Consider the following 144,179-nt stretch of genomic DNA (forward strand, 5'->3'; position numbering starts at 1 on the left):
ACTATAGCTCGACTGACGACACCAGGGGGAGCGAGACGGAGGCGTAAAGGGCTGGCCATTCAAGACGAAATACTAGTTCACGTCTGCCTAAACCAAGACCCGAAAATCGTCGTACCTAACAGCATGAGGGCAGAAGTGCTCCAAATTTTCCACAACGATAGTGAGCACCCTGTGCCGAAGAAACAGACAGAGCAATACAAAGGCGTTACTATTGGCATCGGCGCCGTTGCGATATCGGAAGATATGTCCGCGGCTGCGCTGACTGCGCCACATGTAAAAGAGGAGCACTTCAGCCGCCGGCGCGACAGACCTCTCATACGGAAGCAACAAAGTCTTGGGAGATCGTAGCGCTGGACCTGATGGGACCATACCCCGCCACGACGAAGAGGAATAAATACATCTTAGTAGTGATAGATTTAATTTCGCGATGGGTAGAAGCATTTGCGATTAAAGCGGCGACAGTTGCAGTTATTTTACCTCTCTTGGAGGAACAGGTACTTCAGCGGTTTGGTTATCCGAGAGCAATTCTCACGGATAATGGGACCCAGTTTAACCACCCGCTCTGGTTAGCGACATTAGAGTCCTGGGGGACGTCACATTGGACGACGGCTATTTACCATCCGAGAGCCAACCCTACAGAGCGTCGCAACCAAGAAATTAAGAATGCATTGAGAATTTTGTTGCAAGGACCTGAACAGAACCGCTGGGATGCCTGTATTCCGAAAATTTTGCATAGCCTTTGTTGTCGTCGAAATGCTGCGACGGGTTTCACCCCAGGGGAAATAGTATTAGGTCGCGAAATCTCACGTCCTGATGACTGGCGTCACCCAATTCCTTTAGAACAAGGTAGAGCTGCGAATTTAGATCGAGAGCAGATTAATGAGGCGGTTAGAATAAGTCAGCAGGCGTACTTCGATGGTCGGCGGGGTCTTGCAGGTGCAAACCCGCCTACTTTTGAAGTAGGGGAGAAAATTTACGCGAAAGTCCATCCCAGAAAACGGCCAGGCATTTGTGCGGGACTCCAACTACGTTGGTTGGGTCTCCACGTCATCCTTATGAGAGCCGGTCCATCCATGTACTGGGTGAATCGACGGGGACGTGCATTCAAGTTCCACGTCGACCAGATACGTCAACTTTACTCGTCCGATTTAGATTCGATAGAGACGCCAGAGGGTCTAGACCTACCCGTGACGCCAACAGCATCGCCAGCGGAGATCCGTGACGAACAAACTGACGCCGCCGATCAAATCACGACGTCACAAACCAACCAGGTTCTATGAGGTGGTGGTACTGCAACGGTGTTAACCGACAGGCCCGCCCCATATACGCCTATAGATGGAGAGGATGCACACCTGAGTCATGGGAATAGCTATGACCTGGACGTGTTTAAACAGAAAGCGTCACTAGCAGAAATCCGTGACAGCCAAAGCGACGCCGCCGATCAAATCGCGACGTCGCAAACCAACCAGGTGTTAGTGGGTGGTGGTACTGCAACGGTGTTATCCGACAGGCCCGCCCCCTATACGCACATGGATGGAAAAGATGCACACCTGAGTCATGGAAATAGCTATGACCTGGTCGTGTCCAGAGAGAACGATGCGAGAGGCGGTGTACCGCCTGCAAGTCCTCTGAGTTTGCAGGACCGTACAACCTGTGAATTCAATAGCAGCAGCGCCATCACAGGCAACTTAAAGCCGAATAGATTAGAAAAAGAAATAGCGCTACGGGACCTCACTATCCGTAGTGATCTAGAGACGAAAATCGATACCCTCGTAGGGTGCAGTAGCAAAATGCCCTGCATCCCTACAGAAGCTTGTGTAGGAGAACGGCATGCGGAGCCATGTGCTTCGGCCATCCGGACGCGGATGTCTGAAGGAACGCTAAAAACTCTGCCGTCAATCGAAGCTTCAGCTAGATTACCGCCCGAAAGAGTAGAAGGACCGACAGCGGTAGAGAGACGACCACGTCATTTCGGTCGCGACGGAAGGCGACGTCGTCTCGGCCGCAAACAGCGAAATAGTAAGATAACAGAGAATTTATAGGTAAAGGGGTTGTGTACACCAAAGTTGGCAAAATTCATCTAAAACTATTAACAGCATGACAATTTTAATATAGAAAGAGAGGATTCGTATCTGCGTCTGGTATCTCGGTGACTTTTATTTTTCCAAAATCATTTTTTTCGCTCCACCATATATTGACGTAGATGAACATTTCGATTTCTCTCTCGTTAGCAGAATAATGGAGTAAACTAGATGCCAGAATAGGGATAAGAGATTTCTTGTTTTGTCGGATTTTAAGACGTAATTAATTTACTGTGTCGTCGATATTGTTACTTATAAATAAAATAAATATAAACATGATGTTGTGTTAAATGTAGTTAGGGTTATGTATAAGATGTTAAATGTATTAAGGATTGAGATACATATAAAATGTTACTTTTAATTTAAGACTTGCAGTCGAACTAGCAGAATAAATTAGATCGAGTAAAATCATTTAATTTTTTTTTTCATTAGAACTATTCAGATTGTAGTCATTCTCTATCCACACAGTGGTTAACTTCTAGAATGATAGCCAGAAGGGTAGTTGCATAGTCCAGTTGATGCTGAAAGCCGACCTTGCGGTCTCTTTTGGTGGGGGGCGATTAATACCGACAGAACTGTCTGCCTTCAGCAAACGGCCCCTCTAGGGTACGAAAAGACCGGATCATCGCCCTCCAGTATATTAGTCAGCTGGTCTTGAATAAGTAAGTAACCCTCCTCTTAGCTACCATTCAAATATAATAAAAATATTTACTAAGTAATCATAATAATATTAAATAAGTAGTATACATTATATTAATATTAGAATCAGTCCACCTTAAAGGGTTAGAGTGGCGTGATATAGACAGGTCGATCGGGATTGGTTGAGATACCTCATACGATATGTCGCATAGCCTGTCGACGCTCCAAGGACAGGAAGCAAACAGGACAAATAAAATCAAAAAAAAAAGTAGTAGAAAAAAGACTTTTCGAGTGAGATGACGTTATGTTAAGAACGAAATGTTAAGTTGCGAGTAAAGATAATAATGTTATAAGATAAAGCTATTGTATTAAATTTAAGTTATTGTGAGCAGTTATTTAAGAGACTTAGTGAATAATAAAACAGTTAACTTACGTTGAGTTATTTATTGTGAACCCTTCCCTACTCCCGGCGAGTTAAGAAATAACGGAAAAGATGTATTAAAAAATGTGGTGAAATGTACGAGGTAGCAATATCTACATGATTTTTTTAATTCAATGAATAATTCACACAATTTAAGAATAGAAGATTTTTTATTGAGCATACATAATTTGAAAATACTAGGAAATATCTAAAAATCATTTTGAAAATCAGGTTTCGAACTTGCGCTCCCCGGGATTTGCGTTGTGTCCTATTTAATTGCGACAAAATTAACTAACGGTTTTTATAATACTCTCTAAAGTGCTTTCTAAATTGCATTACTTATTGATTATTGAATTGTTTTCAAATTATTTATCTTCATAAGATACATAATATTAAAAAAAAAAAGATGGTTTGTCATATTAGATTCTTTTAGAAGGTAGTTCTTATTCGTTTCAATCTATGGAGTCCTTAACATGTACTTTTACAACTATATTTATTTTCAAATGCCAATTTAATTTAACTTATACGTCTAATAATGTATTACAATAGTACCGATATCGTATCTTGTCTAACTGTCGAAGAATCCTATTTGTAATAACTGTAACAGACAACAAAAATAACTATTACATGGAGGCTGAAATAAAAATTACTTAGTTGATTAAACATTTTCCATTTTGTCAACAAAGCGTGGGAAAGTATTATCTCACGCAGCTAAGATAGCGGCTACGATACGACATAAGCCTGTCTGCTACGGATTTGCTACGAGACTCTACGAGTGTCTACGATCAACTGCATATGAAGATAGATAGCTCCTATTTGCGAGACGGTAGTTCGCTGCTTTCAAGGGAAATACTCGAAAGCTCTTCTTGTAAGAATATTATTTCGATTTATGACTTCGATTTTCGTTTTTTTTTTGTTTTGATTCAACTGCATATTAATGAAGATAAAGCGATTTGTTATTATTTCAATAATGTTTAAAAGACAGTTATAAAATAGTATAAAATGCAAATTTTTATCGTACTTGTTACACTTTTATTTAAGACGGTACTTCAGTGAAACGGCAAATAATTTTAAACTATAGCTGCGACAAAATTTCGGACTGGCTGGCAATCGGAGAGCGAAAGTTGAGCTGTGAACACGTCAATTTATTTTGTGATGGCGATGGGGAAATTAATTCTTAAATCGTATAAAGATGACTAAAAAACGTTACCCATTTACTTGAAAAAGAAAACATGTCAATGAATATATTTATTGTTATTACAAGAATTTTAGCTGGTTACACCTTTAATTATTTGTAAGCGCACAAACATCGCATTTACATAAATAGATAAATCTTCTGTTGGTATGTAAAAAACTTCTGATTTGATATTTTTTCATCCGTAACTCACCATAATGCAAACATAACATTTTGTGGGATGTTCCCTACCCCGTGAATATGTATTTACTTCGTAAAATCTTCTACTTGTAAGTATATGAATAAACATGCCATTGAGTGTTCGGTGACTAAACCTTCTTATTTTGTATGAATAAATATTTCATTAATAATTTTATATATTTTTGTGATATTACGTTAATATAAAAATAAGAATCACGTTCAAAGGTATATTGTACCCCGTAAAGGTCAGAAGTTTTTTGAACTCACCCTTTAAATATTGAGTTATATCACAATATATTCGTGATAAATTTAATATAACTGTCATATAAAATATAAAAAAGGGAAACACACGTCATGGTAACACATGGCCAAACTAATTCCAACATTGTATTATTATATTAGGTGTAACAAGAAGCTACACGGCCCCATCTCTTATGTCTAGCAAAGTAATATTACCGCATATGCAGTATAATATTTTCCTGTAAACATATTGTGTGGTCGATGCTCAACAAAATGTTGTTCTTCGTACAATGGCATCATGTCTGGAGTTACTATAAGGCTATAGAGGTTATAGCACAATAATTGGCTCATGGTCCGAATCCTGCTGGGTACCGTATTTTATTCAAAAATTTTAGCTAGTGGTTATATTATATTTCTCATTAGTGTTATCAAATTATGTTCGTTCAATAAAATAATGTTGAATTTAATAAATCTTGTGAATTATTATTTCAATAAAAAAAGTAGTTTATTAAATTATTAGAAAGTGCACGAACGTTACAATTTTTTTTTGGAGTGAACCTGACAATGGTTACTAATTAATGTAATTTAATACTTTGATTTAAAATACAAAAGTCGATTGCCAATAAGTAACGCAATTTAAAAAGCGTTTCATAAAATATTGTTAAAAATGGTTATTGATAGGACACGTATTATAGTTCTGACTTATCCTCATTAACTTCAGTGTACGTTATTAATTTAGTATAACCTAGTCATTATATATTTTTTTCTCTTCTATAGTCACTCATTATCTTTAATCTGATTTAGCGTCTTAATTTTCCATTTTTAAAGTTTTTATAGATATTCGATGGATTACGACGAATTATAATTTACAAATAATTTCAGGTGACACTAAATCTTTACATTTAATAGAATTGATTAACGTAACAATACAATGCAGTTCCACCATGAATTGACAGTTAACAAAATAAAAGAAAGTAACAATTGTCACAAATTATAAAAGGTACCTTTACAGATTGTCTTAACTTAATTGCGTCTAGACTCTAGATTAGTATAATCTTTATTATAGTTATCGGTCTAGATTATTACTACAAATCATTTTGTGCAATTTTAATCATAATATAATATTAAGAAATCATGTCATACACGCATTATTTATTCTTTTTCCGATCGAGCTACAGTCCAGTTTGAATATTATCATTTTAAGTCGCTTTTCTCAATCGATGCAATCCTCTGCAACATGGCCCCACACCTTAAAGCGGGCCCCCAGCCAAGCGATGGTGCAGATCACAAACCTTCTTAGTAAAAAAATGGGATTTTACAGGGGAAGGTTTAAACTGATTCATTTGATAATGTAAGACTTTTATTTAAAAAAAAATATCCAAAGTCTAATGTTTTTGTATTTTTTAATGATTGTATAACTTTATTTATAACTAATATAAACCGTATTACATTTATCATGACATAGAATGTGTACTCAGATTTGTTGAAATATTTGATAAAGGAGGTTTTTCTTTACATTACATTTTATGAGAAAAGTAAATTAGTTTTATTTAAAAAATAATGAAACAGTTTGTGTGACATAGGACTTAAATATTGAATGGCTGCATGATTAATTAATTAATAAAAATAAATGTAAATTTAACTAATGTACATGTATATAAATAACCAATGGCATCAAACTCAACGTAGTTATGTATGAAGCTTTTTTAAAATTCTAACATATTTAAATTATAAATGTGGTGAAGAGTCATAAAAATGGTGACAGTCCCTTGGAATAACACATTTTAGTTCCTGAAGGTACTTGAACTTGTTGGCCGATATTTTTTCTTGAACCGTGCAATCTTGGATAAACAATTGGAACTGTTATGATCTTCGGTCGTCTCGGTAGCTCTTTAAAATCATGACTAAAATTAATTGTGTATTGGATTTTCCCATTTGGAAGGTAAGCCAAGTGACACAAAACGTTAAGAATTGGATCCCCTTTTTTGTTTCTGGGTCTTACCAACGTGTACCGAAGTCACTAGTACATTATACTCGTAGTTAAGTAAAACATCATGAGTTATCTTTCATCAATTTTCTTTCTATTGCAACATGTACAGAATTTCCTTCTATTTACGTGTGCCCAACCTTCAAATATTTTTGAGTAGGTACCTAATCTTAAATTGATATTTTACTGCCAATTCGAGGAGTGCATTAACTTTGCAAGAATATTGTTCTTATTTTGATACACGCACCCATCGCTCAATGTTTAAATGTACTGGTTTCTAATTCAATATGAGGTTCGTTAGGTGATTAATCAAGAGATGTAAATGTCAGAGCTTCTAAGTCTTCTTATAAGTGAACTTCATCATAAATCTACACTGTGATAATGCCTTATGTATTTGATGTTTCATTACATCTATCTTTGTAAACTCGATATAGGCCCATTTTCCAACGAAACATTGGTTCAAGAAAGAGTCTTAATGGATACCTACGGCAGTAATGGGACTCCATTCTTGGTAGTGAATCGATAAATTCTGCAGCATATCTTTTCTTAGTATCAACATTTCGCTTATTTTCCTGGCATTGCTGGTTTTGGCATCCCGTGAATGGCATTCTTAGCCCAATTTCTAGCACTCTAAGCTCGTATGGCGAAAGTATTAACAGAACATTTATCGGCAAACTTCTTTTCTTTCCTCGTTTATCTTTAAGTGGTAGTAATAGGTATACTCCTTTATACCTCCAGAGTTCTTACATAGCTTCCGATTAGGGTCTATACAATCTATTAGTAAAGAAACGTATGATTTTCTCTGTGGCCATGTCATGCCTACCAAAAGTGGTCGAAATTCCCGGGTTTCTTGATATATCTGTGAGAAAAAATGCTTTTCAGATGAAACACATGCTTGTGAGATGCAACGTGGACCAAGTTTTTGTTTGTTTTTATTTTTACAGTATGTTTTTTTTACTGATATTGTCTTTAACTCGGTCCGGATATTCCTGTTCTTTCACTCTATTATTTGCAGATATATTTCGTTTCCATGCACTTTGATTTTGTTTCTCTTTACATCATTGATATGCCTTCCTAATATCTCAGTCGATAGACTTTTTTCATTATCTTGAACATAATCTGAAAATATAGGTTTATACATACCGAAAATTTTTCATTTTTATTTGCTTCCAATGCTAATCGCATGATATTTCTACTTCAGGAACTCATTATTTGGGTTTATATTATCAAAAACGTAGACCTAAAACCCATGTATCTCTAATAAATCTTTTGCCTACAGTTTTGCTTGTAAAACTTCACTGATAGCTTCATACAATGAACTGATATAGAAGCAATGTGCAGCAACTTCACATCGCTGTGGTAACATGTATTCACAAAACTCCTAACTCACGTCGTGTAGGAGGGTTGTGCAGCATAATACGATGAACTTGACATAGGAGTTTTAATTAAAAGATCAATAAACGGGGCTATATTTCTCTTTGACATAGGAGGTAAAGTTCAACAGATCCGTTAAATTTTTGATGATTTTTTGATACCATAAAGTCAAAATCGAAAAATTTAATATAGAAGGTTTGTGATCTGCAACATCGCAAGGATATTTGGCGGGCCTCCATACATATCGCTAAGATTAAAGGCAGTGTGATATTCTACATAGTGTTACATACATGGTAGTTCCCTATGGAACCCCAGGGTTCAAGATAAAATTGAGGGCGTTCCGAGTATTTTTAGCGATTTTTGTTGTTTTTAAATACATCCGTTTGAATTATTGAGTTGTCGGCATTCTATTATGAAGAACTGATCACGACCCCTTTTTATGGTAGTCAAGTAACATGCGACCCTTCCTTGAATATATTTGACAAATAGATATTTTTATTAGTCTGGGAACACACTAAAATACTTAAAATAAGTTTCTACACGTGAATTATCATTTAATTATATCAATCATCAAATCACATTGAAAACATCACATAAACACATATTTGTAAATGTTAATATTCTTGAAGTAGAACAGTGCCGCAGGCAACTTTTTTACTATTGGAGAAAATATGTGATGTGTGTTTATCTCACTTAACTGGTCGACCTGCCACGCCGGGCCCTCCCTAAGCCCTGGCCTCTAAGCTAGAGCCCTCTCAGCCCCCCCTTGTGGGGGCCATACTCTGCAGTCCCCCTCTAGTAATCAAAAATAAGAAGAGATTTTGACAGTCATCGCGTCCTATTCCGGGCAGTTCCGTGACGTTCTTCTTTTTGTCTTCTTACCGAGGGCCATTTTTGTAACCTATTTGTTTTTTTTACATGCGTTTAAAATATCCTGAGTAGATCTTGGGAGTATTATAAGAAAGTGTGGGAGTTATGAATCCTGGTATATATACTATATCTACATTTAATGATTATACCTGATAATTCCCACGCAAATTTCATTCGAGGATCCATATATCTTAAAGATGTTGATCTGTCTAACCGTTTTCAGAGTTAGTGACATAATACGTTTCAACTAATATAATAATATTCTTCTTCTTCTTTCACCCTGCCACGACCCAGCAGTGGGGCATAGGGCAAGCACTAGTTCGCGCCACTTCCCTCGATCCATCGCCAACTCTTGCGCCTCCTGCCATTCCAGATCTGCAGCGCGTAGATCGCTTTTACAGCACCGCTGCAAGGTGAGAGAGTGCTGGCCACGATGACGGAACCCATGAGGCTGTGTCAAAAGGGTACGAAGTATCGCACTCTTTAGCGGCATCTGGAACACAAGTCCCAGCCACGTATAACGTCTCTTCGTGATTACCTCAATCACCGAGGTTGCTGTATCTGCTCACAAAATCGGGTGTTTATAACGTGGTCGTACCAATGTACCCCTAAGATTTGGCGGAGACATCGATTCTCAAAGCTCAAAAGTCGAGATTTTTGTAGCTTAGTAAGATGCCATGTCGCACAGCCATATATCCTATCCTATAATAATATTACTATATTATTAAGTTATTCACTACCATTATCATTGTTCATAGTATAAGTGTTGTATAACGACAAATCTTTTTTTTAATATGGCTGATAATTCGCAGAAAAATGATTACTTTAAATATCGTCGCCCTCAAGGAAGAACTCATCAACCAACAAAAGTAAAATCCTGAGATAATCGACTGTTAAACTTTTTGAAAATTTTAAATTGCTCTCATTAGAAAACGAAAATACATAGAAGGAAGCGGTTTTTTTTGTTTGATTGATTATTTTTATGTTTATGTATATTACATTTAAAACATGTAACCTTCCTTGGAAAAAATCTAGAAAAACTTTTTTTCGTACTTGGTTAGTTTTTCCATGCACATCCAATGTATGACACTATTCAAATGGTGAGTTTTTATCTTGAATGATCATATCAATAAATCACATCAGAAAAGAATAATATACAAGGTATATTTAACTGAAATAATCTTGTTCATTTACATTATAATTAGCTAAAAATACAAATTTAATTGAAAAAGTCTTGTTTGATATTGTTAGCAAATTGCTACAAAAATGAAAAAGTCTGAGAATGTATTTAAATATACAAATATAAAAGACGACATTTTTATCAGTTAAATTTTTCATTTTATAAAATTTGTTCAAATTGAGTGAAATCTTTTTTTTTGAATTCACGTATTTAAAAGGTACATAATATTATACGTACAAACAATTTTATAAAACGTATTAATCATATGACACAATCTATAAATACAACTTTATGAGAAATAATATTGCATGAATTTAACGGAAATAATTTAACCAACAATCAATCTGCATCAGGCATATCCAATTTCAACCTTTGATCCGGTGTTAAAGCAGGCGTAAACCACGACACCTTCCTACTGCCATTCTTCAACATAAACTAACGTATCATATTTAGATAATGTGGCGTTATAAATTAAACAGCACATACATGACGTATTTCACCCATCGTCAAAATATCCCCTCTCACCCCGTGTGGAAAGAGCTTATTGCGCGACAGTAAAGAGAATTACGCCTTAGCTAAAAGCGCAGAAATTTACTTTATCTCATCATTCTATCGCTCCTGTGGTAGGTTGTGAGTTAATGAGGGAGTGAGACAGGTTAATGCCTTCCAATGGTTTATAATCCAATCTACCAATATCTACGCGTTTATATGCCTACTGTATGCGAAAGGAAAAGGAAATATATATAAAATAAAGAATTATCACGAGTTGAGTTCTGCACAACTTTATATTTATGGGAATTTCTGTTCTTTCTATCTAAAAATTATTAATTCAGTGGCCATCGATTTTATACGTTATTATTCTTATTATTTATGCGGCATATTATGCATAATTATTACTTTGGTATAATCATCAGCCTAAATCTATCCACTGCTGGATGAAAGCCTCTTCAATCTGCTTCCACTTCTCTCGGTCCTGTGCGTTGAATTGCCACGTACTTCCGCAGAACTTTATCATTTCATCGATCCAGCGGCCTTTAGGTCTACCTTGCGGACGTTTTTAACTTCTTGGATACCACTGGATGACTAGATTTGTCCAACGATTGTCTCTTATTTGAGCTATGTGTCCAGCCCATCTTCAATTAAGACTTTTAATAAACTCTATTATATCGAAAACCCTTGTCTGCTTCCTTATCCACTCATTTATCTTTTTGTCCTTTCGAATTATGCCCAGCATGCACCTCTCCATACCACGTTGTGCTACTCTAAGAGTCTGGATCTCTCTTTTACTTAGGTCCATGTTTCATATGCATATATTGTGATCACGGGAAGCACACACTGGTTGAACACTTTGCGCTTTAGGCACAGTGGAAGGTCACATTTGAAGACATTATTCAGGAGGCCAAAAGCACTCCAGCCTAGCTTTACTCTGCGAAAAAATTTATCAAATATACATACATCTATAGACACTTGTTGTCCCAGATAGATGCAGCTTTTCACCTGTTCGATCTGAGTGCCATTGATGAGGATCTATTTTTGGACCGCAAAGCAGTTGAACATAACTTTCGTCTTTGTTACATTTATTTTCATACCTACTTCGTTACGTATTTTAGCGAGTTCCTGCATTGGTATATTATTATTTAACTTTTATCAAAAAGATTTATTGTACTTTTCAGAAATATAATTAAATAATTTTTGGCTTAAGCCAGTATCGCCCATCAAGATAACACTCAACTTACAATCTTCAATTGTATAAATCGTGATAGAAGAAGAGCGTATTAATATGTTATATAATCTCGTTTGAACGACACAACATTATAATATGTTATATAATATAGATATCGGCAAGCCATATTAGTCAAGTGTTCTGCCAAGTGGAGTTGAACATCCGAGGTTTCGATAGGCTAATGAAGCCTTAGCCGATGCTACGTGTATGCTTAGCAGTGGATAATTGTCTGGTGTGGAGTTTGCTATTTTCTTTAATAAATTACTAACTAACAAAGATTATTTTTCGGAGAGATTCAGCAAATTTTTTACCCATGGGGCTAGTTAATAGAGATGAAATAACTATTATATAAACCAGGGTTGGCCAACCTTTTTACGTACGCGTGCCAAAATTTCTCTAATATTATTTTTCGACTGTCTGACGTGCCGAGTAGTTTTTAATGTAGGAAAAAATAGTTTTTCAGAATTATATTAAAAAATGATGATGTTCTAGATACCACCTATAGAACATAATATCACACATATTTATAGCTTTATCTTTTTTTTTCAATTACGTCATATATAACGGTCCACCAAAAACTGAAACTGACTTTTGAAACCTAGGTATTGTTTCTTATTTGGTTTTTAGTGTGTAGAAATGGAATTGTATGTTACTGTATTACTTAGTTTGATTCTCTATACACAAATTGACATCAGAATTGATTTAATCAGATGAGACATTCTTGCGCTCCAGTGGTCTCAAGCATTATAAATCAATCAAAATCAAAGCTACCCCCACCTCCTGATGAGGTGAGTGCGATACTATTATATGTAACGCATGAAGCCTAACGACCGATCTATGCAATTGCAGAATATTTACATGAAACGTCATGCTTATTCTTGAAGAGGAATTTTATGGAAACTTTGCTGGTTGCAATAACTTTTCATTATTATAGTTTAAATTTTTGTAATCAATATTTAACTGTTTGTTTCCTTAATAAAAAAAAGAGTATTTGCCTGCTATTTTTTATACAATACGATCTGTCATTTATTATTATTGTTGGTATTTTTTCTTCTTCAAAATAAAACATTCGCGTGCCATGTAAAATCATCTCGCGTTCTACTAGTGGCATGCATGCCATATGTTCGCCACCACTGATATAAACTAAGAAACACTATTAAAGAAACTAATCAATTTTCTTTCCTGGATGAAGCAATCATTCTTTCTTTGTATTTTATGTTATTATCTCTTACTCTTAATATTGTGAGTTTTAATAAAAATAAAATAAATTTATATCAGCTATTGTTTTCAAATTATGTTGAACTTATTTTACTTATAATTAAATTATAATTACTAGCATACTATATAATTAGGACGAAGGTAAAATATAGTATAATGTGGAACATGTACGCCTCAACATAAGAAATTCTTAATTAGACGTCAAAAACATCTACCTATCACTTAAAAAAAACCTGAACAATATGTAGGTACGTCTTGCTTATACAAGTACAGGTAAATTCGTCTTTCGTTTATATTCTCATGGATATCAAAGTAATGGAACATCACGTTATGTATTAATTAAAATTCAATCGTTATCTAATATAACTAAGGATGAATTTATTTAAAACTAATCATGAATATTTTTTATTTCAAAGCTTTTCAATTTAATTCTATTCATATGTATGAAAATGAAAAATATTTTAATGAAGCCCTTAAGAAAACTAGATGGATAATAATATATTATTTGTATTCTTCTTGTATTATGCACCAAGAGTATTGAGTAGAGCGGTTGTATATGTATAAACATTTATTATGCAAATATTTAGCTAGTAAAAAATGCATGTTGTTATTGAAGTATGTCTTTGAATCCAGCTATAATCGAATAAATTGAGCGTACACTTTGAAAAATAAGAATTCATCGAAAGAAATCTAGTAATGCAAACTTTGCGGTGTGGGTGCCGTCTATTATACTCTGCTTGTGATTACATTTTTATGGTAATTAAATTCCTTTTAATTTTTTTATATACCTAACATATTATAATCATCTGATGACCTCCAAAGCAGAATGCAGGAACATGAAGCGGCTTGTTTCAAATACTCCTGCCACGGTTTTTGAAAATTTTTGAGTTGGATATATATTTAGATGGATATTTTTGTTACCTATATGATGGCCAAAGATTGAAATAAAAAAAACGCCAAAAACCGTCAATACGTAGGTATATATAAAAAATGAGGTTAAATTTCAAAACCCGCTAAATTAGTGGGATGTGCTTTTCAAATACACCTAAAATGGAAAGCCAAAATACTTTTTAGAATGTAACGAATTAAAAAAATAAATACTTAAAGTTCACAGATTTAATAGATATGAGTTTTTCTCATTTTTTCAGAAGTACCTAAAATCGTTTTAGGGGGTTTTGAAATTAGGCGCTTCCTCGCTGAAGAAAGCAACTAAGTAGACTTGAAAATGAATGTAACAAAGTCGAATGTATCATGTTCAACTGCTTTGCGAGCTAAAAAGAGATCTTCATCAATGGCACTCAGCTCAAACAAGTGAAAAACTACATCTATCTGGAACAACAAGTGTCTATAGATGACAAAGTTATGTTGCTTTACCCTGCATCTGCCGTAATCATACATAATCTGACTTTATGGTGGTACTACGAAACCGGAAAGCTATTATTCTCTTTTTCTGTTAAATACACAAACATACACAATGTATAAATTTAAATAATTCTTAGCACACATAATATAATATACTTATATTATAAAACAGTTACCTTTTCGTCTTTCAATATTCTTTTTTTATTTTTCTTATAATGTAATGACGTATTAATTATATTTAGCAAAGTTTCCATATATAAATTATTTATATATGGAAACTTTGCTGGTTGCAATATCTTCTCTCTAATTTATCTTTATCCAAATTTATAATCAATGTAACTGTTTGTTTTATCACCCATCAACAAAACAAATAAAATTTATGAAAAAAGCAGTATCTACACTCTACAGTAAGCAACCTTTGAATATTTTAATGGCAAGATAATATCTAACAAAAACTTTCCGTGAAATATTTTTCCGTTAGAATTAATATATAATAATATGACAGATCTTAGTAATTGTAAAAGAAATTAATTTAATTTTTATTCTTAGATACTTTTCAACACTACATTAATATTATTATAAATTATCAATGACACAATACTATACACAATGACTACGATTGATAGTTGATAAATAATTTTCTCAAAATAATGAGATACCGACATCTGTTTTTGTTCATGAAAAGTAATCTCGGAAAATTCAAGCTTCGAGTTTGTGATAATAGATGTACATAATTTTCCATTGAGAATTTTCACAGATTTTCAAACGATGGCGATGTAAATGGTTTTTCAAAAAGTGTTTAAAGCATCCGTTTCGGTCTATTGCTAAACAATGTGGAATCTAATTTTTGTTATGATAAAGTAATATAATATAACTCTTTTATTAAATAAAACATATTTTTTGCAGTATCATAGTTTTATTATATATTTTCATAATAATTTTTAACATTGAGAAATATTTTTTCAAAATCTTTTATTAATAATTAGCCCGTCATAGCAGCTTTTAATAATAATTATATTATATTTAAGTATACTTATGTATATAATAATAAACTTGCAAAGTCAGTAGTAACCTACAATATTTTACCTTAGACAGCTTTTAAAACCACGTGGAAGTTTCCGGAAATTGTCAAAAAATAATTTCATTTCAAACATTGTAAAATATTTAAATAATTATTCTATTATTCTAATAATTTATTATTGGAATTTTTGTGGTTGCCAATATAAAGATTTATTTGGAGTCATCCTTGTTATGGTCATGGATCATGGGTTATCTTGGATGTATGATGAACTGACTTTGCAAATGTAACTCTAAAATAATTAGGTAGGAATACAAATTATTGGAATTAATAAAAAAAACCATATTATGCACAATGAAAAGGAAAAGAAATCTTAATAGGTAGGTATTAAAAGATTTGTTTATTAATAATATTGATAGAATATAAACATGATATATATACACCATTCTATAAAATACCTAGCTGAACATAAGAAAGGGTATTTTTTCCATAAAGTACGAGGGTGGGTCAATAATTCCTTAGAAAAAAGCATTAAAACAGTTTTTATTTTTGTATTTTTTTTTTATTTCTCAACATAATCTCCTTGGAGCTCAATACACTTGGTTAGACGTTTCTCAATTGTTTTTAAACCGTCAGAAAAATAAGTTTTCGGAAGGTCCTCAAAATAAGCATTTGTCCGATCGATGACTTCTTCATTTGAAAAAAAACGTTGTCCACTTAGCCATTTTTTTAAGTTTGGGAAAAGGAAAAAGTCACTGGGGGCTAAATCTGGCGAATACGGTGGGTGGTCGACCAATTCAAACTTCAATTCTTCAATTTTAGCCATTGATCGTAAACATGTGTGAACACGGGCATTGTCCTGATGAAAGAGGATTTTTTTCCTGTTTAAATGAGGCCGTTTTTCTTCAATTTTGTTTTTTAGCTGGTCCAATAAAGATGCATAATAATCCCCTGTTATTGTTTTTCCTTTTTTCAAATAGTCAACGAAAATAATTCTACGTGCATCCCAAAATACAGTAGCCATAACCTTACCAGCTGATTTTACGGTTTTCGCCTTCTTTGGACATGGTTCGCCTTTCGCAATCCACTGCTTTGACTGTTCTTTCGTCTCGGGAGTATAGTGGTGTATCCATGTTTCATCTACAGTCACAAAGCGACGAAAAAATTCATCCGGATTGCGTTGCATGAGCGACAACAGGGCTTTAGAGGCCACCACCCTATTGCGTTTATTGTCGACTGTGAGCAAACGCGGCACCCATCTTGCAGAAAATTTTTTCATGCCCAATTTGTCATGTAAAATAGAAATGACGCTACCTTTTGAGATCCCTGTAACCTCAATTATCTCACTCAACTTTAATCTTCGGTCACTTAACACCATATCGTGGATTTTATTGATCATTTCTGGTGTAGTCACCTCTACAGGACGTCCTGAGCGTGGTTCATCCTTTGTTGATGTAAGACCACGTTTAAATTCATTTAACCAGTTATAAATAGTTGCAAGTGAAGGAGCAGATATGCCGTGAACTAAATCCAACTCATTTTTTATTTCCTTTGCTGTTAACCCTTTTATATTAAAATGTTTAATAACAGCTCTAAACTCAATTTTCTCTTTTTTTTTGTAAACAAGCAATTTTTTTTTTAAATGTACGAGAAACACACAACAACCCGACCAATCTGATTGAAACTTCGCAGCATACTGAATCGGTAGTGCCGCTGCATGAAAACAAACCGCTTACAGTACTAGTCGCGCCACCTGTCGGCTTTTCTAAGGACTTATTGACCCACCCTCGTATTTTCGATATCTGACTAAAATTTCTAAGAATCATTCGCACCGTGAGTGTAAAACCAAGACACGTGCAAAAGACATATTTTGGAGATATTAGGATTTGAAGTCTTCGTTTTGTTTGGACAAATAGAGTTTCTAAAAAAATCATAATATTTGGTTTACATCTACATTTAATTGCATGTTCTTTCAGTTACTTTACTTTAACACTATCAAGTTCACGACTTTTGCAGTTGTTTTGCATTTATTCTCGAAATTGAAAATTTTTCAGATGCCTTAGTTTTACATTCACGGTGCGAATATAAAGGTCAGGTTTAAGTTAAAAAAATACTTATATATATATTTAACAGTTCTCTATAAAAATAACTCATATGAAGCAATATGATAATTGTCTCAGTTAGGAAATTGATTCTTATTTTAAAGTAAGCAGTATTTTTCTGTCATTTTCATAATCTGTATTTATCAGTTTAGTATAAAAAAATTATATTTAATGATTCTGAAAAGATTAAATTTCAGGAAAGACTTTAATTTTGTAGTCGTTTTATTTTTCACAGTCTTCGTCGATATTATAATATTTTAATAGTTTCATGCCCAATTTTATTATCTGTGATAATATAAGAAGAGTTTAAAATAAGGTAAATTCAGCCTCTATAATTTTAACTGAAACATCGACATTTTCATAGAAAGTGCTCTAAAACATAATGATCCTTCGACTAAAAAGTAGGTAGTGATTTTAAACAATATTATATTAAATTCATCATGTCTTAAAAGGGATTACATTTAATACAAATATTTAATAAAAATTATATTTTATTTTTTATTAGATTACTTTTAATACTTTAATAATAATTTATATTATATAATGTTATGGTAAACTAATGGCATAGGCTTGACTTAGCACATCATTTTCTTAAAAAATAAAAGTTAAAGATTATTTTCTATTCGTACCAAGTATTTTAAAAATAATAAATATTTATATGTGTGCATATATAAAATTAAAGTATCCTGAAATATAAAATAAAAATTCGTAAACATTTATGTAATACATAGTCGCTAGAAAAACTGTGAGTAGGTAATTGAGTTTTATTTATTTAACAGAATTCCATTTTAAATACTTTATAATTGGTATACAGTTTGATGATATCAACTTTTTCTGGTACTGTTTTATTTAATGAAGATACATTATTTTATATAATCAACGACAGATGTATTTATTTTGAGAGCCCATCATTGGTGCAGTCCAAAGATAATAAAATAATTATAAATAAATTAAATAACTAATCGTTGGATCAATAATTATTAAACACAATTAAATAATTTTAAAATTATATTACAACCTGTAGTGTATTATTATACACCGATGGCCCGATGTTAATATCCCGTAAGCGACTTTTTACAAATTGTGCAGGAAGCTAAAAAACTAAATATTTAATATCCCGTATTCATGACTGTTAATAGTTCACACATGTTGTAATTATACAGCATGCCAATAACCCGTAACGTAAAAAGTGGTAAAGCATAAGTATAAATATAAAGATAAACATCCAAATTTGTTTTACTTATTACTTACTGTTTTACATTTTAAATAATTATAAAGTGTAATTTTGAAGTTGAATTCAACACAAGTCATGCAACACGCTTGACAGCTTAGAGGCAAGATACGAGTTGTTACAGGTTTATTCCTGCAATGTTCAGATACTGGAAATTACTAAAATGGCTGCATCATTTTTGTTAAAATAACGACAGATACGGGAATTTCGCAGTCGATGGACAGTATTTTTGTTGTTTTAAGTATATCAAAAAGTCATTTTCGTCATATTATATGTCAGATACGGGGTAATAACATTAGACCATCGACACGAAAAAAGTTAAATTGTATTCATTAGAATACAATAATTGTAGTTGCATATTATTGTTATGCATTACAATTTTATAATATTTATACATTATATAAAGTGAAGGTACATAATGAATATGTGAAAGAATTTTATTTTAAAAAAAATATTAAAATCCCTCATACTCTATGCCACGTCGTATAAAATATTTTTTTAAATTTCTATGTACGATTAAATATCACATTTAATTTTTATATTAATTAGGTACATAGATATAGTTAGCTTCACCTTATTTCAAAGAAAAAATTCCCAGCACTGCCCCATTTTCTCTTATTGCTACTAAACCGATTTGTCGAGTCAATATTTTCATTAGTCGCATGTTTATTCGCCGTTTTACCTTCAAGCAAATTATTAAGCTTAACACCGTTATGTGACTTCAACACAGCCTTACCGGAATTCTCCTGTGCTTGTAGCACGTACTTGACTATATCAGGCATTGTTTTAGACTGCGGGACGACTTTATTCGTTGCCAATTCTGCGTTCCTATCAGAACTATCTCCGAATAGATTATTTGAACAGAGACTGGAGTTTGATATTCTATTAATTTTGATTCGATCGTGACGATTTGGGCATTGGTGGTGGGGTATTAAATCGGACTCACCACACTCCCTCACATCATCACCAGCATTACAGATATTAGACTTATCATCAGTAGTATTATCAGAATTATTACTAATAATCAAACTATCATCAGGGAACGTTGGACTTTCTGATAAAACCCTACTTAAAGACCTCGTTATAAGTACAACTTTATGTTCTCTTTCACAATGCGATTCCTTATTTAAATACCTATGACATTCAGAGCAGATAATTTTGCATGATATATTATTAGAATCAGAATTATACAAGCTAGTATCATGTTTTCTTCTGCCCCATTTTTTAAAACGTTTTATCTTTGGAGGCGCTAGTGTATACATAGGAGCTTCTTCTGTTAACTGCGTCTCTTTTATAACATTGTGATCTATTCTGTTGGAGTATAAATTTCGTCTGGCGTCACCATTCCTGCTGCATGAGCAATGTGCAGCGTGGATGCATGTCATTGGGAGTGAGTTATTGGGTTTTCGGAAGGATACTACGAGCGGTCGCCTGGACATATCAGCGTCGACGTATCTGAGTGAGGCTTGTCTTGACGTTCCTCCAGAATTTGAGAGGCTCTGTGATCTTGTTGGAGATACGCTTCGAGGTAAAGATAGTGTGGAATATCTTCGGGCTGGAGCGCGAGTTCTTCCACCCACTGGCATATAGCGTGAAAGAGTTTCCTGAAAACAAAACAAAAAAATAGGTAAATAAATATTCATGATATTCAGTTTATACAATAAATATAAATACTGTAATATTTTATAACTCGCGCAATTTCGTAACACAAATGATGGTGTGGTATAGTCTCGATTTAAGTTAATCAAGTAAAGTTTAAATTTCATTTTTCTAACAATTACCAAATTAGAGTTATCTAGTTGTACTATTGAGGTGACGATATTAAGGTATAATCGGTCCCATTTTTAGTGGCAATAAATTTGAATAATTGGTGTATCGTATTCGAAACATCTGCCATCTTTAGAAATACATTATTATATTCTTAATCAGTAAGGACCATATACCTAATATTATTCTATGATCGTCATATTTTGAAGCCAGTTGTAAGCTTCATATTTACAAAACAATAATTATTAATATAAGTAACGCCAAGGATGATAAAGTATCGGTATTGTAGGTATCAGAAAAAAGTCTCGATACTAAGCTAGTCAGAACATAAAAAATCCATTTTTCAACAAATAATAGTAATATTATAATAATTTTCTGGCTTAAAACATTAAATAGGATCAAACGTTTTTTTGTTAGCGTTGGTCAAATCTTACTTATTACCTGGTATATATTATTTATTTCGTTATAATATCTTCAAACAATACTTTGTATTGCTAAACACACTGTCGTCATATCTTATTCCCCGAATGAAAAACCAACGCCTTACGCACTGGATTACGATTGTTAGTCTCGATTACAACCGAAAGAAGTATGAAATAAATAACTACGTTTTTGTGGAATTTAATATTTAACTATTATTTTAGACACTTACAATAATAATAATTGTATAGTATATCTAATAATTTTGGTAAGAAATTAATGTAACATACCCTTTCTGCTGTAGTAATAGAATGAACATGTGTATCAACATGCCATACTGATCAAATTAACCCTGTTTAAGGAACTGACCTTACTCTGCACTGACGGAACTAGTAAATGGTAGATAATATGGGGCTACAGACCGCTTATTCAATTATTCCAGTCAATTCACAATGTTAATTTATCAAAGTGGCAAGAAAACATTTTTTATGTAGTTGTGTGTAGGGAATCCAATCCCGAGCCAAAATTCTGATCCCGGGATTTCGGGATTACAATTTGACAATCCCGGGATTGGCATTTTTTCCATTGTTAATATACAATTTTTATATTTACACATAACATTGATAAAATCGGTCAAAAATAAATCTAGTATAATTTATAATATTTAAGACATTTATTGTTAATATTGTATATCTACGTTCAATCTTGGAAATACATAAGTTTAATGGAGTAAATAATATTATATATATAAATAATAATGTGAATTTAATACGAGATTGTTGTTTCTGATAGTAAAGACTTAACGAATGGATTAGCGAGATTTAAAATAGTAAAGCAAATAATCATGGCGTACTTATGACCTTTCCGCTTCATAAATCAGCCAAATATGAAATTGCCGTAAAACGTATGAGATCACGGTGGAATTACTTTGTTAAAATTGCGAAGCATTGTTTTTTTCCAATTTTTCTCATTTTTAATAATTTATGTAAAAAATTAAATAAATCGGCAACTTACACATGGGTATAAATCAAACTTTATTCAAACTCAGTTTATTTCTAATGTAGTTATTTTTTATAAATAGTATTTTTTCTGTTATATTTTCGCTTTTATTTATGTTCCATAAAAATTGATAAAAAAAATCAATCCCGAAATCCCGGGATTATGTTTATCAATCCCGGGATTCATAGGTATCGAAAATAGCCCGGGATTGGAATCCCTAGTTGTGTGATATTCCAGAGAATAGTATTTTTTTATCACTAGAATCAAATTATCAGTTTTCGTGTGACGTATTTAATTAAATCGAAGAATAACTTTCTATCAATTAAATTGCATTTATGGATTGTGGAAAAGCCTACAAGAAAAATAATATCAATAATTGTGAGTCTCCATTCAGAATCTTTAGGATTTATGTTTTGGGTTACTGCCAGACAACATTGTACCTTGCACTATTTCATAGGGAGCCTTAAGGCAGGCTTTCAAATAGAGGTTCAGTGCATTGAAAATGAGAAAAATATAGCACGCGGTGAAAGGATTTAGTATGAAAACAATAACTCACACTCTACCTATGGAATTACATGGTTTAAAATAATATTTTAATATTTGTATTTATACAAAAAAAGTATTTTGGCCTGTTTCTATTAACCCGTCTTAATATAACTGAGTAAAATGACATAGATATAATATTATTGTGATTAATAATTCACTAACATGTTCATCCCGTTTAGAAAATAGATTTAGTTTAGTCGGATTGTTGATATTATAAAAAAGCCTTTGTTGTGTGCAATGCTGTGACAAATATTATTTTATAAATTAAATGGGCTTACAAACACCTTTATGAATTTTGTGAAACTTTTTATGTAGATATTAATATTAACTAGCAAACATATATAAACCTTTTAAAATCAAATGAGATAATATGTTTGAATTTACTACACAGTGATAAACATACGGCTCTCGTGGTGCAATGTGCAAGGCACTTGTCTTTCATCCGGGAGCTCCGCATACGTTCCGGTGAGGATCCAATATATTTATGTGATTTTCTCAAAACCAGGGTGTTTCTGATTATTTCACTTATATTACTAAATACATTACTGTTATGCTACACAACTTCCATTGATCCTTTAGGTCTGCTGTAGTGTTAAAAAAGAATATATATTATGTGTATATAATATATATCGACTGTAGAAAGAAAAAAGGACGTAATCCACACAAATGAAATTTTACAGGAGGCACAAAAACGTTTTTGTTATGGTTTTTGGTCAAAGTTAAAATACAATAAACATAAAACCATGTGCATGATAAATTAATAATTTAGTTTTTACATTCCTAATCTGATATTAATTATTGAGTTTATTAAAGAAAAACCAATAAAAATGATTGTTTAGTCGTTTTTCCAACTTCATTTCCTACTTTTTTTTTTAAATTTCCAGCTAAATTTAGATCATAAATCGACATTTGAAACTTACATCCTTTGAACACAACGTGTATGTAGTTGTGTACAACTATTATACAAAAAAAAAACCTATTTTGAAAATACTGAGGGTTACATTTTTTTCTTTTTACAGTCGATATCTTTAAAAATATAATATATAACATTGGCTAAGACTAAATCTATAACCCTCAAAATGTCATAAGATAAAATCTACGTCGTAAGACAAAACGATCCACATGAATCCGAACAAAATGTGAATATTTTACTATAACGGCTCGGAATATATGCATATATTATAAAATATGATTTGGTTACGTCATAATCGTTCGGTAATATTATCCTTAGCCTGCGTATGAAAAACAAAACAAAACATAGATATCTGTGTGTGTATATATATAGTATATTATACACAATAATTGTAGATGTATGTTTTGATAGAACTTTAAATAAATGTTGTTTTAATTACCAAAATCTACCTAAAACCTGAAATTGATATCATCAAAATAATGTATTAAAACAGACTTCCAAAAATACAATAGGAAGCGAATATTGACATAGGCAGTTATATAGGGCAATGAAAGTAATTAATTTTATAAGAGACTGTTGTTTGTTTGTTTTGTCGTGTCTACCAAATGAAATGAATCTTGGTTGCAGTGCCCAATACAAATAATGAAGAGATATTATTATTGTAGGTTAAATTCAACCTTTCACTAGCTTTAATTGTATCTGAACCTACTAAGTAAATCTAAAATACTTATGTTAATAGTACATACAATAATATTTAATGAGAGAATTGATATACTAAAGGTACTTCTGCAGATGCAGAGAATCGCGCTTGCTGGAGATTGATTTAAAATGTAAAAAAAAAGAATAAAGTTGGGATTATATTGAAATGCATGTCACGTACTGCCACGCTGTCACGGCAACAAATTAAGTCTATGGTTTCGTCAATTTGCAGAATATGTTGAACGAACATGATCTCTGTAAATTCAATGATGGAGTAACCTAGGAACGACTCTCTGTACCTACCCGCAGATCATAGTGATATTAGACAACATTCTTATAGAAAATACATGTTGACAACCGCTAACAATGCATGCAGTGCAGGAGGTGACCTCATTGTTGTTTTGGTGATTTCGGCAGATTTTACGAACTGACAATATTCAGATAATGGTTCAAAATGTGCTACGGGATGAGAGCATCAGTCTGATAACATTTTAAACACCAATAAAAACGACATTATACACTTTTTTCCCATTGCGGCAGCTTACTGTGAAGTCACATGATAGTATGCGACATGCACCATAATAAATATTTCGCGGGTAACACGTCATAGTAAATACTTCATCGTTTCTGTGCCAATTATTTCATTGTCGTCTAAATTTTATGATATAAAATTGTGGCATTAATATATAATGAATTTATAGAAAAAATGATATACTTTCTTAAATATATAATAATAATAGCAATATATACTTTAATCTATAAAAAAATATAATAAACTGTTATATAAGATAATATGTTTGATAAGAACTTTATCCGGTAATATCATTTTACTCACTGATGAGTGTTTCGTAGATGGAGCTATAAAAGATCTACGCTAAAAGTATTTTTGTCATTTTAACTAAGACTACGCTAGTCTTCGTATAGACCAGTGATTATCAACCAGAGTTTTCAAAATCCTGCAAAAAATAGGACATAATATAAGTCTACATGTTTTAATTGAGTAATATATATTTTTTTTAAATTATGAATGTTTTCAGGCTACTTCCTAATAATATAGTACGCGGTTGTTACAATAACTTTATTTTGAATATTTTACATGTAAAATACTTAACAAACTACTAAACTTGTAGTAAACATTATGTTAAAGTACACAGTAAAAGTAAAATTAAAATATTCCATTGTTATTTAAAATAATATTTATAGCCTAGATTTATGTTAATCAAGTAAAGTTTAAATTTCATTTTCCCAACAACGATCAGATCAGAGTTATCTAGATGTAGTATTGAGGTGACGAATTATATTAATAAATATATTTTTATTAGTATCAATTGTTAAAAAGTCCATCGTGAAAGTTAACACTAGAAAGAATATCATATTTCCAATTTGAGAATTGAAAACATCCAAAAACTCGTCGAGAGTAATAAGTTCAAAATCCAAAAGCTGTGTGAGAATTATACTTAGTAGAAACGAAACAATATAGTGTTATGTTTATATCACTAAATGACTGTTAAAATCATTTTAAAAGTTCACTTTAAAGTTAATTATTTATATTTATATAGTTTTCTAATATCACGTTGATATTTTTACATAAATTAATATACTAATTAATATATGAATAACACAAATATCGTGTATCACTCAGGTAGAGTTTCGGAGATTTTATAAAATATTTTAACGGTTTCATGATCTAAAGTAGATTGAGAATCACTGATAGATAGTCACATACTAAAGTGAAAACAAAATTCTATTTCAAGACAAAAGACACTAGAAACTGAGGAATTTGAGCATCTACAAAGCTTACGAGGTGTGACGATTTCTCGGAGTCTGAGCTCGGTGAAAGAAAATGAAATTTGTTTCCACGTTTAGACGCCATCCACTCTCAGTAAAAAGTTTATTTTCTCACCATTATTTAACTTATGTAACCGTTATGTTAACGAAAAGTTTGACAGTGTTGAAACAAATTTACGTGTTAAGAACTTGAAATTAAATGATTTGATATTATATTTTTTTCACTGTCGTTTCTTACTGGAAATATATGGTATTAAAAAAATGTATTTTTTGGACTTGGTGCCTATTCTTATTTTCCTATTCGCAGAATCTTTAAATTCTGTACACAGAAGGCAATATGATGACAATACATTATATTAAAATTATTAAGGAGTAATCCGGTACTCCAACCATGTGTTTTCATATAATATTCTTTAAAAACTTTAAAAGCGTGTTTTGATAATGACACTATTGATTCTTCACTAACAGTTTTCACATTAACTATGTTCACTACACTATTAATTTTACATGTTATATATTTACAGATGCCTAGTTTATATATGCCTAGTGAAAATTAATCTAACACATCAGTGAGTAGTATTTAAACAACGCATAACAAATTACACGCGAGATAACTTTGATTTCGCGGATTACCGTGTACTTACTGGTTTAAAATCATATATTTTTAGAGCAGTATTTTAGTCGTGATGCATGCAGAGTTGTTTCAGACAGATAGATAACGGAGAGTCAAAATTTACTCCAAGGTATATAGAAAGACATCAGATAAAAATACCACTACCCGCTGAAATGACTTTATATGCGCCAAGACTAAAAAAATACTCTGATACTTTCACTGAGAGTGAGAGTGCCAACTGCTTAAAATATTTTTATAAATTAATATAGACATTTTTAAGTGTTTGTAATGCCGAATATTCAATAGCGAGCCGTAACTGTGACCATTGTAGTGAGCCTAATAATAATAAATAATTACTTCGCATCTAAAGTTGGTCACAGTATCTGGAACGGTTATAGTTACGGCTCGTTAATGAGTACCCGGCTTTAGATTGACCTTGTAATTATTTTATATCTAATCAAGTTTTTGTAACAAATCATTAGTATTGTAACTATTTTACTTGCGTTAATTTTAGTTCATTCGGCTTGGTTACTAATACTAATTTAAAATAAAAACTCGCCGCTTTGCTTTGGCATGGGCCCCTCAGATGATGGTTACTTAAACCCTGACGGCTAAAATTATTATACATCGAACATGCTTTGCCTACTGATTTTCTGAATGATGGTTGTCCATATTCGAAAGAAAATTTATTTGTCAAAGTAACCGAATCCAAAGGATTTAAACAATTTTACTTTTCTGGAAATTATGCAATTACAATAATAAGACTAAAGAAGTAATAATAACAGACAAACAATACGTCGCACATGATGTAGGCTACTGAACACTGAACGTAAAATGAAAATAATCGGCGCGTGTCTATAGTTATTCTACGTCTATTTTTCGTAACGCTTTTCCGTCGGAGATCATGAGTAAAACATGTTCCATGTTAAAATATATTCAGCATTATACCAAAACACCGAGATGAAAAAGCTCTCTTTAACATAAAACGTATTTCTTAAGAAGAGCAAAAAGTTACAATACGAATTATTTAGGCAAAGTATTACGTGATATTCAATCAAAACGTAAGGTTTAGTCAAAAATACGTCTACTTTGATGTTGAACGAAAAACCAATAAAACTTTTTATGCTTCAGCATTGAAAAAGCGGGTTGTCATCTGAATACGTTTGCTAATTTCGAATTGTTTCGACTTGAAACGAGTATCGAAAAAGTTTGATATGAATAAGTGGAAAAATTGCCATGCAGGTCACCTGTTCTAGGTTTATATACATATAGTATATATATATCGAACGACATAATATAAGTTGGGAAAAGTTTAGATTAAAAAATTTAACGCCCCGGCGCGGGCGGGGAAATACCACCACGTTCACGATTACGTATTGTATTCGCGGGATATAGTCCACCGTATTACGTTAGCGACAGAATGGCTCCACAATTTACACGTTTAATAATCTAACTCTGAAAAAATCGAAACGATTGAACGGTCCCTATTCGATAGTTGGAAAAACCAATCTTAAATCCTCCAGACATAATTTAGTATAGGCAGCTAGAGTGTACGTTTTATAACTTTGCACTTTTTACTACAACTGATACGCCTCTTAGCCTTATTACCTCGCATAAAATTAGATCAAATTAATGATAAAAATTTGTTGTCATATACTATATTTATATAGAGAAATAAATAGATAATAATTATTGGACATTCATAATTTTGAAAAAACTTCTGAGAAAATATATTATAACCAATAGTACGGGTCTAGGACGATTTGGCATCGGACAACTGGACGCCACAAAATTCGAAAATAAATAGACGTTAGGTACTTATAGGTACTTTAAAAAAATATATTCAATATTATTATTTATATTTTAATGATTATATTATGATTTAATAGTTGGTAAGAATGTAAATATGCAGACGTAAACAATGATTTAATCGTGCATATGTGTAAGTTCCAACGAAAAAAGAGTTTTTTATTTTATATAAAGCCTTAGGCATGGTAATTCTCAATCCGCGATAAAGAATACACTATGTCAAGAGTAAAATGAATTCAAACTACTAAGTAGTGGATAGAAACTGATTAAAATACCTCGTCTACACGTGTCTACGACAGTGCGGCGTCCAATTGTCCGGAGGCCAGTCGTCCCATTCCCAATAGTACAAATCTTTTTGAATAAAGTAAGGTACCCAGCAGGAATCGAACCTGCATCTCTTGGATATCGCGCCCACGCACATTGACCTCAATGCTAAAGGAGTTATATATAATTACGACAAATTTTAACTAATTACTTTTTAATACTCACTGAAACGCTTTTTAAATTGAGCTACTATTGGCGATCGGGTTTTGTATTTTAAATCAAAGTAGGTTTTACTTTAATTAGTAACCGACGTCACATCAAATTATGTGTGTTCAATAATTAGAATGTTACATTCTTAAATATTGTGGATTATTCGTTGAATTAAAAAAATAGTTAATTAAAAGATAATAATTAAATGTAAAAATAATATTTTTAAGATAAAGCTGGAGCTGGAGCTGTGTCTAATATAACTGATGAATGATGAATAATGTGGAGAGGGTGTCAGTAGTGTCGGTTATTCTGACGATGAAGTGGCGTCACTAGGAGTGACTCCGGTGTGTTGTGTGTCTGGCAGGTCACAGCGGTGTTAACCAACTGGGCGGGGTATTTGTAGGGGGACGGCCGCTTCCTGACTCCACCAGGCAGAAGATCGTGGAGCTGGCGCACTCTGGAGCCAGGCCTTGCGACATCTCGAGAATCCTCCAGGTCTCCAATGGATGCGTCTCCAAGATCTTGGGGAGGTGAGTAAAAGTTTTTTCATTCCCTTCCAGCTCTAAATATGTTTTATTCTCTACGCCATCTGAGACTATAAACCAGAGGCAAAAAAAAAATCTTATTGACACATAAAATTTACGAAAACGGTTTTACTATTAAACTTAATTTGCACTATTCCGATGACATCAGTGGAAAGTGGAAGATGTTTTTCCACACTCAGACGGACCAAGTATTTTAGCAGAAACACCATCACGCAACCAAGATTTAACGCATTATATATGCTCAGTATCATTAAAAAAGTGTGTCAGAAAACAGAAGAATGGATTTCTCATACAAATGAACAATAACATAGGTACTTTTAAAAAAAAGTGAACTCCCAGTAAAATAACCTACCGGTCGCCACTGCTATAAACATTAATTTCGTGTATTCATCACGACTTTATTAAAATGTATTGCAGAAATAATCTAACAGCATAGATTAGATTTACCGTATATTTGGTGATGGCAATAAAATAATTGCTGCAATAAAAATACATATTTACTTTGATGAAATAATTTATTTAATTATGTCCAATAAAAGTTATCGGTTTCATGGTCGGTAACTTCCATATTATATTTTCGCCATTTTTAGATAATCCGCGAAAATTCTTGAAGCACATTTAGAACTGAAAATTTAATAATTTTCTTTTAAATTTTAGTAGGCAATTAGGAAAAGCAAAGCGATGTTCTAAGACTGCTTTCACTTGTAGGCGAGATACATGCAAACGTTATTTTAATCATTATTTTAGATTTACGTAGGTATATTAAAAAAAACAGTATTTTTGTTCAGTGATAGATTGACGTTAGAGTTCTGAGTTACAACATACTCTCGTGAGTTTTTTATACGTCAGCGATGACATGCTGTCAACGAGAAAAAGCGCAACCTGTGATGTGGTCGTTGGTTTTGCGAAGGCATGCGGCACTCGGAAACGTATAGATTACATACAACATTGAATTTACCTTCACAAATAATTTATCAACAAAAAAAAATTACATTGAAAAAATATGTCAACTTGCATAATAAATATATCAACATTTCTTAAATTTAAGAAGAGTTTCTAGTTCTATATTTTATTAGGGGTCGTCCGAATATGCCATTATAGCTCCTTGAGCTGGAGTGCAAAGTTATGAAACGAATACTCTACTTAACAACATTGCAAAAACATTATTTACCATATTTTTTTTATATTAAAAACGTAATAATTAATAATAGTTATCCGCACTACATATTTAAATCATCAAAGACATATTTATTCGGCATGAATATATAATTAAAAATATCACGGTCTGATATTTCATATTTGTTTAAAATTTATTTCGAATTTTTTTGACCAATTGAGGACTTTTTTTATTTAAAAAAACACAGCAATGGTTTTTATGTCATACCTATTACGTCAATATATGCGATATATGATGCTCCTAGTTTCAAAAACCCCTAAAACGCTTTTTGAAAATTTTTGAGTTAGATATGTATTTAGATGGATATTTTTGTAACTTATATTATGGCCAAAGATTGAACTTTATAAAACGCCAAAAACCGTTAATACGTATGATCAAAAATTAGGGTAAATTTCAAAACCCGCTAAAATAGGTAGGTGTGCTTTTCAAATACCCCTAAAATGCAAAGCCAAAATACTCTTTAGAATGTAACAAATTAAAAAATAAATACATAAAGTTCACAGATTTAATAGAAATGATTTTTTCTCATTTTTCTTAAAACCACCTAAAATCGTTTTTATCATTTTTCTCAGAACTACCTTAAACCGTTTTAGGGGCTTTTAGAACTAGGCGCTTCATATTATCGACTCGTGTATTTTGATGGAAAATGACAAATACTCCAATTTGAAAAGAAATGTCATGCAATTTATAATAAACATGGTTAAAAAATCTCCAGAGCAAGTTTTGCAAAATGTCCACAGCGGATTTTACGACTCAATGACTTAAGTATTCTCTTGATCCAATACCTTTCGATGTGCAATATTTTCAAGTACCTACTTATCGATATTTTTCTTATACTCTGATACCAGTATAGATATTTTATTTTAATACGTTATCGATACCAAGTGACGATACCGTTTCTATCGATGTGACACCTCTAGACATATTTTAAAAGTAAAACGTCAATATTATACTTATGAGCTTATGATGACATTGTTATTAATACCTTTCGAAGGTTATTTTAGGAAAATTGTGTCAACATAATTAACGTTTTCGTTGCAAGAAACAGTTACAGTTATTGTAATCATGTTGATTGCCTTGTTTGGTGTTTTTACTGCCTATCTTGACTCAAGTGGATGCCGGAATATGAAATGTATACTCCGAAATTAGGTCACTAGGCTAAACTGGCAATGTTAGTACCAATAAAATTATAAAATGATTTACTTACATTAATGTTTAAACCACTGATTTACAACGAAACCCTCTGCATTAGCGATTTAATGCTTTACGATAGTTAAGCTATCAATTTCCATACAAAATAAATACTAACTATGTCAAAAAGTCATTGATATATAATAGCGCCTGTACGCGTGCGTGGATTTACTAGCAGCAACAGTGTGCAATTTAAACTATCGTCACAATCACTGTTTACACGTAAAAGTGATGACCGTCTCTCCAATCTCATTCTTCAAGAGTAAGCGAGACGCGATATATTTTTTTATTTTTTCGTACTATTTGACAGGTAGGGAAATCAGTTAACCTCAAAATGAGCACCGGCTTTACACTATAGATACATCTAGACTTGCTAAAGGAAGCTGCGTGCCGTGCGTTTGGTTTGTGGGCGAGTGGACGCATTCGTATACAAATGTTCAAGACCATAGACCATTTCGCTAGTGTTCGCCCAAAGTGCTCGCACTAGACGCTCAGAATTAAAATATAATTTTCTATTTTTTAACGTTATATAGTATTTTTAAGCGGTCAAAATGCAACCATTAGGTAAAGATATCCATAATTTAAGTTATTTTAAAGAAACACTAGGTCACTGATATTAAAATAATATATCATCATCATCATCAGCCGGGGTCAATCCACTGCTGGATGAAGGCCTCTCCAAGCTTTCTCCAACTCTCTTGGTCCTGTGTCGTTCGCTGCCACGTATTTCCGCCGAACTTTACCAGTTCGTCAATCCAGCGGCTTTTACAGCGACCCTGTGGCCGTTTCGTACCCCTTGGGTACCATTGGATGACGGCATTTGTCCAGCGGCCGTCCTTTCGGTGAGCAATGTGCCCCGCCCATCTCCATTTCAGCTGTTTGGCAACGTCTATTACATCGCGTACTAAATAATATATAATAATATAAAAATAAATTATCACGAACATGTATCAACTTACTATGAAACGTAATACCATCTTCTTGCTTATCAGTACGGCTACCACATTTTAATACAACACACAGAACCATCTTTTCTACTTAATTAACTAAAAATATTTACCACTAACTTTATAATTAACACAAAAAATATAAATTTTAGCAACACGCACTCGCAGGTTATCGACGCTTAGTTAAGCAACAAACTAAGATTTGGTGGCGAAACCACAGCAAATCATATCACACATCTGTAAACCTTGTATCTTACTCTAGCGCGTGTCGCAGAGATTATAAGGGTGCCGAAAACTTTCTCACTTGCACTTATACATCGTTGTTGTTCAGGTTTTGGTACCGGCAGATTTGCCACTGTCGTTCTACTCCAGAGGCGCAGATCGTAAAAATCCCCACTGTCGCATGAAAAATCAGAAACTTCCAAACTTTTTTGATTAATGCATGGAAGCTTGCAAATGCAGGATGTTTACCCATACATTTTCTTGTTATGGCCGCCATAATACTTACTGTAAACCGGGTATAAGTTTATGTCAGTATTGTCAACTATTAACCCTGTCTTGCCTAGTGCGTTTACTATGAAACTACATTTTATCATTTCTGTGCTAATTTTGTAATCTGATTTTAATAGTCAAAATTACCATGGTAAAATAATAAAATATAGAACCACCAAACTATCAAACATAAAGTTTATTAAAAAACACGGATAGAACAGATATATACATATAATATGATTAAATCTTAGTCAAATATTTACATTTCCATCGAAACGTTTTCTTTTAAATATTGATTTTCAAAATTACTAGTGTTGTTTATACTATGATATATTTGAGATTATTAGTTTTAAAGTCGGAAACTTCTATTTTACTCGTTTTGACATTTTTCTTGAATTAGATTATGTAAGTAGGTACTTTTTCATCAGCTTGTTGGTTAAATGGGATTAAACTGAATATGATTAACTATTAACATGTTTTTTTTAATAATTCTAATTATAATATTAATATTTTATTTAGCTGTTTGTTTTTTTCTATTTTTTTGCAAAAAGAAAATAATATTTTATTCACAGTTCTAAATGTAGTTGATAGTTTTCTGGATTATCTCAAACTTGAAGAAATTGAGATTACCAACTTGAAAACTTAAAATTGCTTAATAAGTAAAATTAAAAGTATTGAAATTGGCGTCATACGGTGAATGAGTATATTATTATCTCTGCTCAGTTAACTTGTCTGAAGGGTCTAGTGGTCGAAAAACGATTTCTTATATAGATTTGTTGGTGACGATCGCAAAAGATAAAATTTATCTTCATAATTTAAATCATAATTTTTCGGGATTTTCATAGGCAAAAATAATTTTACTGTCATCCTTCGGACAACAATAATTGCTTCATTCATTATCATAATGCATGTTACTCATATAGAAAATGATGGCTATATAAATCGCTCTATATTTATAGATCAAAAAAACTGTACATATATTAATAAATAAATTTCACACTAAGAAAATGAACAAAAAACATTTTGAAATAATTACAAGATAAAAAGAACTTTTTATATAAAACGTTTTTAAATTTTCTGTTAAATAATATAAACTTGACTTGACTAGCTTAAACGATCAAAACAGTTTATACTTGATAGAAATACTGAATAATGAAACGTTACTTCATATTGATTTCCATAGTAACGCACGTATATATTATTTAATAATTTTGTTGCTAGGACCCCCTAGCAACCATTATTGGTATCAAAATAAGTTTTCATACAAAACAGAATTAACTAAAAATAAATTCAATTTTACTTAAAGATGGCTAAAAGTATTAAAAGAATGCATTACTATCGTGTTCTGATATATTCTAAAAGTTTCAAAATGTCTAGCTAGTCGGGAAGTTAGTTAAAAATCGATTGCAAGATTTGTACCGGAAAAACAACCACCGGACAAATAAGAATACGACCTAAGAAAAACGTTGTAATAATAAAATAAGTCGGACCCGAGATTGTGTCTAATTATCAGCTAAAAAGTGCCTTAAGAGACAATTTTATCCTGTATTTTACATTCATCATAAAAATATAATAAATCAAAATTAAAAGCCGACAATCGTTAAATTAACTTATATCCCTAAACAATTTATTTACCACTGCTTTATTAGTAGTCTCTATAACTTGCTTTTCCTCCACGTTTCATGCGGAGGTACTGGAGGTGGTGTTAGACACCCTTTAATGTTGTGCTTAAAATATACTAACAGCAACCCCTGGTTGGTTTTCAGTAGTGTATTCTGTTCTACTATTATATGGCAATGCTTTCTTGAGGAGAGAGCTTTTTGCATGCAGTAGGATGCCGCAAACTATTTTTTTTTAATTCATTAATTAATTAGTAAACTTTAGCAGTGGACATATTGCTATTGTATCACATATATATAACACTAGAAAAAAAACGCATTTGAAAAAAGTATGATGCTCGTCGAGATTTGAACCCGTATATCCACTGGTATCGCGCCAATATGCTTTAACCGATTAAACTACGAGCCTCCTACCTAATTGCGATAATTGTAACTAGTAAGTCTCATATTAAATGCTTATAAAATTACGTCAAAGTTGAAGTAGCCGTTATAACTAAATATTTGGCGAGAGCCGGACGTGGGTTAGTAATTAAGGTAATAAATATACCTTGATTTAAAACACAAAAACCGATAGTAAATTTAAGTCAATGAACGCAATTTGATAAGCATTTAATATTGTAGGACCTACTAGTTTCAATTATAGCAATTAGGTAGGAGGCTCGTGGTTCATTTGTTAAAGCATATTGACGCGATACCAGTGGATATACAGGTTCAAACCCGACGAGCATCGTACTTTTTTCAAATGTGTTTTTTTCTAGTGTTATATATATCTGAGGTGTTTTCAAATTGTATTTATGTTTTATATATCACACAATGGTTTGGTAGGTAACTTATAATAATAATATGTCCAATTGGTTAAAGCATATTAGCGCGATACTAGTGAATATACGAGTTCAAATCCCGTCAAGCATCGTATTTTTTCTAGTGGCTATATATCTGATGTGTTTTCAAGTTATGTATGTGCAATGGAATATAATATAATGTTACATTGTTCAATCTTGTGAATTATTCGTTGAAAAGAAATGGTTTATTATGATATATTATAACAATGCGAAAGGTAAGAAATCAAAATAAATGATCTTAAGGGTTAATTAATAAAAATATATAATGTATACATTTGAAAGTTTAACTTACTCTGAATGCATTCCTGAATTTGTTGGACATAATGTGATACAAGAATGGGTTGATGCACGTCGACAAGTAGTAAAGAACTCCTGAGAGATATGTGAGGATGGTGTATAAGACTATGATGTCTGGTGTGATGACGGAGTGACCATGAACAGCCAGGAGACGTTGTGCATGAAAGGGTGCCCAGCATATGAAGAAGGCCACCACGACAGCAACTGGAAATGAAAATAACAATATTGCTTATTTTAATATAAAATAGTTATATAATGTAAACGTATGAATTCAATGTTAAGGATTACGTCTAATACTCAGTTCTTTTTTGACAAGACCGTACGAATACTAGGGATTAGTATGAATACCCATCAGTGGCAAAGGATGGAGGTATGCTGCTATCCGACGTAAATAGTGCCTACTAAATTAAGATCCGAAATAAAAAAGATCATCTGCAATACCTATCCTCCGCTGAACCAAAGAATACCACAGACTGTATAAAAGTATACTACATGACATGTGTGTAATTCAGATTCCATATTTTAAAATATTTTTTTAATTTATTTCAGTTAATTTAATGTCTGTTGGCTATTCATATTGATAATTTTAATGCGATTACAGTGATATTAATAATTAATACACTATTTTTGGCTTTAGATTAAATTTCCAAGAAGTATATTTCTAACCCTAGGTATTCAAAACCATTGTATACCATGCCCAGAAGGTATAAAGTTTCACATTGTTCCCGGGGCTATCTGTCAAATATCATCTCTTTCATATTGTTTAATCTCAAGAGCAGGGATCGTTAATGCAGGTCCCGTGAGAGATATTTGTGACGTCTTCACTGAACTAAAAATTGTTAACATCAAAAGACTGAATTACAGAAAAATCAAATCTTTTTTTTGCCCATTTTTTTTCTTAAAACTCTTGTCCCTATATTAAATGCGTAGATATTGCTTAAACTTTTTTTTAAAGTGTAATAGTAATAGACAATTAAAATAAATATAAATAGGAAAAAACCCTATGTCAAAACTGCGGTAAATTTAGGAGAGCACGTCTGGTAAGAGCTTAAGACGGTAATGAAACGGCAAATAATTTTCAACTATAGGTGTGACGAAATTTCGGACTGGCTGGAAATCGGAGAGCGAAAGTAGAGCTGTGAACACGTCAATTTGTTTTGTGATGGCGACGGGGGAATTAATTCTTAAATCATGTAAAGATGACTAAAAAACGTTACCCATTTACTTAAAAAAGAAAACATGTCAATAAATATATTATTATTATTATTAGTAATAGAACAATAAACATAACATTAAATAGACGCATGTTGACTTTTTATGACAAATTATATTTTGTTCTGCAAGCGTGCCTCAGCTGAAGTATATATAGCCTTAAAGCTTTTCTGGCAATATTAGCAATATATATATAGAAAATATATTAATACTACATAATATTATGTCTATGATTTTTGGAGTTATCTTCTGTACTGCAGTTGTCACAAGAGTCATAGGAGAAGATTTGAAACAAAACAAAAAACTGATAAAATTACTAAATACGTAGCTAAAAAAGTAGGCATTGAATTTACTTTGAAATCTTAGGCAAGGGTATCGCTAATTAATATATTGAGAAGTCTACAAAAATCTAATTTAAACTTCTGTTTTTTGAATTTTATGCTTTACCATTTTCAAAATTTGTATTATGCTCTTCGTCAAAATGCGATTGTACACTTCTGCTCTAGAGAATTCATACTTCAATCTAATCATAAACCGTACACAGAAGTTACTTTGAATGTCTAAGGACGCCCCAAGTACTTGAAGTAGGTACAATCGATTATAAGTTCTTGTTTTAGATATTGGATTAATACAGTGGTTTTCATTTTTTATTCACGGCGCCCTATTTCGTCGGTGTTTTGTAAAAAGTCAATCAACCATTTTGGCGAAATCTAAATTTTAATGAAATAAAAATGTACCCCATTAGATTTGTTGTGTAAAAACAGTCAATTTGTATCTCCACAGGAAACTACTGAAAAACGATAATCGTAAGGGCGAATATCCACTTAGTATTACATGAATAAAAAGCGAATGTGACATATTAGGGCTTTTCAAATATTACATTATAATGCCTATTATAAACACTTTTAATACATGAGTCAGTCAGGTCACAGCTTTCTCCATGAACATATTCGAGGAGAAATTTTATTGCTTGTGAATCGAATGACTTAAATCAATCAAGATGAGTTATGTAATAATTGAATTAAATATAAAGTGTCCCAAAAGATTTGAATTTTGCTCCATTTGTTAACGAAGAAAAAAAGACAGCGTGACAGCTGACAGTTCAAGGTTATGAAAAATGGAGCGCTGCACGAAAGAAAAACATTTATGCCAAACGGTCATAGAAAATTTCCACGAAAAAGTGCGTATGTGCCAACAAAGCCGTGGAGGTCATACCCGATATGTTACTCCATACGTAAGTAATCCTATACTCAATACTGTATACTTTACAATTTTTAATTAAAAACCTGTGTTTGTATTACTTTTTGCGTGAATTTTGAGACACTCTTTACTCGTGACTCGTTTTACATGATATCAAACGAGGCGATGGCGGAAAACAGTTATTTAAAAATACTATAGTTTTCTAAGTTGGCGGGGAAAAAAGCTGGTGTACATTTGAGATTAGCCGTTCATCAAACAGGAGTGAAAGTAGAGCCATTTCCAATGTTGACTCCAAGCGCAATATCTGCACTGACAAAAAGTAGTACACTGCATTAAAATATGATATTGTCTGAATAAAAAAGTTACCGAACTATTAGCGATAGTGCCCATAGAACGCGTCGAGCGGGCGAAGTTGGCGTATGAAGCGTTTATTCATAACCATAATCACACGTCTCTTGCCGCGCATTACCCTTCACCTATGTAATAAGCGGCCCAAGCAGCACAAAATAATTATTATAACAGCGTCTCTCATAACAAAGCAATAAAAATATTATAATTTTTCGGGGCTTGTAATTAATATTTACGACGACATTATTCAACCAGCAAAATATAGGACACGGAATAAATTTAAACAATGACTTCTCTGTTATTAAGTAATAACTTCTCGCCCGTCGAACGACGACGCTTCGAGCAGCGTGATTTTGGTAGCCGTGTTCAATGAATGGACTTCTTTGTATTTTCATTAAATCGTATCGCCGAGAAGCGAAAAACGGTGACTCATGCGGCAGGCGGGGCACAAGGCATCGTCAAGGCCAGTGTGCGTTGGCGTATTTGATTACGTTATATTTTCGATGATTTACGCGCCACTTGTAGAAATTTTGCGCGAGCGCCGCACTTGCTGCGTCAATGGGCTTTATGCCTTATAGACACGTCAGCTGTCAGTATGAATTAAGAGTGACTGGAATCATTATAATTCTAAAATATTCCAGGCACACACTTTCAAAACTTCTGAATTAATACAAGTGCCAGTCTAAAGTTCTTTGGTGTGGTTATTATTGGGATGGACCTGCTTCAAAATAAATCTTATAAGTGCTACAAAATTAAAACTAAACTCGTAGATTTGTTAGTGGGTCTAGTGGTTTATTATGATTAATAATAGTTTAATAAACTATTTATTTTATTCAACGAATAAAATAAATAATAAATAATTACAAGATACAAAGAACTTTTTATATACCACGTTTTTAAATTTTCTGTTGAATCATATAAACTTGACAATTCTATGTATTAATAATTTTGGACAAATAAGGCATTTGTCAAAAATCATTTTTTTGCTATTTTGCAACAAACAAACAAATATAGAATACTGAAATGCCATTTTGATTTCCATAGTAACGCGCGTATGTATTAATAATTTAGTTGCTAGGACCACCCCCTTAGCATCCAATAATAGTGAATTGGATTACGGATTTCTTCCGAAATAACTTTTCACAAAACAGAATCAACTGTTTAATTCTACAGATGGCTAAAAGTATTAAAAGAATGCATTGGCATCGTGTTATGATAATATTCTAAAAGTTTCAAATGTCTAGCTAGTTGGGAAGTTAGTTAAAAATCGATTGCAAGATTTTTACTGGATAAACAACCACCGGACAAACAAGAATACGAGCTAAGAAAAACGTGGTAAAATAAAACTAATAATAGTGGTTGGTAGCAGTATGAATGAAGTGATATATAATTTTATGTTATAAGTAAGTATACTAAATTATTATAAAAACAGATTATTATTATAATACGGTTACTTTCCTTGGAAGACTTAATTGTTAGACGCAAGCCATTTCTACAGTGAATTTTATTATAATATTAGATATGTTATTCGTTAAATTATTGTAGAAAATAAATTCTCTCGTTTGGGAATATTTAATGGAAATTGAATTTGTATTAAGATTTATCAGAAGAATGCATCATTGAATGCGTGATAGAATATAAATATTATAAGGACATGGGTCAATGAGAAATGATAGCTGTCCAGCAAGGAGTACAATATAGATCCCTCCTTAAAAATTAAGACCTCAACCTGGATCAGAAACTGTACACGGTATGTTGTTAAGTACTCGGAATAATTTTCTATGACATAGAATTACAGACGCTAAATCAATAAATATCAATGATATAGACTTTTGAAATGAAAATTGCATTAACAAACTAACCAAGAACTCAGTAAATAGATTTTTGTTTGCTTCAATATATCTGGCGCATTTAAAAGTAGAAACATGGCAAACTTATTTTTTTGTAATTTTGATTTCCAAAGCTCGAATTTTTATAAATGTCTTTAGGTACTTTGTTTTTTTTAATCATTGAATACATTTGTGGTCCTTGCATTGATTTGTTCACTCATTTTTTTTTTAATTTCAACCAAATAGACAAGTTTAACAACAAAATAATTATAGTTCCTAAACAAATTTGCCTCAAATTTCAACATTATGATTTGACCCTTTTATTTCATTTTTTCACGAGATAGCCACCGCGTTTCACAATAGTATAGTAGTACGACTCCATATTTTAGAGGACTGTTTTTCATGTAGTTTATAACTAGCAGCCGTTTTATAAACTATGCATTTGGTTTTAAATTAATTCTCCATTAATTGTGTTAAACTTTTCGCGCCTCCCAGTTTGGATATCGCTGCATTACGGGATTCAATAATTATAGTATTCCGTAACTCATTATCTAAAGAAATATCCATAATAATGGTAGCAGAAGTTGACTCCACGTTTCGTGACTTAACAACCTCAGTGATTAGTGCAGCTCCACTAAACTGCTTCTGGTAGCAAATGACAAAGCAGAGATCAAGCCTTGATGTTGACTGACTTCCTATATGGGATGACAGTTAAGTATAAGAAAGATATGCGTTTTTTTATGTATTCATCGGGTCGGAAGACTGATCGCAAATCAAAACAATAATAAGAATAAGAATAGAATAATGATTTTACCTTTTTAATGTGACAACGCCAATATTATTAAAGTTAAATTTTGAAAATAATAATATGTACCATGTATAGCTATTTATTTATGTATACAAAAATAATAGTATCTTTAATAATAATAAACAAATTTAATACATTTATGTATTAATAATTAGACTCGTCCAATACTCATCCAAACATCTGAAATTCATAGAAAAAAAGACATAGTAACACAGTAACTATTCAAAAATCAAATATGGTAATAAATATTTGTAAAAGCCTTAAGTTATATATAATTAAATTTATTAATTCAATTACTACTATTTACTTATTTAATTGTTAGATAGTGTTTCAAAAAGTTTTTAATTTTATAAAATTATTTATTGTTTTCGAGTAGGTAGTTAATGAAATATACATAATTTTAAAAGACCTCAGATACCTCTACCTACTAGAAAATTTTGAAAAAATACGACACTTAATTGGACTTAGCCCGTAACTAATTAAGCTACAGGCCTCCTACATAATTACGACGAATTTTACTAGTAGTTTTTCCATGACATGCTTATCAAAATGCGTTAATGTTGCTTATCGGTTACAGTGTTTTAAATCAAGATATCAAGTGCTCTAATTACTAACCGATTCCCGAATCACTCAAAAATTAGTTATATTTATTGAACTATTACTTTTATTTATCAAATAATTTACAAGATTTGAGAACGCAACATTCTATAAAATTGAATATACTTACATAATTTGATAACAACTCAGATATATACCTGCAGATAAATACGGCGCCCGACGGGACTTGAACCTGTAGCCAATTTGATTTAAATACTTACATTATTAAGTTTTTATTTTGAATAATAACACGAATGATTTAATCTAAATCAAATTATTTGTAGGTATGTAATTTGTATTTAATACTAGTTTTGGTTTAATTCAGCGGAAATTATAAAATATTTTACATATAATTTGAAGATATTTAAAGAATTTCCATTATTTCCATTATAACTACGTCCAAATATTAATTCATTACTTTCTCTTCATGAGTTTCTAAAATAAATAACGCTTTTCCTTTAGTTATAATCTAAATAATATAAGCTTAATCTCATCATTTATAAGTAGGTCACCGTAAGCTTTTTTTACATCTGTACAAACAGCTTTTCTCTTCAGCCCAAAGCTTTAAATCGTAAAAAAAGATTTCTACAACAGCAAACAAACGAAAAACAACAAGATGAAAACATAAAAATATTTGTTACCCTCTTAAGCGAGTTTAAACACAGAACAGTAAAAGAAAGAAATAACACTCTCACCTAGCATATTAACAACGTGCTTCGTAGCCTTTGTGTGCTGCATGTTCCTGGGGTAGTTTTTCCTCCCATCCTCCCCCCCGGAATTAGCCACAGCCGCTGAAGTCGCCCCTCCCGTGACCCTCCCCTGGATCTCTTCACCTGCGTCACTGATTCTGCCACCGTTTGACACGGCTGACGTCACCACCGTCTGGACTGTCGCCTGTCCTGGGTGGCACTTCGAAACACGATGCTGTGAAATTAATATAATTTTTTCTTATTTTGTCTGACAAATCTAAGGGCATGGCGTGAATCAAATTTATTGCTTTTTGTGTCAACAGTATTTCATGCAATATTTTAGATTTCATACCTATTTATAATTATTTACATAGACATTTCATATAAATGGTATTAAAAACTATGACAATATTAAATATACCTATGCTAATTGAAAATTATTATTTGTTAGTTACCTAATGATTTTATGAGATTTTTAATATTTATGTGTAGGACTATATTTATTATTTTTCATCTTATTTAACCTTATATTTAAATCCAAAAATCTCCTCAAACTGTGTGAGTAGGTATACTAAAATTGTATTTATTTGGATCTGTAATATTAAGTTTGATTTAAAGATTCATCAAAAATGTTCTACAAGATTAGTATTTAATTCTAAACGATATAAAAATATTTTTTGATCATTAAATATATTATTAAAGTAAGCATTTTTTGAATAAAAACTTCTAAACGATTTTATGTAAATTAAAATAGGTACTACTTTTCATTGTGTAATAAATAGTGCTCACTGTGGAGTATTGGATAGAAAAGTTTTCGGTTAAATTACATTCACATGGTATTTTTATAAAATATATTTGGCTTCCGGGTAAGCGTGGAATACATTTGGCTGTAAAAAAATAATAAAGAGACAATATTATGAAAAAATCTTTATCGTAGATACATAAATATGAAAAGAAAGACTTACTACAATGCACTACAATAAATGAAGCCTACTTTTAAAAATAATACGTCCATATTATTTGCATGACCGTGCATACTAAAATATCACAAGATCTTTTTAATAATTTAAGTCACACTATAATATAAAATAATTTATTAATTATTTATCACTTATATAAATTTAATGAAATTTTCTTAGAGAAGGAATCGATAAACATTTTTTGTAGAGTGAATTTGGCTTCAGAAGTAGTTTGAGCACTCGCGAAGCACTTTTCAGCTTGAATGTTCTAGTGCAAAGATGCCTAGATGTTAATGTTGATGTTTATATGTGTTTCATTGATTACGAGAAAGCATTCGATACTGTTAGGCATCCTAAACTTCTCGAACTCCTACAGGAGAAAGGCATCGATGCAAAAGACATTCAACTGATAGCTAACTTATATTGAAATCAAACAGCGAATATTAAGATTGAAAACGAAATCAGTGGAGAGGTAAAAATTCGTCGCGGTATAAGACAGGGGTGTATATTGTCACCCTTGCTATTTAACATGTACTCGGAAACTATTTTCAAGGAAGCCTTACAAGGTGAATCGGTGGGTATTATAGTTAATGGCAAACATATTAACAATATACGATATGCCGATGATACTGTGCTAATTGCTGATAGTTTAAAGAGTTTACATCAACTGGTAGAAAAGGTTAATGAGGTCAGTAATTCTTATGGTTTAAAAATGAACCTCGAGAAAACAAAACTATTACTAGTATCAAAAACAGCGACACCAGACACCAACACAAATTTTGTCATTAACAGCGAACCAATCGAACGTGTTAATATTTAGGTAGATGGGTCAACGAGAAATGGAACCAGTCTCAGGAAATAAAAACTAGAATTGAGATCGCAAGGAAGGTCTCAAAATGAGACGCCTCCTTAGCAATCGAGATCTTAACCTAGGTCTGAGACTGCGTATAGTACGTTCTTATGTGCTCTCAATTCTTTTCTATGGTATGGAAGTATGGACGCTAAACCAAGAGATGTCACGGAGACTTGAAGCTTTCGAGATGTGGCTGTATAGACGCATCCTCAAAATTCCTTGGACTGACCGGGTGACAAATGTTGAAGTTCTCAATCGAATGGGGAAAGACCGAAAAATTCTACGTAGTATCAAAACCAGGAAACTACAATACCTCGGCCACATTATGAGAGGACAAAAATACAGCATTCCTAAACTTGTCATTCAAGGAAAGATGAATGGGAAGCGTAGCAGAGGACGGCGCCGCATTTAGTGGCTTAAGAACCTCCGTGATTGGTACCGAACTGTTCCGGGTAGCAGACGACAAAGATAATATCGCCTTGATGGTGGCCGACCTCCGCTAGGGGATGGCACAATAAGAAGAAGAGTGAAAAACATGTAGGCTCTGAGTAAGTCGTAAGTCTGTAGTAAGAAACAAGCTCGAGACGTAGTAAGCCTACTGCAAAACCAAAAGTATTTTTCACGATTTTATTGACACAGGTGTAACTTAAAGATAATAAGTAGGTAGACTACAATATTTTTTTGATATACCTATAACTCTATAAAAATGATAATAATATAATTTCTATTAGAATAAGGATAACATTTCACCAAATTGGGGTTCAAATTAGTACACCATATCATTAAAATTGATTACAGGTATTTATCTGTTAGTGCTTCTTTGAACATATTATTCTCTTTTCAAACAGGTATCTGCTTCTAAATACATATATAAATACCCAAGTATGTGCTCTTCTTTTGACTACTACAGTCTTCGTTTAAAATAAAAAATATATATAATCTATTCTTAGCTTCCGGGTCATACAATACATGTGGGGGTAGGATTCGGCTCGCGTCAATTGAAGTATTATAAAAGTGTTAAAAAAGTAAAGATAAGTTTTACTCATATATTTTTTTAAATAGCCCCCTTGTAAATTTAATCTTGTGTTCTTCCTTGTATATATTTATATATTATGTATACTTACATAATATTTACTTATTAATTTTTAAACAAACTACTATGCATATTGTGTTTTATATAATTAACATAATACAGTTAACAAACTATTTATTTTATTCAACAAATAATTCACAAGATTTGAGAATGTAACAATCAATATATTGAACAAATATGTTTTGAAAACATCTCATGCATACTCAACCACTAGAAAAAAATCTTTTTTAGATAAAAATAAGAATTGTACATTTTTAAATCTTGTGAATATTCGTTGAATAAAAGAAATAATTTATTAAATTATTAGCAAGTCTAAGTAAAACTAAAAAATAAATAATGGAATGATCCGCAACATTGATTTATTATACAATAACCGATAGCCAACATTGTAACATAATTTTATTAGAAAAGCATTTCATGTATGAATTACAACTTAAAAAATGTCGTAATTAAGTAGAATACCCATAGCTTAATTTATTGGAAAAGTACACTGGCGACAATCCAGTGGTTATAATATGTCCCATATGGTGTATTTTTTTTTCTAAAAAAGATTATTTCTAGTGGGGCATGAGATGTTTTCAAATTTGTATATTATTATTTAACAGTTCATAACAGTGGTGCACCAAGGAAGGGGGGCAAGGGGCCCTGGCAAGCTTTTTTGTCCATTTTCAATTAATATTTTGGAACCTTAATAAAAAAAAAACAAAAATCGACGATAAAAATTCGCCAACAAGAACGACTACACCCATTACAGTCGGTGGTGGTGTAAATCAAAAGAACGTTTTTTTCAGGGGAATTTGGCATAAATAAATATTGTAGTTCTCTAGACCAAGCAGGTAGCACTGCCGTTATTATTTGAGCAATGTTTTAGCATACTAAGCGCACATGTCCAGCGTGGTCGCTGTTAGGCATAAAGCCCACTAAAGCACGCGAGCGGGGTGCTCGCTCATTTTGGCTCAATTTGGGCGGTGAATCACCATCAATACAATAGAAGGTACACAGCGTATGACGAATATAACGCCACGCGCGCCTTATATTTCAACGCACACAGAATCGAGCGCGGCGTCCTTGACGTCATAGCACGACAATAAAACGAAAATACTATGAGAAACCGAACAGCGAAAGGGGCGCGAGGGTCACTAATTTATTCGGCGGCGGGAGCGTCGTCAAACGGGCGCGCGCTTTTTAAGCATACACATATTTTAATTGATTCTACACCTTGCGCTTACATCGCTTATTGTTATTACAAATAATAACTTACTATGCTAGCACAACTCATCATTGTGAAAATGAATTTAGAGCGGACAAATAAATTACTAAAGTTTATAGCTTTGCAAAGAAATACGAGGCGAAATATGATCGGCGCCGCTTTTACATATGTGAGAGGTAATGCGCGGCAAGAGGCGTGTGATTATGGTTATGATTATACGCTTCTCACGCCGACTGCGCCCGCTCGTCCGTCTTGGTGAGCTTTGTGCCTTAGTAACTTCCAATCCGCCAGTCGCTGATGATCGACTCGATCAACGGTTACCGCCACTATGACTCCAATTTAATAATAATTAGGAGAAACTGTAAAAATATACCGCCGTGTATTGTGAAAATATGTAAAAATAATTATATGAAGAAGAAAAAGAGCATATGGGACTGATTTATATTCTCCTCCTTGCCCTCCTCCAAAATTAAATCCTGAGTGCGCCACTTATTCATAATATTAATACTATCGACCGAAGGTACTCGATGGAATTTGAAAAAAAATGTAGATTATAAGAATATTGTCTTATAGGTATAACTTTTTAAAGACTGACAGGTATTATTGATAATTAATGATATATGTCATTGGTTATTTTCATTAAATACCTACAATTGACTTATTGAATTTATTAACTATTAGTTAATGATCTATTATTAGGGTTTGATGATGTATACGCTTATTGATTGTATTATTAATGATAGGGATTTTTTAACAATCACTTCAACTATTCATGGTTTGTTGAATTAATAGGTGGGTAATCAAGTTTTTAACTACGTTATTGTATTAATTTGATATATAAGTAAGAATTAATTGAACCCGTTGTCAGTGTATATTTACCTTTTGATTGTGATTTAACTGAAGATATCGTAAAGCGAAACTCGGGTCACAAAAAACGACTCAAATGGAATAATACAAAACTGTAATCCATTAGAATTTTAACAGTTCATATTTTAATATTTTTTTTAACAGCATATTATACCTGTTGTGCACTTACTTTATTGAATAAAATGAATTGAAACTAATGATATTTCGATTTAGGTTATTAAAATTAATATATTTATCTTAAATTCTGTTTACACAATTTTAATATTGGTTATAAATAATAAGATTATTGAGAGAAAGATATCTACATAGAAATAATATAATATAATAGCATTTACTAAAATCAAACGTAATATAATGATGTTATATAAAGGACGTAAGACTAAACCTCGAATATTGTATAATTATATATAATTATTTCCAGACTGTTCTACGAATTTGAAGGAAATTTGATAGTAATTAATCCCAGAGAATATAACAGATTCTATTATTATGAAGATCAAATAGAGGATAACATTAATAACTGAAATGTAAGAAATTAAATACTTAGTAATATAATATAGATTATATAAACCTAATTAAACAGGCGTTTACGTAATAAAACATCACTGAAACAAAGCTTTTGTAAACTTTATAATGTTTTTAAGTTATTTATATTGACAGATTTATGTCAGGCAATAAATACTGTGTTCAGAAAATTGTACGTATTATTCATGGATCACCGTTCACCGTGAATTCATTGGAAACTGTACCTAAGTAAGTAAATTGGAAATACAATAATATTTATTTCATGCCTGTGTACATAACGTGGGGAATGGGACAACTGAGTACCAGGAAAATAGAGCGCCGCACTGTTGTATAAAATAAATAGACGTTCGTTACGATTTAGACGAGGAATTTAAATCAATTTCTATCAGCTACTCCTAGTTTTAATTAATTTTGCGGTACTGTTCGGTTATACGGAATACAGCGGAAAACGCATTTTGAAAATAGCCGATAAACTGGATTATTTGTTAGGTTAACCTAACCTAACCAAACCTAACCTAACCTAACCCAACCTAACCTAACCTAAACTAACCCAAACTAAAAAATAATCCAGTTTAACGGCTATTTTCAAAATGCGTTTTCCGCTGTATTCCGTATAACCGAACAGTACCAATTTTGTTCTTAACATAATGTTTCTATTGCAGATTGAGAATTATCGTATCTGAGGCTTTATATAAAAATATAAGAACTCTCTTCTTGCAGGAACTTAAGCATATGCACACTTCAATCATTATTTGAAGGCGTTCCCGTAAAATGGGTCTATATGCAAAAACAAAATTGTTCAGGAGAGGAAAAAAAAACGTTTTTTTCGATCATGCAGACTTTTAGAGTATATCTGTGAAAATAATAATATTATATTCATGAAAACACTCATTATCATTGACAAAATATTTTATTTTATTTTGGATAATAAAATAATCATAGACCCCTTTTCCACGGTAAGCATTTTAGTGTTGCTAATATCTCAAAAAGTGTGTGAGCGATGTTATGTCAACCCGTTTTAGTCAATAAAATCAATTTTTGACATGATGTATTATATAGACCCCTTTTCCAAAAACGCCTTTATTTACATGTGCATTTTTTAATTCTCATCAAGTATTAAATAAATAATAATTTATATTTTAAAAGAACCTATGATTCACGATCGTCTATTTATTTTCGAATTTTAGTATATTCGCTGCGTTACAATCATGCCCCCCACTAGGGCTTTAGCCTAGGGGCCCGGCGCGGTTAATCGAACAATTAAATGAAATAAACACACATGACACAGTCGCTCGAATATTAAAAAAAAATCGATTGCGGTGCTATTTTACTTTAATGATAATTTACGCGTAGAATTTTATTTTTTAATTATTTTTAGTGTGTTTACTGACTAATAAAAATGGCTATTTATCAAAAATGATGAAGGGTCTCATGTTATTTGGCTACCACAAAAATGATCGCTATCCTTCATAATAAAATTTTGATGCCACGTACCGACTACTGAATCAAGTGGATTTATTTAAAAATACAAAAATCGCTTAAATATACATGGTATTCCATTAATTTTACCTTGCGGAAACCTGGGATTCCGCGGAATACTATTTAGGGAACACTATTGTATCATAGCTATAGGTAGGGGGCACGCTTCAGAATTTGGGGGACATGGTTACAATAATATACTGATTCGAAGAAGTTCAGCAAAACTTGAAAATTTTTATTATAAGATCAGCTACTTACTTATATCTTTCAAGCTCTTTTTACTGTTAAAATTTTGTTTAAATTGTAAGTGAGTTGCAAAGTCGGATACATCCATCAGAAAATATTTATATCATATTATTATCATTTTATAAAACGTCAAGTGTTTTGACGGTAGTATGTATGCCGGAATTGCTCGCATAACCAAAGTAGCATGCGGTGCATTTTGACGCCTGAATAATTTCAAAAGTGACCTTCCATTGTGTATTAAGCGTAAAGTTTTCAACCAACATGTACTAGGAGCGCTCACGTTTGCATGTGAAAAATGAAACTCTTAATGTAACGCAGCATCGCATGGAAAGATGAATATTGGGCATAACGCGAAAAGATCATAAAAGAAACCAATGGATGAGGAAGCAGACAAGACGTGCACGCGAGTAAAATGATATGGTTATGGGCTGGACATGTCGAGTTGTACCCAATAGTCACAGAGCGTCCACAGGGATGGACCTAAAACCCGCTGTATGGACGAACTCATAATGATCGATGGGTGTACGTAGCAGCAAATAACTAAGAAGAACCGGGAAAAGTGGAATAAGCTAGGGTAGGCCTTCATCCAGCAGTGAATTGACCACAACCGATGATTATGAAGATTTATAAAAATACAAAATTAAATTTTATAATAATTTGAATGTATCCCCGTGAGTATAATACAACTTTTCATTCTCTTACGTTAAATCAAGATAAATGCTAGACACGTAGAAAGCTTGAACTAACTTAAGAGCTTTTTTTAAATTCACTTTAAAACAGGCCATAGTTCTTAAATAGAAAGTTCGGAAGCTTATCTAGTAGTAGTAAATTGGTAGACATAAAAAACTAGCGAGGAAATTTAATAGTTTTTCTCGTTCATAAAGGAGTTTTACTGACTTAACATTTTACGATACTCTTTATAATACTAAAGCAAATTTGCTATTACGTTGAATATTAACTACTTTAACTGGACGGTGTAATACAAACCGTATATACCAAGATTCATATTATTTCAAATAAGTAATAATTTCTATTTTGTCACCGTGTTTGTAACTTGCCCTAACTAAAAAAATACTCTTTTTAATTTCCATCAGTAGTTTTGGCCTCACTTTAGTCACCGAGACGGGATCGACTGCTGAATGAAAGCCTCTCCTATCGCCTTCCACTTTTTATTCATAACTGATTCTTCGTTGGCAAGTATTTTCTGAACTAGACGAGTTAACTGATTCAGTATATATTATTAATTTAATTTAATAAAACGCATTTTTTTGTACTATTTCCACTATTAATAAATAAACCTGGACCGATTTTGTCAGCCTCAGAGGGACAATTTCAACTAAATAATCTTTATGCAACAGGCATTCATCAAAACAAATTCAAAAGTTGACACAAATAATCTACCAATACAAATACATTGAATTATCCATACAATATTATATAATAATAACAATAGTATATAATAACAAAAGTACTGCGTTTTTAATTTAAATAATAATTTTAAATAATCAATAAATTAAATTAATAATACAATGCCTTTTCACCATAAATTATTGATAGTTAATACAAATTTCAATTTGTGTGTATTAGGGTATGGACCTAATAGGGTGAGCAAGTGGCTGATATCCATTTCTCGTAAAAAAACAAAATCTGTCAATACAAAACCTCCACTCTGTGGAGGCCGATATATGATCCTATCAGGATCGGACATGATCGGAAAAAAATACAATAAAAGAAATTCAGTATATTTTAGGCTGACCCTATTAGTTCAATCTTGCGTATGACACCATTTTTAAACAAAATATCTGACACATTGATAGTTTTGAAATTTCTATAAGATCGCATTTTCTTGACTGCTTTCTTATTCATTGGTTTATTTTATAGTCTTTCAACATTATGCCCAACGTTGCTACATTATAATCCATCGACATCCTTGTACCGTTTCTATCTATGTATGCCAGGATTTGTTTATTCTTCCGTACATAACAGCATTAATATATAGATTTTAAACTGTTTATGTTCAAATAAATAATACAAAAGATTTAAGACTATGATATTCTTTATCTAATCTACATACCTATATATTTATACATATTATAATATGTAGGTACTCAAAATGAGATTTAAACCTATCGTGATCTACAATGCAGTAATTTTAAAAACTTGTAACGTGACTACTTGCATTTTTTCTACCAGCCGCTACGTCTCCACACCCATAGGCATATACCGTCGCGTAACGAATGTTAAACAATATTCACTATTAATTGTACTGATAGTGTCGTAGAACAACTTTCCAAGACTTTGGTTTGTATGCACAAGTGACTAGAGTGTGGACAATTTCTATTCTATAACGTGCTGGCTAACTTAAAAAAAGCTTACCTAAATAATTAAGATGCTATTATTATGAATCAAATTTTGTACTTAAATTTTTTTATCATTTAACATTATATAGACTAATTTGCGAAATATTGTAGGCTAAGGTCATTCCTAAATTTGATTGTTAAAAGGGGTGAGCTTAGAATATGTTGACATTATCAGATTTTGTATGTAGCAAAAAACAACAGGAAACAAAATTATCCTGAATAGGTGGATATCCCAGCGGAAGAAACCTAGAGGTAGATCGCAAACGAGAACAATCGATTGTGTGGATAAGGAGGTAAACTGAAGGAGTTTGGCGAAGGATTTGTGGAGTACACCAAATCCAACGTATAGCGTATAGAAAAATGATGACGATACTAAAAATATCGTCAATAATAATTGTAGACAGTGCTCACATATTATTTACAAAAAAATGTTGGCACAAATTATTAATTACTTTAATTTAATAAAATGCAATTTTTTTTGTACTTATTCCACTTTTAATAAATAAATCTGGTAAAAGTGTAATAAGTATTAAAATAATGTGTTTTATTAAATTAAATTAATAATACAATGCATTTACACCATGAATTTATTGACAGTTAACACAATAAAAGAAAAAAAGTTGGCACAAATGTTTCCAAAAACAGAAATAACAATTAAAAACGTTTTAACTTAACTTAATAATTTAACAAGTTCATTTATCTAGGCAAAAAAATAGTCAATATAATATATTGGTATTTATAAACATAATTACTTTGTAATAAATGACTGATCATACGTATTAGATTTAATTATGATCCTTACGCATATTAGAAAAATAGAGGGAATGTTGATCGTAGGTAAGAATTATTATCAGCAACTCCATACACAATGCTTACGGGCCCTTTTAATTAATTTTGTAATTAACGTGTTAATTTGCATTTGAAAAGTAATTAGAAAAAACACAATTTTGTGCGGCCCGTAACCTATGGGTTAAGTCTTCAGATCAAGCTCCAAGCCTGGCCCAAGAAACAAAAAAAAATATTGAATCCCAGTCTGTGTGATATTTTTTCATTTAAGATATTATACATTATATTTACATGAAGCTTGCTTATAATGTCGGGGGTCCTAGGTTCAATTTCTGGTTTGGCAAATACACATATTTTTTTCAATTTGTATTTAGAGTCAGAGTATGGATCTATTAGGTTGGGGAAGTGGCTAATATCCATTTCTCGTAAAAAAAATTGTTAATACAAACCTCCACTCTGTAGAGGCGCATATTATGATGATTGGACATGGTCAAACGAAGAAGATAAAGATTTCTCACTATACTACACATTTTTCACAAGAATCTACAAATGAATAATCTGACTTATACGTTTCTTACATGAGACTTTCTAAATTGGCAAACTAAAGGCAATTAGGGTTTATGCTATTTTATGACGTTTTATCGATTTCCGTATTTCATTCATCCGAGCTTTCGTAAACATGCGTAATAGCTAAAAATAAAATCGTTCATACGTGGAAGCTTTCATAATGAGTCACTTGTACCGAGTTTTTTTGTTTTTCCACGTTTTACGCTGTATTGTAGATAGTATTATTAATAAATCAATTAAATTAAGGTTCTAGATCTAGAATATATGACTTGCATAGAGACGTCTAACATTTTGTAATTTGGTCATTTTTCTGTTAAATAGATTATATAAAGAAAATGAAAAATTGTTGGTTATCAAGAGTCACTTTAAACCATGCAAAAATCGTTGACAAAGTTGACTGTTGGTGTCATAACTCAAATTTTTCAATGAATAATGTAGTTCTATCAATAAGGTCTTTCTAGCAATCAGGGAGCTCTATTTCTCAAAGTGTGCGGCATTTATAAAAAAAAAATGTTAATCGACTCACTCACTCATTAATATTCAATACTTTTTACTAATCACAAAAAAACAGTGGTCTGATTCTCTGAGTTTTTTGCGATTATCTAAAAACTCTATTTTTGGAATATGTGAGTTATGACTCTAGGCAACTCATATGCATAGGCAGATGAAGAACTTAGGAATAATCTACTCTTCAAATATTTATAACCCTTGGCATATTGTATTATTCCTGCTTTTTTTGTTCCCTTAAAACCATCTATTTATTTTTTGATCATTGCTTGTTATGGGCAACACGGACATTTTTATACCGCAGAGTAATATCTTCGGTGTTTTGTAAAACAGTGCAAATTAACCAAAATAGGAAGAGGATTTTTAACTTTTGACATTTATTTATTAATTACCTGCGGATAATTATAAATGTTTAAAAGTTTATAAAAATGCTTAGAAAGAATTTTACAACCATATCCGATCCTAATAAAATTTTATGGGCCTCCACAGACTGGACAAACAATATTATGTGTAGGTACTTACTAGAGCTAGGATTAGAAACTGGAACCCACCACTCTGTAGGCTGACGCTTAAGCCGCGCGCCCATCGTGGGTGTAGAAAGAATACTGTCCTAATAATATAATATTTTAAAAGGCCTAATATTGCCTTTTTATTCGTCATAGTGGATATTCGCTCTTACGATTATCGTTTTTAAATACTTTCCTGCGGAGATAAAAATTAGCTTTTTTACACAACAAAACTAGCGATGTACATATTATTGTGTTTTCATTAATATCCCGATTTCGCCAAAATGGTAAATTTGCCCTTTTTACAAAATACGGACGATATCATATAATCTTAAAGTTTGATAATATAATTTATCGCATTTATTCATAAGAGAAAATAAATAATTGAATTAGTTATAAAAATTAACATAGAAAAAATCTAAATAGGTATTCCAAAAAAAATATTAAATATTTAATATAACTCTGTAAGCAGACAAATACAGTATATCGTTTCAATATAACTTGATTAAATGGAGTAGTACTTAGCGTACTTCCATATTAATGTTATAAGAAGGACATAATTACATAATTTTACATAATTTAGGCAAAGGTTAAGTGAATTGCCAAGAAAGTCACAGTATGGGTTATTTTTTGTAGGCCACGTAGAAGATATTTAAAAATATTTTGTAAAAGTGCTTTCACTTGGCACTCAGTATTTATATATGGAGCGCTTATCACGTCGAACAGTTTCAGTAGGACATTATTACCCAGTAGAATTTCCCAAAGAGAGTCATAATGAGGGCTGTCAAAATGCATTCTTGTGGTCGACGAAGCAGCAGGAGAGAGATATATTCATCCCTTGAGATTGCAGCAGAAGGTTGTGACAGAGAGTTAAAATGCTCTCGACAGTAGGATATGCATAAATCATGATAACACAATCTAAGTATACGAAGAAAAACTGTGAAATTTAGAGTACAACTCAATAATCGAACGGTTGTAGGTAATCGTGAACAGGCTCGCTGACAACACAAACCATATAGTTCTTCATCTGAATGCAGCAACGACCAAATCCATGTGCAGTGCTGCATGCATTGAAACCGACACTTCTCTGCGAGTTTCCGATCTGCCTAAAGAATTGGTGACCAGATTCAAATACTTAAATTCCATAGTTACCGACGATGACAGCCTTTTCAGTAAATTTGGAATCCACATGGATATGTAGGGGCCTGCATTCAGCCAACTTAAAGGTGATTGCAGTTAGTGGTCATGAGGAGATGCTCCACGTGACTAGAAAATGTGGTCTGGATGATGCCAGAAAGTACGACACTGCGTATCCTTGTGGCAAAACCTCAAGAGTTCTGTCGCCGTAGCCAACCCTCCCTTACTTTGCAGGGCTACAAAAGTGACCCACGCACTGAAAAACTTATATTCCGGGAAGCGCAATATGTGGTGATGGACCAATCGGAGTGGCGCGACCTTGTAATTGGTGAACTAAGTAAGTTAGTAAGATTGACATACTACCATTATAATAATGAGTGTTTCTTTTAACACTCGGTTTTTAAAATACTTTTTATAAGTATGTGTCTTTCTGAGATGTTCCAAATTATTTAAGTAAAATTGTTTCAAATATGATAGGCATGTATGTACAAAATATACTCGTATGTTCATATAGAAAGGTTTGATATTATAACCAGTAATAAATTCAATATAATTTTGAAACTTCTGTTATCAAGACAGTCACTTAGCGCAGTGGTAGCTCACTTTAACATATATTTTATCATAATCTGAGCATGTCATTTTTTTCGTCGAAAGCAACCCGGAACAGGAAATAATTTGACAAATTAGCACGTTGCAAATTGCCGAAACGATTTACTATCTATCCACGTTATTCTCCAACTTACATACTATAACTTGGCCGAGCTAATAAAGATGTATATCATAAAATATTACCCTTCCTTATGAATAGTATTAATATTATTTATCATCATCATTGACAATATTGATTAATTCACTGCTTGACAAATCCCTTCCCTTTAAATTCTTATGTATTGTGTTTGTTATGTGCTTGCGAAAAACATAACAATCTCATAGATTCAGAATCTTCTATGTTAAGTATATCCAACTGACACCATACGAAATATTATACCAAATAGAAATACTCCCCTTCGGGAGCAAGCAGCCACCAAAACGTCGATATACGGCGTTATTTTCAGCCGGGTGACAAAACCCCACCGAAAATATCCAGCAATAGAATATCGTTTATAACATGTGAAAATTCTCATTGTGCTCAACTCTATCCGTAGCATGCACCGCCAGATTCGCTGAAAAAATGAGCTTGCAAATGTCTCCCACTCATCAACAGCGGACAAACGGCATTAGACCTCTTCCACGACAGACTCGTGCCTTTGGATAATCCTTGATTATGGGCACCTGGGCTTAGAATCCTTATCCCTTTCTTCTCTCGATACGAGCGCACGCGAGACGAAAAAATGTAACATCATCAACGCCCGGGATAGTCGATAGGTCTAGGGCGATTTGGCGCAGGGACAACTGGATGCCACGCAATTCGATAATAAATTGACGTTAGGTACTTATAGGTACTTTAAAAATATATTTAATATTATTATTTATATTTAAATTATTATTTTATGATTTAATAGTTGTTGAGAATTTAAATATGCATACGTAAATAATGATTTAATCGGGCATATGTTTAAAAAAACAGTTTTTTTATTTTTATATAAAACCTTAGGCATGATAATTCCTAATCCGCAATAAAAAACATTTTGGTAAGAGTAAAATGAATTAAAACTACCAAGTAGTAGATACAAACTGATTAAACTTTCTCGTCTACGTTCTGTTTACGTGTCTACGACAGTGCGGCATCCAATTGTCCTCGCGTCCAGTTGTCCCATTCTCCAGTAGATCGCACCCATAGGCACGGCAGCCAAAAAGGCACAACGAACGGATTGACTTATCCTATGGAGAAGTATAATGAGTGCATTATATTATTATAGCAGCAAACATAGAATCATAATTTTATTAAACTCATCAAAATTAATAACGCAACTACGAGTATCTAATCGACCATCAACTCAATCAAACAACATAATGAAACTTATTTAATAAAATAGAATACTAGATGAATTTGAGAATATGAATAACAATCTAAATTAATCAATCCAGAATATTATGCCTAATAACCAGTTAACTCAGCATAAATACGAGTATTACCTGCAAACAATCATAGGTATTATCAGTTAGCTATCTAACATAAAATTGAATGTACCCAGATTCAATATTCATCCTCACATTTTCTCACTTTTATACATTCATACATATACAACCAATTTAGGTTACAATAAATAATTACAAGATAAAAAGAACTTTTTATATACAACGTATTTAAATTTTCTGTTGAATCATATAAACTTGACTTGACTAGCTTAAACGATCAAAAAAAATTGTACTTGATAGAAATAATACTGATATGTCATTTTGACATGTCATATTGATTTCCATAGTAACGCACGTATATATTAATAATTTGGTTGCTAGGACCCCAGACCCCTAGCTACTTATAACAGTGGATTGGATTACGGATTTCTTCCGAAATAACTTTTCATACAAAACAGAATTAACTGAAAATGGATTCAATTCTACTTAAATATGGCTAAAAGTATTAAAAAATGCATTGGCATCGTGTTCTGATGTATTATAAAAGTTTCAAACGTCTAGGTAGTCGGGAAGTTAGTTAAAAATTGATTGGAAGATTTGTACCAGACAAAAAACCACCGGAGAAATAAGAATACGAGCTAAGAAAAACGTTGTAAAATAGTAAGGTGACTGGACTCTGTAGAACCTTGAATCTTCACAGTGATTAAGTAGATCTGTTTTTTCTTTTGCCTCTTTCAAATTAAGTTGCTCCAAAATCTACGACTAATTGTATAAGTGTTTTTTTTTAACCATTTTAAATAACTCTCCAAGTATATTCATTACAAGTGTACTTAATATTTGATTTGATTAAATTAAATTTGATTTATTATGTTTTTTTTGTGTCAACCTGTTATTGGGACCATCACAATATATTATTTAATTCTACAGTATTATAATTATACCTATTCTCTGTAATTGATCATACAGGTTGACCTAAATAAATAAACAAATCAATATTCAGGACGTTCACAATACGAGATTTACATTGAAAAAAATTGAAATTCAAAAATAAAATACACAACACATCACTGAAAATGTCTATGTCATTGGGGAGCGCATTGACTAGCCTTGCACTCCTCGGTAATGGTGCCTGATAGTCTTGACACAAGGAAACCGTTCCAACCAGAATAAGTCATGGCTGCGACCACGTAGGTAAGTGATAGGCGCATATAAATTCAATCTCTTCAGTTCGCCAGGATTAGAAACCATTCCTGGTAGAAGCAGGAAAAAATGTCAAATGAAAAAGTGAGATCTAAGAGAGTGAAAAGCGAGTATGCTTTAAAAGAAAATCAGCCGGAAAATAATCATTTGACGAATTATTAAAAGGAAAATATCATAATTCTAACGTCTGTCAAAATTTCAGTCAGATCTAAGGTTCAACAGTTATCTAATTGAACACTATTGCATTTTTACAGTAATTGTCGCCGAAAAACATTTTTATTTTAGGAATTAACTGTCACACAGATCAAGACTGATGAAGTTTATGTGAAGTAATGTTGAGGACTCTATAAACAGAGGGATTTCTAGATAGGTATACGAGTTTAAACTTAGCCGTACTATGTAAAACGTATCCTTCACTACTCGAATATTTCCTGTACTTGGCGCCGTGCAATTTTTGCATAATTTCACGAATTTAAAAATTGGATTTTTGGAAATAATCGGCATATCAAAAAATATTTTGAAGAGTTTGACAATAGAAAAACTATCATTCAGACGTTTCTGTTTTAATTGATTCTTTTTTAAATTACCTTTGTATTATCAAAAATGTTTCACGATGTGCTTTTTTGCAAGCTTTTTAAATTCTAGTGGAGCCTAGTTTGAGAATAACGGATCATGACTAACATAGTGATTACAGTATAACCTCGTTTTTACGCGCCCGGAATTGCATGTTTTTTTTTTCAGTCCCGATGTATTTCAGTAAATTTAATACCCGCATTTACGTTTTTCTTTCCCGCGATTTACGCCGAAAATATTCAAAATATGCGAGTTACGCGCGCTTGACAATGATTGAGTTGTGACATTCGAACGGCGCACGGTGATTGGTCGGCGAGCGACGCTGTTATTGGCCCGAGTTCGGCGCATAACAAGGTGATTGGTCCATTAGTCGCCATCTTTTTTTTTGTTGTGTTTTGTATAACTCCGTCTGTCATAATAATGTCTAACCAAAGGAAAGCTTTGTCAGTGCAAGAGAAAAGGGACATTCTCGAAAAAGTGAATAAACACGTTGGCTCACGCGTTTCACTGGCCCGAAATTTAGGAATACCCATTACTACTTTGGCCACAATCATCAAAAACCGAGAATTTATTGAAAAAAGCGCTATTCAATGTGGACCCGAGGCGAAAAAACGTATGTACTGTGTGTAATGGAGGAGATTTTAAAAGAATGGTTCGTCAGTGCGCGGGCCAGTAATATTCTCTACTATCTCTACCATCAAGAATTGTTTCTGGAAAGCTGGGATATACAAGGAGCAGGATGAAGACGTACCCAGTACCCAAGAAAATATCCAGTGTGATGTTATAGAAGGCTGGGAAACAGTGGCGGCTGGTGACAAAAATATTAGGGAGTGCAAAAAAAGACTCACCTATTTATGCAAGAAGTCCATCCTTCGATTTTTGGATCTTGAAAATACGTCGATTACTCGAATATTAAAGTCCGACATTGACGATATCATTTTTTTTTCGATACTTAACATCGCAAGAGCATTTAACCTATCTTGAGACATGGTATTTCTCATAAATGACTTAATCCTTTTTAAAGTTGAGAAGCAACGCTCACTTTCTACTGACGTCATCGGTATTGTACAAATTATTTGCAATAGCTTAACGCTTTCACTAAATACTCCGAGTAAATTATTATTTGTGAATAGCTGTAGTATGGATAACGCTCCATCGGTGACGTAAAAATCTTCTCGACTGTATAAAACAATTAATTCATTTTTAAGTTTCAATTTGTCAATAAAATCGTATGTTGCCATTGCTGTATTAAATCTATAATTGGAAATTTTTTATGGTAATCGCGAAATTTTTCACTAAAAAACAATTTAGATATTACTAAATGACCATGGTATTCAAAACGATCTTTAACTTGGTTCACTATCGTATCGCATACTTCATGACATATTACAGAATGTGGTAAATCATTCGGTCGACGTTTTTTCGTGGGCTGAATTTGTAGCGGATTATTTTCCCGAATATTTTGAATAGCAAGTGTAAAATGTTCAATATCTTTATTATTCTCTAATACTTCTTTTGATCTCGACTGAAGTTGCTTAAAAAGTATATCGCAGTGGGGCATAATTTTGGCAAAAAAATCTAACCAATAATTAAAATTATCGTCGTTTAAATATCGTAACAGCATTCCAGCTTGGTTCATAGTATCAGCGTCTAAATTTACTGATTCTAAAATGTGCTCCATACACTCATTTAACTGTTCGCGATAAGTGTGCACAACAGTTACCGTTCTAATATTAAAATTCCATCTCGTTGTCGGTGCTGATGGTATTTTTCTATTAACCAGTTCTTTCAAAATATCGGTTCTTTTCGCAGATCTCGAAAAAAAAACTGGAAATGCTCGTAAATTAGCAAAAAAATTTCGAACCATTGTGTTAGCGGAAACACTTCTTTCCATTATTAAATTTAATTGATGGGCGTAACAATGTATGAAGTGTGCATATGGATACGAAGCTTTTATCAAAGCCTGTACACCACCTAGTCGCCCGCTCATAACGGCTGCACCATCATAACTCTGCCCGATTAATTGGGTTTGTTTAATCTCGAGAAGTTCGAGTTCTTTGAAAATTTCAGATGCAATACCTACCGCTGTATGATCTTTCGGCGTCATAAATTTCCAGAAACGTTCATGTATTTGTCCGCGTAATTTGTACCTAACTACCAAAACTAATTGTTGAGTTGTGGCTACATCCGTGGTTTCATCCGCCTGGATCGCGATAAACTTACTTTGCGATATTTCATGTTTTATTTCATTGCGACAAACCTCTAAAATTGAATCTAAAATATCGTTTTGAATTGTTTTTGATGTACCTTTAAAAATATTATTGCTATCTAAATGTTGTTTCATTGCAATATCAGTTTCCGAGACGAAATCAATAAGCCCTCGATACACCCCTGGATTATTTGAATCTACGGATTCATCGTGTCCCCTCAAAGCTAATTCAAATGCCCCGCAGAATTTCACACAGTCAATCAACCTGGATAAAATATATCGATTATTGTCTACGCGTTCATTAAATTTTTTCACTGACAAACGATACCTGGCGTCTAACTGAGATCGAATATCTAATGCTCCCAACACTGCAAGTTGCATTTCATTTAAAATGTGTTTTTCAGAACTACTGTGTTTTTTCACTTTATCTGATAGGTGAACTAAATCTTTCACCCCAGACTCTGAACAGCTTGATTCACCTGTAAATAAAAGACACGGAAAACATAAAACAGTATTAAGATATGAAGAACCGCATAACCATGGCACTTTTCTATACATTTCCACGTTAAATTTTCGATTAATCACTTTGCCTTTAACTGTACACTTTTGAATTAAATTTAAACTTGGTGAAGGGCGTCCCGCAGCCTTAATTTCCAGTCGTTTTGAAAAATCGCGACGATTGTCTTTAATATATTCAACCGAAAACGACATTATTCACTCACTAATCAATGCTGTAAATAGTTAACGAACTTCGTAATACAAAAAATATTCGCGTACTGACTGACCACTGTGACCTCGAACATTTCAAGGAGATATTCGTATTCGGTAATGTTCGTACGTGACAGCCGAAGCAGTGATTCGACAATCTTGAGCGGGGGAGAACACCAACATTTAACGGTTAAAATATCCCATATTTGAATGCGTCACGAACGATTTCACTGTGAAATTCATATTGGTATGACGCCACAGATACGTTCAGGCGGTTTTATCTCGAATATGCACACCAAGTATAAAAATGCGGTTTCGGAACGCGCGCGCTGAAGTTGGTAGTATTTTTTGCAAGGAATGCGCGCGAACTTTTAAACTGGCTAACTCATATAGATTATTATATTATTATATTTTGGATATCGTCTTTTAATCTTAACACGGAGGTGCACTGCACTTGTGCTCCTTTACAAGAGCCGTCCCTGTTGTTGACAGTCATTTAACACCAGCAGACTTGTCTGCTGAAGAACTGTCTGATGAAGAAGAGGTTGATATTCCAACAAAAGAAGAAGCAATGAGGTTCATCGAGGGTTTAAAAACCTACTTTACAAGCTTTGCTGATATTCAAGATGACACTTTTAAATGTTTATATAGTCTTGAAAGAGAATTACGTAACAAAAAAACAAAAATGCTACAAACTAATATACATGATTTTTTTAATAAAAAATAAAAAAAATTCAATACCCCTCTTTTACATTTTCCCTCAAATTAGGTTTTTTTTCTTCAGTCCCTTAAAAAACGTAAAATAGGGGTTATACTGTATTTAAAAAAAATATAACCGCTTTATAAGCAGGCAGAATCATGCTACTCGTAACTGATTGGCAAAGCTAAATTCAGTATATTATTAACTTGCATACATAAATATTCCCATAGTTTTGTTGAATTGACACTAAAAGTTTAAATTAAGTTACGATAAGTAAATTCCCGCGTCGGAAGACAAGATCCGGGTAGCCGAAATCCACGGATCCGTTTCCGGTGGGTTCGGGGGTCTAATAAATCCTCGTTTGCTCACTCCACATTCCTCAATTAGCGGCAGCGTACGCAACCTCACTACACCACACGGGAATTTATATTTTCCGTGCGAAGTCAATTTTATGACTTCTTATTTATCATGTCGGATCATCAATAGCTATAAAAAGTGCATTTCTCTAGAGATTGGCATCACCTTTTTAATCAGCTTATTTATACGAATTTGTTGACGTTACAGTTTAAGAAAACACGTACCTATCAAAAAAAATGACTGTTGGCCATATTGTTGGAAATCCTATAGATCAGGGATGGCAAACCTATGGCACGCGAACGTTTCATTTTGAAGAGAAAAGAATGCGTAACCATGCGTATTTTCGTCGGTTTTTCATATTATGTTAACCAATCAATGCGCAAACGGAAACGATGAAATTCATGCATAAATGACAAATCGCATTTTATAAAAAATAGCAGGCAAATCTTTTTATACAATTTCATAGGTTGGTCCTTAGGATCTGACAATTAAAAATTATAATATTAAACCAACAAACCATATGAAATTAATAATCGGCAGTCATTCAAATATAATAACTGCATGTTATTTTTCCTCAAACATAATCTCAAAAAATTTAAAACCGTACAGTGATGGAGAATATAATAATATGAAAGAATAGTGGTTTTAATGCTTCCACGATCTCTTTCAGAAATTAAGAAACAATGAAAAAATATTCAAAGAATAAAAGATATGCCTTTGGCTATGAATACAGTGAAAAATAGAATTTCAAGAACTCAATTGTAATTATAAAACTTTTTTAATAGCTTAAAGACTATTTTTTAGAAAACTTTTTAAAACTTTTTTTTCACCACGAAACCTGCTTGGCAGTCAGACTGACAGTCACGCGTACGCGTACGTAAAAAGGTTCGCCGTCCCTTCTATAGATGCAGAATCTTTTGTTGTTTGGTGTGAGAGTACAAAATCTATTATATTACAAGGTTGTTTTTGGCGAGCGTGTGTGATATGATTTGTTCGGGACACAGTTAAATAATCCAGTGTTGATATTATTTGTTTTATATTGTGGTAATACATTTTAGATGAACATAGCACTACTAGGAACCAGTGGCGCACCCAGGGGTGGGAGCAAGGGGGCCTTGCACCCCAAAACATGAAAATTATCAGAATGATTTTTAACATTGAAATTGAAAGGCAATAAACTATACTATGGGTTTAGACAAATAAAAACACGACAAAAAAATGATTTGTAATTCTCCAGCACCCTTTCAGAAAACTTTCTTAGATTTTAATTTCTAATACAAAAATTTCGAAACACTAATGTGTGGATTTTTTTAGAAACCCAATCCCTAATGGAACTGTCCTAATGGAACTGTGGAAAAAATTTTGGTGTCCACCCGAATTCCAGAGTGGTGTAGGTCATGGCTGGGGAGGGCTCACAGGGCTCCAGCCTGGGGGTCCGGGCTGTGGGGAGCCCGGAGTGTCAAGTTGACCAGATAAGTGAGATAAACAAACATCATAAATTATCTGTAATAGTAAAAAAAGTCGCCTGCGGTGCTTTTATACTTCATGGTCATGAACATATTAAATTATATAATTGTGCAATATATTTTCTGATTATTATGTGTCGATACTCGACAGCTCCATTATTAAAGTAGATTTATTAAAAATCTCCAATAATTCAATGTATAAGTACCCTTAATTTGAACAAAAATTCAATTTGAAAAACGTGAATGTAGTGTTTCACACTGCCTTTAATCTTAGCGGTAGGTAGAGGGCCCGCCAAATATCCTAGCCTGAGGGCCAGTTTCAGGATGTGGGGCTATAGTGTAGGTACACCGAGTGCAATAGACAAAAGACCGATAAACGAGAAATTAGGCTGTGTTGTATTGAGTAGGTTTGTGTATAAGTTAACTGCAATAATACTTTTTTATGTCCATTTTCAATTAATATTTTGGAACCTCAATAAAAAAACCAAAAATCGATCCTTGGGCTCCCCTCAATATTAAATCCTGAGTGTGCCACTACTGGAGACTGTTACATTGATTTTATTATTTGTTTTTTAAGGTTTACATTATGATTTTGAATATGATATCGAAACTTTATGCGGAGTGTTGCCCGCATATTTTGACTGTGCCGTTGAAGACTGAAATTGCAACTGATTTGTTGCCTGTCATTCCCGCTGAGTATTATAATATTGTCTATGCTATACAAATGAACATAGACAATATTACGTCGGTTGTAGAGTTGGGTAAACCTATGCAACCCTCAGAAGCTATATTCGTTTCCGATGCGGAAAACCAGTCGTCTTAGAGTACGATGGTCAGAAAGATAGTTATTACATAAAGCTTCTACAATTATTGTCGACTGGAGTTATGCCGTTGTTTTTACATTTGGTTTACATGTACGGTACATTTTATTAGTTTCATCACCCCTTCATGGTCATCTGCTTCTCTCAGGGTAGAGTGAAAGCTATCCCAAGTAAGCTCACATGATCGCTTCAGTGTGTCAACGCTTTTACCCAGCTATCGGTATATCAATTAAACCACAAGCAGCCATGAGTGATATTTTTTATTAGAGTTTAAACAATGAAATATTGTAGACAACCGTTCCAACATTTATAGTATCGGACATCGGTATTCGAAAAAAAATGTGACAATACCTTAGTTCAATGGGTTACCTAAAAGGTCTACAAATGAACATTATATTGTTTGCTGATTTTTAATTAATCCATTACAATTTCATATTACCAACGTGTATATAACTGACCCCCCTGATTATACTGCATAAATTGAAAGTTCATTCAAATTATTGAAACGGTTGGAAAAGAGCTTTCTTATAATAGAGCTTAAATTGCGTTTTCTGTTTTCCATGAAGGCAAGTTCTCGACTACATCGGCCTGAGTTTAATAAACAAAAATAAAAAAATACTGTGCCGAGGGGCGAGCGAAAACATAGTCAAAATATTATTCTATTTATGTCACACATCATTTCGGTGACCCTACAACATATATATAGTGCATGAAAACTTTCATCGACGGCTTGAAATAGACTTCTTCTTCTTCTTCTTTGATGGCGCTACAGGTCAAGTCGAGCCCTGGCCCCCTCCACCACTGTCCTCCAGCCGGACCGCACGTTTTTCCAAGTACCTGATTTTTAGCAGCTGGTTGGCAGCTTTTGTAATGTTATCACCCCATCGTGTGCGTGACTTTCCCACTGGCCTTTTCCTCCCTGGGTTTCCTTCGAGGATCTTCTTCGATATCCGTGACTCAAGCATTTGTTGGACATGGCCTGCCCAGTTTAGCCTCTGGAGTTTAATGAAGGTGGAGAGTTTTGAATCTTGGTATAAGCGGTATTGTTCCGTGTTGTACCTAATTCTCCACTCCCCACCTTCATTAATGGGTCCATATATTCGCCTCAGGATCTTTTTCTCAAAGCAGTACACCATTTTCAGCTTCTTTCATATTTAGCGTCCATGATTCGCACCTGTATGCAACGACTGTGCGTATGACGGTTTTATAGAGCCGGGTCTTAGTTTTTTTTTTTTTTGTGATTTTACCGAGGCTTTGACTGCGACTCGCTGTCATATCGCCTCTTCTCTTCTAGAAGGGGATCCGTCGATCAGGTCCTAACTCCTATTCTGTTAAATAACTTTACAATTTTGCCTAGCTCTTCCGTCTTACCCACCGCCAGGACACCCTTCAATTCGTCGACATTCTCATAGATATCTGCAATTTGCAGCTGTACTCTGTGAACTTCATATTTTGGGCATTGCAGTGCAATATGTACAATGTCCTCTAAAACATGACATTCATCGCAGAGCTGCGATTCGCTTCTTCCCATGAGGACATCAAATCTTTTGCCCATGGTGTGCCCTGTTCTTAGCCTCAGTATTAACTTAAGCTCATTCCTCGTCAAAGAAGACTCTACAAACCAGGGCACCTCTCGTGGTGTTGGTAGAATCGACTTACTCCATTTCCCCTTTTCTAATGATGCCCTATGGTGAAAAACTATCCACATACTATTGCACATTTTCTTTATAGCCTCATTCCAGTCCAGGTTTTCTGGTATCCACTGATATGGTACCCCTGAATGGCCGGCTACCTTTGCTAGATCATCTGCCCTTTCATTTCCTTCAATGCCCATGTGCGATGGGATCCATTGAAGGCATAGATCTCCTCTTCTATTTTTCTTGGCGTCGATCTGGTCAAGGATGTGGTAAGCTATGGTTTTACTGTTATGTGAGCGAGTTGCTGCGGCAAGATGTTGTAAAGCGCTTTTGGAGTCTGTTAAAATGACAGCGGATTGCGCCGAGAAATCATCGCTTAAAGTGTATTTAATTGCTTCGTTTATCGCGATGAGTTCCGCCGTCATTATTGGTATTGCTGGGCTTAGCTTCCAGCTCTTGTTTATACCTACTTATGGTATCACAAGAGCTGCTCCTGCTCTATTCTGATCTTTGGATCCATCTGTATAAAGGTGGCTCCATCCTGCGTACCTCTCTGTCAGCATTTTTTCGACACGCTCTCTTCCTTTATCGGATACTATGCTCCGTTTTGGTTTATCTATTCCTTTGACTTCTAGTTGGATATCAGAGCTGAGGTCGTAGGTACCGACTGGCTTCCTCAGCGAATACATACCTAGGAATTTTGTATTTAATACCTCCCAACTTTCTGTGGCTTTTAGGATTCCTACCAGTAGAGGGAGCTTTCTTTTCTCATAGTATGTATTGCTTTCAACAAGCTCGTATAGGAGTTTCACCTTTGCCAATATGGGGTTATCTATTATAGATTTCCACTTCATCCATGTCTTGGTAGCCAGTGCCCATCTCCTGACATTCAGTGGAGGTACGCTGAGTTCCGCTTGGAATCCGAATGGGTGTTGTCCTGATAAATCCTCCACATATTCTTAATGCTTTGGACTGGATGCGGTCTAGCCTCACCGAATTAGTTTCGGCAGCGGAGTGGTAAAACATGCTCCCGTAATCTAATCGGCTTCTAATGAGTGCCGTGTATAACCTTCTCATATGAATGGGGTGTACGCCCCACCCACCTCCCGCCAGTACTTTGAGTATGTTCAGAGGTTGTGTCAGGCTATTCGCGCAATGACTAATATGATGCTTCCACGTTAGTCTATAGTCCAGGTTCATACCTAAATATTTATAAGTGTCTACTCTTTCTATTATAGTGCCGTCGATTTTTAAGTGAAGCTGGTTTTGTCTCTTGCCTCTGGCAAAAAGAACCACTTTAGTTTTGCTGGGAGCTACTTTGAGGCCTCGCGTTTCCAATAATAATTTCATTTCGTCAAGACTCTTCTGCATTAACCTTTGACATTCATCTACTCTTTTTCCCGAATAAAAAAGTGCGAAATCATCTGCATATTGTACAATGTTGACCCTTGTTATTAACTTTAATATGTCAGTTGTAAGAATGTTGAATAGTAATGGGGATAGGGGGTCTCCTTGCGGAAGGCCTCTTGAGCATACCGTACTCTTCTTTTCATTATTAATGCACATGGTGATTTTTCTTTCATTTAAATACTGCTTAAGATATTTAGTGATCTTCCCACCGATTCCCCATTCATTCAACACCCTTGACACTTCTTTCACATGCACATTATTATACGCATCCTGGATGTCCAGGAATGTTGTCAAGGTTACTTCGTTTTTGACCTGTGCTGCATTGATGTCTAGTACTAGGTTGCCTATGTTCTCCAGAGTCGACTTTTGCCTTCTGAATCCCGTAGTATTGTGATGAAATAGTTGTTTTTTCTCTGCAAACCATTCGATTCTTCTTGCAATCATCTGGTTGAACGTTTTGCACATGCATGATATGAGTGCAATTGGTCTGACTGACGACACTAGGGTAGGGTCTCGCCCTGGTTTTAAGATTGGGATAATCATCGTTTCCTTCTATTGCCTAGGGACTTTGCCGGTTTCCATGATTAAGTTGAATATCCCCACCAGTTTATTTTTTCCGATCTCTGGCAGCTGAGCGATCATGGAATATGAAACTTCGTCCATGCCGGGGGCAGTGTCTTTATTTTTGGTTACTGATCTTAGTTCCGCCACTGTAAGAATTTCATTCATTGTATCATTAGGATTATATGTTACCTGTTCTGCGATTTCTTCCTTCATTTCGTCACTTTTACTTGCTAGTTGTTGAAGGAGGAGTGACGCTATGCTTTCATCCAGTTGATTTTTGAATTTTTTTTTCCGATTTGCCCTTCATTTTTCTCCACATTTCTGAGTAGGAAGTTTCCGAGTTGACGGAGTCACAAAATGCTTTCCAACTTTCTCTTTTGGCTTTTAGGATTACTTTTCGAGTCGTGGCTTGCCTTTTCTTTAGTTCTAGGTAGTTTTCTGTTGAACTGATTTTTTTGAAGCGAGTCTAGGCAAGCCTTCTCTCAGCGATTGCCTTTGATACTTTGGAGTTCCACCATGGTTTTGGTCTAAAGTTTGGGTGACTGCATACTTTGAGTCTCGGAATGCTTGAATTTGCCCCATTATTCAATATTGCCTCCAATTTATCATACTCTACTTGTACATCTCTGGTAGGTTCTGTAAGTCTGTGTATGTCATTTGAGATTATTTCTCGATATTGTTCCCAGTTTGCTTTAGGGTAATTTCTTCTTGGGATGATTTCTGTTTGGCATTGAATTTCCACAAACTCGATGATAATGGGTAAGTGGTCACTGCCCATCGTATCGGAGTCTATTTTCCAATCGGTTTCCAGTACCAGCTCGTGGGAGATAAATGTTATATCCGGTGCCGCTCCTCTCTGATTTGGAGGGGCGACCCTGGTACTTTGTCCATTGTTAATCGCTACTAAGTCAGAGTCAAGGCATACGTCAGCGACATCCTCTCCTCTTGCGTCTCGAAGTATATGATCCCACATTGGGTGGTGTGCATTGAAATCCCCACTCATAATTGATCCTTCTCCCATTTGATCGAAGAGCCTGCTCCATGCGTTTTTCCGAATGGTAACATTGGGTTTACAATATATTGCTGTCACTGTTTTTAGTTTTTGTGTCCCTCTGATTTCGACTTGACATGCCTTCAGTTCAGTTGGAAGGCCTTGTAGGGTCTTTTCTTTAGACGCCAGTGTTTTATGCACCAGAATCGCTATTCCTCCGTTACCATCCCCTCTGTCTTTTCTATACATCGTGTAATCATTGAATTTCAGATAGTCTAATTCAGACCTCAGCCAAGTCTCTGAGATTAATGCTATTGAAATTTTTTGTCTTATTAAGTAGAGTTCTATATCATCCTTTTTTTGCTTCATACTTCTGGCATTCCATTGTAAAATCCTAATTTGTTTTTTACTATCCATTTTGCTCCAAAACCTCTCCTAGAATTTCCTTTAAGTGTCCTTCTTTGAATTGTTTGCATACCCACTCCACTGCTTTAATTATTAGTTGTTTAATGATCTGCTGCCAGTCTCCCCCTTTCAGCAAGACTTTCATAATTTCTCCCATCGCGTTAACCTCTGTCTTCCCCTTTGAATTTTTCTTATTTTTTGTAGGCTTTACGCTACTACCTGTAGCTATTATTGTTGAGTCTGAAGCTTCAACCACCGCTTCTTCTTTCTTTTTGATTTCCTTAGTTTTTTGAATTGTTTCGCTTTCATCTCTTCCTAAGATTTTTTTTTGTTTTAATATGTCAGCATAGCTATTATTTAAAATATTTTTTTTTGCTTCCTTGAAAGGTATGTTCATTTTTTTCATTGCTTCTTTGCAATTCTTTTCCTCTTGCCACTTTGGGCATTTTTGGCTGTTTGCCGCGTGGTTACCTTTGCAATTGATGCACGTAATTTCCTCATTTTTTTCGCAGGTTTTGTGGTTTTCACCACACTTAGGGCACGTTTCTACTGTACGTCCGCAATTGTTCGCGATATGCCCATATCGCCAGCATTTGTAGCATTGGATAACCCTGAATACATACGGTTCTACAGCAAAAGAGACTCCATATATGTAAATTGTTCTCGGCAATATTTTCTCCCCAAATTTAATACTGACTGACGAGGTCTTTGTCAGCTCTCTTGTATCACCTTTTCTTGTCAACCTCTTAAGGTTGATTACTTTTGCATCACTTTTGATTTCCATTTGCAGTTCTTGGAGGTCCATATCAATATCGACTTTTCTTATTACTCCATAAGAGCAGGAGTCATTCTCTTTGGTCACAAAACCGAGATCTTTGAGTTCTCCAGCTTGTTTCACTTTATCTGCTTCTTTTTCGTCTTCTACTTGGATGTACGTCTTTAAATTTTTATTGTAAATTTTCTGTACTTTTACTCCTGCCTTATGCAGCATCTGCGCTATTTTCAACTTTAATGGAATTTTACTTCCCGTCGCTATCATGACGATGTTTTGGTTTCCCTTTGGAGTGACCCCAGAGTCTCTTCTGGGTTTTTTTCCAGAGGTCACCGTCTGCTATTCTTCTTCTTTTTCTCCAACCACTTCCTCTTCATCATCGTTTCTTTTCTTCTTCGATTTTTTGGTTTCATTCACTTCCATTGTGGTGTTTTCTATTTTATTGTTTTTGCCGTTCACGCGGTCTTGGAATTCGCGCAACAGTGTGAACAAAAAACAGTGTGGACAACCCTTCGCTTCACAGCGTTTGACGCACTCCCCGCACAAAGTGCACTATCCTTGCAACAATAAATATTTTTCACTTTTTCTCAAGCACTGGCACTGATTGTCAAAATCACATGGGACCACACATGTTGAGTTTATTGTCAAATTCATTTACAAACATTATTATTTTTGTTATATATGACACGAATACGCAAGCGAAGTTGTACAACCTCACTCTCCGACTGCTGGGTCTTAGTTTATCTGTGGACATTTCTAGATTTGAAAGAGACTACCCACATACAATTTGATTCAATTTACTTTTCATTTTGTTGATAAAGAACACAGTTTTTCAGTATAACTAGGATTCGTTTTTGTATTTTTTTAATGTATCATTCGATTGCGATTCCGAAACGTTTTTAGTGTGGTTAAATTGGTAGACGGCGAAAATATTTTTATTTATACTTTGTCAGACTATAAAATTTGTTATAATTTTAGTAGTATGCACATAATAAGTTTTTTTATCTAAATATTAGATACATAATAACGAAGGTCAAATCTATTATGTAACGTATATACCTCTATAATATAATGTAATCGTGTGTTTTCTCTTGGTTTCTTTTATTTTGATAACTGTCAATTCATGGTGGAACTCAATCGTGGTAATCAATAAATTAGGACCGGTTTCGTCCGCCTCAGAGGGACATTTTCAACTCAACTTGGTTACTCTCTTGGTTTCACAATATCCGTAAATGGCTCAATATTCGAGGTGGTGGTGAACTGATACGACTATCTAATGATGGGTAGTGTACTGCTATTTAGTCGCTAACTTTTGATAAAAAAACAGCACTAAAAGAAGAAGAAAATAATATAATCAGGATGATAATAATATACAATAACTACTTTCTGTAAGCAAAGTATTCTTCTGTTCATCGTTAGTAAAGCATCTCTCTAGCAAATAATAACTACGTAATCTCAAAATAGAAATCGATTTAAAAGCGCTCCCGAATGGGCCATTTGTACTTTCTAAATGGCCCAAAAAATGAACCCATTAGAGTTTTCATTGCGTTCCTTGAATAATGCTGATTGATCAAAATAAATCAGCAATAACAATAAAAATAGAATAGAAATTTATTTGCAAGACCTTTTATAATAGCATTTGTGTGTGCACTGTGGTCTAAAACTTACAAAAAGGTAGAACTTCCTTTATTTAGTTTTATAAGGCTAGCGATAGCTTGCAAATAGGGATTGCAATACCGAATGAAAATGTCAATACCGGTTTTTCGGTGTTTCTTATTGAATGCCGGTATTAATACCGGTATTTATTAAACATTAAAAAAACAGAAGTAGTTGCTTATCAATAAAAATATAGCTATTAAAAGCTTTTTAAAATATTATTTTATAGCAAAAACCTACATACCTACATTTATTATGTTGACATTTAAAAATATGTATTGATCATAATAATTGTAGAACTAGTATTTTTTACGAATAATTTGAATATATTGATAAATTTAACTACAGCCCTTAAAAGTTCATCAATTGCAAATAAGTCTCGGCTGTAAGAAAAACTTCTTAAATTCAAGGCTTGTACCGTCATCAATAATTATAGAATAATTGAACATTTCTGTCACGGATGTTTTCTATTTCGAAATAATATTATGATAATTCATCGCGACAATTACTTATATAAATATATTTGATTAAATTTGTTTTATTATTTTTTCACCTCTGTTGGATTTACTCAACATATTTGCATTTTAGCAGCACATAACTTATACTTAATTCATTTCCAAAAACGTAAACGAGTGTGCTTTCTTATTAATACCGAAAATTCCGGTATTTTTGATTTTTAAAATACCGGTATTGCAATCCCTACTTCCTGATATTCGATTATATTAGATTTGTTTTCAAAATGTCTTAAAGACCGTAATTTGTTCTAGATAAGCTTCACTCAACCCTATCGTTCAACTTTTATTATTGTTCGGTCATTGCCTTGAGACGCTTACTTCAATATTACACTTGACTGATACCTCCAATAACCTTGCACTCTTGACAATAGTTGGGTATATGGACGCTCATCTACCTGCACCTCAGTACCTAAGTACCACCTTACCAATCCACCGCTATTTTACCACTTTAACTACCCATGCTAAATTATTTTTAGTTTTATTTGGATGATAACTTCGAAACCGTTTGAAAAGTATACAAAGTTTATTGATACCAGCAATGTGGATTATAATTTGTGCAGGCTTTATCAATATTTGTCAACTCCGTTTCCTTGGTTAGTCGTCTTCAAGATCCTTTGATGATTTTCCTATGCAAGGTGCATGATGGGCAAATTGGGCAGATCAGCGAGTGGACAATCGTTGGATAAAAATGCAGTCATACAATAATTCTCAAAGGAAAGTAATGGACTATTGGAAGTATGTAATTCTATATTAGTAATACAACATCAGAGTAATAATATAAAGAGAGTGGGTATTGTTTGGCAGAATGAAGCCGTGTTTCTGGCGTATACAGTAGTTATAACGTTATTCCATCATGTTGCTTCTCAGTACGTCTACCAAAAAAATTAAAATTAAGTAAAAATAATTACCACTAACTTTATATTTAACACAAAAACAATAAATGTCAGCAACACGTGCTCGCAATTTTTGGCTCATGCAAATCAATATTTACCAGCGACGTCTACGAAATATATTTAATTCAGCCGTAGAAATTCTATTTTACTCTAACGCATATTGTGGGTACATAATATGCGTGTTGAATGCTATCTCTCTTGCACCTATGTTTCGTTTTTGTTCTGGCATTAAATAAAACCAATAATTAATATTATTGTTGAGACATCAAGTACCAAGCTACAATTTGCTGGGCTGTCAAAAAAAATATTTCCCGCATGACTAAAGTTTCTAAAGAGATGATAAATAATGAGTTTTATGAAACATATTATTATGTTTTTTTTTTGGGAATTTTCGATTATTTGTATAGAGATGTTTGCAATACCCAGTTTACATTAAATGGTTTAACTAGTAAAATAATATGGTTTACCTGTATTAAAATAATGAATAATAAATGGTCGTTATATTTTAAAAAGCAAGTGCTTTAATAGGTATTGGTTATAATATAATATTTTTACTTAGCATTTACTTAATGGTAAAGATTATATTCAGAGATAATAAGTACATTTTTTGTAACTACTACCTACAGTTTTTCTCTTAATTTTGATATTTTATTGGTAACTTTACTATTATTAGAAGATTCCAAGTATAGAAAATTGTAAAATTGTTGACACACTCAAAAACACTGTTTACAAATACCTCCTAACAACATTTTCCTTCCAGCCTATGATGTAAATTAATTTATTGTCAATATCAGTAATTCTTGTCGTTTTTTCGTAGGTATAATTCTTGAATATATTCATAAATTCTAATATAATCCCTACTTAACTGACAAACATAAAATTATGGTTCGTAGAATTCTTTCAAGTGGTACATATTTTTTTTCTTTCGCAACTCAACTCAACTTAGGAATCACTGATTTTCTACGCATATGCTAATATTAATTAACGGGATGGTATTTATATTATAATATATACCTACATACGGGTTTATTTTTTATATATATATGTAGGCATGTTTTGCAACGCTTCAAATTGAAGAATGAATGAATGAGAGAATAAAACCAATATGTTATACTTAATGTAATGACGTAATAAAATTGATATGCAATTTACTTCAAATAAAGAAACCGCGGAAGTATAATAATTTCTTTCTATATTAATAGATTCTTTTCCTTCGTAAACTTTCTATTAGATTAAAAACAATTCCTTTAGAGTAGATTTCATTGCTTCGATGTCCCAATCTGATTATGCCTTACGTGAATTGAAAAAGTTCAACCGAAAGAGACAAGGTTTTATCTTTACTGTGCGGCTTGATTAAAAGAGTAATTGTTTTGGATTTCGGAATGATGTTTCTTTGATTACACTCTAGAATCTAGATTGTATTGTTTGGTAAAAATTGGAAATTACTTAAGTATACGAGGTTGGTCAATATTTTTGGAATTTATTTATAATAAATGTGTAAGTAAGATGGACAAGTAATGACATAAATTAATGTTAAAAGCACACACAAAGATCGACGGTTTTTTAACGATAAGGTAAAATTAAAATTTAGGAAGAATCATTAGCAGCGAAGACAACGATTGTCATTGGTTTTTGCACTGTCACCATGTTCTTCCTTCTTTTTTCCTCGTCAGACTTGTTGGAGATATTAGACCAGGCATACCCAACCCGCGGCCCAAGGCCCAATTGAAGTTTTCAGCTTTCTATATTTCGCATTTTGGTATTCATACAATAAAAAAAATTCTCATAAATATACACACATTTATATTATATTTTGTGAAATTAGAACATTCTTGTTTTGCTGCGTGCTATTACCTGTTTGTTTAATTATTCTGGCTCCACACACTCCATACTTAATAGTGACAGAATGATTTTTTTTAAATATTCTAATGAAGTCACAAAATTAATTAAAGAATATTCTTAACTCCATTCAACGTGGAGGTGTAATCAGCGCCTGCAAATTTACAAATGGAGTTGATAGAACTGCAATCAAGCATAGACGTAAAGTGCAGTTTCTCAGGGAATGAGTTTGAGTTTTATCAAAAAAGGTATATCCTCAAAGATAAATTTTCAAAATTCAAACGAATAGCAATGTGTATTACAGCAACATTTTGGGCTACATATCACTGCGAATCGTTCTTTTCGAAATGAAATGAATTAAAAATCAAGGATCGCAGCAGGTTGCTCCATGAAAAAACAATCAACTGCGATGCGCGTCGGCTAAATTACCAGTCAATATGAAAAAGATATTAAACAATATACAAAAAAAAAGTGTCACATTAATTATCAAAACATATAAAATATTTCGAATAAGTTCTTTGTTTTATTTTTTATATGTGTGGCCCACCTAAGTTCAGTAATATTTTTTTAACGATTTGGGTTGGGCAAAAAAAGCTTATAAAATAACTTCCACTTAAACTCACCTCACGTAAGTGGAATATATCAATATCTTAGTATATAGTTATTTGATTGAATGTATTAATTTTATGCGTAGTGTGACAGTAGGTATTCGTTAACCAATCAAAGGTATCCCGATAAATTTTCCTATATCATGTAAAATTGCTTTTATATCGATAGTTAAGAATAACTATTTTAAGACCCGACGCTATTGAAAAGGATAATAACTTGAAACGAGTTCGAGATTTCGACTTTCGCAACGTGATCTTTTCGAACGGTATCACGCATCGAGGGTTTTAATAGTTCATAATACCAGTACTAAATGTTCTAAATAAAACTCAGGTAGTAAAAGATTACGCAATAAAGGAAATCTGCTCATTCGTTTGATTTTTACCGCCCCGTTATAAGAGTAAAGGTTGATACTTAATAGAAAAGACAGATACAATGTTACCGTTTCTTATTTTTATAATGCTATCAATTTTATATTTTCTCTACTGGGAATTGTAGGTGTTGTATTTAATTGTAAAGTTTATTATTTATTTGTGGTGGCATAATAATTTTGCCTGAAGGAGAGAAATAAGACGCCAAAATTTATAACTAAGTATCATAGTCTTCGAGGAGGTATTCGATTTTGGGGTAAATGAATTAAAATTTATATCTAGATTATTCGAAACAATTGACGTGAATTTTCCTGTCAGAAAAAAATAATTGATTGAATCACAACTGTGTGAGAAATGACGATTTCTTGGTATTTTAATTATTAAAAAAAAAATTACTGATTATTTTGCTAAACTAATTTTTAAATCGAGTTTTAGAGAATCAATTGAGAATAATATACTATTTCTTTATCCAACATACATAATTTGAAAAGACTACTATATCGTCTATTTATAATGGCCTCTGCAATGACCCCGAAGCGTCGAGGAAAGAAGGAAGAAATACACATGGAGGAGGAAACCCAAAAATCTATTACGATATAAAATAACCCTGAAAGTCTCAAACATTATTATTATGAGCAGAAATATTTTTTATTTTTTTTTATTTTATTCACCGTGTCCGATCCTAATAAGATCATATTATGGGTCTCCATGGAGTGGAGTTTTGTATTTTTTTTGTTTTTACGAGAAATGGATGTTGATAGAGCCACTTGCTCAACGTATAGGTCCATAATATGAACTGAAACATAAATTCAAAAACAATACGCGTTTGCCAGACCCAGGATTCAAACCTGGGACCTCACGACGTCATAGACTAACGCTTAAGACACTCGGCCATTTGAAACTCAGAAACATACTTAAAAAATCTTTATAAAAAACGACTGCGGATGGGAGTTGAGCCAGTATCCATTCGATTTCAGCTAATATGCTTTACTAATTATTGAGCCACTTGCATCCAACTTTTGATACAAAACCTTAACGTTTAAATCAAATTATTAACAAGTCCTTGTTATCTACTTTTACAATACTTTTAGGCTGTATATTGTTTCATTTTGTTTTAAACTGACACTTTTTACTCCTTACGTACTGTATATTAGTCATCGGCAACCATGAGGATTAATAAACGGTACCAGCGTTTACACATAATAATATGGTCGCTTAGACAATTTTATTATTGTCGTATTGTAAAACGAAATATCAATGACGACCTAATTAAAAATAATATGTATATAAATTGTTCTGATTGAGAATAGTTTTTCAAAATTTGTAAAAAATATTTTTGGTTTAAAAGATAGCCGATATCTTGAATAATCTTTCATGTCAGTATTACACACATATCAGAAAAAATATTTTCTCATATAAGACACATGGTAATAATAATTGCATATTGAATAGTAAATCTACTATGTATTCACGAAATACACCATAATGCAGTGCTTTCTAAACTTTATGGTACTACGCCTCCGTTTTAAAAAAATATAATCTTGGCGCCTCCCCCTTTTATTTCACTAAATAATACCGACACCTTTTTAAATAGTCAACAATGTACTTAAATATAAAAATTAAAAAATTAAAATAAAAATAAACAATTTTTTACTACTTACCTATATTATAAATTCATTTTTAAATTAATTTGTTTTTCATGCGACGAATGTGCTTGTTTATTAGCTCAATCAATTTTAATAGTTGTCAATCCAAATTCATCATCGTTCATTGACAAATGGATTCTATCATGGGCAATTAACCAATAACTCAGGAAATGGATTTTTGTTTGCTTCAATATATCTGGCGTAGAAATCATTTAAAAGTGGAGACAATTGGCGAACTTATTTTTTTTTTTTGTAATTTTGATTTCCAAAGCTCCAATTTTTAATGAATGCCTTCACGTTGTCTTTTTAAATCAGTGAATGCGTTAGTGGTCCTTGTATTGATTTATTCACTCAATTATTTTTTAAATTTCAACCAAATAGATAAGTTTAACAACAAAATTATCGTTCCTAAACAAATTTGCCTCAAATTTCAACATTATGATTTGACCTGTTTATTTCATTTATTCACGAGACAGCCAGCATGCTTCAAAATAGTATAGAAGTGAGGTATTATAAAATTAGTCTCCATATTTTCAGACAGGTTTGCAAACAACCTTTTATAGGACTGTTTTTTGTGCATTTTATAACTAGCGGCCGTTTTATAAACTATCCATTCGCAAACTGCAAACTTTTAGCTATTATGTTAAAGTTTTTGCGCCTCCCTTTGCAACACTCCGCGCCTCCCAGTTGGGAAATTGCTGCCATAATGGAATAATATTGGTGTTGAGATTTCTCAAATGGCACACTTTTTTTAATTTACTGATTTCAAGACGTTAATTTTAAGAGCTATAATATATATAAAAGCTGTAGAATAATAATGCTCTATATATAAATGTAATATATTTATTTTAAAATATTCATATCAACTTATTAATGTGCTTAAAATTACTCACATTAGCATATCTTATAATAGAAACAGACACTTATCAAAAGTTATTTCGGGATACTAAGATTAGAGAGAGTCCTAAGCTAACAATATCTATCACAATGGTGGCTAGTGCTTGTCATGTATACAGTTGTGCAAACAACCCTTATGTAATAATATGATGGTACTCAAAAACAATATCTTATAGGGCGTCATGAATATAAATACATCAAACGATACGGGTTGGCTGGTGAAAAATTATGTAGGTTTCACGTAATGGTGGTGTTAAAAATGTATATATGAACAATAAAAGATTAAGAATATTTAGTAATCGGAAAATATTAAGAGCGTACTTTAGTGAAACGGCAAATAACTTTCAACAGTAGGTGCGACGAAATTTCTCACTAGTCGCCAATCGGAGACCGACCGTCGAGATGTCCGCACGTCGATTTGTTTTGTTATGTCGTCAGATGAAAATATTCTTAAATCGTGTAAAGATGACTAAAAATTTTTACGTAGGTATGTACTTAAAAAAGAACACATGTCAATGAATATACTATTATTATTAGTAATATAACAATAAACATAACATTAAATGGACGCATGTTGGATTTTTATGACAAATTATATTTCGTTCGGCACGCGTCATTTACACAATCCGCGCATCGCTTAGCCACGATTTTTTTAGACCATGCCTCAACTGAAGTATAGCCTTAATGATAACACATGAAGATGTGTTTTAATTGTATCAGTACCTATGATATATAATAAAATGCACTGATTATTTTAAAACTATTTTTTGGATTAGCTTTCCATAGCGCGCTGAAATCAATCAGTGTACGATATTTTCATTTGTTGTCGACTTTGTTATCCATACTAGTTTTGCTAAAAAGTCTCATCTTGAGAAAAACTTATTTTCTCCACTCATCAAAACTTACCAATTCATATTTTTGTATTAGGTAATAACAAACTGCAAAGATAATTTGAAAATTTATTGGTAACACAAAAACGTAAGTGGGTCGAATTTTTCTAAAATACTATATTTTTAATAGATATAGATCATAAAAATAACATTTTTTTCTTAAATTATTTAAAAGAAAAATGATTAAAATTTAATAAGTTGAAAATTTCTATCATTCTTAGTTTTGTTAAACAAACCTCTTGAAACAAAAAAAAATGTTTATTTTGCCTCTCCTGAAAAATTGACTTTTTGTAGATAGGTTATTATCGATATTATCACCTTAGTGCCGAGCCACACCGGGTGACTCTGGTCGGCAGACCAGTCGCCGAGACCAGACCGATGCATGCAGTTACATATATGGAGCATGCCACATCTGGTCGCCCAGTAGTCGCGCAAGTAATAAAGTCGGGCGATCAGTAAAATCACGTTCTTGCGCTCGGTCTGGTCTCGCAGTCTCTCTGGTCGGGCGACCGGTAGCGATGTATGAAAACATATAGTTATGTATTGAGTGCTGCCATACTGGGCAATTAGTCGCGAGCAGCTACGCCGCGGAGAGGACGTATTTTTTGCATAACTTGCGTGTACATTCATTATCAGCCATGGTGTTCGATACGGATATGTTCATTATAGAGATACAAACGGGACGTATAGACTTCCGTATGATAGTAACTTGTTTGGTTAGGTCATTCTTGCACAGAGTCAATAATTAATCAAATGATGATATCGATATTCTAACGTAGTTGAAGAATTTGCCAGGGTATTTTCTTAAATCATCATACAACGTGATAAACACTCCAGACAGAAAGTGAGCTGCGACGAAAGGATGAGTCCAGATCCTTTTTTTCTTCTTCTTTTCCAAGAATCTTTTATGCCACAAATACAGCACGAGTGCAACGTCTTCGACGTCCATCTTAAAAGTGAGCGCCGTGAGCGGATTATTGGCTGCCTCCCGGTTGCCACGCGCGGAGAGAACGTATTTTTCGCATATTTGCGTAGGTACGTACAATCATTATTATTATTATTTATTGTCTGGCTCTCTGGTCGCCTGCAAGTCGCCCGAGTAAATCGCCCAGGAAGACCAGTCGCGCGATTGGTCTCGAGACCAGAGTCGCCCGGTGTGGCTCGGCTCTTACTTGTTATGCTACGTCACATGTGGTATATGCTACGTCTGGTTATTTTTGGGCAACTGACGGTGGTTGTCACTTCATTGCATACCATACACTCTCCATTGGACCGTTACCGAAGATATAATATGCATTATAAAATAAATCTTATATTATTATTATTACAGTATTATCTATATAGAAATACTTGACACGTTGCGATAACTTGAATAATTTTTAAATTAGGAGCGTTTTGACTAACTTCCAGAAATATGTAGTTCTACATAAGAACAATAAAATTCTTATGAGCTCAGCATTTATTCCCTGTTTAAAAAAGTGGCAGATAGAGAATAATTTTTTTATATTCTCACTGACGTTCTGAAAATAATTAGTTTATAAGTATTAAAATTAATCATTGTATTTACCTTTAATTCAACACTTCTAGCATGCGAGCCTCTTCGCACCAGTCTGGATCTCCTCAGCTGGAGTCCAATCAAGACGTAAAGCACGCTGATGAGACTCATGGGCGCCACGAAGAAGACCAGCGTACTCAGTTCGAATGCGTGAGGAACCAATTCCCTGGCAACCGCGCAGACGTAATGCTCGTTGTGCAAGGAGCTTCCATCTGCTGCGTGCTGGTATACAATGCCGAAGGACATCGCCTGAAACAATATATAATAAAATTGTATTATTATTGAATTTATAATCGTACAAGTTTGGAGAAATAATAATAATAAAAGGTTTAAATCGTACGTAAACATTATTATAATATTAGGTACCTACAAAAAAGTAGATTTGACATGGGGATGTAAACAGATTATTCACGTTCAAATTTATCACACATAACGTTATAAATTACACTTAAACTAAGGTATACACAATTCTAAAAAAACTTGAAATAATTAGGATTTGTACTCCGAAAAAACTATAAACCCGAAATGACAATTTCTAATATCGAACCATTTATATAGTTTTTACACGTAACCACTAGTGGAAACATTCAGTTATATTTTATTTATTCAAAAGATAAATACCTGATCTTATATAAATTTTTCATGATATGAAAACCATCATTGGTATACACTAGCCTAGTCAGTGGGGTCGGCAAACTATTTGTTCAAAAACGCGCGATAACATAATTTTACTCCCTACTTTAATTATAGTTTGTCAATTTATGGCTACGGCCGTATGTTGTAGCTTAACCACTGGGGAATGACAAAAGAAATGGCGTATTTCAAAAAAACACTACCTTATTCTTAGGTCAATAATTATTATAAAACAATCATTATTCATAAGAAGTTTATCACACTTGAATGATCAAAGACATAGCTTATAATAAATATCTTTAGAATCATCTTCAAATGTGTTAATCTTGCCGATTTTTTGAATAATAAAATGCCTAATTCTTGTCAAATTTGGGATCACAGAGATTATCAATATAATTTTTTATCGTGAATATTTTACAAAAATTATCTCGTAATAAATTATGCTTATGGTTTTATAAATGCGTTTAAAAATTAATAAATGTAAAAAATCTTAACACCACTGCACAGTTATGTACCGAAATATGACTATATTCTAAAACATTAGAGCGAGAGGTTTAAAAGAATACTATTTTATGTAACAAAAATACTTTATGCAGTCATCAAATGTTTAAAATAACTATAAAGGATAATAAGGCTTCAAAATTATAAATTAGATTATCTACAACGTTTAAGGAGTGTCCAGGATCATGGTTTGAAAATACAATAAAAACTCAATTTTGACCTTCGACGAGCATGTCCCCCCTTAAGGCACCGCTCCAAATTCTCATTGGTTATTTGGCTTCTCAAAATGATATATATTATTAAAATGCTTCATGTTGGAAAATGATTTTTTACATACATATACATGAATATAGTAAGAATAATTCATGCAAATTTTTGTTTTTGAAAACTGTTGGAAGGCTATTCCAAGTATTTAAAATCATAGTATTATCTTCTGTGCTCACTATTATCCTCACAAAATATATGCACTTAGAACTCCAAGGTTCTGCACTCGCCGCGAAATATTGTTTTTTCTTTGAAAAAATATCAGACATTATCACTTACATAATACGTTACATCAAAAATCTTGAAGATTAGTTTAGATTGTTTATTTCAAATTGAACGCATAGTTGATAGTTAATTTCAGCGTAATTAGTACGGTTCAAGTTAGCCGATTCGATATACTTACGAGTTTCATTATTTGTGAAAATCTTTGATATGTTACAAATCACGTATGTATACTGTATATTGATTTTTGTATGATCTACTCTTACTTTAATAAAAAAACTAACATTTGAAAATAGTTGGGCCATTTAAGTTCCCATTCCACTCCTTATCTCTTCACCCACCTCCTAATCCCCAGTGTTATTGTTACCAGACAATCAATAAGCAATGTTACAAAGAACATTCAGTTGCATCTCGACAGCGGACGCGTGCGGGCTTCTAATAGCGTCGCTTAAATGATTGACTCAATAGATACAGACTCATTCATAAACTATCATCATCATTCATACACTCTCACATATAATCCATAAAACTGTGTCACAAAGTGCGGGAGTGTACGAACCGGGTGACCCAAAACAACGATACCGCCCGAGTGACAGTTGAAACCAGACCATGGAGCCATCATACATCATCATAAAGGTCAGTGTCTGGCATTCTGTTCAATCGCCCCCACCACTAGATCCGACCTCACACAGTCCACAGATTACAGTCCACTCAAAAAGCTCAACCAAAAATTTTGCCACGAAACGAAATATTAGTTCCGTGGTCCCGGAATTATAATCCCTAGTTGGCACTTATAAATAATCTATTATCGCCAATATTACATTAGCTTCCACAAACATAAATCAACTTATCTGAGTGGGAAAGGATTAAATAAAATAATACTAATCCTTAATCCACTATCCGATCAACAGTTAATCCATGTGGGGCATTAAGGGTATTATAAACAGTTAACTGTCAAATTATCAAATTAATTACTATACCTTACGCTATCTTCTTCCAAAATTAAAATTAATGCCTATCGTAACTCATAATATAAATTCGTATGTTTGACTGTCACGCCCGATGCGTGAGGAAAGATTTATTTGCCAAAATCATTTGGGAAATCATAGAGCAACTGAATCCGGCCTATCATGAGCGTTTGATCTTTATAACTAGCAGGAGATTTCTCTCGGATAATAAGGACTTGTGAAGAGAAGAATCGCAAAGGATTATAGTGGGTCGAATTAAGGTATTTTTATGAAGACAATAGAAGGTATATTAACTTGGCAATTTGCCATATATTTATTACAGGCTTTTGTAAGAAAAGGACTTTCCTTGAAGGGTACTTCTATTGGATATACGATAATCATTAAATAAGCTAGCTTATTACTTCTATAGGTTTACAATGAAGTAATATTTTTTTTAAAAAAGGAGTTTCACTCTATCACCCACCTACACAAATTGAGATAATATGCGGATAAAAATAATTTTATTGTTTTGAGGAAGTTTTACGAGTATGTAGATATATTATTATAAGTTTTCTGATGAACTTAATCCATTATTCATAAATTAAAATCTTAATTTTTTAAATTTGAACATTACAGAGGGTAGTTTCTGTGTATTTTAAAAATGGAGAGAGTGTTCTTTGTTTCTAACCTACAAATTAAGGGCACTGGGACAACTGGACGCCAGGACAAGTGGGCACTGCACTGTCGAATGAAATACATATTTTCGTTCGTTGCGATTTTATACAGAAAAAGTAGATGAAGAATTTTAATAAGTTTCTATTTACTACTTAGTAGTTTTAACCAAATGTTTTTTCTTGCAGATTCAGTATTATTATGTCTGACGCTTTATATAAAGATAAAAGACCTCTCTTCTCATTGGAACTTAAATATATTATGCATAATTTAATCATTATTTACGTGTGCATATTTAAATTCTCACCAAGTACTGAATAATAACATAATAATATAAGTATTACATAAATAAAATATATTTTAAATTTTTCAATTTTTATCGATTGCCTAACGTTCAGTTGTCGTGGCGCCAATCCTTACCCAAATTTAGTTATATAGGTACTTTCTGAGTACGAAACATATTATTAATATGCAAAATCAATAAATTGTAATGTTTAAATATTTTTATATCAAATTTCATGCACCTACATCATAAGTTCCTAAACTTTTTTGGCTCTCCACCCACGTTTCGAAGATATTTTTTTATGTGCTCCTCCCACGTCTAGGGATTCCAATCCCGGGATCCCGAGCTATTTTCGATACCTATGAATCCCGGGATTGATAAACATAATCCCGGGATTTCATGATTAATTTTTTTATCAATTTTTTATGGAAAATTAAATAAAAGCGAAACTATAACAGAAAAAAATACTTTTAATAAAAAATAACTACATTAGAAATAAACTGAGTTTGAATTAAGTTTGATTTATACCCATGTGTAGGTTGCCGATTCATTTTATTTTTTCACATAAAATATTAAAAATGAAAAGATTGGAAAAAAACAACGCTTCGCACTTTTAATAAAGTAATTCCACCATGATATCATACGTTTTACGGCAGTTTCATATTTGGCTGACTAATTAGATTTATGAAGCGGAAAGGCCATAAGTACGCCATGATTATTTGCTTTACAATTTTAAATCTCGCTAGTCCATTCATTAAGTCTTTACTATCAGAAACAGCAATCTCCTATTAAATTCACATTATTATTTATATTACAATATTATTTACTCCATTAAACTTGTGTATTTCCAAGATTGAACGTATACAATATTAATAATAACTGTCTTAAATAGTATAAATTATACTAGATTTATTTTTGACCGATTTTAACAATGTTATTTGTAAATATAAAAAAAATATATTAACAATGGAAAAATACCGATCCCGGGATTGTCAAATTGTAATTCCGAAATCCCGGGATCAGAATTTTGGCTCGGGATTGGATTCCCTACCCACATCCCTCCCTAGAAAACTAACGATGTAATTTAAACCTTACTGTGTACCTATGTATTTCTTGATTAAAAAAAACTATTTTGTTCATTAAAATAACTTGGAACAGAGATGAAAAAAAAAACTATTTATAAAAGTTCATTGCCAATAAAATTTTAAAAGTATATAGTCAAGATAATATTAAAATTACAAGCAATGGTAGGCTCCTTAGCTGGTCCTTTTCTAACAATTTATTCATGTTGAACTCTCTATTTATCAACAAATCTCCGCGGTCAACTATTTGCAGTCGGCCTTTGTTTTTCGCAAGAAAACTTATGACCACAATAAATTTACGTTCAACTAAATAGGCTGACAGCTGATTATTCTCGTGACTTCTTATTACCAACGCCTCCCAAATTATATACCTATTTTCTTTCATATCTTGGGACATGCCCCTGGTAAAATGTATTTCTTGATTACGTTTAGCAATGTCTCCTTTGACCTGTCCTCGACACTACACACAAATAGTTTTTTGGATTATCTTAAGTCACCAAACACCCTTTAATGAGCCTCCCCCTATATTTTCTCTTACCAATCTTGGCCTCGTTAATTTCCACGTTTATTCCAACACATCCAGTGCTTCCTTTTTTCTGTGGCACCAATAAATCCAGATCTCTCTGTAAAACGATGGCCAGTAGACCATGGAATGGAAGTTCATCCCCAACTCGTACTTTAATATTAACGTGCGAGGTGGGCGCAATGTTGTCCAAAATAGCGTAAAACTACAGATTTATTCTATACATAGACAGCTTTGAATTCTAAAAAAAAATGTTTTTATTAACTGCTGATACAGTAAATGGGTAGTTTGGGTGGTATGGGTATTTAGTACAATTTTAGAAGTCCATTTCCCGGAAATTTTTTCGGTTGAAGAACACTACAAACACAATCAAATCACAGTCCGGGGGCAGGCGAAGGTATTAAGAGAAAAACAGGATCAAAAACATAGAAAATAGCGAAATGTAGGTACAGATACTTAAAAGAAAAACTTCTAAGGTAGCGGAGAAATACCACCGTTTGCGTGGATAGATGCCGTATTATTTATAATAAAATTACAATAATTATTGCCTTATTGTTAAATCAGAAAGTAATTTTAGTGTGGCCAACATAAATTATTTAATTATCATAGAATTTACAAAAAGTCTTATATCCATTATAATGGAGTACAATGGCGAAGGGTGACTTTTGGAAAGAGGTAGGCTGTGGAGATCTGATAAAATGAACACACTTGTCAGGTACCTATACTTACGAGAAATAAGAAGATAATACGATATTACTACTAATGAATAAACACTAATGACAACGACACACTAATTTAATGAAACTTCAAAAACTCACTGACGGCATAAAATTAAGCGATCAGTTTAAATTCCGTATTTTTTCAAAACATTTATCACATCAAAAATCATTAGATAAAAGTTCTTTTTATTTTTTAAATATATTTATAGTCTATATTTATTAATATTCGATTAAATACCATAGTAATATTTTTTTTAAATAATCTAATTATTATATATTTAGTTATAGGCTTTGCGATCGGAGCTTATATTAGTTCATACAATTCGATAGACTGGGCGGGGCAACGTGACGTAGAGTCCATATGAAAAAAAAATGAGAATTATTTGAAACATAATCCGATCTTTATTTACGTCAAGATAAGTGGCGCGCTGTGGAATATTTTTTAAAACCTTGCAGATTTTTTAGTAATTATCTGTGTAATACATTCTTACACATACGGCATCTCTCGTTTGCAAAATAAATTATTTTATAGAATATAATATAATCAAGTGTAATAATAGAGTAATAAATAAGTCAATATGCAATTAAAAAATATTTTTCTTAAGAAGGTAGGCTTCAAATAATCGCACAGTATGGAGTCTTCGCCATCACTAACGTAAAAACTAACTCAATTAATAAATTTAATATAAACATGCCTACATAATTTGAAAACAGTTCTAAAACATAAATAACATCTTAAAACTTGAACAAAAATCTTAAAGACTTGAATTTTTATTATTCAATTATTATAAGCAAGTGCATGTATGGTAATCCTGATACCGGTTATAAAGGTAATTAATACCAAAATTGAACGCAATTTAGAAAGCGCTTTATATATTTTTGTAAAAACCACTAGTCGCAATAAGATAGGACATGTATAGATTAGTGATCAAACACATGGGCACAAATCACGGGGGAGCGTAGGTTGAAATCCTGCTGGGTGTCGTATTGTTTTCAAAAAGATTTTTTTCCAGTAGTTATATAATATTTCTCAGAAATATTTTCAAATTATGTACATAATATTATGTTCAATAAAAGAATGTGACATTATTAACTTCTTGTGAATTATTCGTATGAATGTTTATTAGGAATAACCAGGGACTCAGAAATAATGGGAACTGAAGTACCTACGGGTGTGGAGAAACAGGCAATCGATTTCGAGTGCGGAAGAATATGGGATAAACTTGAACACGTGTCAAGAATACGTTATACGTCGAATACTGACAACTACTCTCGGTTTGTGCATTGATGCTCATTTAATATTGGAGTATTGAAGGTTGCAACACGCACTATTGCACGTCCATAATGCGTGGTTCATTTTCATAGCACATTCACACATTAAAAACCATGCGTCTAAATGTAGTGTATTGGAAAATATCCTGTCGGAATTCTATGTATTAATCTGTTCTGTGGGAATAACTATAAACAAATGAATACTACTTTAAACTGGATCCACACAATGGCCCAAGTCAGACAATTAATGTTTGTGGGACACGTGGTGCTTCACCATTGTGAAAAGGGTGCATTCGCGTTGGCCAACAAATGTTTGGCGTTTATCGACACAGCGTGGTATTTCAACATGTATCAAAGGCCACCAACATTTGCTCAACTTGGGTAACTGTGAAGGGGGTGGGGCGTTACGTTAGTACTTATGGTAGCGTTATTAATTGTAACTCAAAGAAATAAAGTGACGAAATGTTATTGATAATAAATTATAATAATAAAATCTCACTTTTAAATTAATTAAATTATTTTTAATTACAAATTCAAATTAAAAGTTCAAGTAAGTTACGACAAAAAATCTTGGAGTGATCCGTGACGTCGGTAAGTAAATATTAAAGTATTACCTACTTTATTATAAAATACAAAAGCCGGTCTCCAATAATAGCTCAATTTGGAAAGCGCTTGATGGAGTATTAAGTGCCATTATTTAAAATAATTCCTTAGGGGTATCTTAGTTTTTTTTTAAAGCTTTTTTTCTATTGGATATAATATATTATTATTTTCTCAGAAGTGTTTTCAAAATTATGTACTTAATAGTATGTTAAATGTTACTTTGATTTCTAGTGTAGGAGTTATTATTTAAATAACTAATAATTAATTATTGTTTTTTTTTATTATTTATCTTCTTTTGATGGTACCTATATTATGTGCTACTTATTTAAGTGTTCATTAAGTCTATTTATTTAAGTGTTTATTAAGACTTCATTATTATTAAATTTATTTTAAATCCTTTCTAACATAATGAAGGAAGGAAAGTTATTTACATTATTATTGTACAATTCAACGAAATATTATTACGTCTCTAAGGTATTATTTTTCATAATTTGTTGGCGCTTGTGTTAGACCTTCATTACGATGGTGAAAATGAAAGTTCTTTGTTAAATCTAAAGTTTAGAGTTGGCGATATTTGACAGCTGTTTTCGTCTTAAAAAGTTTACAACAAACCATTGTAATGGTGACGTATTTATAACTGTTAAAATTACCTAGCAATGAAAAATAAATAAAATTCACAAACACTTAAATACTTTAAACTACTTTACAGTATACTAACACTAAATATTTCTTTGAATTTTTAATTTAAAACTAAGATATAAAAATAAATATTTTTTATTGAAAACTGAATATTATACCAGATTTAGGAAAAACCCTTTAAAAATCTTACACTAAATGGGTGTGAATATTCTAGGGATAGCAATACCGGTTTTTCAAAACTGATATCCCAGTATTTTTCGATATACCGGTTTTTAAAATCTGACAGTACCGATATACTTAGTCGGTATTGAAAGTGGAAACAGAATGTATTACATAACATATATATGGTTACGCGATGTCTGGTTTACCACGCTGCCCACTTATGAGAACTTTTATAATTTTAAAACACTTTCATGGGTACGCATGTGCCATACGCTTTCAGCATAGGCAGCGATCTACATGAAAATGGTGTCATAGGAGGTTATTCTGAGTGCCCTTATCCTCAGAATCATCAATCACCAGCCATACGACTAACTCTCTGGACGGCCATCCCGGCCTTGTGAACCTAGATCCTGTGATCTAAATTTAACATAATAATTACTATTTAAACGCCGAGACAGATGGCTAACTTTAACTCTAGTATTCCCCATGCGGACTATCATTGGACAGCTGAGTATTTACTTACTTTTATACCTGATCCTTGAAGGAAAATGATTTCTGTTTTATCCGGTGCGAATGATTGACTAGTTAGTTTTCCCTAACTAACTATATGATTTATAGATTGATCTATCAAAATATTGTTTTTATATAAGTATGTGTTTTGCGGGTCTTGTTGTGGAGGGTGAAATCCGTTGTGATTGGTGGTGACCAGAAAGTGTAGATGGAGAGTCGTCAGGAGGAGAGATGAGAAGTCGAAATTTCGTAAAAGTTGCTTCGATGGACGCAAGAGCGAGTTTTATTTGCAGCAAAAACAGTTGGAACAAGAGTATGTTACAAGAGCATTATGTTATAATACTTATGACAATATTCCTAAGTCCGAACTCGGTGGATACTGATTGAATGGAGGATAATATGATTGATACTAATAGGTATTTAGACTGACTAACTCATCAACGATGATCTGCTAATTATATGCATGAATACTCGGTAAATTGCGAGTCGTTTTTGATAAAGTTTACAATTGAGAAATCTGCTGGCCTCTGCATTATTGCACTTCAAACGTTTCGATCGAATAATGTCACGCGTGTAGAATATGCTGACTATAGATACGACGATTGTGCGATAGTTTAAATGACTTGCTAATTTTTACACTGTCGAAATAATGCTGAGAAGGCCCTTGACCACTATATTTGTACCTATCTATTGATATGTCTATAAATATGATAAAGTCTTAAACTTGTATAGAGCGGTCCAATAATCCTACAACATTTGGCGAAGAACGACGTTTATTATAGATAAGTACTGTACACACGGCACATTGAATTTACAATATTCAAGCAGTCTACCGGTTTTACCGGGCAAGCATTTATATTCAATTTTATTATACCCGGGAATAGACTGAATCCGAATGATCCATGCATCTATTGCCACGTCCTATTAATCGATTTCATCATAAAATAGCACAAGTTGGTGAATCTGTGGCTTGCCTTACTCGAGCTAGCAGTCTAGGTGGGAAATTTTAGTTACACTTACAGTTTATACTAATTATCTGTATACACTAAGGGGCGTTTCAGACGGGACACCGGTGTCGCGCTCGTATACTATAAAGAGGCCTTTGTATTTGAATAAAGGTGCCTTTGTATTATGATTATGAACACCCCAGTGCTAATGAATCAACGCGTGTCCGGTACACTTTTCTTTTGGCCGCTACATTCTCAAGCCGCCGATACACTTATTTTTATTACCGCAGCCAGTTTTAGGTTCTAATCTATAACGCGAAATTATGCGTTGACTCATTAGCTCTGGGGCATTCATAAACATAATACAAAGGCCCCTTTATTCGAATACAAAAGTCTCCTATATTATATACGTGCGCGACACCGGTGTCCTGTCTGAAACGGCTCTAACTCAGTATATATTTATTTAGATAGTAAGATACTGACTCAGTTAGTGCTCAAATATATGCATGACTGTAAAAATAAATAAGTAAGTTACTTTATTATTATTAATAATATAATATTATGTAAAATAACATTAACAATTTACCCATTCCATATTATTTTGAACCCGGAAATTTATACTGCGTGGGTACTGTTTGTAAATACTAATTATTGTAAACAATATTAGGTTTAAATTTACTTATAGTAAAGTCCATAGACACGTTAATACGTTTAGATGTTAGTAAATACAAATACACTCATATAAAATAAAAATTACACCACAATATTATTATAAACCTAATGATGTACTCACATAATATTGTAGGTTATGTTATAATAACAACATAGATGCTGTAATCAAAATGTTGTTGATCGTACAACAGGGAATAAAATAATGTACATAACAAAAGATTATTCAAATAATCTAACTTAATTTTTGTCCAATATTTATTTTTTGGCTTAACATAGTAATTTTTAATTCATATAACAAGGCGTTACAAATTTTCGCAACATAATAATTAGAAAGACCAACTTTTGAATAATGTGTTTTATTTTAAATGTGTATTTAGATTGACGTATTTGACTTATATCACAATATTAAAATGCTTTTCGTCATTGAAAAGAATGCTTTTATTATTATGTACCTACCCAATTAAAATAAAACTAAATAATAATAGTAGGATATCGATTATTCTAGGTATTTAACCTTCTGGGAAAATCGTCAGTGTCATCCAGTATTGACTTTATAAAACACTACTTGTTACTGTATAATATACAATTAGTATACAACTAGCATCCCTTACGAAAATCTATGGAACCTAAAGTTGTGAGAAATTGTGACAGGGAGTGGTTTTAAGAAATCTTTCAACTGCAGAGTTTATGAAATAATGCCTCTTTACATGAACATAAATTATACTTTTATTAGATATAATATACCTAATCTATTTTTGATGATATACATTTTTTAATAAATACATACATAAACAAATAACTATTTTTACTCTCAACTTTTTTCATAAATGGCTTTAAAATTTTAAAAAATCTAAACTTTATTGTTAAATAATTATGTAGGCATTATTTTCTTTATTTAAATAATCCAGTAATCTTTAGAGGTCACTTTCTTAAATAAATTAATATCTATCAGGGGCAGTTTAATCCATTTATATATAAGTATGGCTTAAAATTATTTAAAATATACATAATTACACTTTAAAAATTCAGTTTATTTATAAATAACTAAATATTATATTATTAGAAAAATAGAAAACAGTAAAACAAATTAACATAGTTTTTCAAAATTCATCAATAAATTTATGGTCGCTGAAAATCAAAATAATATTTATAATACAATTATTAATCAATTAAAGCTAATGCCTAAAATATTTATTTTAGGGTACTCGATGGAATTTCAATAGTTATCAAGTTAAATTAGTGTTATTTAAAAAAAATATTTTTTGTACCTAACTTTCAGTTGATATTATAATAATACTTTAAAGGTGGGAGACATGTCATTCTACATACATACTGTAAGCTGATTTGGAGTCGCTACGTTATTTTTCTCTTGCGTCTAGATTTGTATAATAGAAAAAGGTAAATACTAAAACAGTACCTTTACTAAACCAGTATTTAATTAAATTGTATTATTTAACAAATCATTAATTAACTACAGTCAATAAAATTTGTATGTTTATTTAACAAAATTAACTGTACCGAGTCAGAGAAAACACAATAATTAATTTTAATAGTTAAAATGTCAGCGGAAAATTCTTGTCTGTACATTTACTTCACAGCGTTGGTTTACACAATAATTCTTAAGGGAATCAAACAAATTTGTTCTGGAATCTGCGTGACTGTTTTTCAGTAATCGCAAAGAATGTTCCTCTGTTTTTTTTTTCAAGTACAATAAACAACTGAGAAATGAGAGGGCTTTAGCAAAGGCGCTGTGAAAACGAGAAATGTGTTTCTTTTAAGAGAAGTAACGACTTCTGGGCGTTTGAGGGTGGAAAATTTGTTTTTAAAATTATTACGCGGCCAAAATAAGCACATTTATTTTAACGAAACACTCGAAACAGGGCTTAAATATAATTTTATTGAAATATTATTGTGAAATAATTGTCCTAGTTTAGTTATTTTCATATAAGCATAAAAGGAGAGACAGTAAATAAGTTTTTTTATAGTTATTTAATATCTACTGAATATACAGAAGATTTAAGAATGGTTTCTTTATTTGTTTTAAATACATAGGTATTAAATACATTTGAAAAAATCTCAAAACACATCCATTCTTTTCTGGCATGCATTAATCTATATAAAGAAAAATAGTTGGCTTTCAAAATTCATTTTAAACAAAATTGACTGTTGGTGTCAGAACTCACATTTTTCAATGAATAATGGAGTTCTGCCATCAAGACCTTTCTAACTAATCAGGGAGTTATATTTCTCACAGTGTATTGTTTGTCTGCAGCCCTATGAGTAATAAATTATATTTTAAAAAAATAATGTAAATCGACTCACTCACTTATTAATATTCAAGGGAGTTCAATACTTTTCTTCAATTATAAAAAAATAGTATTCTGATGGTTTTTTTGCGATTATCTCAAAACTCGAGTATTTTCTAATATGTGAGTTATGACTCTAGGTAACTCATTTATGTATATACATGTATACTATTATGATTACAGCTTCAGTCTTTGACATGCTATGTTAAGCATATATACATCACGTAAAAGATTTTCGAGAACATAATTATTATTTGCTTAATAATAATTACCTATATCTATTTATATTAAGATCAAAAGTCGACACAGGTACACCATATAATCTTAATCTACGTGGTAGACGGGTCACCTTTACTCAAAAGGGCCTCATCATGTATACAGTATACCAATGTATTAACATAAACAGTATTTTATTGAAACGATTTTTTTAAATACATTAAAATGCCTCATGCCTTGATAATTTAATATGTATAATACTCTAGTTAATATTTTTTATATTTTGTGTATATACCTAGGTATTATAGAAGATATTATTATAATAATTCGTCAACATCTATTTTAAAGCCAGATTTTTTATAGTGAGTGACATAAGAAATGGAAAATTTGATATAAATAAAAAGGGTTTCAAGTTATACACATTTATATTTTTTATAAAAATTGATGTTATTTAAATCTATAATATTAAAACTATGAATTAGTCAAAAATCTCTTAGGTGATGCTTAGAAAACTTATTAAACTAAATTTTAATAATAAATATGATCATAAAATATATCTAATAATAGGGTGCGGTCCGATTCAACAAATTCACATTTTATTACATTTTTTACAATTGTAAGTTTATCTTTGATTTAAAATAAAAAATATTTTTCTTTTTAATGTTTTCAGACACATATGTATTCATTAATACAGTTGAAATTGTAAATTATCAAAAAAATGTCTTAAATTGCAAGCTTCGTATTTTTCCGCTAGGTGCCTCTTTAATAAAGGCTCAGTAAAGACTTCGCCTTGAGGCTTCGTAGGGAACATCCCCATATCGTTATCATTTCAAAAATACACGTCCGATATTTTTATTATTGTCATAATATACCTACTTAATTTATCCATCTAATCCGTCGCAATTTTATACAGATATTTATTGTTATTATACAAATTTAATAAATAAAGCAATGATTGTAAAATATGTTATAATATAATTATGATTACGTGGTATTGAAATAATTAATTAATTTTAATCCTCCTCTTTTTTATGGTGACACTTATGTACAAATTAAGAAAGCTATGGCGTCTATTTTTCGCTGACTGGGGTTACTCAGGTCCATCCCGTCGCTGCAATACATATCTTGTTCTGCAAATGATGTAAATGCATTAGCGTCAGTATACGCATACTAAGGAGCGAATCAAATAACCCCTAAGTGAACAAAAACGATCGCTGTGCCGTGGTTCAAAACTTATAATTTTAAGTCTATAATATTTATTATTATTAATTAAGGTAATATTTTTAAGCACGCTTTATAGATGTGATTAAGTAACAACTCAGATAATCATATTATTTATTCTGAAAAAATACTCATTTCCTCGTTAATAATATCATATTATTATAAGTAGGTTGGTACATAATGCATAATATGAGAAAGTAGGTAGGTAAGTAGGTACTTATATTGGCTAATTAATGGCTAAACCCCACCACCTAGAAAATCGTCGAGCCGCCACTGGGAATACGGATCCATAATCTATTCATTTAAAATCTCCAGGTCTCAAAATAGATTATCTACATTCACACTCCTCGAGAAAAATTGATTTATTCGCGTATTTCAAAGAGTCGGATTAAAGCTTATAATAATGTCAACGAAAAAGTTGTCGCATTTTCTGGAATGCCCTCTCACATCATCTGGGGCGCGGTGACCTAAGATTTAGAAGCCCTGCTATATAAATGCCATTGATGTCAAATTAATATTATGATAACGATATATTTTGTGATAAAAATTGTTGATCTTTTTTATAATAATAAAATAATCGTGAGTGGGTTTCATTCTGTCATAAGTAAAAAAATCACCTCTAGCTCTCTAGCTGAGTAAACTTCAGTTGTTTTTTTTAACGGTGGCTAGTATTATTGTAATACGAAAAAAATGAAAAGCCAGTGAGCATTTATAATAATCTATTATTAAAACAACGCTTCATCATAAAATATTTACACCGAACCGAAAAGCCGTAAAGATCATAACATATTATGTAGGAATATTGATGGTTTTGAAAAGCATAATATCATGCGTCAAAAATAAATATTTACGAAACAAAGTAAACAAAGAATGGTAAGCAAGATTGGATGAGAAAAAAGTAGAAAAAAACAGGGTATTTTAACAGTATTTTATTATGTTCATTTTTTCATAATATATTCAGTAAATTTTTTAATAAAACGTTAATAATAATAATTTAACAGAGTTTAGATTTCGTCTATTTTTATTTCTGATCTTGTCAATGGTTTGTAGTGTAAAAAGAATTTTAGTGAGAGCCGCCATATTAAAAAAATAACAGCGATATCTCGTATTGGTATCATATCGAAAGAAAGTATTGATGTCAAAGTATCGATGGTAAAATAATATCAATATTCACAAGTAATGCTGCGATTACATTATGATTACGTCACGTGCTGTCACATGCTGGCACAGCAACAAATTTAGTCTATGGTTTCATCATTCGGCAGAATGGGTATCGCGCTTTGTGCATTACCACTATGTTACGACTGCATAATTGTGAAAAATTTAAACTATTGGCCTTTTTAATATCTGCTCATAAGCGCTCTCCAAATTGTTTTTTTCTATTGGCTATATTTCCTCATGAGTGTTTTCAAAATTATGTATGTTCAATACTTAGAATATTACATTCTTAAATCTTGTGAATTATTCGTTGAGTAAAAAAATAGTTTATTAAATTATTAGCAAGATCAAGTAAGTTACAACACAAAAATATCTTGGAGTAATCCGTGACGTCGGCTAGTGATTGAAGTATTACCTACTTTGATTTAAAATACAAAAGTCGATCGCCTACCGCAGGGGTCGGCAAATTCTTGGACAGAACGAGCCAAATATGAGTAGTAGAACGGTTAAAAAAAATCGAACCAGGCGCGATACCCAAGAGATGTAGGTTCGATTCCTGCCGGGTTTCTTAATTTTTTCATAAAAGATTTTTTCTATTGGCTATATTTTCTCATGAGTGTTTTCTGAATGATGTATGTACAACATGCATTATTGCCAACCGCGAAATCAAACCAGAAGATGACTGATCGATTACCTAGTAGGTACTAACTTCCATCCCTTAGTCATGCATTTTTTGTGGGGGTGACTAAAGTTATATTTAAAATCAAATCAAAATGAGTATTTTTATTCAAGGTATTTTCCCTCCCACGTATAGTTTCCTTGCAATTAATTTAATGGTCCCATAAGGTAACGTAGAAACAAGAGAATTAAGGAATAGTTTTTAATGCCAGAAGTTTTAAAGGCGGCAGCATTAAATTCTCATTAAGGGTAGGAATGGTAGGGTTTTGTATTTCCAGATGTATTTTTAAGGCATTATTTTACTAAGCTCTCAGTAGTACAATAAGGCACGATTTTTCAACTCTGCAATAAGATTCTCGTTACGAGATTCAATTTGTTTACGTAATTGATATACCTGACTGGCCAGGAAGACTCTATTGTCAACAATATAACTCTGGCAAAGAAAACAATTATTCAAAAACATTTTTTTCTTTAAGTTTTTAAAGAAAACAATGAGTTTTATGAAATATTTTAATTGTAACAATAATTTTCGGAGGGTTATTGCAACAATTAGTGTTTCTGTATTTATTCATAAATTTTACTACCTGCTTAGCTTTCTGTAAAGATCTTACGCCTTTATACCCACACAGAGTATGGACTTAATAGGTTTAGAAAGTGTCTAACATCCATTTCTCGTATAGAAAAATCTAATGATACAACCTCCACTCTCTGAAGGTCCATATTACGATCTTGTTAGGATCAAACATGGATTTAAAAAAAATAATAAAGGTCATATGTATCTATTTGTGAAAGAATAAAGAAGTTAAATCTACAATCGATTCTTTTCAGGAGAGCCAAAAGACGATTGATTTTTGGACCATCTCGATTTTTTTTTGTGCGGAGTTCAGTGATAATTGAGAGAATTGAATTCAATTCCTTGTCGCCCTTTTCCTTTCGCTTACAGATATTATAGTATATATATATATATATTCGTAAAAAACGAAAACCGGTTAATTGGATACCCTAAGTTATAGTGATACAAACAACTCAAAGCGAATGTAATCATTAACTAAAATATATTAAGTTTGCTACATTATTTTAAAGTCGGTAACCTTCATATTTTGCCATTTTAAGATAATTGAAAAAAAAACCGTAAAGTATATCAAGGGGTACAAATAGAATACTTAGGTATATACAATTTGCAAACATATTAATAAATAATAATTTTAAAAAAATTGAATGGAAATAAAATTTCCCTAACGTCATTAAATTAAAATATAAAATCAAGTGTAAGGTTAGAGTGTTGTTAGTCATAAAAATTGGGAGCTGATGAATATAAACGATTTTGCAATCAAGCTTCAGTGTAATTCTTTTTAACTAAAGAATACAGCTGGATTTGATATTTATGAATATAGGTAAAATGAAAAGTACTCACAGAATCAAAACCAAGAAAAATATTTTTGTTAAGTAAAAATAGAGGTTACCGACTCGGAAACTAATAAATCTACTATCATTAGCTTTAGTCACTTTTTTATAACTCCACTTCATTTAAACTACATTTGTATATGAGTAAATTTTCTTTAACAGCTTTTTCTTTTTATCTTCTATTGCAAACTTTGAACCAAGTTAAATTGAATATGGCCAGGATACGATACCTCTTGTTTATTGCTTTAGCAAAACTTTTTGGTAACAATATTACAATGTGAGTTAAATATATTATAACATCAAATTTAACTAGTAGAGTTTTGGACCGGTAATTGAGTACAGAACAATATTTTATGTTAAAATCTCAGATTTGTACAGGGTTCAAGGTTGTTTTAGACGTGTTATTAGTTTTCATTCTACTTCTAACTTAGTGAATAAGGATTCAAAATTGAAAAGGTCGAAACTATTTTTTTGTAAAGAATTTTATTAATAAATTTCCACGTTGTTCGAGTCTGTTGGGAGTATAAGTCCCAAACGACGTCTCATTATATTTGTTGGCATTTAGGTTGCCATCATAATAATATAGCGCCTGTACGCGTGCATGAATTTTCTGGTAGCAATAGTGTGTATTTTAAACTATCGTGATAATAATTGTTTACACGTAAAAGTTCTGACTGTCTCTCCAATCTGATTCTTCAAGAGTAAGCGAGACGTGATGTTATCATTTTATGGCACTATTTAACAATGAGTCTCCGTGATGTAGTTCGTTTTTTTGCCGGTAGGTTCGCCAAAAGAATTTCAACTGTCGAATGAAAATTCAGAAGCTTCCGAACTTTTTGATTCATGCATGCAATCTTGCAACTGTAGGATAATACATGTTTACACGTATATTTTCTTGTTACGGCCGCGATATTATGTACTGTCAGCAATAAACTCATGCACGTATTAACGGGGTATTATGATATCTTATAGAGCAGAGAAGGAAAACCAAGAGCGATAGACAGGCACAAAACGATATGGAGTTTTTAAAACCCTCCAAAGGAAAATAAGAGAAGACCTTCGTAAATTGAATGTAAACCTCATACAAGCAATTGTGAAAGCAGGCAGAAGTTTAAACAAAAACAAGCAATGCTTGTCGATAAGAAAACGTCAAATCACAGCACTAAAAGCAAAAAATGGTTCTATCATTAGAAATTGGGAACACTTGTTAAGCCGAGTTGAAGAGTTCTACAGCAATCTCTACAGTGATGACACTGACAATACGACTATAGACTTAGATCTTCAGAGAAATGGAAATTCGGAAGCCCATACTCCCGAAATCACATCCTGGGAAGTAACCAATGCCTTAAATTACATGAAAAGTGGGAAAGCCCCGGGGAAGACGATCTAACGATAGATATCTACAAAAAAGTGGGAAAGGATGCAAATGAAGTACTTGCGCAATTGTTCACAGCCTGCATATGCAAATAGGATGTCCCAGAGGCATGAAAAAACCTAGCAAATTATCGTCCAATAAGTCTACTCCCTATTCTCTACAAGACGTTCACAAAAATTCTATCAAACCGTCTGCAAAATGTACTAGACGAGAACCAACCGAGAGAACAAGCAGGATTTAGAGGAGGATACAGCACTATGGACCATATCCAAGTCGTCAGAGAAATCATAGAGCGGTGCCAGGAATACAAACTGCCACTACGCATGGGTTTTATAGACTATGAGAAGGCGTTTGATTCGATAAAGAAATGTTCAATACTCGACGCACTCAGAAAACAAGGAATTCCTGGGCGCTATATAAATATTTTCAATGATATATACAGTAGCGCAACAGCATCTGTCAATCTTCATAAACCATCTCGCAGATTTCCTATCACCAAAGGAGTCCGACAAGGTGATACAATCTCACCTAAACTATTTACAGCTACCCTTGAAGACTTATTCAGGCAACTTGACTGGAATGACAAAAGGATCCCCATAAATGGAGAATACCTGAGTCATCTGCGCTTTGCCGATAACATAGTAATTTTCTCGCAAGACTCAGAAGACCTCCAAAGCAAAATTCAGGAACTCGCTGAAGTAAGCAACAAAGTAGATTTGAAAATAAATGTAACAAAGACGAAAGTCATGTTCAACTGCTTTGCAGGCCAAAAAAAGATCCTCATCAATGGCACTCAGCTCGAACAGGTGAAAAGCTACATCTATCTGGGACGACAAAAGTGTCTATAGATGGATGTATATTTGATGAAATTGTTCGCAGAGTAAAGTTAGGATGGAATGCTTTTGGCCGCCTGAATAATATCTTCAAAAGTGACCTTCCACTGTGCCTAAAGCGCAAAGTGTTCAACCAGTGTGTGCTTCCCGTGATCACATATGCGTGTGAAACATGGACACCAAGTAAAAGAGAGATCCAGAAACTTAGAGTAGCACAACGTGGTATGGAGAGGTGCATGCTGGGCATAACGCGAAAGGACAAAAAAAGGAATGAGTGGATAAGGAAGCAGACAAGGGTTTGCGATGTAATAGAGTTTATTAAAAGCCTTAAATGGAGATGGGCTGGACACATTGCTCGAAGAAAAGACAATCGTTGGACAAATCTAGTCATCCAGTGGTATCCAAGAAGTACAAAACGTCCGCAAGGTAGACCTAGAGGCCGCTGGATCGATGAAATGATAAAGTTCTGCGGAAGTACGTGGGAACGCAATTCACAGGACCGAGAGAAGTGGAAGCAGCTTGAAGAGGCCTTCATCCAGCAGTGGATAGATTCAGGCTGATGATGATGATATGTATAGTATATAACTATTCGGTGTCAACGACTGGACGACAGATATCTGCAGCTGAGTATCAGATACTTAGACAAATTTAATGAAATACACAGAAGAGCTGCAAGACTAATAATCAATAATTCACTCCCAAAAAACAAATGAATTTTCAGTGATGTTCTGTGTATTTTGTTTTTGAAATTTTATTTTACTGTTTAACATTCATGGTTGTTTTTTCTGTTATTTTTAATTAAAATTTTATATTATGAACGTCATGAATTCTGTGCACAATTTTTTTTTATGAAATTATGAAAAAACACGTAACCTACTACGATTCAAAAATGAATAAATTTCCTTCTCTGATAAAAGGTTTTTGCATTACTGATACATGTAAACGATCAGTGATATTTGGTAATTAATACTATAGTTTCCATACCGAAAATGGTTTAGATAGAATTATGAAATCAATCTATAAATCCGATATGTAACGCTGCGTCCTAACTGCACCTGTCCAGAACAATGCGTGCAGCACGGTGTGTGTAATGCGTCCACAATAATACTGCAAAAAACAAATTTAATGAGCATGTCCAAATGAAGTATAGGATGTAATAGGTATTTGAAAATAAAAAGAATTTAATTTTTACCGCAATTTTTATACGATTACTGCAGTGTTGATTACATTCAAGATTAATTAAAAAATGTTAGTAACTGCTGCTGCCGATCGGTTTCCGGATAGAATGCAAAGAACTTAATTATTAAATGTTGCTTTCCAAAATAATTGCGATAAAAATCAAATACAACGTAACTGCAGGTAATAGACACTTGCGTGACATAAACATGCAAAAAACATTGTTGTTATTAATCTACTCTCTGAGATAATTGCAATAAATGTCATTCAAATTCTTTTTTTTTTTTTACATACAATGAACATTACAAATTATAAATTTAAAACGTTCATAACATTGCATTTAAAAACAAAGAAATAACAATAATAATAATTATTAAAACAGTGTGAAGAAGAAATAAATATGTGCAGTATCAAAAAAAAACAGTATGAAAAGTAAAATACATAAAAGATACAAATATTATAAAAAAAATATAAAGCATGGAAGCACACCGAATAAGCTAAGTGGACCCTATTTTAAGAGTTTATGAAACAACGCCCACCTATACCCATCCTCGCGTAAGTGGAATATATCAACATCTGAAATGATTTGGTTGAACACAATTATTGCCCTCCCAATTGGCATCACAAATGGCAGGTTAGTTCTATACCTTGGGAGAACAAACTTAGGTACTGATGATCCCGGTTTCCAAGATAGTTATCAGGGACATACAAGTCAACACCGCCAAGAATGACAGAGTTCTTATTTAAACCATGTGTATGTAATGCCTACATCGTTCTATATATAAATAATAACAATAACGTCCCTAACGTAAAAATGGGTCTCATGGAACATTGTTGAATATTCACTAATCGATTTTCAAAAAATGTAAAAAAATAATATGCTAGTTGACGATCTAATTTCCGTGATACTTGCGATAAACTCTATCACCGAACATTATCGCGTTGTTCTATTATTTTCCAATAGCACCATGCAAATATTATCACGGGCACACGGTCGGATTTAGCTAGGACATAGCTTAAGTGTTGTTTATACACCGCTTTACTACGATTGATTCACGCTTCGGGAAGCATTTCTGTTCATATTAGTATTAAATCTCTAAGTGTGTACGAAATGTTGTTTTGATTCTGCGTGCCTGTTGTACGTCAACACAATTACTTCAACGCTCGCGTTTTGCTGTTTCGCATTTATCACTTAGCAACGCACCGTATAAGAAAATGTAAATATAATACATTATCCATTAATATCGTCGAGGGAATCGAAAAATCCGAGTGAATTTAGTATATGTAAGATCTTTTCAATGGAATTTCAGCGATTATTTGTTGGTAATTTATAAAATGTATATACCTAAGCGATGGTGCCCACAGAACGCGTCAGGCGCCGCACTCGCGCAAAATTTCTACAAGTGGCGCATAAATCATTGAAAATACAACGTAATCAAATACGCCAGCGCCCACTGGATATGGCGACGCATTATACGCGCGCGCCGCATGAATCATCGTTTTTTCGCGAATCACCGCTTCTCGGCGATACGAATGAAATAAAATACAATGGAGTCCATTCATTGACCACAGCGAGCAAAAACACGCTGCGCGAGGCATTGTCGATCGACGGGCGGAAAGCAATTATTTAATTACAGAGAAGTCATTGTTTTATTTTATTGCGTGTTCAGTTTATCGCTGTTTGAAGAATGTCGTCGTAAATTTTAATTACAAGCCCCGAAATAATATAATATTTTTATTGCTTTGTTATGAGAGGCACTGTAATAATATTTATTTTGTGCTGCTTGGGCCGCTTATAACATAGGTGAAGGGTAATGCGCGGGAAGAGACGTGTGATTATGGTTATGAATAAACACTGCATTCGCCGACTTCGCGCGCCCGACGCGTCTGTGGGCACCATCGCTAAGAATCACTTGGAATTTATTCGCCATGTCGTATAAAAAAAAACATATTTTTTTACTGCACATATTTTGCTCACCATCATTATGATTGTGGTAGGTACATATTATTATTACATTCATTTTATAAATTATCTACAAACTCTTTCTCTTTCATAGGAATGGTAATATTATTATAGCCCACAGAGAAGATAAAAATGTGGAAATCCTCGTGATGTTGGTTTTGGTCGAAGATCGTTGTGGTGAATAAGAGCTTTTTCGATATAGGTATACAGATTAAATCAAAAGTACTACAGGTTTTATATTAACCAAGGCTCGTCGCCAGTGTAAAATCAAAGAAAGTATTAAGAATCTGGCCTCTGAGAGTCTCCTGAGCAGAGCAATGCTCTCAGAGCTAGTCTAGAATACCAAAGATGGAAGCACCACAAGAGTTCTCTAATTATATTTGCACGCAAGGGATTCCCACTAAAATTCAATTAAACTAAGATTCTATTTTTTTTCCGACCATGTCCGATCCTAATAAGATCATATTATGGGCCTCCACAGGGTAGAGGTTTGTATTAACAGATTTTGTTTTTACGAGAAATGGATGTCAGCCACTTGCTCAACTAGGTCCATACTCTGGTTTAAACACAAATTTTAAAAAAATATGTGTACCTACCTGCCAGACCCAGGATTCGAATCTGGGACCCACGATGCTATAGACCAGTGGTCTTCAAACTTTGTCGACTCACGGAACCTTTAGAATTACAAGTTTTTTCGGGGAACCCCATCCCATCCTTAAAAGAATATTTATGTTAAAATAATAATTTTTTTTTTTTTTTACATAATTTGTCGATTTTTTTTTGACTCGCGGAACCCCTGGAGAGGTACCGCGGAACTCCGGGGTTCTGCGGAACACAGTTTTAAGACCACTGATATAGACCGACGCTTAAGCCGCGCGACCTATTTTGGGTGAAAGCCGTTTCCTCAATATGTTAGGCTCAACCACGTATCAATAGCGAGGGCTGTGCGGCTGGTGAATGTACTCCCTAGAGACGTAGACATTTTTAGCGATGCATTATGTACCTATTTTGTTTTTAAATTCGTTTTTATTGTAACTTTTGTATTTTTTTTTTTTGAATTAATGTTGTTTTTTATTTCTTTTCTATATTTATTATTAATTATTTTTTGCTTAGTTTTTTTATCTACTAAGTTGATTTACCTTAACTTTTTATTCTAAATATCATGTTGTGAACATCTTGAATTAATAATTTGTTGTGTTGTACTCAATGTGTCTTTTTTAAAAAATAAATATAGCATTGTTATTTAAGTTGATTTGAAAATATTTTTTCAACCTAATAATATTATACCTAACTGTTTTAAATACATTTTCCGGAAGAAAAAATAGTAAACATCAATGTTATTTTACCGTTGTATGAGCAATCACTTAAGTTGTCCAATAATATACTGTCAAAAAAGGGTTCACTGCTAATCTTTTGGTTGAAATAGTTGAAATACATTTCAACAATTCCATCAAAATAAATCTTCGAAATGACATTGAAAGAAAATCAAGGAAAACATGTAACGTATATATGAAGAAATAATAGAGACGTGAGGAGAATATATGACTTTCTAAATTATGCTTCCAGCTTATTACTTAGGTACGCATTTTTCTATTGAAGCTTCATAAAAATTACTTAGACAAAAATGTTAAAAGATAGAAAAAGCCGCCACATGGTCAGTTCATCCATCATGATTATTAAACCATTTTTGACTATAATAGTGGGGCCGGATTGAATCAGTAGGTAATAAAATCATAATATGATTTTCAACCCTAAGTTTGAACCCCTAATTGATATTAATCAAATCATACGCACACTTCAAAAACCTCTACCAGCAGTTGGCGTACAATCTAACTGTGTAAAATACATAAAGAAAAACTCTGATAAATTGCCACAATCACCCAATTACTTTGAGCAAAATGATGACAAAAAAATGTTACGGAAGTACGTGAATTATATTTTAATTATTATATCACCTTTTCTCACTATACTAATATTTTTTAAGTGAATATTTACAGCCACTTACGTGAAATTTATTATAATTGGTTTGATCCCAGGTATAAAAATGTTAAACTTGCCTTTACAGGTTTTTTAATGTCATTTTCCACGCCGTTAAAAGCAATCGATAAAGGATAATGTTTTTTCTTCTTCGAAAAGTAGATTCAATTTTTTTCAGTAGCTACAACCGTAAAAATACGTACATCAATGATCATAAAAGTGAGCTGGCATTAAATATTATCTATTTATATTAATGGCTTGAAAATTTCAATTAATATACAATATTATGTATTGCGTATTATTTTTATACTGATAATATAATTTTGACAAAAGTATTTTGGTCAAAATAACAACGTACAAAGAAAATTACAATAATTTAATGATATAGGTAATTATTATCAAAAGTTTACTGCTATTGTTAGAAAAACATTTTATAAAAACAAACTTATTTCCACAATAATTATTATAATATTTGAAGCGATCGAAACAGAACAATTTACGACGCAAAACGTTCGTTAATTTTCTGAAAGAAGTGTGCACAATATTTTCCATAAATCAAATTTCAAAAATATTGATTACAATATTATATTATGAATCAAGGTTTTAACAATATTGTATAGTTAATTAATTATTCTTTATTATTAAACTTCGATGTCTTTATTTTAAGACATATAACTATTTTCCTTTCGATAATTCGTCAAATGATTATTTTCCAAATGCCTTTCTACAAGGCAAGCTTAATTTTCACACTCTTGAATCTTATCGGTCTCTTCTGCTCTTGAAACACTTTTGCCTGTTATTGCGAGGGATGTTTTCCAATACTGGCGTCCTAAGAAATTTGAATTTACATGCGCCTGTCAATTACCTACGTGGTCGCAACCATGATTTATTCTGGATCGGAACCGTTTCCTCGTGTCAAGCCTATCAGGCATCATTCGCGAGGAGTGCAAGATTAGTAAATGCGCTCCTTAAAGAAATATACATTTTTAATGCATTTTGAAATTGTATTTTTCTGTATAAAATTGTACTTAAGTATGTTTTAATTTTTTTGTTATTATTATTATAATTTTCTATAGTATTCTCTTCTTCTCTCTTGTGAGGGTAATATTTGTTATAATGTAAATCTTATGTTGTGTACGTCTTGAATTTAGATTTGTTATGTCCACAATGTTTTGTATTCCTAAATTAATAAATAAATTAATTAACTAAATTACTTTTTATTTAATAAATTATATGTAAATTTTTATAAAATGTTGCATTCGTTATTGAAACGACATAATTTTATCTTATAGCCATCTAGAAATGACAGTAAGTATCTACGTACTCTTAATACTTTAATTCAAAATCACACATGATGAGTAGGTATATAAAAAAATACTAGGTATTGAAAACATACTTTGGCCAGTAGGTAAAACAAAATAAATACGAATTAATTACATTTTTGTACAAAACACTTAAGCATGTTTAGGAAATTTTTCAGTAAAGGTATCTCTAGCGTAAATTAAATTCTCTTTGAACTACAAAAATCTGAGAAGCCCAAACAACAAAAAACAAAAAAATGCAAACACGCTCTAAAAGCTTTCTCTGCTTTGGATTGACAGCGGCTAATGGTGATTAAGTATAATATGTGGGTATGCATGTATTATTCTATTTTAAGATAAAACATAATATTATAATGCTAAGGTATTATTAAGGGGGGACATGCTCGTCGAAGGTCAAAATTGAGTTTTTATTGTATTTTCAAACGATGATCCTGGACACTCGTTAAACGTTGTGGATAATCTATTTATATAATTTTGAAGCCTTATTATCCTTTATAGTTATTTTAAACATTTGATGACTGCATAAAGTATTTTTGTTACAAAAAATAGTATTTTTTAAACCGTTTAAAAAAAAATTAAAAAAAATTCGGTTAGGTACATGTTAAAACACGCGCGTTAACGCTAGTTGCGCGTTGATCGTTTAAGCTAGTCAAGTCAACTTTATATGATTGAACAGAAAATTTAAAAACGTTGTATATAAAAAGTTCTTTTTATCTTGTGATTATTTATTGTAGCCTAAATTGGTTGTATATGTATGAATATATTATAAAAGTGAGAAAATGTGAGGATGAATATTGAATCTGGGTACATTCAATTGTATGTTAGATACCTAACTGATAATACCTATGATTATTTGCAGGTAATATTAATGCTAAGTTGACTAGTTATTAGGCATAATATTCTGGATTGATTAATTTAGATTGCTATTTATATTCTCGAATTCATCTAGTATTCTATTTTATTAAATAAGTTTCATTATGTTGTTTGATTGAGTTGATGGTCGATTAGATAGTTGCGTTATTAATTTTGATGAGTTTAATTAAATTATGATTCTATGTTGGCTGCTATAATATAATTCATTCATTATACTTCTCCATAGGATAAAGTCGATTCGTTTGTTTCGCTTTTTTGGCTGCCGTGCCTATGGGTGCGATCGACTGGAGGAATAGCATAACTGGACGCCAGGACAATTGGTTTATAATAAAGTCTTTAGACTTTATTATAGACCAATTGTTATGCTGTTTGTTATGATGTTGTTATGCTGCAGTGCGTGGCACCTTTTTATGCATCCTACATTATGCTGATATTATAAAAAAAACCACAATGCGGTGCAATAATTCCCGTATACCTACATTTACAATAACATTTATTTTCACATAACGTTATAACACTCCAAAATGAATCGTTTGACATATCACTTATTTATGTGCAATGATTTTTGGGTGACTGACGACATTCGTTCCTTCAATTTTATAATATACCCTTCCCCTGCACCGTTCACGGTAACGCGTGCATTATTGAATAACGTGTTTATCTATTATCTATAGTTCTATACAATACCACCTCACTTATTGTATTATCCTAAAGATTTTTGAGATTATAAACATTTTAAATTACTTCAATTTTCGTGATTCGGCCTTGCCGACACCCCATACATACCGCAAACAAAAATATAGTTCTACGCTAACTGTACCTATCTCTTGCATGGTGGATAACAGTGAACTCAGAAATAATGGGTACTGAAATACTTAACGGGTGTGGAGAAACAGGCAGTCGATCTCGAGTGTGGAAGAATATAACATAAACTTAAACACGTGTCAAGAATACGCGTTCGCACTTTTTCTGACAACTGCTCTCGTTTTATGACTGACGCTCATTCAGTATTGGTGTATAACACATACTACGTTAAAGTTTCCACCACCACCCGTCATATGCACAGCCGTGGATATGCACGGCCGCTTTCCATGACGTTTTAAACGTGTCTGAAAGAAGTGATTTTAAGTGCTCATTCCGTCCCGAGACGGTGCCGCACGGGACTGATGCTACAACCATGCACCGTAGTGCTTAAAGAAGAAAGTTAAGAAAGATTTTTTTTTGTTTTTTAGACTGGCTCTGCTGTCCGCTGACGTTAAGCACCTTATGTACCCGGATTCTGAGTGTCACGAATTGAAGTGGATGAGTCTACAGAGAAGTCTGGACTATCCCGCTCCCCAAACGACGCTGCAAATTTCTCGAATGCCGCAAAGTTGGTGGTTGCTATCAGATCTCCATGACCAATTGGGCCCGTGTGAGGATGTACCCTGTCAAACAGCTCCGCTCGTTCGAGTTCCATAAGCAGGAAATCGGGACACCAACGAGTGTTGTACTAATCCCCCTCAAGAGGAGGGTGATCGATTCTCTGACTTGGACGTGCAGATCGAGGAGTAGCACCCCAGCGAGTACGGCAAGCGTGTCAGTAGAAACACATTCAAAACCCTGCGTCAAAATGTAATGTATTGGCATATAGCCTATCGGAACTCTATGTGTTATTCTGTTCTGTGGTGGTTAATTTAAAAAAATATATTAAAACAATAAATTTAATATTATATATAAATATAATAATATACCTATATACTTAAATAAAATTAGAATCAAGAATAAATTTTAATTGTTTTTTTTATTACTTTGGTAGATTTAAATCTTTGAAAATGAACATTCACGTACAAGCTAATATGTATTTGTATAGTGGTGGCATTAGCATCCGTCATTTGATTGACGTGAACCCGAATCGTTAACTTGTGTTTTACGACGTGCGAAATATTGGCAAAACGTGGCAATTTTAACAGGGTCGATCAGGTCATCTTCCACTAGTTGTAAAAACCAATATTCCGTAGCCTATTTTATGTGGTGATATAACATAACTAATTCTGTCAATAATGTGTAATAAAATATCACTCAAATGTTGCCATGTTTGTTTATTACATAGTAGTTCTTAGTGATAATAAAGTTAAAATATTTTCAATATTATTTCGAATAAAATAAATAAATTCTTAATATTAATTAAATTGTATGGACCATTTAATTAATATTAAGAATACCCATTACAATAAATAAATTTATTGGCGTATCGTCAGTTTAATTATTTTTATTTTAGAAAGAAATTCAGGAGATTAAAACATTTAATATTTTATTCATTTGAAAAAGCAGTAAAAACTTTTTTCTTTATTATCATATTAATCTAAAATCTTCACAAATTGACAGTTTATATATAAAAATGTAACATGAGTGTCGTGGAAGTACTTTTATAGATAATGGAACATACATATCGAAGCTATCATAATATGTAGAGTTTTCCCGCCTAAACGGTCTGTATGTCCATTTTTAATTACACAGATTAGTCAATATGTAGCAGATTTATATAATAAAATATTAGCTATATACAAAAGTATGACACAATTACATAAAAAAAGGATTTATTTTAATATAAAAATATCACGAGATTTGTTTTATTTTTCATTTTAGTACTGAATTTATTTTAAACATACTACAAGTATTCTGCCCCCATGAACAAAAAGGCAGCTATTTGCCAAAGTTACATTTTGATATAATGAGACAATCATATTTTTTCAACTTTTCTTGAGGTTTTTTTTTAATAATGTGGATGAATCTTTTGATTTGTGCCATTTATGGTATAAGCAAAAACCAGTATATTTTCAATCGATGCTGTGTTTTTGCTTATGAATCTCGTTATACTGTCCTCTTGGTTAGGATAACTACCGTTTTTGCGAAAAATGTCGATTTTTAAACAGAAATAAATTTTATATTGCAAATGGCTTAGAATTACACGTATAGCATTATCCGTAGACTAACTCAATTTGTAATGTTGGTCAAAACGGTGCATTTTTCCCTTTGGGGGTAGTATTTAGGAACCATTTTAATAGTTTTATGTGCCATCAGATTTATGTTCTGTTGTTAATAAATTATTAAAATAAAAACAATTAGTAAAAAATTGTGATGCCTGGCGCTTGACTAATTCGTAATGACTATCGTGAACTCGATGTAATATTTCCATTTCCGATTATTCATGAAGGAAAACGGCTAATTATTATATTTGAATATTTTTGAATGCTATGGCTTTACAAACATATTTTGTATCATCGGAATACATCATTTCAGATCCAGACCATCTTTACAGAATGTTAAAAACAACAATTTACATTGAAGTTATACCCCGTTTACACGTGCATGGAATTAATGTTGACAGTAAGTATTATCGTGGCCATAACAAGAAAATGTATTATCTTGTAAGTAAATATGTATTATCCTGCAGTTGCAAACTTGCATGCATGAATTAAAAAAGTTTGGAAGCTTCTGAATTTTCATGTAACAGTAGGGATTTTTTGATCTGAGCCTGCGTCGAACCTGACGGCAAAAAACGAACTATACTCATTTTGAGGTTCATTTTTAAGCTAACCGATTTTCACTACCTGTCAAATAGTACGAAATAGACGACATCACGTCTCGCTTACTCTTGAAGAATAAAATTGGAGAGACAGTCAGCACTTTTACGTGTAAAAAGTTATTGTCATGATAGTTTAAAATACGCACTATTGCTGCCAGTAAATCCATGCACGTGTACAGGCGCTATTAAACTATGCAGCACAAATAAAAAGCTTAGAATATAGCTTTACGTAATATCACTTAATTTATTAATATTTTCTCACATGCAAGATATTCCAAAATATTCAAATAAATCTCGTGGTGAGTGTGTGAAATATTTTTCATATAATACGCAGGTACCAAAAACCGTATTACGATGTGAAAAAAATGTCATATCTTTAAAAAGTAATAAAACGAGGCATAAAACCTGCATTGCTATAATTTATGACTGCTTCATGCTCACATAAATTAAGATATGATCCCAATAAGGTTGAAAAGAATCATAAAAATTTTCCTTTCGTAGTGCTACCGAAAAGTTGCTTCTCGACGATTACGTAATGCAAAATCCCAAAAATTTAATGTCCTATCGCAATGCCCAAAAAACACTCTCTCGCCAATTTGAAAATATTCTGTTTTTATTTGTGAATGGGTATCATTACAAAAAGGGGTCTCTGACCGCAATTTTTTACGCATGAGGTCAGTGCGGGTTCAAAACCAACTTATTCATAATGTAAGGTTTGCAATGCTATGTCGTTGAGGTTCAACCAAGAGCCAAGTAACATAAATCATGTAGAACAGAGGTGGTCATCAGAATAAATGTTAATATTTATTATTTAACTAGAATCGTCGACATTGTCCTCGTGATGAATAATTGTAAGTGCGCTGTTCGAAAACGTTAATTGGATGTAGGTGTGTACCCAGGGAACTCAGAAATAATGGGAACTGAAATACCTAGTGGGTAAGGAGAAGTAGGCAACCGATCTCGAGTAAAGAAGAAAACGTGATAATTTTAAACACGTGTCAAGAATACGTCATACGTCGAAAATTGACAACTGCTCTCGGTTTATGCATTGACGCCCATTTAATATTGGTGTACGGTATGGTAACACATTATTGGACGTCTGCGTGGTTCATTTTCGTAAGACACTCATACATTCAAAACACTGCGTTCAAACTTACTGTATTGGTATAAGATAGCCTATCGGAATTCTATGTATTATCTCTTCTGTGTATGTACCTTTTATATACACCTAACCTCACCTTATTATTCCATCGCTACTAACAGACTACTCTGGTGCGTTATTTTTGAAGAGTTAAACTATGTAATGGATAAGGAAACAGACAAGGATTTACGATGTAATAGAGTTCGCTAAGAGCCTCAAGTAGAAATAGGCTGGACACATAGCTTGAAGAAGAGACAATTGTTGGACAAATTGAGTCATCCAGTGGTAACCAAGAGGTACAAAACGTCCGCAAGGTAGATCTCGAGGCCGCTGGGTCAATGGAATGATTAAGTTCAAATTTTCAAATATCAAATTTTATTTGTTTTTGCATATTATAGTGAACATTACAAATTAATAATTTAAGATGTTCACAGCGCGATATTTGGAAGCAAATAAATATTAATAAAAGAGTATCATATAAAAAAATAGATCAGCATTAAACAGTAGAAAAGTGTAAATACAAAAATATAAATTAGATACAAGGAAGTACACCGAATGAGCCAAGCAGACCCTATTTTAAGAATTTATTAAACAATGACCTATACTTATTATCACGCAGGTGGAATATGTCAATCGTCGAATAGTTCTGCGGAAGTACGCTGCAACGCAATGCACAGGACCAAGAGAAGTGAATTCAGCTTGGAGAGGCCTTCATCCAGCAGTGAATAGATTCAGGCTGATGATGAAACGATGTACTATGGAAACTTTTTGAGATATCGAAATGAAATTATTAAATTGGTACCGGTTTAATAAATTTATTAAAGTTAAAGTTATACTAGAAAAAAAAATTTAAAATTGTTTATTTGGTTTTGTGTACGATGTGTTTCATGTGGATCACACCCACGATGGTCGCGCGGCTTAAGCGTTGGCCTATTGCGTCGTGGGTCCCAGGTTCGAATCCTGGGTCTGACAAGTACACATATTGTTTTTCAATTTGTGTATGAGTCAGAGTATGGACCTAATAGGTTGAGCAAGTGGCTGACATCCATTTCTCGTAAAAAACAAAATCTGTTAATACAAACCTCTACTCTGTGGAGGCCCATATTATGATCCTCTTAGGATCAGTCGGAAAAAAATGTGGCTATCAATGCTTCTGTGAGAACCAAGCAATATCGGTATAATCCATGACATATGAATCGTTTTCAAACTAATGTTAATTAATTAATTAGTTAAATCAATTGTTGTTTAGTATGTGTAATAATTTATTTATATACATTTTTCACACAATCAAATTACTACTTAGTAAGCCCTTTGTTTATGTCAGTGATATTCATTAAACGATTATTATATTATATTGAGGTAAGCTTTTTCCATCGTGACAGGTGCAACAAAAGGTTGTCGGGTGGAAACAAGTCAGTCTCTCCGTAATATTTATTCACTTGATAAACTTGTATCTTGCTAGAGAACTTAGTGCCTCGCAAAAATAATACGTACCTCTGTTATATTGTACTGATTGTACCCTTGTACTTATGTAACCATAAATAAACTCTCACTTCTCCATCATCACGAATAACCACGATCGTCTTTCATCAACAACACCATCGACCCTCACATCGACCACTCCTACATATATTGAGTTAGGAGATGAAATAAGGAACAGGCAGGGTTGGTTGACTCCAAAATGAATGACTCAGAATTTGGTGCGTGAATGAAATGAACCCTGGTTTTATTATCTCCCTCCAAATAAATATTAATTTAATTATTACAGATATTTTAACAGATTATAATTTAGCGGAGTGAAATCACGAGTATGCTGCTATCGGCTACTTGAATATTTTTGATAATCATGCGTACCTATGAGACAATGAGAGATGAGACAATGCATGATTTGTTTTGTAAATTATAAATAATTGATTTTAATTTGAACAATTATGCAGTTTTGCGCAAGATTGATTTTTATACAAACAACTTTTGTGCATATCATGGTAAACTTACATAGAATTATTTATTAATTTGCGATATTATTGATTGATTGAATTATTATATTATTTTGTTAAATTAGCTTTCTGTTGAATTTTGATTGACTCACATAAATCGCTTGTTTTGCAATTTTAACAATATTATGTTGCAAGATACATTGTAGTTATAAATTAATGGTTTCCTGCCAAGTCATGCTGGGTGGTAGGGTATTGACCCTAGATATATAATAATAGTATAATAATTATATATTCTTGAATGTTTTCCATAGATAAATAGAGGTTTATTGAATCAGTAGTTGCTAACGTCTGGACGACAGGGAGGAAAATTCACGCTCAGTTCGGCGCCGTTTTTCCGCCACGCATATGCGGTGACGACGCGGAGGGCAATTTCGCATCTTGGAAAATTTACGATTTTTAATTTAACCAAAAAACAAACACAAGCGTGCGTTGGCTTTTTTTAATTAGAAAGTTATTTTTATTAAAACAATGGGTATGCAGAAGGGTTGTTACAAAATTTGTTTTCTTGTAATTATTGGGCACATATTTTTATAATAAAATGTAAAATTGTAAGCTTTTGACAATTATCAATAAATGATTTAGATATAGTCAAATCTTATTGATTTAATTTTTTATCATTCGATATTCTTATATGATATTTAAGTCAACACGCTAATCTAACCTAACCTAACCGCTCGTCATCATGAGCGTACAATCTAAATAATATTAAACATATATAATTTAGAAAAAACAGTTTCTGAGAGCATATATATTTATAACCAATAGAAAAAATCTTTTTTGAAAAAAAGTAAGCCAACCCGACGGGGAATCGAACTCCGTATCTCCCAGGTTTACGCCCCGATCCGCTGCATTAACATTATGCTACGAGGTGACATACTAATAGCGACAAATTTTAACTATTGGTCACTTTTAATACCTACTCATCAGTGTTCTTCCAAATCAAGCTACTTTGGCAATCGATTTTTGTTTCTTAAATCAAAGTAGGTCTATCGATACAGCTACATCTCGAAAGCTGTATATCGATAGGATTAGAATAGGCTTTCAAAGATTAGTGCTTTTGCATTAGTTTGATTGATCAATCGACTTTAACAAACTAATAGACGAGATCATAGGTTCAAAAATATTCTTCTATAATATAATAGTAGCCTAGTTTGTAGAGGACATGGGCGCGTATGTGCGCTGGGTGTTGTATTTTTTATATATTACATAGTTCTCTGAGGTGTTTTTAAATTATGTATGTTTGATATTTTGTTGAATGGCTGCAGCTTATATTCTTAGTCTAAACTTTAGGCTTAGAAGGTGATATTAATGACTCAAACTCTTCAATTTTTAAATATATTTTATTATCAGATTTACACCTACGTTTGTGCATCGACTAAATACTGGACTTATATAAAAATATAGAATATATTATAATGATCATAAACCCGATAATTAATATCCAGACTTTAACATTAGGCACATAATATAATCAAAATTCCGAAAATTGTGCGGACGCATAATATGATTGAAATCAATATTAGATAGATTTTTTATCAAATGTTAACTTTATCTGCAACAAAGTGCCATGTTTGGGATTAAAAACTAAACCTGATTTAATATAGATCGAACAAAAATAACCTAACCTAACGTTAACTAATTTATGTTTAGATTTTATCACATAATAATAAAATAAACATCAACTATCGTGACATAGGATTTACACCAGCGAACTACGACTTTAGAAGTGGAAATTTCGGTTACATGTAAGTTGTACTAATGCAGTTCATCTTGGGACACTTATTCGTGCGCCGCAGTACGTGAAACATGAGTTCGTATAACATTTTATCAAATGACGAGTTCTTCGTTGAACATTTCACCGTGGAATACATTTGTACGTATCTTACAAAATACGGCGATAGTTTGCAAATAGTACTGTTCCAATTAGATGAACCCTAACCTAACCTAACATAACCTAGTAAAGACATCTCATAAAATTTGCCATATGTTGTAGCATACGTACAAATATACTCCACGGTTAAATGTTCAACGAAACACTCGTCATTTGATTAAATGTTACACGAACTCATGTTTCACGTACTGCGGCGCACGAATAAGTGTCCTGCGGTGAACTGTTGAACTGTGAACGTACAAATTTCCGGGTACGGGAAATTTCACCATTTGATCGAGGTAAATACTGTTGACACAATTAAAAGAGATAATAATATTAAATAAATAAAATATAAACTCACCTGTGGTATACATTTGTACGTATCTTACAAAATACGGCGATAGTTTGCAAATAGTACTGTTCCAATTAGATGAACCCTAACCTAACCTAACATAACCTAGTAAAGACATCTCATAAAATTCGCCACATGTTGTAGCATACGTACAAATATACTCCACGGTGAAATGTTCAACGAAAAACGCGCCATTTGATTAAATGTTACACGAACTCATGTTTCACGTACTGCGGCGCACGAATAAGTGTCCTGCGGTGAACTGTTGAACTGTGAACGTACAAATTTCCGGATACGGGAAATTTCACCATTTGATCGAGGTAAATACTGTTGACACGATTAAAAGAGATAATAATATTAAATAAATAAAATATAAACTCACCTGTGGTATTGCCAAACAGAGTGCCACCAGCCAAATTGCCATAATAAACTTAATGGCCCTTGAAAGCTTCGACATGGTGTGTGACAAAAATGGATGACAAATCGCCACGTATCTCTCCACAGTAAAAGCCGTGATAGTCAGAACTGTAGCATTTGCAGAAGTCTCAGCCGCAAAGCCTTGAATCACGCAGAAAGCCTCACCGAACACATATGGATATTTTGACCAAATATAATACATTTCCGGCGGAAGCCCACTCACAAGTAGAAGTAAATCCGATATGGCCAAACTGAATAAGTAATAATTCGTTGCTGTATGCATGGATTTGTTACGTGATATCACTATACACGTACTTATATTACCGATAACTCCGGTTACAAAAATAATCGCATATGCAATAGTTATTGGTATTACTATGTATAGGGGATCCCTTATTGGACCCCATTCGCTTGAATTACCGGAAGAATATTCGTAGTTTTTTGTTGTGGATGATAGTTCTTCGTCAAATGTTATGTTGACGATATCAAAATAATCGGCAATCGAATTCGTTCGCTCAAAGTTAAGAGCTTTTCCAGGCACCATATTTTAGCTTTTATCATAAAGGCATTATCACAAATTAAAACACGATTACTAGTCTATCAATTAAATTTCTTCACTTTCACATAGAATTATTATCAAAAAGCACAACTATCTAACCTCAAAGCTCTTTCTCGACTGCACAAATTCAATCCATTAAAGTTTTATTTCATCAATCGAATTTATTGTCAACAATGTACTTACTTTCAAATGCACGTTAAAAAGCTTTTAAACACAAATAAAATATTTTATTGAAAGTTTTATTTACTTTATTTTATTTTTATACGTTTTTGCATTTTATTTAAATAATTTAATTTATTTAAAAATATACTGAATAGTGGTTTTAGACTGACTATTAAATTGTGAAGTAAATAACATTTAATAGTATATTTTTTACGGTGAAACTTGTTGAAGCCCATTACAGGTAAATCCCGTTGATTTGTAATGTAAATTCCTAATGTTAATTCAACAAACAAACTAAAGCAAGATTAATTCAAAATATTATACAATTCAATTAGTAAGCTTGTACGCTACCAATTATATCATTCCTGTCATTGAGAAAGTGTCATTTTTTACGTATATAATATAGAATAAAACCATAATTGCAGACGCAATCCAATAAATTATCGATTTTCAGTTTGTATTAGTATTAACAGATGGCAATGTAAAATTATTTTTAATATTAATTTGTTTTATGAATGAAAAAAATATATTATGTTCAAGTCTTTTTAAAATAAAAAAAAAATATACATATTTTTTTCATCTAATAAAAATACAAAATTATGTATTTAAATAATAATGTACTTAAAAATATATGTAATGTACTTATCACTGGTATTATTTTTGTCGTCTATATTATATTCTATCTGTATTAGAATCGAGAAGAAAACAAACAGTTTCACTTTTTTCACTATATTCAATTGCAACTATTTTATAATAAAATATTACGAGTAGAATGCCAATTATTTCTGGGGAGATTTTACATAGAATTTACGTAATGTTGATCCTCGAAGACAATTTAGTATTCCAACCACATATAAAGTCATATAACACGAATGTTTGTCATACATTGTCTAAAAAAATTGAGACTGAAATACTAAACGCAATTTGACAAAAGACTAAAAAATCCTTTGAGCTGGCTGAAAATATTTTATTATGCTTAAAAGGCGCAAAATATTGAAAGTAAGAGCATTTTAAAAGCTGAATCGTGTAGTTTTTTTTATATATTACCACGCGTGAAGTTTTTTTTATTATTTTTTTTTCGTTTTCACTTTGATAAACTGACTTAACGTGTTGATTATCCCTGATGTGTGTTTTTTTCACTTTCGTTGTATCTGGAAAAAAAACAAACATACGAAAATTAGCATAATATAAAAACACAATACATGAACAAGTCTTTTGTATGGTTATATTGTTACAATGTGTCCTACTAAGGCCTTTTCCAGATGGCGCGATTTGACTCGCGTGTAACAAGTCGCGCGTTCTTCAGGTACAAGTGACCTAATTGAGCCGTCCACAAGTACTCGCGAGGTGTTATCTCTCACGCGATAAGTGAAAGCGATCGCGAGATTCTCGACAACGTGACATTTATAGCCATTCAAAAATAAATTACATCACTTAGCTTGTATACCTACAAAAATATATCTTGACAGTATTAAATGAATTAAAGCGAGATATTAAATCTCAGGACCCGTGTGTCACAACTGAGTTGCAATCTTTCTTTTAGCACTCGCGTTTATTTTTTTATGCCTATTTAAAAATAATTACGTCAGACACTGCCAAGGAAACGCGCTATATGGGCCGAGTACGTTTTTTGATACTCGAGCGTAAAGCTGGGTGGGACACGCGCCACCTGGCAGGGCCTAAATCTGTTATGTTTTGTTGTTATGTTTTATCAAAATCTATAATACATATCAAATTTTTATATAATATATTATTGTAGATATAAAATTTATAGAAATTATACGCACAATCCATTTAATTCCATCTTTCTAGTTTGTTTAACCAAACGAAAACGTCCAGAAAATAATAATTCTCTACCTCTGAGCCAGTATGACGTATAAATTATGTTGCAAGAAATGAGTTAAATACAGATTGTATAGGTATCTAAAGTATCGTATTCGTATCTTTAACGCCAATTTTCATTTGAAATATATCCATAACAGAAACCTGAATTTCATAAAATCAAAATACTCTTAGATTAGATCTTAGATTTCGTTTTCCTGAACCTGGATACACACCACATAGTCCCTCGGTTACATATTATTATAATAAATAGTTTCCATCTAACTAGACATATTTACCTATAAGTATACTTTTGGAGGTAAATAAGATGGAGGATGAATGAATTGACCGGAGGTTGTTGAGTGGATCGAGGAGTGAGAATTTATTGCTGCGTAAATGGTATACAGGTGGTACAAGAATAAATAACGTAGGAGAGATGTTATGGATAAGTGTAATATTTATATAAATACTTATGTAACTTGCTGATCAGTGCATTGTTGCAATTGGCCTGACATGGTCTGGGTTTGTTGACCGCCACATACTTATCCGTATAGTAGAATATACATTTTTATTGTATCCTTTATAATATCTAATATATAAAAATCAATATTTGTTTGTTTGTTAGTATTTTATGCACTGACATACCGTTCATCCGATTGCGATAAAACTTTGTCAACTTATTGCTTGCACTTGCGCAAAGGTTATAGGCTATATCTTATATATAAGAATGAATGTCTGTCTGTCGGTCCCGTATGCGTTTCTATACCATTCATCCGATTGCGATGAAACTTTTGTCAGTTGTTGTGCGCACACACACCCGCGAAGGTTTCTAAATTAGTATTATATAAAATACAAAGTATGTTGTTTGTTTGTTCCATCCAATTTTGAGTTTTTTTACTACATATTAATACCATTAATAACGTTTGCATATTTTGGATTCGATTTTAATTTAGTGTTCTTTTGTTTGACCTTTATTCACATTAAAATTATTTTCATATTGCCATATTGTATTACACAAATATTTTAATATTAAAAAGATAATTACTTATTATTATTTTTTTTAAATATCTAAGATAAATGTATCCACGAAGCGACCCTGTACAAAGCCGGGTACTTCAGCTTGTTATTATATATAAATAACTCACCAAAAACTTAAACATAAAAATAAAGAAAATATTGACAGCTTAAAAGAGACTACTCGATATACTTCGCATTCCGGGTGCTATAGTTTTGAAATATTCAATAAAAAATATTAATGCAATAAGTGTATATCATAATATTAAATTAATACTAATACATTTAGAAAAATCCAATCTATGACAATGAGGTACCTATTTATGATATATTTATCAATGTATTGTATACAATCAGATAGCAATTAATGCATTTTCAATGCGGTATTGGCACCGAATGATGCTTTGTATATCTTGGACGGGAGACAGGACCAACCAGTAAATCATCAAATGATGCAAGATAAAGAAACAGCTATCGAGTATTTGTCTAAGATGCATTCTGCAGTTATTCGGACGTATTTTTTGTCGCGGACTGATAATCTGAAGAGACTGATAGTTTTGGTGATCCTCTAAGGAAGGCAAAAAAAAGAAGAGCTTTCGCGTACTAGAAGGATCAAGTACACGGCAGACTTCACTCTGCCTTAAGTAGAGGACCGTAAGGGGCGGAGAGTTTTGGCACGTTGAAGATCTTTATTCACAGCCACAAGATCCTCAACAACTAACAAGCGATACTATGTAAAATGTATATTGATCATTCAACTTATTCTGAGCAAAAATATCTCTTAAAGGGGGACATTCTCAGCGTAGGTCAAAATGGAGCTTTTATTCTATTTTCAAAGCATGATCCTGGAAATTCCTTAAACGTTGTAGATAATCTATTTATATAATTTTGAAGCCTTATTATCTTTTATATTTATTTTAAACATTTGATGACTGCATAAAGTATTTTTATTACATAAAATAGTATTCTTTTAAACCTCTTGCTCTAATGTTTTAGAATATAGTCATATTTCAGTACATAAATGTGCAGTGATGTTAAAATTTATTACATTTATTAATTTTTAAACGAATTTATAAAACCATCAGTATATTTTATGTCGACATTATTATAGTGAAATATTTACGATAAAAAATTATATTGATAATCTCTGTGATCCCAAATTTGACAAGAATTAGGCATTTTATTATTCAAAAAATGGGCGAGATTAGCACATTTGAAGATAATTCTAAAGATACTAATTATAAGATATGTCTTTGACCATTCAAGTGTGATAAACAACCTACGAATAATGATTGCTTGATAATAAGTATTGACCTAAGAATAAGGTAGTGTTTTTTAGAAATGCGCCATTTCTTTTGGCATTCCCCAGTAGTTAAGCTACAACATATGGCCGTAGCCATAAATTGACAAACTAAAACTGAAGTAGGGAGTAAGATCATGATAACGCGCGTGTTTGAACACTATATTCTAAAACATTAGAGCGAGAGATTTAAAAGAATTCTATTTTATGTAATAAAAATACTTTATGCAGTCATCAAATGTTTAAAATAAACATAAAGGATAATAAGGCTTCAAAATTATATAAATAGATTATCTACAACGTTTAAGGAGTATCCAGGATCATGCTTTGAAAATAGAATAAAAGCTCCATTTTGACCCACGCTGAGCACGTTCGCCCTTAACATAGAATCTATTAACTTTCTGACATTTAGTCCCTATGTAAAGTAGAGATTTTTGAAAACATGGTATTATATTTTTTTTGAAGACCTTTATATTGATAACAAAATATTTTATCACTCTACCTTCACACTCATTTAAATGATATGGGATTGGAGGACAACTGATGATATTTAGCAAAATTTGTATAAGTACTATTTATATTTTAAATAGGTAGTATGTTATATTTCTTATACTTTGTTTAATAAATTTTGTATAAAAATGTTTCTATCATTAATTTATGTATACTAGTACAATATTACAAAAAGAAGTATAGATGATAACTAGAGAAGAATAATAACGCTATTAAAAATAAATCCAATCACAGAAAAACTCATTAAAACTTCTCCGTCGAAACCTCAACCATTCAAAAATAACAATATATCCAAGTCAACACCACCAAGCGTCAACTTGAGTAATCTTAAATAACAAAGCTTTCGTAAAACAATGTCTTCTACTTACAAACAGCTTTCCTCTACGGAAACTGGGGTAGAAGCTCTACGGCTGGGCGTTATACAATGCTTTCCGTAGAATGTGTGCTACGCCATTCATCAAATGGATTCTAGCAGTAATATGATAGCGTAGCAGTTAGTAAGAGAGGTCCGACTAATGACATATGACACTGAAGCTTTGTTATCATTTAACCAACTTTAATAAAAGGACTGTAGGTATAATGAATCAATGTGGCGATGAATTATTGAGAATATAGTATCATTGTTAATAATATTGATAGAGTACAACAATGCATTGAAAATTGAAACATAACACCCGGAATGAGATCGTTATAGCATCATATCTCTTTTGACGTTTTTTATAATAGGTATATTTCTAATGTTATGAAAATTATTGTTCTTAAATGTAGTGTATTATAAATTTATAAAAATATAATATATTACATATTATTTAAATTGCTATTTAATACAGAAAAACATTTTATTGGTAATTGTAAATAAGATCATTAAATAATAATATAGCAAATTAATACTATCATCAATAATTAAAATAGTCTACAATTATTCCAAAATAATATTATTATATAGATAAAAGATCCCTTTATAGTTAACTTGGCTGTGTTGCCTTAAAAAATAAATATATTGTGACAGTATAAAATAGTAATAATTGAATTATTAGTAAGTATGACAACGTTGTAACTCAAGCTTTGGATTATTCTTGACGCTAGCTTTTAATCATAGTAGTAGTAATATCATTACAATACAAAGTGGTTATTATCAATTAACTTGTTACACTATTCAACGAATAATTGACGCCCGATGGCATTAGAACCTGTAACCACTGGATTCGTGAAAATGTACTTTACCAATTGGGCAACGGGCATCCTATCTATTTACCATGACAGTAACTGGTAATTTTTACACGCGTATCAAAATATGTTAATTTATTAATTTAAGTTAATAAAGCGCAAATTTTTATAGTAGTTTCTCCACTTTTATTAATTATATCTGGACCGGTTTTGTCCACCTCAGAGGGACATTTTTAAAAAGTGATACAACGTGTGTGAGTTGAAAATATTGAAACGGACGAAACTGGTCCAGATATAATAAATAAAAGTGGAAAATTTACTATAAAACTTTGCGCTTTATTAAATTAAATTAATAATACAATGCATTTCCTTCATGAATCGATATTTAAGAGCATACATACTTCAGTGAAACGGCAAATAATTTTCAACTATAGGTGCGACGAAATTTTGGACTCGCTGGCAATCGCAGAGCAAAATTAGAGCTGTGAACACGTCAATTTGTTTTGTGATGGCGACGGTGGTATTAATTATATAATAATTAAAAACGTTACCCATTTACTTGAAAAAGAAAACATGTCAATGAATATATATTATTATTATTGTTCCTAATAGAGCAATAAACAGAACATTAAATGGACGCATGTTTAATTTTTATGTCAAATTATATTTCGTTCGGCACGCGTCATTTACACAATCCGCGCATCGCCTAGTCACGATCTTTTTAGACCATGCCCCAACTTATACCTCAGCTTAACACAATAAAAGTAATATATTAATTTGTTGAATAAAATAAATAGTTAATTAAAAATATTAGCAAGTGCAATTACGTTATAACTAAAATGTGGAACAAGCCGGATGTCGGTTAGTAACTGGAGCACTTAATTGGTACCTTTCATCAATTTGGTAAACATTCCGTGTTGAAAATACCAGTTAGTTTCGTCGTAATTAGATATGATACCTGTAGCTTAATAAATAAAGCAAATTGGCGCAAATACAGTGGTTATAGGTCCAAGTCCCGTCGGGCGTTGTTTATTTTTTGAAAAAAGATTTTTTCTAGTAGGTTTTCATATTATTATGTATGTTATTATCATGATGTATTTGTAATGTTAAATTCCCGCTATTTCATACATTTAATCATTCATTTTTTTAAACAGCTATTTCTGTAGTTTCATAAAATATTTAGAAAAAAGCTACACATTGTGTAATAATGACGTATAAGTCTATGTTGTATTCGTAGGGAAAACTTTATTCAAGGAAACAGCACGCCCCCAAATGGACATTTAAACAAAATGGCCGCAACCATAAATATATCGTTTACGCGTGTTTTCGTGCGTACAACTCAATCTCCTTAAACTTTTCTCTGATTTCTCTTTCTAAAATGACAGTTCAATGTTGCGATTTCTTTTTGAAATAATTATATTTAATCATAAGCCGAGATGCATAGAATATTTAAGGATATAAAGGTTACGTTCGATCGAAATACTGTCGTAAGCCATGCATGATAATAATATACCTAATAAAATAATATAATTTGCAATGACAGCTGTAAAAATAGTGAGATAAAGTTACATTCCAAAATCAAAATAATTATTGATGTTCATAAATTTATTATTTTAAATACAATAACGGTATGAAAACTGCCTGGTATAAATTTATTACTTATAAATACGTATTATAAACTTTAAATCTTTTCATGGTTGCTGTATCAGTGGATAATTGAATACATTGACGCATCATAAATACACTATACCAATTATTGTCTTTATTTGTATACTTTTTATTGATATGGCAATAATATTTAGTATATTTTAATATGACCACTGTTTACATAATATTAGATATTAAAATTGTTAATAAAATAATATTACGTAGATACTATTGCTAGTATTTCATATTTATGAAATAATACGAGATAAAAAATATATATTTAATTTTAAATTAAAATTACAGTAAGTTATCAGATTGGAAAGTTTTCCGTTGGACGCGATTATCAATATACGAAAGATTCACGTAGGTACATACTACATAACCTCAGCACTGAACGCTATAAATCCGAAAATGACTAATTAGTGGCATTCTATATAGTTTAAACTTAATCATTCTTTTTTCATTACAATATCTTTGAGTTTATGCATACAATATACTTAACTATGCTTACATACTGTAGTTTAAAAGTTAGAAGAGACGTATTATTTGGCCACGGCTTTTTTTCAACATAATATGCGCGGTGTAAATGGAAACTCTGCAATTCTCAGTAATTCCATTGACCTTGATAATTTTCTTCGAAATCAAAAGCATCAGTTATAAATAAGTATTCTTTTAAAGTGCAGAAATAATTTTCGATTCTAGGATGGCCAATAACTGTGTTTAACTAAATTGCTTGGAATACATAAACATATTTTAAGTAAGGCTATGCTTTCATTGATGAGTTTGTTTTTTGGTAATTGTTTGTCTTAAAAATGTAATACAGTATGATTAAGAACTTTTTTGTTTGATTATATCAGTGACTGTGTGATACTTATATTCATTTATAGCCCTCGCAGTCCAGTACGTAAGGTACCCACTGGGTTCTAAACTAGGCCTCCGGATTCGATTCTCGTTGAGGTCACAATACAATATAATTTTATCAAACACTGGGTGTAACTGTGATTATTTACTGTTACTATATAATACACTACCTTTTATCATGTTGAAATGAACAATATAATATCATCAAAGCCAACATAATTTTTCTCAGCTTATTATTCTCATTCTTATCTTGCATGAATAATTACTAAGAGTATTCTATGTTTTGATTTTTGCTCCACTTGCAAACTTGAATTACAGTGTACTCTAAAACAAATTCAGGTTTCCTTTAATTTGATTTTTCCCTATTGCTTTATTATTCTTTCAATTGTAAGGATTCCTGGTGGTACTCTTGATATAAGATTCTCGAATGTAAGTATGGCGAGAAACCTCTACGATTTGTTCCTTGAGGAATATATTTCTCTAAAAGAGTAGCAGAACCCCTCAGAGATGTTGATATGCTTTACGGTTAAGCTAGACCATGCATGTACATGGCAATATAATTATCATTATCTTTACCTCTTGGTTATTTCAAGAGTCGGTAACTTTTCATTACTTCATTACTTAATTTTTTTTAACATTACATTGATATACTAATTTTCATTAGAAAATCCTCATTTCACTATGTCAATGATCATAGTATTATAGTGCTTCACATGGATATGAGTTACCTCTTCAGGTAATATGTCATTTTACCATAATATATTATCATCTTGTGTTAGGTAGCTGTATGGATATCGTGTATAAACAATGTTGTATTGGAGACAGCATATTTATAATTTCAGAAGTATTTAGTATTCTACCAATTTACTTTTAGCAAAGCTACATAAAACTTCTCATTAGTTGCCTCATTACTAAGAATCATAATCTTTTTGAGCAGTTTATAATATTATTATGTTAACGATTATTCTCTATATTTCCAGACCGAATCGTCAGGATTGGTGAAGATCCTGTCACATTCGTAAATGAACAGTCCAGCAAATATTCTTCAAATTCTTATCGCACCTCTTATTCTAGCATCTATGACCAGTCTCTCAAATGATGTATTTATTTAAATTAATATATTTTGTAAAAACCTTATTCCATATTCAATCCATATAATATTTTCTTTGAAATACATCGTATTGGTATAGAAATTTTACCTTCAGTGAGATAAGTATAGTGATACAATTTAATATGCATATATATATTACTAATTAATTTAAGTTTTGTACGTTTACATTTGAATTATTGTACCTCTTTACATAACGTTCTAGAATGCTTCCAATGCTTAGATAATATTTCTGGGACCGGATGTTTCCGATAGATACTGACGATGAATGAGATATTTTCGATGCTATTAAATTGTTATTAAAATTGCTAGTTTGGTGTAAACTCTGTAAGAGTTGACGGTGTCAATTTTAAGCGGACGAAACCGGTACTGATTATTATTAAACTGAGTGGAATTACTACCGAATACAAAATAGTATTCTATTTTAATTAATATAATTAATATTATAACTTAAATATTTTCCAATGCTGTGTAAATTATTTTCACGATATTTAAATAAAATTGTGTTACAATATTTTAATGTGTGCATTTTTCCTAAGGTGATTGTAAGGCGAAACCTGATTTATAAAAATGAAAAAAACATAAATTTACTAAAACTTTGTTTAATGCTACTGATTATTATAAGAATATCTACAATGTCTTTATTAAAAGCACTGTTTTAGTATTATTACATATTATTATTATGATAAAATGTATGTCAAATATTTTATAAGATTGACAAAAGTTTTCTTAAAAAAAACATAAAATATCTCAAAAGACCAAATCTATTTATTGCCCTATAGATATAATTTATCAGGTGATTTCCATACAAAATTTTATGTAAAAATATTATGTCGAAAGTTTTTATAAAACATGAATGTCATAGAAAAAGTTTTGTTGATATGGTATTAAACTTTATAAAAAGAGCAAAATGCTTTGAATAGCTTTATACATAATAGTAGATTTTTAGCCGCACCAAAAGAAGGTTGCATAACAGGTAAAAGATTTTTACGCCTTCAATAGATTCCATTAAGAGTGTTTTCGGATACGTAAATCTATATATTAAAACGATACAAAAATTCTACATGAAAAAGTAAACTGTTGAATAATATGATGATATAGCTATAAGTACATATTATTTAGAGAGATAATGAACATTAAAAAAAACAGAATTTCACATTTTAATAAGAATATAAATGTTTTAATATTACTACACATATGAATCATAAATTAATTTAATATTGTACAATTTATCCATAGTTTTTGTAATACGGGCTTCTTAAAAATACTATTTTGTGATATGGTTCGGCCAATTATATTTGCATTCATCATTTCTTTCCACTAATCTCAAATCCCCAATTATTGTCACAAGACCACCAGTCACGGGTCATGGTTGACCGTGATGATCGTGTTACTACAAGACAGCCGAGCGCATAGCCTTGTTAAAGTTATCGCGCTCTATCCGATACGATACGAACAAGACCGTGTTAACTACAGAATCATTCATACAAATCATCATTCATCAATCTCATAATATATTATTCATTAAAAGTGTACCGTCCGTTTACCAGTACGTGAGTGCATAAACCAGCGCCAGCGCGCGCCCGCCTTCTCAACATATAGGTCAGTGTCTGGCATCCTGTGTAACCCCCCCCCCCTCCTTAGATATCGTAATCTACCAATCAGCATCATCTTCAAATTACAGTCCACTGCAAAAGCGCCACCATAATAATAAACACGAAAAACCATAATACATTGAAACTTCAAAATATGAATATACGGAAAGCTACGAAATAGTTGGCCAGGAAATTTAAACTCATCCAAGAGTCGCAAACTCTGAAAACATCGAAACACGTCATCACCAAATTATTCATTCATAACGGTCGATTCGTCATACTTCTATACCAGCCAATGAAATTAACATATTAAAACTTGCCTTGTTTTAATCGATCTATGCCTCATGTTTGCCTCAAACCTAAAATAACATAGGCAAAAGGGGGTGATATTTTTATCAAAAACAAATAAAGAATCACTGATCAGTTAAATGAACGATAGTTTATAATACATAATTAGCGGGTATAATGTTCACTTATAGACACTACAAATAAGAGGAAACGAGTCAGTCATCAGTTATGTTATCATAGAGACGGTTTTCACGTGGTTGGGAGCCCGAGAGTGCGAGACTCCGAGTCCTTGTTAAGGATTCCTGTTCCGTTACCAATTTTGCCGACAATCTGCGTAGCTACACGGCAGACTGGTGATATTTTTTACGGGAGTTTAAAATGTTGTAACAGCTCGAGCTAGGGAAAGACTAAAGAAATAAATTGATTTTGCCACGATTGTAATATCTACTGCCTTTGAAACGATGTATCGTCACTGCTTTAGTTATAATATATAGGCGACGAGATTAGCGAGGGATGCAAGACATTTTAGACATGCATAGACATTTTCAATGATGTTCAGTCAAAACAAAACAATGATTCGGTTCGTGGATTGTATGCGTACAATACGGGCACACCGACTGCCAGATAATAATACTGAGTAGCGCTAGTAGGGCTAAACATTCGCACGCCTATCATCGACCAACCGAATCATTGTTTTGTTTTTACTGTACTTTGCATTTTGTTTTTGAAACTTTATTTTATTGTATTAAACTGTTAAGAGCGTACATAAGAGAAACGGAAAATAATTTGTAACACTATGTGGAACGAAATTTTGGCAGCTTTGCCATTCGGAGAGGGATAACGACCTGTTCGCACGTCAATTTCTTTTGTGATGGAGTCAGATGAATATATTCTTAAATCGTGTAAAGATGACTAAAAACGTTCCGCATGTACTTGAAAAAGAAAACATGTCAATGAATACACGATCATTATTACGAATATAATAATAAATATAACATAAAAAGGACGCATGTTGAACTTTAATGACAATTTATATTTCGTTTGGCTTGCGTCATTTGCACCCGCGACCCGCAATCCGCGCATCGCCTAGTCACGATCTTTTTAGCCCATGCCTCAGCTTAGATATAGCCTTAATGTTTCTTATTATTGTTTGTATTATTCCCTTCTTATTCTCTTTTGTGAGAGTAATATTTGTTATAATGTAAATCTCATGTTGTGAACGTCCTGAATTTTGATTTGTTTTGTCCACAATGTTTTGTTTTGTTAAATAAATAAATAAAATGTTAAATAAATAAATGAATACTGTGAACAAACGTGGTTAACGCAAAAGTCTGATACGGCGAGTGCCAAGGTCATGTATACCATAATTTAAAACGTTTTACGTCAAAAAACCGAAAGTCTTTATTTACTAGTTGGTATAGTTTTTTAGAAATCAGTTGGAAAAAATAAATATATGTAAAAATTCGATAATTTGTATGTAACTTCTGTATTTTTAGAAGTCATGCTGAGTTTTCGTATTTTTTTTAACTGAAAAGTTTTTAGAACCTCTTTGTAACTTGACTGAAATGGGAATGTATTAAGATTACCTCACGACGTGATGTCATTCTTTCCTTTTTAAGAAAAACGCTTTTTTTATTTTATATATGACCCATAAAAGTAGTTGCCCTAATAAGATCTTTTACCCTAGGGCTCTTAATGGTGATCGACTGAGTAAACGATTTTCGTTATTATAAACTAGGATTATAGGGCACATTTTGCGATATAATATCATCATCACTTGGATCAATATATTATTAGATGAAGATACCTATTCTTTTTCTTCCATCTTGTCTCAGTCAATAGTATTATGTTACTAACTGTTTCTAAAAAAAACTTAACTGTCTCGTTATTTCAATCCACCTTTCGAACAATTTTACCATTCACCAGAATTGGCTCTACAATCCTACGTGGGTATTAAAGATAAAATGAGTGTTAGCTCTTTTCTGAAATATCATAAATTATCCATACATGAAGCGCCTAGTTTCAAAAGCCCCTAAAACGGTTTTTGAAAAATTTTGAGTTAGATATGTATTTAGATGGATATTTTTGTTACCTATATGATGGCCAAAAATTTATCTTAAAAAAAACACCAAAAACCGTCAATACGTATGATCAAACATTACGGTAAATTTCAAAACCCGTCAAAATGGTTGGCTGTGCTTTTCAAATACCCCTAAAATGGAAAGCCAAAATACTCTTTAGAATGTAACGAATTAAAAAATAAATACATATTTTACAGATTTAAGAGAAATGTTTTTTATAATTTTTCTCAAGACTGCCTAAGATCGTTTTTCTCATTTTTCTCAGATCTACCTAAAATCGTTTTAGGGGCTTTTGAAACTAGGCGCTTCACATGTAAATGCTACTACTAGATAACAGGATTTATCTATAAATTACATCTTCATTTAGTTATAATAATATTATGTCCTGCACATTTTTATACCCTACAAAATCATATAAGTACCTTTGTCTGCCCTAGTCTCTAATTATTTTGTTTGTTCTATCGCATTATGCTCAACACGCACCTTTCCATACAACAATGTACTATTCTATGTTTCTGGATAATCTAAGTAAATATAAAAACACCACACACACCAATAAGGCTGGAATGTATGTATTTTGTGTTCATTCGCAATTTCTACTATACTGCTGGCTGAATAATATTTTAAATTTAATACACATTTTTAAGAAGTACCTATCTACATTCGTTTTGAAAAATTCATCGAACATAAAAATATTAGGAAACTCGTATACCTGCCCAATAAGATTTGAACATGTATATTTTACTAACCGTGTAACGGCTCGTCTTAGGTAAGCGCGATCGGCGGTGCGTTGAGCAGCGCGCTCAACTCAAATGTATGCCCGTATAAACGTATAACCAAAAAAAAAGATTTTATCTACGAACATTTTCACATACGGTTATACGTTTGAGTTGCGCGCGCCGCTCAACGCTTCGCCGACTTCGCCCACGTAAGACGCCCAGTAAAGCTTGTAGCCGCTAAACTACGCAGGTATCTACTCTAACACGTCATATTATGATGATTGACAATTATTTTAGATGACTATCGTTGTTATAATACATATTATAGAGAATATCTGGATTACTTACAATTTTTAGTGTGATATTCTTTACCTACCCAAATAAATTGCCAATTATTGAATTGATTTGATAAAAATATTAAATCTACAAAACTAATGATAATTACTAACAAACTAGAAAAAAAAATCATGTAGGTACATATAGTGTTATTCAAACTTTGTTGTTAATTTCTGTGAAAAACGGGGGCGTACATAGGTATTTCATTCATCAAATTGAAGAAAAACGTTTATTAATGGTAGCCTGTTCATGAGTTTGCAGATTCTTCCTAATAATATAGCGTTATATTTTACCAAATATTTCTTACTGCGTGAAAAGGTGGACCTCGAAAATTCGAAAAAAAATTAGAAGCATTTGATATATTATTATAATTTTATGTATATAAACAAATAATGTTGCATACCTACATCATATACTGGTACTTGTTCTTGTGTAACTTTTCGACGGAAATTATAAATTATGTAACAATTATAATTACAGCGAGTACAAAATGCTGCTCTTTCTGTATACTTAATTTTGTCATAAGCAAACAAAATTTCTGATTTATGTATACATAGATATACGGGAAAATTGATCTTAAGTCAATCGAAATGTTTAATATTATTTATTCAATCTTTCAATATTACTCGAAAGCAAAAATTTAATCATATTCAATGGAATGAATAAGAAATATCAATACACTTCAAAGCAAAGGCATTTTGAAAATTTTGATAATATTATTATGTTTCATGTGTGAGTTCTCAGCTGAAAAAACTGACTTACACCTTCTTACATAAGAACTGGGTATTACAGAATTTATCGACATGAATATTTTTCAAATATCACCAAACAAGTACGAATTTTTATATCTTATAATATATATAATATAATATAAATCATAAAGAAGCATATCGTCTCCTTACTCAGTCCGATATTATGTAAAGTTTGTACGACAAGATTTAAACAAAAAAAACATTTTAAATAATGTCAAAACTTCGGTTCTCTAGGCTAGTATTTCTGTACATATATCGACAAATTTTAAAAACTCGTAGGTCTCGGGGTATCAAACATGGAATTAAAACCTCGTATTTTACAACCAGTGTTAACAGATTCATCGATTATATAGGTGCTTAGAATATAATTTTTTTATTACGTTTTTTCCTTCCCCTCAACATTATTCTCAAACAGACTTACGAGGTTTAAATAGTAAGGTGATGATAATATCATAACTAGAAAAATAATGACATCACAGCGAATTACCTAAAAATTCAAATCGCAAATTATGTATTAATTGCAAGCATAATTTAAGATTTAAGCTGACCAAAGATGTGGCATATAAAAATGAAGAAGGTGAAATGAATCAAACTCAGACACGCTTCTGATGAATTAAGTTATCATTGAGGTTGCATACCTAAGTAGTATAAATCTTAATCATTAAGTTAGTCAAATCATATAAGACAGATACGCTCGCAGGATCGTTCTAGCTAGATGGATGTAGATTATTGGCAAATGATATGAAAAAAGATTATTCTATAGATAGACAAAGCCAGCATTAACGATTTAAAAAAAAACTTCATAATATGTTACAAATATAGTAGGTGGTAACGTAGTGTGACATTACAGGACGGGACGGAATTTATGAGCACAGGTAGATAAAGGTTAATAAAAAATGTACCAACTAAAGCCATCATTTTAATAGTAAACATAACACCGCTGTTTTGGCCTTGTCAATATGTTTTTTATTCCAATTAAGTGAATTGACACACTTTGGGGAAAATAATATAGACATTTTTTATACAAAATAAACAACTTGTCCCAATTTGTTTTAGTAATTTATTCCGATATGGTGTAAAATTTCATTTATTTTTCTAAAGAAAAGATACCTACCCTCTTTGATGATGCTTCGTCTTACAATTTCCTGGCCATGATAAAATTGTAGATATTCATTATATCGCGTCTTTGAGAAAGGTTCGATTTTGAAAATAACAAAATGCTTTACCTAAGCATTACCCAAGTCTTACCCAGTAGGTGCGTCAAAAGAATTTAGAAAATATATACGCCAAGATTTTTGTTTACGTAATGAACACTTTTTCTCGGTATTATAAGACTATAGCAGATAGTCATATTATTTTGAAGGTTAAATGAAAAGTAGATGTATATTTTAATACTGAATCAAATTGAATGTAATATCAACACTTGAAAGAAATAAAAAACACTATTATTATTATTATAATCATTATCATTATTATATTTCTATTTATAGTAACTTTTTCATATTAAATTTTACAATATTATACCAAGACAGATTTTTATGTTTTGATAATCTAACGATACATTTTTATCAGGTATGTTCATAATATTGGATACTCAACTTTCTGGAGAAGTATACAGCGTCATGCGGTTATTTATTTGATAATAGTCTTGCTAACTGAGTAAGTAACTACCATAGTTTCTGAAAATCCATGGTAATATTATGAAAAATGGAGACAAGAGATAGATTTAAGCGATTCGTTGTCAAAAACCTTAGAATATATTATATTATTTTTATCAGGTATTCAGGCGCGCAAATATTTAGTGAATCTATTTTATACACATACAAGGCGGCCATCGGCGGCTAACCACGGTAGTTTATATTATATTTTTATTATACTTATTATAAATCAATTAAAATCACGTCGTAAGTGGTTCGAAACATATAACTCACTGTCTACCGTAAGAATGTCAGCTAGAGAAAATGTGAAACCCCACGGTTTAAACGGAGGCTTTACCGTCGTGCAGTAGGCTCTTTGAACAGTAAGAGAATGAATTAATGAAAGCCTGAGTATGATGAACAAAAAATTGAATATTTTTTATGATTGCGAAGAAAAGTTTTAACGCTCAGTCAAATTATAATACATTTGTTTAGATTGAAGAATGACAATGGAAGAGGGTGGTAGATCACAATCTGTATTCACACTAGATAGAAGATCACTGCTTACTTGAAATTGGATATGCCAGATTAAAATATGAAATATTTTTCAATCAATAAAATTAAATTATTAATGTTGCGTTATATTTCCATTTTCGCGAACAAAATTCTTCATACTATTGGATACTCCTTGTAGTCTGATCTGATACAATTTTCCATTTTTCCATATAAAAAACAAATACCTTTAAAAAGTTACAAACAATATAGGCTTTCTGTTTATGCTTTGATAACAGTAATATGATATTAAATTCCTTACATGTAGGTACGTTGATGAAAATAGAAATGACACACAAAAGTCAACATACCTACTAATCATATTATAATATTAATATTATCGATCTAGGGTCCTTGATGAAATTTTAATTTATATTCTAATGGATTTAAGTTTTGTACTATTCCATTTGAGTCATTTTTGCGACACGAGTTTCATCTTTCAGCATCATCCAGCACATGCGCACTCACCAATGGCAAAATAAAAATAAAAAATAGCTTAAGTATAAGTGTATTTGTGTAGTTAATATAACTTTTTTAAAGCCTGACAATCTTTCCAATTATAGATTATTAATGCCTATTGTAATTTATTATTAGTAGGTACTTATACTGTTGTTATTTCTCATTTGTAAACTTTGTTAAATTCCCAATAGGTTACCCAGTAATTACGATAAAACGCCTATCAATTGTGTTTTTAGGATGTCTTATTTAATAATCTAGTTATGGGGTTTTGATGACTTATACGCCTATTGAAAGCATTATTAGTAATTAAGTGGGATTTTTTACAAACACTGTAATTATTCATAATTTGTTTTTTATATTGTTTAGTGTGAGCATTGACTTGATAGATAGGTAGGTGATAAAGTTTTTACCTACTTTACTATATTAATTTATTATATAAGTTAGAATTAAATGCATTCTTTGTTAGTGTGTATTTGCCTGTTGTATGTGCCTGAAGATGCCGAAAGGCTGGTTGCAAAAATGACTAAAATGGAATAGTATAAAACTTAAATATGCATCTGCCCTCAAACAAATTTAGACTAAAAATAATAGAGTCGCTTGGAGTCATAACTCACATATTGCAATTTTATCGTTTTTTAGTTAAATATGCCAAGTGATTCTAAATGAATTAATCTATATACCGAAAAGTAGTTGAGTATTTAAAGTCAACTTAAACTATGTGAAAATCGTTGACAAAGTTCATTGTTGGTGTAATATCTCGCATATTTCAAAGAATAGAGTTTTGTCACCAACGCCTTCCTAACCAATCGGGGATCTCTATTTCTCATAGTATGCTGTATGTCTGGAAGCTAGGAGTATTGGGTATATATATTTAAAAAAAAAAGTTATTTCACTCTCTCACTCATTAATATTCAAGGGAGTTCAATACTGTTCTTCTAATTACAAAAAATAGTGCTCTGTTGGTTTTTAGCGATTATCTCAAAACTTGATTTTTGGAATATGTGAGTTATGATTCTAAGCGACTCAATAGTATGTTCCTATAATTAATTATATTTGAGAAATTATTCCATTTTTTATTTCAATTATTATCAGCACGAATGAAAATTATTCGCTCTAAAAAAACAAAAGAAAATATTGTCTCTTTAATCAAAAGCGCAGATTTTTCTTTCATCACATGAAACCTTTCTACAACAAATTGATTAAGATCGAGAGAAAACAAAAAAATCGCTATACCTTTGCGTAAACAAGTCTCTCGGGAGATTGTTAGTACAAAAAAAAACTATCAAATCACAAATCTTGGTAAACACAGTGATTCTATTAAAAACTCACAATTTTTATCATAATAATATAATTTATCTTGTATTTATGATTGACATAGATTAATTTTTTGATCATAAAAACGTGATTGAACTTTGTAACCATCAAAAACTAAACGATGACATAATATAAACATGAAATTTAAATCGGGACTATGTAAAACAATGTTTCGCATATCGTAAATATGAGTAGATCGCCATATAATAGAACCTTTTTATCATTCTGCAATAAACCGATGTTTTTATAATGTATGTATGATAATTTTATTTTTAGGATTCCAGGGACGGCTCTACCTCAAGGGTTCGTAGGGACCATTCCCATATCCCTATCATGTCAAAAATACATAAATTTGTATTATTATACATAATATACGTACTTCATTAATGATTAAAATTAATGAACTGTTTAATTTATTTTATCCATCTAAACCAGTCGCTATTTTATTAAGATATTTATTATTATTAAATTAATAAAATAAAGCAATGCTTGTAAATTATGTAATAACATTTTTACAAATTTTATTTTAAGTATGGTCCCAATATTAAAGCTCGATTTGATATAAAAAAAGGATTTCGAGTTATACACATTTATATTTTTACAAAATCAATGTTTTTTAAAATAAATATAAAAAATATTAAAACCATGAATTAGTTAAAAATCTAAACGTTTGAAATTGAAAAATTGAAAACTTAATAAACTAAATTTTAATAATAACTATGACCATATACTATAATGTAATAATAAGATGGGACCCTGCAATAAATTCACATTTTATTACATTTTCTTTTACAATTGTAAGTTTATCTTTGAATAAAAAAAAAATCTTTTTAATGTTTCAGATACATATTTATTAAAATTAATACAGTTGAAATTGTAAATTATCAAAAAAAATCTCAAATTGCAAGCTTAGTATTTTTCCGCTAGGTACCTCTGTTGGTATAAGGATAAGGGATACCCCTTAAGGTAATTAATATTCCTTTATTTATAACACAAAAACCGATAGTCAATAGTAACGAAATCTGATAAGCAATTAATTCGTATAGGACCAGTTAGTTTAAATTATCGCAATTAGGTATGAGGCTCGCAATTTAATTAACTAAAGCATATTGGCGCAAAACAAGTGGATATACGGGTCACAAATTCCGTCGAGCATCGTATATTATCAAATGTGATTTTTCTAGTGGGTATAATAATTTATATCTGAGGTGTTTTCGAGTTATGTATTTCCATCAATAGTTTAATCGGTTAACACCCACGATGGCCGCGTGGCTTAGCGTCGGCCTATAGCGTCTTGGGACCCAGGTTCGAATCCTGGATCTGGCAAGTACACATATTGTTTTTCAATTTGTGTATGATTCAGACTATGGACCTAATAGGTTGAGCAAGTGGCTGACATCTATTTCTCGTAAAAACAAAATATGTCAATACAAACCTCCACTCTGTGGAGGCCCATATGATCTTATTAGGATCGGATATGGTCGAACAAGTATAATCGGCAAAGATTACTACCTACCCGGATTGCCGTAGATATGGGTTCAAGCTACTTAGTTAGTTAAATGGAGTTTTTAGTACCTACATACTTTAGTTTACGATTAAATTAAATAAAAGTCTTATCACTTTGTTTTCACAAAATTTCACAAACAAGCCGTTTTCATTAATTTAAGTGGGTACCTACTTAATAAAATAATAAAAAAACTCGAATTCATATAAATTTGACTGGATTTTATACTGAATCATATTTATATTCAGTTAGTCAAGAACAAAAATATCTGTTTTTTACACCGGCCATGTGCTTTGGCTTGTTTTAACTCCTTGGGGAGATATAAAGTGTAATTCTCTTATATTAATGCGGTTTCGTACCTAGGGTCGGTTAGATATGGGTTTTAAATTTTTTTTAAAATACCACATACCTATTACTTTCTCTGTTTTACGTGAAACATGAAAAAATTAAAGTAATTAAAACAGAACTTATTGATTTTTTAGAATCTCTATAGACTACATAGTGATACGTAAATATATTTCAAAACCTTTAAAATTGACTGCTTACTTTTCAAAGGTCTGTACTAATAGGCTTAAACAAGTGTATTACTGTCATTTACGAGTATGCACTTTGATAAATTGAAATAAATAATATGTATTTACATAATACAATTATTCAAAACGTTCACAACATGACGAGAAATTGTAAAGAAATAAAATCAGTACAATATATTAAAAAAAAAATTGTTTAAAAATGGTATATAGAGCAAATAACACAAAAAATATCAAGTGCATGAGAATAAATGCAATAAGCTAAGTAGATCCTATTTTAATAATTATTTATAAAACAACTTTCATGTAAACTCATTCTCAAGCAGGTAGAATAAATCAATATCCGAAGTGATTTGGTTGAAGACAGTATTTTTCCGATCAATATGTTCATGTTACTTGCCATTGTGCATGTTGTTTTATCAACCAAACTGGTATAGGTAAAACACTTTACAGAGTCACTGTTGTACGCTAAAATTGCTTCACATCTGTTTTGGTATTATATTTGTGTATATGCATTAAGCCCTGTAATAAAACCCTACTTAGAACCGCTTGCAATTATTACCTTATCACCAATTGGTTACCCGTGCAGTGTAAGGGAATAAAAGGCGGAGTTTCTATTGTTATTGACAGTCGCTGGTAATAAACATACCATTCTTTGCAGTCGTCTACAGTGTGTTCATATAGTGATTGTTATCGAAACGATACGCATACTGAATTATAATGTCCCGTATAATTATTCATAATATTAATGCCCAAACGAAGGAAGTTATATATAATATAATATATACATACGTAAAAAATAAAAACGAAATGTGTAGTGAAAGTAGTGTTGTGACAGAAGTTTCGATTGCATCAGGAGTTGGTTTAAGAATGGTTTGGCGTGTTTTAAGAGAATAATAAAAAACAGGGACCTTTTCGAGTCCTAAAAAAAGAGTAGTAATTCTTCTCCGAAGTCCTAATGATTGTATGTATAAATAAATGACATTTCCAACCAAAGTATATCTTTACGGTATTATAATTGACTTTAATTGTTTAGTTCTCTTTACATTTATAACTAATCTGTTAAATAACGATAATGATATCGTTAAGTCTAATTCATAAATTCCAAAACATTGTATATTCCCAATCCTAACTAAATAAATAATAATACACGATTAAATTATGTTCTTCCTATTATTTATTTTACTTTAACAGCATTATACTTATAGTTAAAAATGCCATTTTTAATTGTTTTCCAAAGTCCTAATGATTGTATGTATAATTAAATGACATTGCCAACAAAATTATGTCTTTACGGTATTATAATTATTGTCTTTAATTGCTTAGTTCTCTATAAATTTATAAATAATCTGTTAAATAATGATAATGATATCGTTAAAGCTAATTCATAAATTCCAAAACATTGTATATTCCTAATCCCAACTAAATAAATAATAATACACGATGTTTTCATTGAATTGTAACTATCGGTTTAAGTAAATAATATATATGTACCTATGTTCTAATGTACGCATTTTTTTTCTATATTTTATTAAAACAATAAGTCATAAAAATATGCTTATTTACCGTAATTCTTCATGCACACCCTGTGTCAATACTGCCAAAGAACACCAACACAACTGCAAATCGTTTTTAGCGTAAAACAGTGTCCCTGTAGAACGAAACACTTATACGTATTAGGCTAGGTTTAAAGATTTTAGCTTCTTTATGCAACGCAGTTTTACGTTAGTAACATTGGTATATCCTAGTGCAGTGCCCGACAACTTATGCCACGGGTGCCACTAGGTGGCATGCAAAAGGATTTTTGGTAGCACGCCTCGATTTTCCTAATTTAAAAAAGTTTGTGGACACTTTAAGTAATGGCTTTGTAAAAACTGTTATAATGGGTTATATAGCAACTTTGCACAAGTATTTCATAAACAGGTTTAAGGATTTACAAAAACACTCACCCATGTGTTAATACATTTTGCAGCCTGACATTAAACACGGTTTGATATAATAGACAAAATTGATAAAGAATATTTTAAATTTTTGAACATTGAATAGGTATGTTGATTTAGAGTTAATAATCGAATTTAACAATTTGGAAATTTGGAAATTATGCTACAAAACTGCCAGAGATAAAATTATAAAAAACGAAGACAATTATCTTGACATGATAACCAAAACATGGAATGAACTCCCAGACAGATTTCATTGTGTGAAAAAAGTCGTATTCGCTCTTTTGAGTGTTTTCAGTACAACGTGCTACAGTGAGCAAACATTCTCAATTGTGAAATATATTATAAACCCGTATCTAAATCGTTTAACTGAAGAAAATTCGGAAATGTGTATACAATTAAAAACTTCAAACTATGAATTAAATATTGAGGTGTTAGCTACAAAATGTGTACCTCAAGGGAGTCACTATTGTTTAAATATTGTAATTTAATTTTTATGATGTTTTTAAGTAGCGTGTGTTATTATAGTCAAATAAAATTGTCTTACAATAGATACTTTGAATTACCTGTTTTGTGGCAAGCCAATGCATTTGGGTTGCCGACCGCTATCCTGGTGTATAAAATAAATATCTGGTTATAAGTATTAAAAGTCGTTCACCGTATATACATATTAAAACAGTACTGTATGACGTCACTATAACAGAAGAACATGAGTCTGATATCGTCAGATGTATAAAAATACATCACCCGTGGTGATCTAACCACGTAAAAAGCATAATTATTATACGGATTTATTATCATGCGCCGATGGCCGATGAAGTTTAGTGGACCATAATAAAATATAGATTAAAAAATGCAAGGTTGTACCATCGTTTTTGTGGATTGATACCATATAATCAATCAAACACTTTATTTTAAGCAGACTAGGTATTATACTATCGCTAGAAAAGAAGAATAAAATAATAGGCACCCCGATAAAACCACCCGGACATTGCCGCCCAGAAATTACCGCCCAGAAATTGCCGCCACATCAAATGCGGCCGTACCAATGCTCGTCAATACCGCCCGAAAAAATCCGCAAAGTCAAAACCGCCCGCAATTTTTTTTTTTTAGTATATAAAACAAGTGCTTTTCTGGTTTTTCGAATTGCATTTCGATAGAAATTTACATACTTACGATAATCTGTGTAATTTGATATTTAATCCGTTGCAGCTGTTAGAGCAGTGGTTCTTAACCTGGGTTCGATCGAACCCCAGGGGTTCGGTGAGTCAGTTTCAGGGGTTCGGGTTCCCTACAAGAAAGTCATATCCAGCATGGGTGAGACAGCCGTTCACGTTTAGTTTTGAGACAACAGATGTCAATGATGAATACCTCGATGAAATCATTGA

At 32.2% G+C, this 144,179-nt stretch overlaps 1 protein-coding gene and 1 pseudogene across 2 annotated transcripts; both read right to left on the bottom strand.

Moving 5' to 3' along the window:
• Positions 1-19,232: 19,232 nt before the first annotated feature.
• On the bottom strand, positions 19,233-42,777 carry LOC147078293 (uncharacterized). Its single transcript, XM_085960523.1, has 3 exons — positions 42,649-42,777; positions 35,955-36,163; positions 19,233-20,425 (listed from the first exon to the last, which is right to left on the bottom strand). Exons 1-3 carry the CDS (start codon positions 42,689-42,691, stop codon positions 19,391-19,393), a joined length of 1,287 nt encoding a protein of 428 aa, XP_085816649.1. The 5' UTR covers positions 42,692-42,777; the 3' UTR covers positions 19,233-19,390.
• LOC147078294 (pyrokinin-1 receptor pseudogene) lies at positions 42,737-119,742 on the bottom strand (annotated as a pseudogene). Its single transcript, XR_015072209.1, has 3 exons — positions 118,901-119,742; positions 82,450-82,686; positions 42,737-42,877 (listed from the first exon to the last, which is right to left on the bottom strand). The product of XR_015072209.1 is annotated as a pyrokinin-1 receptor pseudogene (transcript).
• Positions 119,743-144,179: the final 24,437 nt, after the last annotated feature.

This window comes from Rhyacophila brunnea, unplaced genomic scaffold, assembly GCF_057557595.1.
Source record: "Rhyacophila brunnea isolate RB1 unplaced genomic scaffold, BYU_Rbru_1.0 scaffold_11, whole genome shotgun sequence".
NCBI classification, from domain to species: Eukaryota; Metazoa; Arthropoda; class Insecta; order Trichoptera; family Rhyacophilidae; genus Rhyacophila; species Rhyacophila brunnea.

Coding starts and splice junctions, on each gene's coding strand:
- LOC147078293 (XM_085960523.1), bottom strand. CDS start 42,691: ATGCAGCACACAAAGGCTACGAAGCACGTTGTTAATATGCTAG. Junction 36,164..42,648: donor GCACGTTGTTAATATGCTAG/GTGAGAGTGTTA, acceptor TTTCATTTCCAG/TTGCTGTCGTGGTGGCCTTC. Junction 20,426..35,954: donor AATTCAGGAATGCATTCAGA/GTAAGTTAAACT, acceptor TTTTGTTTTCAG/GAAACTCTTTCACGCTATAT.